This window comes from Astatotilapia calliptera, chromosome 19 (genome assembly GCF_964374335.1).
Source record: "Astatotilapia calliptera chromosome 19, fAstCal68.1, whole genome shotgun sequence".
NCBI classification, from domain to species: domain Eukaryota; kingdom Metazoa; phylum Chordata; class Actinopteri; order Cichliformes; family Cichlidae; genus Astatotilapia; species Astatotilapia calliptera.
Window position 1 is genome coordinate 21,499,249 of NC_137440.1, and position 143,388 is coordinate 21,642,636.

At 39.4% G+C, this 143,388-nt stretch overlaps 5 protein-coding genes across 15 annotated transcripts; 4 read left to right on the plus strand and 1 right to left on the minus strand.

The window, feature by feature from the left end:
- Positions 1–643: 643 nt before the first annotated feature.
- ghsra (growth hormone secretagogue receptor a) lies at positions 644–2,384 on the minus strand. Its single transcript, XM_026152276.2, has 2 exons — positions 1,355–2,384; positions 644–1,128 (listed from the first exon to the last, which is right to left on the minus strand). Exons 1-2 carry the CDS (start codon positions 2,268–2,270, stop codon positions 815–817), a joined length of 1,230 nt encoding a protein of 409 aa, XP_026008061.2. The 5' UTR covers positions 2,271–2,384; the 3' UTR covers positions 644–814.
- A 3,321-nt stretch (positions 2,385–5,705) lies between these two features.
- On the plus strand, positions 5,706–37,877 carry pld1a (phospholipase D1a). Of its 2 annotated transcripts, none has more exons than XM_026151726.2 (26): positions 5,706–5,770; positions 17,264–17,479; positions 19,494–19,663; positions 19,851–19,993; positions 20,612–20,723; positions 20,963–21,028; positions 21,504–21,562; positions 21,736–21,828; positions 22,582–22,734; positions 23,206–23,355; positions 24,137–24,220; positions 26,848–26,929; positions 27,345–27,455; positions 27,628–27,819; positions 28,444–28,657; positions 28,871–28,999; positions 29,298–29,416; positions 29,774–29,887; positions 31,933–32,043; positions 32,373–32,461; positions 32,801–32,914; positions 33,083–33,132; positions 33,258–33,392; positions 33,912–34,065; positions 35,260–35,377; positions 35,697–37,877. In XM_026151726.2, the coding sequence occupies exons 2-26, from the start codon at positions 17,296–17,298 to the stop codon at positions 35,919–35,921; spliced, it is 3,171 nt and encodes a 1,056-aa protein (XP_026007511.1). In that variant the 5' UTR covers positions 5,706–5,770; positions 17,264–17,295; the 3' UTR covers positions 35,922–37,877. The 2 variants fall into 2 exon arrangements, with proteins under 2 accessions (XP_026007511.1, XP_026007510.1); XM_026151725.2 differs by lacking the exon at positions 5,706–5,770 and adding an exon at positions 6,812–6,995.
- Positions 37,878–39,928: 2,051 nt separating this feature from the next.
- On the plus strand, positions 39,929–93,470 carry tnika (TRAF2 and NCK interacting kinase a). 10 transcript variants are annotated; one of them, XR_013903754.1, is made up of 36 exons: positions 39,929–40,393; positions 50,680–50,745; positions 66,444–66,500; positions 67,484–67,609; positions 68,932–69,042; positions 69,979–70,069; positions 70,421–70,551; positions 70,637–70,691; positions 71,165–71,243; positions 71,373–71,548; positions 73,160–73,226; positions 73,324–73,522; positions 75,129–75,245; positions 76,414–76,500; positions 77,500–77,709; positions 78,049–78,591; positions 81,456–81,620; positions 81,772–82,038; positions 82,377–82,483; positions 82,643–82,758; positions 83,323–83,420; positions 84,454–84,522; positions 85,490–85,587; positions 85,728–85,830; positions 85,973–86,122; positions 86,227–86,323; positions 86,476–86,646; positions 86,754–86,897; positions 87,162–87,296; positions 87,933–88,033; positions 88,262–88,411; positions 89,145–89,162; positions 89,668–89,698; positions 90,044–90,203; positions 91,314–91,453; positions 92,160–92,457. XR_013903754.1 is itself a non-coding variant. In XM_026151110.2 (35 exons), exons 1-35 carry the CDS (start codon positions 40,337–40,339, stop codon positions 92,241–92,243), a joined length of 4,545 nt encoding a protein of 1,514 aa, XP_026006895.2. In that variant the 5' UTR covers positions 39,929–40,336; the 3' UTR covers positions 92,244–92,457. The 10 variants fall into 10 exon arrangements, 8 of the variants coding, with proteins under 8 accessions (XP_026006895.2, XP_080150017.1, XP_080150020.1 ...); XR_013903755.1 differs by lacking the exon at positions 89,145–89,162; XM_026151110.2 differs by lacking the exon at positions 89,668–89,698.
- A 1,991-nt stretch (positions 93,471–95,461) lies between these two features.
- On the plus strand, positions 95,462–102,486 carry slc2a2 (solute carrier family 2 member 2). The gene is made up of 12 exons (XM_026152510.2): positions 95,462–95,587; positions 97,524–97,619; positions 98,489–98,685; positions 98,854–98,978; positions 99,192–99,307; positions 99,401–99,563; positions 100,061–100,167; positions 100,487–100,567; positions 100,686–100,790; positions 101,005–101,106; positions 101,527–101,730; positions 101,851–102,486. Exons 1-12 carry the CDS (start codon positions 95,573–95,575, stop codon positions 102,040–102,042), a joined length of 1,503 nt encoding a protein of 500 aa, XP_026008295.2. The 5' UTR covers positions 95,462–95,572; the 3' UTR covers positions 102,043–102,486.
- A 2,317-nt stretch (positions 102,487–104,803) lies between these two features.
- On the plus strand, positions 104,804–113,144 carry eif5a2 (eukaryotic translation initiation factor 5A2). Its single transcript, XM_026152638.2, has 5 exons — positions 104,804–104,950; positions 105,965–106,145; positions 106,276–106,380; positions 111,157–111,288; positions 111,678–113,144. Exons 2-5 carry the CDS (start codon positions 105,984–105,986, stop codon positions 111,738–111,740), a joined length of 462 nt encoding a protein of 153 aa, XP_026008423.1. The 5' UTR covers positions 104,804–104,950; positions 105,965–105,983; the 3' UTR covers positions 111,741–113,144.
- Positions 113,145–143,388: the final 30,244 nt, after the last annotated feature.

A 143,388-nucleotide genomic window follows, 5' to 3' on the forward strand; every position in this document is an offset into this window, starting at 1 on the left:
AACAGTGCTGATCATTTAACAGTGAAATACATTCAACAAGATCAGAGACTGATACATATTTTGGAAATATAAATTGTCTCACAATCACAAAAAAAAGCAAAGGCTGTGCACCACAAAGATTCACAAGAATACTCACAGGGACTGTTGACTCACCCCATTGATCCCAAACACAGCATTGATTTGAATATAAAAGTGCCCACTGGGAATTTTGACAACTTATAACAGTAACCCACGACATCTTCATGTAACGTGACTAAAAGCATACCCAAAAGCATGACATTTGGCCTGCATAGCACATGCAAAAATCTCTTCCACACACATGCACATACACACTGCACCTCTGCCTCTGTCTTAATGAGTACAGAGCTGTGCCGCAAATTCTACAGTGCTTTCTTTGTCATCCAGAATATAAATGCAGTATAAGGCATTTGTAGATGTGCGTGACATTTATACGTGAGCACACAGGCGTGCGTGTCTGTTTTTGATTGATATCCTGTAAGCATTTCAGGCCAGTGACTTTTGCACTTCACCAGTTTTGCTTTTCAATTGTTTTCTATGAATAGTGTGTGGCACTTGCTGAAATAACCGAACAAGACAAGTAACTGAGCAAATTGTATTTAAAAGAAAGCGTTTTATGCATATGGAGCGTTTATGGCTCGTGCTTTTTTAATCATCCTTTTTGATTCCAGTCAAATAAAGGCAAGTGCTCACCACAATTTTGCATCGCCCTGACAGAAATTATGGCCTTTACGTGAGTAATGTAGATCCACGACTAATAGCTTTATTCATTACGCCAGCCATTTAGGCCATGCATTCAAAAGCTGATTGTAGACTCTGTCCAGCCGTTTGAGCCATCTCCCTTCACAGTGCTCGCTGTGCGACCCCGTGGCGGCAGGCTGTCGGTCAGGCCGAAGAGGCGCGCCGCTGCACCCCGGTATTTCCACGACATGGTGTTATAGAGGATGGGATTGATGGCAGCACTCAAGTAAAAGAGAACCACTGACACCAAGCTACAGTACTCGGATAACAACGACAGCAACGGGGAAGGAGCATCCAGAGAGCGGAACTGCAAGTAGCGACCCACATGGAAAGGCAACCAACACAGGACAAAGGCCAGCACAACAACCACTTTTGGAAAAAAAAACATAAAAAGGAGCAGGGGTTAGTCAAAGGAGATGCTGATTAACATTTTCTACCTAAACATATATATCTTTATTTGGACATTTGAACTGATATCACTTTAATATGAACACAGTTTAAAGCCCTAAGGTGTCTTTCATGTGTCGACAACTCAAACTCGAATCATGTAAGAACTTTAGAATTTTTGCATAATTTGCGCGTTCTAGAAACTTACCCAGCATCTTTATGGTCTGCCTGTTGCTCTTATCCCTGTGAGACACGCGGTTGCTCATGTTCGTCTCCCGGTGCCTTTGCCACAGCCGACGGCCTATCAGGCCGTAGAGCACTGTCAGACAGAACACGGGCATGAAGAAGAAAACGGAGCTCAGCCACACCATGGCCCCCATCAGACCGGATTGCACAGCATAGTGCGTCATCTTACACTCTCGGGTGTCCTCAGCCTCCAGGAATAAGTTAGACTCATTCATCCACGAACTGAAGTTTAGTGGCCCCATGGTGTCCTGCTCTACTCCCACCATGACAAACACAGGGCCTGCGCTCAAAAGGGACACTGTCCATAACAGACAAATCAAGGCTCTTACGCGCCTTTTGGTTACCAGAGCCTTGGCGCGCAATGGGAAACAGATCGCCAGGTAGCGCTCTACTGACAGGGCGGTGATGCTGAGGATGGTGGAGTAAGTGCTTGATTCTGACACAAACTGAAAGAGTTTGCAGAGCGCGTCTCCAAAGCGCCAGGGCCTGTATCTCCACATGCGGTAGAGGTCAAGTGGCATGCAAAGGAAAATGAGTAGATCGGATACCGCCATGCTGCACAGGTACAGATTGGTGGTCGTGCGCATGTCCCGGTACTTGCTGACCACCAAAATGGTCATAACATTCCCGGCCACCCCTATCAGAAACAGCAGTGTGCAGGCGACGGTGATGGCCGTTAGGAGAGGAATTGAATAATAATTGAGAGGGGGCGGGGAAGGGTCAGCTTTGCTTATGGTATTGTTGGTCTCCTCCCAGGTGCAGTTATGGTGGAGGCACTCCAGTTGGCTGGGCCAGGAGGGCATTGTTGCCTCTGGGTTATTCTCCCGGCCGCACCTGACCCTGACTGCTGATGTCACCCTGGATCTGGAACTCCTCATGCCCCTCGATGCCGCACTCACCTGCGTTATTCATTGTTTGATTTCCGGAGTTAAGAAAAACGTGTAACGGAGGAGATCAGGCGTGAACACAAGTAATATCCTTAGTGGTGCAAGCAATCCTGTGTAGCCTAACACTTCTTTACTTTGAAGATCAAACACGACATAGACGGTGTTGAACAGACTATAACAGAAATATGAGGCCATCTCAGATCGATCCGAATGATCCACCCCATCTTCATAACGCACACTAAAGTGTTCCAAAAGTACCTGAAGAGTAGGAGTGATGGTTACAAAATGCATTACATCCGGATATTCGCAAGCTATAAATCGCCAGCCGAAATTTTTGGGGATGTATACTCCAATAAAAACGGATATGACAGAAAATAAAAACAGATCTAGTATTTAAAAATCTAACATTTAAGCGCATCTTATCTTCTCCATCTTTAAAAAAAATATTTGTGAAACCCACCAGAAGCCCGAGGTCCTTCATGCGCTAAGAAGCCCCAAAGAGTCCCCATCAGCGGCAGCAAGTCCCCGCGTTTTCACAAAATAAAAAGCAAAATATTGGATCGGTTGACGAGTTGCATCTGGCAGCATGTGATGGTGAGTCAGACTCAGGGTCATAATGATGCGGCAGCAGCAAAAAAACATCTGTCCTGCAAATGACAGTGGCGCTCAAACTCAGCCAAACACAAACGGGCAAATAACAACTAGCGTGAAAACAATCACTGTCTGACGGAAGGGAGACAGTTTAATAAAACTCACAAACACCACGAAAGAACGATGCATTGTCAATGGAATAAAAAATCTAAGAGTCCAAATGGTTAAAGAAGAAATATCAGTCAAGACCGATGAAAAAAATCCACCTTAACACCAGACTTCTGTTCTGCTCCTGTAGTTATGGTGCATATCCAGTGTGTGGATCATGATTCCCGGTGCGCAAAACATCTTACCCAAGTGAAGTGGTTGTGTTGTGGGGGTCTGCTCTGAGTGTGATGCTGCAACACCACCTACCGGTACTGTTGCAGTGATTGGTAGCGGTTTCAGCATTTTAAGCAATTATGCCTTTTGTGTTTACCACCAGCCAATGAGAAAGAGTATTCCTCATCAGCATTTGGAGAATAAGTCGACTCTCTCTCTGTTTTATGATGTGATGGACCAAGAAGACAAGGAAAGTCAGGCAAGGGTTAAAGTCCATAAAACAAACTTGGTTAAATTATACAAAAAATAAAATAAAATAAATAAAAATACAATAAATATTGAGCCCATAAAAGAGGTCAAAGTAACAGAACTCTACTCAAAAGCTGGCAACAAACACTAACCTACCTGAGACAAAAGGGAAACTTAAAAAGTGGCTGATCAGCCCACAAAGACACAAAAAGGGTTAGAACGCGCCAAAACCTAACTGAAACTAACATAATAAATTCCATTTCCCACCCATGATCCAGAGTTGTCGTATGATCCAATTTTCAAGTCTTCATAGGCTTTCTCCGCCCGTTTTCCACCTCTTAGCTCATCAACCAAGGGCCTGGAAGCAGCTGCTGCTGAGGTCTCAAAGGCTACGTTCACACTGCAGGCGAAAGCGCATCAAATCCGATTTTTTGGACCCTATGCGACCCATATCCGATCATGGTATGACAGTGTGAACGGCACAAATTCGATATTTTCAAATCCGATCTGGGTCACTTTCGTATGTGGTCCTGATTCCGATACATATCCGATGTTTTAGAAAGCGACTGCTGTTTGAACGGTCATGTCGCATTAAATCCGTCTTTTACGTCACTGACACAAGACAGACGCCAATTATCAGTTCTGGAGAAGACATCGCGAACGCTTCCTGGCCAATAAGTGTAGATGTTAGTGGAACTGTTGGGAAGACAACGTTGGGGAAACGTGAATATTTTACTTTCACGTATATTTTATGTACTGTATAATCTGATTCGTTTAATTCTAAAGTCCGAAGTCTTTATATTAAGGCCCATCAGTCAAACAATATGGTTTGCTCTGGGTGTACAGAGCGTGTTGTGTGTGACGTCTTCTTTTGCGCATGCGGGCCGCTTTGAGCGTTCACACTAGAGCGCGTTTGCTGTCGCATTTTATTTGTAGTGTGAACAAGCAGACACAAAAATCGGATTTGATCAAAAAATCGGAATTGAGCATTAACACCTGCAGTGTGAACGTAGCCAAATTGTCATGCGCCCTAGAAATATGGTTTATAATGAATGACCCCTTTGCACAAAGCAGAAAAAGACACTTTCTTTTCTGGTTGCCCATTACCTATTTAACTTTCACAATATATTATATGTTGCCCTAAGAACTGGCACGATAACTGGCCATTCTGCCTTATATTAAAATACAATAAACAAAACAAAAACGCAGGTAACACTAACAGAATAATTGATAACGATCTTGTGCATTTTCAGATTGCCATTAAAAATTTACCCCCTGATATGTTCAGTGCTGTATAAACATTCTCTAGTTTGGACAACAATGTACATTATACCATTTCCCACAACGAAATAACATCTATTTCTTCACTGAAATGTTCAGAATCTAAGAATACATGAATTTGAATAAACATGTGTTACTTTACAACAATCTCACCTACAAACCTACTTTGCAAAAACAATTTAAAGCTTATACTTAATTGCTACTTCTTAAATGGTTAAGAAAATAGATGGATAGATAAATAATATTTCTCAGTTTACTATATTCAGTTAAATATAGGAAACAAGTAATTTGCAAACCATTGCATTCTGTCTTTATTTACAGAAGTAACTTAGAATTTTGGGTTGTAGATCAATATACACTATGAATGGACTTCAAGTTGCCAAATCACATTTGTATAAGTTGCCTATTGGAACCAAAATGACCTCCAAACTTGTGGGGCTTGTCACAAAAAGCCCAACAACATAACTTAGCCTTCACCATAATTTCTGGGCACGTTCTGGCATCTCTGCTCTACTAACTAACAATGGAGAGTGTAAGTCAGCAGTATAAGAAATGCAGTGAGTGAATGTATGTGTGCAAACGCCCAAAAAGGTGGATGGAAGGCAGACCAATCACCACAATGCAGTTTTTCCGGCCCCGGCCCCACTGAACTGGTTGGTCTAAACTAATTACATAATTACTCTAGGGTAGGTTAGGATTGCCTCGATAAGAGTGAGAGGCTTATCACCATTTTTAATGACATATAATTAAGATATATCAGATTATTTTCCTTTTGTCTTAAGCAAAAACAAAAATAAAATAGCAAAAATCACACCTTTGACTGGTAGCATAGTTCTGTTTTTCCTGCACGGATGAGATTCTCATGTTTCAATTGGTGTTATCTCTCTGCCCTTTGCTCAGTGCTTACCAGCTGACACCGTTTATGACCACTGAATTATGATGTGTGTGTGTTTAAGCGAGGAGACGAAGCCGGTTAGTTAGAAATGACTTGAGAAAGACTGATCTTGCTGTCGTTAGCTTTCGGGACAGCCGTGCTTTGAAGGTTTCCGGTATGTATCTGTCATCATTTGATATAGATGTGTGTACAGACCATTGGATGCGTGTGTTTACACATGCAAGTGCATATTTGTACAATGGTCTAAAGCACAACTTTAGACATTTGTACTGCACAGTCAAACGTCGTGGTTTGGTGTGCCCATAACAACTGAAGTAATGCCAAATAACAGACTGACTCACTATTTACATGGACAAAATTGGATTGTTTCTAAGACAACACGAGTTAACAGCAAAACTGGTTGTATTACCTGTTATGTCATGTTTTTATTTTAGTGTCGGGATCGATTTAATTTCTCAGATGCGTTTCTTTTTAGTAGAGTTGAAAATGTGTGTTATTTATTTAGAAAAAGACAGTTCTCATCTATTTTTATTTGAAAATGAAGCACATTTAGCATCCTTCATGTGTCAAGTGCACGTGGTAAATGTGGTAAAGGTTTGTGGTTACATTTTTATCTGCAATGTTAACTGAGAAAGTGTTTCCAGGGTGTGGTCGATTTCAGGTTAAAGTCCCTATCAAACCCATAATATACACTCTCGAGAACTACTGGCTTTACTCGGCCTGCACAGAGGTGCAGTACATCAATTATTCCACTAGATGGAAGAAGAGATCGCTTTCCTTTTAGTTTGAAGGCAAAACATACGGAGTATAAGTTGTATTTATACACCAAGTTTAAGTGAAGACACAGCCAAATCAAATGCCTAACTATTTTTCTTTTTTTTCTTCTTATTTTTAAATATTTAGTATAACACCCAAGTGACATGTGCAATGATACACAGAGAGATGAGCTATAAATAATGGAAAGCAAGAAAAATAAACAAATAACAGAGAATGAGTAAAAGTGAGAAGTGATGAGATAATAGGCAGAGTCAGTGTCAAAGAATTTCCCAAGTGTACTCCTCCTACTTCAGCACAAGTCCAGCACTATTTTTTATCCAATGAGAAAAGGCTATGGGAAGAGTCTCTTTTTGTGATTGGCCTAGAGTTTGTGTGACCCCTCCCTTCCTGAGGAGTTGGAGAGAGTTCACTGTTAGTTTTTTTTCCCAGCCACACTTACAGAAGTGCAGACTAGAAGGAGCTGTCTGCTGTCGCCGCTGCTGCTGCTGTGCAATTCTTTGTCTGCTTAGGCGTCTTAGTTGCTTTAGTTTTGCCCAACATTGAGTAAAGCCAGGTGGATCAGACTAAGCAACATGTGGACTGCACGTCCACAGAAAGAGCAGGTTGGTAATGTGTCCCTCTGACTCTCTGTTTGTTTTTGTGTCTGCTCTGTTCTATTTGCGTCCAGGGGCTTTGGGAGATATGTGTCTGTGACACTCTTTGGCTTTGGGTTATCACTGGAATCATGGACAAGAAATGTACAGTGGATTATACTGGAGTACTGCTGAACAAGTTGGATTAGTTCTTTTTGAGCTGCAGCAGAGCAAATACGTGGTTAATGTGCATCACTGTTTCTGTTCCTTGTCACAAAATGATATATGCTGTACTAAGATTTAGTCACAAGTAAAGTGTAAAATGTAAAGAGTGGCTGCTATAGTGAGGTGTGAAGATGAATCTCCTGATCTTTTTGTTGGTTACTTTGTACCAGTGTAATGCTGTGACAAATAATGTTTTACCTGTTGCATAAGACTTCACAGGTGTGCGTGTGTGCATGTCTGTTTGTGTGTTGGCCTGATGTCCCCTTTCTCATGCCTTGTGGGAAAACTGGTTGCTGCAGCTGGAATGTCATGGGAAGACTGCAGATATTTTTTTTCCTGCTGTTCGCCCATAGAAAACCAGCCCCCTCCCCTCTGCAGTTCTTCTGTTGTCTTTGCAACAGATATACTGGATACTGACCTCTGGCATTCAATGACCTCAATACTTTTTGTTGTGGTGCCAGCATTATTAAACAGTAAACTTTATTACTGTTATTCCTGCCTGAGGCTTTAAATGCATGCGTTTAAGTTTATCGACCTAAGTCTATGTGTTTTCTTGCTGTGCTTGCTGTGTGATGTATTTGTTATTAAATATTTGTTGGACAGTAAGAAAAATACTGAGCTGACGATTTCTTGGGTACGATCTTTGCTATAACCACCCACCATTCTTTTAAAGTAAAAAAGTAGCATAATAAGTTTTGCATCATTGCAGTTTGCTGCTTAGAAGAGACAGGGGGGATCAGTGTTGTTAGCAAGGTTCTCAGATTTAGTACTACAAATTAAATCCAGATGTGAACTTCTGGCTTGTGTAATACCAGACAATGTGCCACCATCAAATATTATTTTGGGCTTTCCAACTACGATTTAAAATATATCTCTATAATTAAAGCATTATAGATATATATATTCTTATATATATATATATATATATATTATATAAATATATATTCTTTTCCAAATTCTCACAGTTTTCATTGACTTTTCAAGAGCAAGTCTGTAGACGAGCTATTTCAATGTATTTGAAATGAACCAGGAGACCAACCTGTTGCTGCTGTTCTCCACGATGTACATTTCCCCGCGTTCACTGGGCCATTTGACACTTATACTACATCATACAGTACAACACATCTGCACCTAAGATGTTTGCATTCATATTGTGTCTATTTTTGAACATAGTGCTTCCTTTCTAAAGCACTAAATTATATTTTGCATGCACCAACCCTTCAATTCAAGAACTTAGAGATCCTCTATACTTTTTTCCTACCACTGTAATCATGAGTCACTTCAGTGGTCTGGCGCAAGTTAAACTTTAGTAGTTTCCAGCCTCGGACTTGGCCACACTGGTCGAGCCGAATCAGGCTTGGCTGAAACAGAGAGAGGGAGCAGTTCTCTCACTCCCTCAGTACAATGATGCCTTGTGTTACCATCAGCCGAACGACACTCTGGCAATGATGACGATTGCTCGCTCTCTTTTTCTGGCATCTACTGTATGTCTTGCTTTCTCTGCCGCTCTGACCATCCCAATCCCCCTATCCATGGTGTTAAGGATTAGATAATAGGCAGCTTTAGTGTGGGCAGAGAAAAAGAGGTGTCACAGACCTCTCTCATTGCTTCCCTCCCTCCCTTCTTCTCTCTATCTTTGTACCATCTGTGCCACGAGGAGCTTGGCACTGTTCAGTCTATAAATGCCAAGCTACATTTATGTTACCTTTGTTGCGCTGCTATATACGTACCATGGCGTGTGACTTGTAGTCTCTAATGCAAAAATGCCGTTTACATGCATTGTATATTTAAAAAAGTTTCAGTCAATCACTGTGTTTGCCACAGCACTTCATAAATGTCAGACTGGCTATCGCACAGGAATCTAGGATAGATGGTACATTTCACAAACTACCTATTTTTCCTCACACTTAATGGATAATCCGTGACAGCACCTCTGCTGAGGTTGACATGTTCAGTCCGCCTCCAGTGTTCCTTTCAATGATTTGACACTTTAAAACATGTATTGCAAGCGGATTTATTATAGAGGGAGAAAAGTAGGAGTACTGGATGCCAATGTAAGGTGGACAAATATGCTGAGGTCAACTGGTAGAAATGCATTTTTAAGTAGTGCTTCTGGATTCAAGAAGCAGCTCTGAAAATGATTTTTTTTATCAACACATATATGCAGACATCAGAGTCCGTTTTAGAGGTGATTAAGAAAAGTTTTTACAGTAAAATTGTAAATAAGCAGTGATGATCGTAGTCATAGAGTTTGTTATTGTGTCAAAAACATATAATCAGCGTGTGTCATATGTCATATCTTAGTCTGCCTGAGAAGGTGATTTCCCACAATCTCCAATCTGTTTGAGGGATAGATAATATACTGATGTTTTTATACTGATTACTTTATTTCTTTATCGTAATCTACAAAACAATAATCTGTTTTCTACCACAATGCAATGGCACAGACCATAAACGGGAAATCTATCTAAACAAAAGGTTGAATAGCAACTTTTATTCATTTTTAATTCCATGTTGCTCAGAAATCTTCATAAATACAACAAAAATGTGCAAAAAATTATATCATGATGATATTAATCTTCTTTTATAATTTGGTAGACATTAGATGAACGTGTTTTTGCATGACATTTTTGTTTTTTGTGCAAAAAGACAGGATGCATCGATTGCACTGAGCGTAATTAGTGAATGTATCAGAGAGAAGTGGGGCGCTGTATTTTTGTCTTTTGATGTGTTTAGCAGTTTCTGGTATGAACTGTGTATGTGGCTGCCCTGAAAACATAGTGTAATGGCTTTATATTGTCTTTGCTTGACCTATAATGTAAACAAAAGTGCAGTTAAGAGTCACTAATGCAAGTACAGTTCGCTGTTGAAGATTTAAAGTTTAATGAGCTATTATTAAAGCATCTTTTTGCTTCTTCAAAGCTGTTAGACACCTTAAAAGGTGATGACTTAGAGATACAATGGAGAAGTGAAAACACAAGATTTTAGAACTGGTGCATGAAATCTCCTTTGATGGTTTTAAAAAATGTTTGTGTTGCATATCTAAGTCCCTTTTGCCAACAGGATGCCCTGAAGCAGCAGAATATTTTCTTTTTAGCATATTTGAACAGACGGCTCTGTTCAAAATATTTAGGTTTTGGTTTAAGCTTCATGCCGAGAACACAACCCATTTCCCAGAAGTAACCACTGCAGTGTGAGCTCCCACCCAAAACAGCACGTTGCTGTGTAAATTAGAATCATGTTTCCAGATGTGAGACACCTTAGAAAATAAGGTCTCGGTGCTTTCTGTTTCTTTTATAAGAACTTATGCACTGTATAGACCTCAAAACTGTAATCTGAAAAGGGCACTCAACACGATTTGCTCGAAAGTATCTTATTTGTAGTTATATGTAAAAGGCAAGTATCTATGTTGATTTGTCTTTCTGCAAAATATTAGGAGTGAGCCAAACTTTTAGCTGCAAAATATACAAAATATATACTTCTTGGCTGAACTTGATTTGGGACACCAGCAGCCACAGAACTGATATGGGATGCAGATATATATATATTTTTTCTGGTTGCAGATCACGTCCGCTGTGACCTTGTCTTCTTTCCCATGTGTCTCTCGTGGGTCGTTGCACTGTTACAGGAACAGGGCTGCTAGAGGCTCTGGTGCAAAGACGCTCATAAATATCTCATTTTTGCTTGTTATAAAACCACAGAGAGAAGTAAGTCATAGGTTTGTATATTTGAGCAAACTTTATGGGACCAAATTAGGGATTGTAAATGCAACGTGTGCACACAGTAGAGAAAAATGAACCATTGTTGCTCTGTGAATGAATCAATAGTTAACTATTAGTACCACTTTCTCATAACACTCTTTCAGTTTGTAGCTTATCGATTTATTAATTTTAATAAATTATTAATCTAACTATTACGGTACTTATTGAACAGGAATCTTTTGCCGCTGGCCATTTAGCTTGGATTATCAGAACCATGCGTTGTCTTGGCTGCCTTTTAGCTAGAGTAGTAACCTCTCCAAGTCTCAGCTTGAAATTGGTCATTAGACGTGGCGGCGTTGGTAGTGTTGGATAGAGGCACTTATAAAAAGGCAAACTGTCATGCATGTAACACCTCTGCGGATCATTACGACTGACTCGAGTGTGGCATCATATCTCTAATAACAAGTGTATTTTCCCCCAAAAATGTCCAATTATTTATTTCACACAACTGGGAAGAATTTTGCTATATGTTGGTTCAGATGCTCTGCAGCCCTTTTCCAGAAGGTGAGAAAAATTCTTCATTGGAGAACTTTATCTGACGAACAAAGTATTACAGACCAAGCAAGCTGTAGCTGACAATCCCACATAGCAGACGGGTCTGGCCTGGATCTGATGTCAAGCCGGCACTGCTGTTCTGACTGGTGTCATGGTAAGTGGTATGTCATCCAGATATGGCCAGGTCTCGCAATGATGGCACTGTTTATGTGATGGCATGCCACATCTGGCCCGATTGTGGTTTGGTTTTTGTGGCCCAGGCTAATTGAAAACAAGTCTGGCCCGGATCTGGCATGAAGTTGGCACTTCTGACAGATCCAGGCCATACCAATTTTGCTATGTGGGATATACACGTATATCACAAAATCTTTAGTTAAAAATTACTTTAAATTTCACATCCCCAGTAATGGATTTAGCCCTTTTTAGAATGCAAGACAGCTGATTCCTGCATGGCAAGTAAAGCGATATGTATTTAATGACTTTGTGTCACATGGTGAGAGATCAAATTTCCCATGTGTCTCATTGAAAAGATTGATGAGCGGCAACTTTACTTGTAATTCCTCTTTTTTTTCTGACTCTCTGACACACTCCTACTAATTGACATTTAAGAGGGATGCTAGCACACGATGGGAGAGGCGGGTGCACTTCTGTTGATATTTATATATAAGCAGCTCTAGCTGCTCAAGCTATCACCATGACAACAGGACAGGAAGCAGGAAGTTGGCATTTTTTTATTACAATGGAGTAGAGAGATAACTCTCAGGTTGCATATTGTAGACACAGATAACACAGACTGGGCTTTTTACATCTCAGTCTACACACACACTTTTTGACATTCTTGTTAACCTCTCTGTGGGTCAAGGTTTTTGGGAGGTCATGGACATTCTCAGAGCAGGAAATACAGCTATAGGCAGCATAAAATATTTAATCATAAAAAAGTACTACTTTCTAACAGATATACAGTGCCGTGAAAAAGGTATTTGCCCCTTCCTGATTCATTTGTTTTGTACATTTCCCACACTTAAAGTTTTGTGATGAAACAAATTTTAATGTTAAACAAAGATAACCCAGTAAATGTAGTTTGTCTCTCAAATTGAATAGCTGGTTGTGCTATTCCTGGTAGCAAGAAGTACGGTCATAAATTTTTGTGACTGGCAATGACTCCTCCACCTCACAGTTGAGGAATTTTGGCCTCTCTTCTTGACAGAAATGCTTTAATTTATCCCCGCTGGTTTATGAGTGTGAATGTGCTGTGTAATCAGATTTAAGTCTGGTTTTTGACTAGGCCATTCCAAAACCTTTATTTTCTTTCTCCTTCCTGGTGTATTTAGGACTATTATTCTGCAGTATAACCCAAGTATGCTATAGCTTCGGGGCATGAACCGACGGCCGGACATTCTCCTTCAGGATTTTCTGATAGAGAGCAGAATTCGTGGTTAGTCAATTATGGCAATTCGTGACATACAAGATGAGTCATTGATGCACTCTTGGAATAATTTTGGTTGGCCAGCCTTTCCTGGGAAGGTTCATTATTGTTCATAGCTTTGTCCATTTGTTGGTGTTGATCTTTTAGCATACTACATTTGGTCAGACAAGTTGTATATAAGTAATTTCTTAATTCAACAGGACTGACAGTAACTATAGCTGGATGTGGTTAGTGAAACTGAACCTAGCTTTCCAAAAAATGTGGTTAATTCATGATTTAACACAGGGAGCAATTACTTTTTAACAAGGAATTTTATTGTGTTTATAATAATCGTGAAACAGTGGGCACAGTTTACACTATACACTTATCTATAGTCGATGCTTTGTAGATGTAAAACCATTCATGTCGGTGGGCTATTTCTCATTCCACACTGTTGCTTTGTGCAGAATGAAGCCATGCAAAGTGAGCTTTTTATAGCCAGTGCTGACTCAGTTAACATGCTTTGCGTAGTAATGTGAGTTCAAATGAATATTGGGGCTATGTGTGTCAAGATACTGGGTCTGTGATTCAGTGCTGTGTTTTTTGATTAGTCTGTATTCTTTGAGTTAGTGTTATTCATGGGTTTGGTTCTTCTTATTGTTCTCTGTGTGTGTTATATCCTTAGTTTCTAGTCTTTAGGTTTCTGTTACGAAGCCTTCCCGTGTTCCACGTTTAATGTCATCTATGTTTGTGCATCTCCTGTGTCTCTCCAGTCATTCGTATCTCCAGGCCTCAGTGTCAAGTCTGTGTCTTTGTGAATGTCTCTTGTTTCCTGTTTGACTTTGACAATCTTGCGTCCTATGTGTTTTCAGTTTTGCCTTCTCCCGGCCTCATATGGGATTACTCCCAGCTGTGCTCTCCTCCTGTGTCTCATTCCTTCATTATCTCTCTGTGTATTTAAGCCCTTTATCTTCCTCTTTTTGTTGCTGGATCGTCTGTGTGTCATTCACCGCAGTTCTCCATGTTCCACTTCTCCAAGCCCCAGATTCTCAGGTCTTTAGTTTCTTTATACTTGTTTGTAGTTTTTTTTAGCTTAGTCATTCTCTCCTTTGCTTTTGTTTGTATTTTGCTTGGCTGTAATAAAGGCTCACTTTAAGTCCATCACTTTCTGCGTCAGCATTTGGGTCCACACTCTCTCTCCACTCCACACATCTGTCACAGCAGACGTGACAATGTGACAGTCAATGAAAATTTAAGTAGCTATAATAGTAACCAAACTGAACCAAATCAAGCCCAAATATCAAAGAAATTATTTTTAATAGGAATAGCTTTATTTTAAATAGGAAACTAATCAAAACTCATTCATTCACTTTTATGAATAAATGGAGCGAATAAAAGTTCACAAGGACAACAGAAGCCAAGCAGACAAACAGTCACTTGAGGCAGTTGGTGACTCTTTTGATGCTTCGAGCATGTTGGATCTTGTTCTCTAGAGTGGGAATGTTTACTGTCATCTCTTTATCTCTTAGCGTACGTGCTAGTGGCATTTTAAGTAGTTTTTGCTCTGGAAGAATTTGGTGCTAGTCAGAAGAAAGTCAGAAGATCATTTCCTCTTTCAAACTTGACCACATAGGTGTCAGCCTAATGCTAAACTGCAGTTAATTGTGGGAGATTAAAAAGACTCATACACAGTTTCTATCTTTTCTTTTTTTTAATGAAATGCAGGAAGTGGTTTCATTTTTTCTCACATGCTCTAAAGAACCAGTTGACGTTATTCTGTTTCTCTGGGCGTGTGTGTTTTGAGTGTTGTTACCAACACTGCTGAATCATGAAAAGCCATAGGCAAAACAGATTCTGTCCTATTTTCTTCTGTTTGAACTTTTATTTTTATTGTTTTTCAGTCATTGTTGTTTAACTGCTGTCTCTCGAAACTTTGTTTCTGTAAAACCAAATCAGGTTTTCTGTCTGGATGTTTTTCAGATTAATGATGACTTTTTACCTGCCCTTAATGAAAAAAATCAAAATGTCAACACATTTTCTTGTCTTTTTTATGGCAGGGGCATCTGTTGTCTGAAACTAACAGGCCTTCTTACAAAGCTCTTGAGCAAACTGTATCACATTCTAGTGAAGATCATTTTTTAAAAAGAACCAAATACTTTTGTTTCTATCTAGAAATATAAAGGAAGATATTTTATACCTTAAGAGCAAATATTGGATTTACAGTGAAGCAAAGTGTAGCAAAAGTGAGAAATAATGTTTGTGACGGGTTTAGCAGGTTTTGGTGTCTCAATAATTGTTTGGTACACAAAACTGTGTCAGAACTCTCTGTGTTGAGGTAAAGTTGAAAGTAAAAGAGAGACCTGAGCACAATATCTACATAATTATTAGTCTAAAACTAATTATTAGTCTTTAATACTATTCTATACTATATTTTTATAGTCTACCAAAACCTACCTGTTTTTGAACTGCACTGCCTTTGACTTCAGCAGATTCTGAGCTTTTGTATATTTATCACAAAAAACATCAATTTCCACAAATTTTTACATAAAAATCTGGTTTGCCTGCTTTTGATAATTCAGTGTATTTTGTTTTGCTTTATTTCAGAAACATTTTATTAGAAAATATTTGTTTGTAGCCCATTCAGTGAATTAAATATTTTTTTTCTGTGCAGAGTAGTGTGCAAGTGTATCATATATGACCAATATATGATAAGTGACCAATAATTTAGAAATATGAGCATATTTTCTGATTTTGATAGAATGAAAGGCATCAGCTGATTTTTTTTTTTCATTTGATGATTGTGTCTGATTCAAAGTTGATTTCTACTCACAAGGTCTCTGAAGTCACAAACCACAACATGACTACACATGTTTTATTTCGCATGAATCTTTTAAAGGAGTAGTTTAGGGAGTGGAAGGGTGTTTTTTTTGTTTTTTTCTACATTAACTTATTGGTCCCATTGAACTAATTCAGGCAGAACTTTACAAGTGATTTCCTTAATAGGACCTGGCGTCCACATATGTGGACATCACATTTTGGGTTATTTAGATCAAAATACAAAATTTTGCTCTACAAGGGCCTGATATCCACTTATATCACTATACTGCTACTGTTCTATCAAATTTTTAAACGAATATCCTCATATGTGGCTCTTATTTTTCTTAAAAACAAAAATAAGGTAAAAAAAAAAAGTCTGGTAATTCTTTGTTTTAACATTCATCGGGCCCCAATATGCCCAAATATCAAAGAGAAATTAAATGCATGCTGTGGAAGAGTTCTGGTCTTAGGAGGTTAAAGAAAAAAACAATAGTAGTTTAAGTGCTATACCCCGTCCTGAAAAAACAAACAAACATTCAAAATACACAATCTTATTACTGTATTGCTGAAAAATTAGGTCATTTGTTGTGCACATGTTTCATTAAAATATAAAAACTAAATTTTTTTATAGTCTCCAGGAGTAGTGACCAGCAGGTGACCAGCAGGTTGTATAATAAACAGATGGAGAAACATTGCAAATGTTGACTCTTCCAAAAAGGTCATTAGAGGTGACTAAATAGTGCTGTGAGTAGGACTGCACATACAGTAAAAGTATAGATATGGTATTGTGCAGAAGTCTGCCTCTCATTTCTTTGTGTTTCTTTATATTTATATATTTTTAATTGTATCGTTTGGCACTTTATATAGAATAGAAGAGTATTTCTGCAGCAAAAATGTGATTCCCAAAGAGATATAAGCCATGTCAGTCATATAACACTGCATGTGTGATGTGTTCTTAAAATATCTAGGAAACTGGACGGGTGGAGGACAAATGAAGTGACAGACAATAAAAAAATTCTCTAGCAGATTAAGAGTATGTGAAAATCATGTCTTTAAGAAAAAGGAACCTCTGACCCCTCAGTTGTTCACTGAAAGCTCATTGGAAAGGGTTAGGTATGAAGGGCTTAGAAGAGGCTGGTGTATGCCAAATAACACAAGAACTGCACTGAAAATTAGTGGACACAGGTCTTATAGAGTGAGTCTAAATAATGATTTATTATCATTATTTTATTTAGAGGAGTTCAGGAGAGAAGTGAACAGTAAATGTCTACCTGCGGTGCTCAAAAGCTGCTAAGACACTAAGATACATTGGTGTTCGCTTGGACATGATTTACGCTTCTTCTAAAGCTTAGCTGTTGGTAAATAAGAATACATTTATTTACCTTTCTGTTGATTTTCAGCACAAGCTGAAATACACATTTACATTATATGTGTCTGTTTTGGGGTTTGTATTCCTTGCAGTTCTTATCTGATTCACATGATAAAAAGGAAAGTCACAGTAAGGTCACTGGAAGATTAAATGTCACAAGACTGTCCTGCTCTGTGGGAGTACATATACTCTCAGGAAATGGTCATACATCTGATCTCTCTTCTAGGTGTGCCCTGCTCCAGGGTCTGACTGCTAAGCATGAGGAGTAAGGCTCAGACTGCTACCAGTAACCTCAACCTGGTGAACTCTGTAGATTCTGACAGCAGAGCGGCTCAAGACATACACGACGGTATTAAGATGGCAGATCTGGTGGAAAGCCTGGATACCCGAGAGCTGGACATAGGGGAGGGAGAAGATGTGGATTATGATGGAAACAACATAGGTAAGTTTATGGAAATGAGGAAATATATGTGCTTACCTACTGTAATTACTTATTATGTACCTGTTGCTCTCAAAATTTACAGTATTACAATAATTTCTTGTAAAGAAATCTCAAAAGCAAGAAGAAAATATTGACATAACCTACTAATTGTGGGCTCAGATAGTCTGATGGACACTCAGCAAATGTGGGGTAGGTGGTGTTAGATGAGAATGTAGCTAGGCAGCATAGAATGGTAGTCTGTAGGATGACTCTGGAAATCAAGTAGAGGAAGCGAATGAAGTGCTAGCTAAAGTGTTGAGGGAAACTCAAAAGAAGGTGTTTGTTGTATCCTCAGAAAACCAGGAGACTTGGTGGTGGAATGAGGAAGTACAGGAAAAAGTATGCTAAGAAAAAGTGGGTCAGGGAGATAAAGAACGTAGACACAGATACTGGCAGTACAACAGAGAGAGAGAGAGGTGGCAGAGGCTGGTTGATATTACTTGTATTTGAAGTACTAAGAAAAATAAGGAAGCACAAATGTTTGTATCGATTGGCTGTGTCAAAGAGATTGGAAAGGATGTGCAGCAGGTTAGGATGATTAAGGTCACTAATGAGTGAAGAGTGTGTTGAGAAGAGGTATGGAGGTATGGAAAGGTATAGGAGAGAGGGCACTGGACTTTTTAGCCAGATTGTTTACCACAGAGTGAGAGGATGCCTGAAGAACAGAGAAGAAGTGTACTGATACAGATTTTCAAAAACAAGGGTGCCGTGCTGAGCTGTGGCAACTACAGAGGGATAAAGTTGATGAAGCTAGGTTAAGAATAGAGGATTATGGGTTCATGCAAAGAGACCACTACATATGCAATATTTATTTTATATGGAGAGTTGATGGAGAGGTACAGAGAAGGGTCAAAGGAGTTGCTCTGTGTCTTTGTGGATCCACAGAAAATATATGATAGGGTGCCAAGAGAAGAACTGTGGCAAATAGCAGATACTGTAGGAGTCGGGAGAGGAAGAGAAGTATTTGAGGGTGATGCAGGATCTGTATGGGGACACCGAGGTCAGATGTGCGGTATGAGTGATAGATGGTGGAGGTGCGATTACACAAGGAGACAGTTCTGAGACATTTCTTCCTACATTATTCATAATTTCCTTAATAAATTATTCAGATTCTGATTCTTTGCAGGGGGGGTGAAAAGGTTGACGGCCAGGTCAGGCAGGTGATGTTTGCAGACAATAATGTGATCTGTAGCAAGCAGGTGGAAGAGAGCCTGGAGAGGTGGAAGTATGCTCTGGAGAGAAGAGAAATAAAGTCAGTCAAGCAAAACGTGTGTGAACGAGAAGGAGACAGGTGTAACAGTGACATGAAGGAAGAAAGTCAGAGCGGCAGGGTTGAGATGTGGAGTAGAAGGATAGTGGCTATAATGGATGATGGATGTTGAATATGGAGCTGCTGAAGTGAACAATCATGGTTGTAGTGAAGGAGGATATGGAGCTGACTGGTATGACAGAAGAAGCTGTGATAACCCTTAAGTGAGCTGAAGAGGAGGAAGACCTAGCAAAGTAGCAGAGTTCAAAAGCAAGTGGTCAAGTCAGTTACCTCACTATTAAATGTTATTAGTCTTAACTTGTCAGAATATGAGCTTAAATATACACATGCAAAAAAAAAGTCTGTAACGATCCTGTTCTCAAGACCTCTACTAATTTAATGACCGTCAAACTAATTCAAAGTGGGATCACAGTGTATTAACATAATTCAATTAGTCAAAAAAGCAACTTACTACATGGAGGCTCCAAACCACTATCTAACGGTGCCAGCACATGAGGGTGGATGGTTGCACTTTTGAAGTCTTGCAAACTTTACCAGAAAATATACGGTAACATTTGCCCTAACGCTGCAAACTCGCGAACTACAACGGTCTTGAACAAAGGCTGAGTTTTCACTGATGCATCCTACTCGCTCCTACAGCCTGAGCAACTCCTACATGTACAAGCAGAAAGATCACACTAAACACCCGCCTCGTCTCTGTCCCAGGGGACTGTCGTATCCCATTTTCAGCAGTGTATGCCACAGTGGGCTTTAAAGAAGCCAATGCAAAAGTGTACCTCCCCACTGTACCCATTACTGCCCGAATCCTGGAGGTGGAGAGGTTCACCACTGCACAGGACCGCTTCAATGCGTCACACCAAAGGAGTGTCAACAAGGTACTGCACACACCTCTCTTTAAACTATATGGTCCTGATTGTTGCGCTTGCTGTTTACTTATGCCACAGATTTTTCCATTTTCTATTGTATCGATTGTTTTTCTTTTTTATTAAATGTTGAACATTTTTAATGTTATTGATGACATTACCATGATTACAGGTGTTAAGCATGTGCATGTTTCTGTAGTCTCTGCCAGCAGTTTTTAAGATTGAGCTGAAACATGGGGAATTTACCTGGGTGGTTAAGAGGAAGGAGAAGCATTTCATGGAGCTGCACAGAGAGCTGAGGACGTACAAAACCTTCATGAGGATACCACTGCCATCACGCAGGTTGGCACGCAATCTATACAGTAAAAGATAAATTTGCAGTCTCACATGGACCTAAGTGCTTGTTTTACCTTAAGCTTTTTGTCCTTAAATGGGAGATATATGTCCATGATGTGACAAAAGTATACTTACCCAAATGCATAGACACAATTGTCATACTAGTATATTTAATAGATCAAGAGAGTATTGTATTTACTTTATGTAGATGATATAATCAGCACTTTTCTTCTCATAAGCACAGATGTAAAAACAACAAATTTATTGCCAGCAGGGAGATGTTTTTTTTTTTTTTAGCTTGAATGCTAAGTGTTGACATACTGTCCTTCAGTGCAACTGAAATTTATGAACTTTTCACATTCACGTTTTTGGTGCAGTCTATTATAATCATAGATTCTTTTTTGAAGTAAACAATAGGCTTAAAATTCAGTGAACACTTTTACTCCCTTTGGCATTCTCTGAAGTCTGACACACCTGTGAAATATACAGATTTTTTATTTCTGATCCGCCACTTAAACAGTGTTTTTAAAGCTCTGGACCTTTGTTCTTTCTTCTATCTTATACTTTAAGGACCAAGGATATTCTGTCTTTAAAGTATTACATTTCCCACATTCTGTTTTTCAGCCACACAGTGAGGAGAAAGACGGTGAGGAAGAGTGAAGTGAGAGAGATGCCCTCCCTGCCAAGGGGAGGAGGAGAGGAGCTAGTGCGAGATGAGCAGGTCTCCAGCAGGAAGGTATGTTGGAGCGCTGTCTTTGTCCTCTTTGGCCTTGTTTTCAGGGCCATGAAATTGATTCTTGTGATATTTCAACTTTATTGCAGGGAGCTCTCCTGGCACTCACTTGTTGCCATGGCACTTAACTCCTTGCCAGCAAATCTATCCTCTGAACTACTGTTTCACATTGTTTTGCACATCTCGGTGTTTATATGCATGGGCTTTGTCAGTGTCCAAATATAGTGTTTGTGTTCCCACAGAGACAGCTAGAAGACTATTTGAACAAGCTGCTGAGGATGGCCATGTACCGAAAATATCACCATACTGTGAGTAAATACAAAACACTCCAAAGGGTCACACTTAAACATAATGTTATACCACTTGTGTTTATGCCTCATTTCTATTAGCCACTATAGATAATGTACAATAAAAGCAAATAATTATTAGTCTTTTTCTACATGTTTTAATTCACTACCTTTATTGTGGAATTTGGCAAAGCCTCAAGTTGTTCTGTTTTGCTTTTTTCTTATAAAGTGAAGGGAAATTGTCTTTATGCTGTGCCTCTTCTTAAATAACTCCTTCACACTTAAAACATATTTTAGGCAGAAAACTTGCTGTTATGCATTTAAAGTTATTATGAGAGATGACAACACACAATTTAAGATGAGTCATATTAACTCTACGTATGTGGACTAACACTTTCTAGTTCCCATGATGATATATTACACAATGAGTGGTGTGTCTGTCTATACAAGAATCATTATGTGAAGTCTCTTGTTTGTGCTTGCCCTCTTTACACAGATGGAGTTCATTGACGTCAGCCAGATGAGTTTCATTCATGACTTAGGGCCCAAAGGACTGTGAGCATTTTCTTAGTGCCTATATCTCTGGGGATCAGGGTCAAATATCCCATGTCAAAGTTGTTCTTTCCTTAGGTGTATTTATTTTAAACTTGCAATCTTCTTTTACACTCTTCTTAAGCCCCATGATACAGTTTTTGGAAAATATTCACCAGTTATTCTCCCTCCTCCAGGGAAGGGATGATTTATAAACGCTCAGGCGGACATCGTATCCCTGGAATGAACTGCTGTGGTCAGAGCCAGGCCTGCTATCGCTGGTCCAAACGGTGTGTGAATGTTGCAGTTTTTCTCCAGCTATCTCTGTCTGTCCAATTTATTTCTCTCTGTGCATCTTCTAGTCAATCCCACTGCTTTAGCTGCCGTGTTAACTAGTTGTTTTTTTTCTTGTAATTAAGCTGTCTAAGCCAGCAGTTTAAATATACTGTGCAGTTTATTTTGGAAGGCGAGAAACATGGTGACATGTAGGAGTTGCTCAGGCTGTTGATCAACTCCTGAATGTCTTATGGTAAACACAAGAAGGAGGATTTCTTGAACATTCATTCTCAAATTTCTGGCAGGGAGCTGTCAGAGTGTGGGTGTCAAAGAATAGTGAACATCTATTACACAACTGTGCATTACACATTTACAAACATAATAATTGTGACATCTTAATAGGCGGTCATTTTTGCTGTCATGCAACATTTTTCATTTTTTCTATATTTATAAGAAAGTCTCAGTCTGACGGCAGTGGTATTCACTCACATCTGACTTTGTCTTTCTCTTCCACTTTACATCATCCAAATTATGATGTGATCAGTTTATGTTGTTATTATTTCTTTAAACACAACACAAAAAATAATCCCACACGTTTGAAACGCTCAGCCCGTCCACCTACATCCTCATGATGATTTTCTTCCTACACCCTTTCCTCCAAACGAGAAACATAAGAAATGGTCCACAGCAGTCAGCAGAAAGCTGCAAAACTTTACATCTACACAGAAGTCATTAATGTTGCGACGACCACTTTGTGTGTGTTGTAGCTGGCTTGTGGTGAAAGACTCATTCTTGCTGTACATGAAGCCAGACACGGGAGCCATCTCCTTCGTCTTGCTGGTGGATAAAGAGTTCACCATCAAGATGGACTCCAAAGACACGGAGACCAAACACGGAGTCCGGATTGATAGCCTCTCCAGGTGTGTGTGTGTGTGTATTTGTGTTTGTCATGGTTGAACAGTTGATCTTTGCAGCAGATTACCCAGAGAGTGATCATATACTAGTGCTTAACTATCTAGATACAAGTTAAACAGTGAATCCCCTCTGAGACGTTCTCAAGATAAAATCAGTGTGATGAATAATACCTGGACCAGAAGATGAACTCTTCATCAGATCTTAGCAAAAAGAAAAATATTAACCAAAACAATCATGGGTGGGCCCAAAAACCACAAATCCAAGACTCTTAATCAGTGCTGCTTTTATTTTAGGAATTACTGACTAGGTCTCATATATCTCAGAAAGACAACAGATACCTCTGCCTTGATCAGCTAATGTGCATATATATACATATGAAACGATACGACTACCTCGCTCTCACGTAGGCTTTAGACTATATGTATAATCTTGTTTTCCTCTGGTTATGTTTGCATCTATAAATATCCCACCGGCAGGACCCTCGTGTTTAAGTGCAGCAGTTACAGACACGCACGCTGGTGGGGTCAGAGTATTGAAAGCTTCGTGAGGAATCATGGGAAGGCTTTCCTCCGAGATCACCGCTTTGGATCTTTTGCACAAGAACAGGAAAACATCCCTGCCAAATGGTAACTACACTGGGAGAGAACACAGCTGGCTGCGCTTGTTTTGTCGGGAAGTTTGTGTGGGATTAGAAATGCTTAATTCCAACAATGTTTGCATCAGTTTCAGACTGAAACATTTGTTTCTGTGGAACGGACAAATGCAATGTTATACATTTAAGATGTGTTGTATCTATTATACTTATTGGATTTGGAAAAATACAACTGTAACCAAATGTGTTATTTAGAAAAATGATTTATGGCTTCTTATTACAAGAAACCTACACATTCTGGGGAAAGATGCAGTAAATCAAAAAGAAAAACTCAAATTGGGCAAATCTTCAGGACATATTCTATTTGTTAGTGTTTCACTGGTAACTATGGAAATGTATTGGACTCTCTCTCTTCTGGCTGTGCTGTTCTTTATCTGCATTCTCTCCCCCTCAGCTGGCACTTTCTGCGAGACTGAATCATCCGTGTAATAAAGTCGTTACATTGTCTATGTACTCAGCATGGAGTCGGAAGGATAAGACGTGTTGGGAGGTGAAAGCTGAGAATGTTTAAAGACGGTTACGTCATGGTGACATGTCTATGGGTGTAGACTTAAGTTTGTAAGGCTGTTAAAGTGCAATGACAGTCGGGCCAATGAACTGAAAGGCGCCATCATTCAGCTTGTGTGTGTGTTTGTTTGTTTTTTTTAAATACCACACAACGTGAACTATTTTATTTTTTCATATGTATGTTTGTATCATCCCAAGCTCAAGTGACAAAATGTTCTCCCAAGTGTGACTGCAATATATCTTTGCAGGTATGTGAATGGAAAGACCTACATGGAGGATGTGGCCGATGCTTTGGAGGAGGCTAAAGAGGAAATCTTCATCACTGACTGGTGGTGAGTTCTAGTGTCCTTTGTGTAAACATACAGGATGCCAAATGATGTGGTTAAGTAGTGTTTGCTGTCAGCACTGAAGTGTGAAAGCCCAGAGTAAACAAGTTAACAATAAAGGTCTTATACATGTGCCCCGTTTGCATACACTTTACAACCGTAACATCCAAACCTGATAGAATAATAATCCTGCAGACATAAAATAACAGAGAAAAATGTGCCAGTGCTATAAACGGCCTTTACTGACGCCGTTTATTGCAAACCATATTTATCTCAGTCTAGCCCTCCGTGAGTAATCTGAGCTTAACTCGGGTATTGTTAGGTAATGAAATACAAAGATGTAAACTGGCTTAAGGGGCTCTAGATTTCTGATTCAAGTAAGAGCCTGTTCATGCGAGAGAGACGAGGTTTATGGCTAGAAGGAGAAACAACAAAACCATGAATATGCAGAAAAGCAATCAATGATATTCAGTGAGGGAGAAAAAGGTATTCATTATGGGTGCACTTTATGAGAAGTACTGTGGAAACTGTTTAAATGAAGTTAGTAAACAGCTGAGTAAACAGTACTTCTAAAGAATGCACATGATGCACTGCATGCAGTGATTTTTTTATGCAAGCAGTTAAAATGTGTGATGTATGCAAACTATGGAGGAAAAGTAAGGACAGCGAAACTATTTTAAATTCTTGCAGAAAAGAAATAATTTCTTCTCTAGTATCTCGATAAGAAAAAAACAAAAACCCAACACAAATGCTAAAAACCATCAAATAGACGATAATATAAATATAATAATATATAATATTATATAGGGTGGAATGAGAGCCTTGAAAGTTGTTATCAGTACAAGTTTTTTAGTATGTGGTGAGGCTGGATGAGGTTGATGGAGGCCATAGCTGAAGGGAAAAAGCTGTTTCTTGGTGTTTCGTGTTCCTTTACTGAAAAATCCTAATTGACCTGATTTGATTGGTTTGTTTGTTGCTTAGTAATTAAGCCGTTGACACATTCTGATTTGACCCTCTGCAGTAAACCTTGGATTAGCATAGTTTGTGGCATCCACCTTGCTTAAAAGGCATTGTTATAACAAAAGCCACAAGAAACAGGTCAGTCCACAGCTTCATGTTTCATTCTCTGTATTAGCCTACTAACATGCTAGAGAATTGTTTTTTGAAGTTGTTATTTTGGTTAAGAACTGGTACATTTTTGGAGGAAAGAACATATTTTTTTTGCATCAGTACCAGAGTAATGTCATAGATTTTCCACTCCCACTATATGCTGAAGTCTTCTTGTTTTGCGAACTTTAAAGGTCAGGCCCAGTGGAAAATTTTGCACCATATTGACACCAACTACTCAACATCCTTTGTTTTGCCCTCACTGAGGCCCTCAGCAGCTGCCTAGCTGCTTGGAAACACAGTTAATACATCTCTAAAATAATAGTACCTATATATTTTAAAGTGCATATCCACGTCTCCTGAACATGAAGAAACTCCGTTCTCGGTGATGTTTCCATAGCAATTGATGGCTCTGAACTAGATAAAGATAATATACAGATTAATAGTAATGGCTTTTTTGAGCTGCTTCCAAGGAACGAAACAACAGATTGATATTTTGGTACCTGTGAGAGTAATAAATGCAGTTAAACATTACATTATAACCAACAACTCTGTACTATAGAGCCATGACATGTTGTTAACTTTAATTATTATCTCCTTGCTTCAGGCAAAGAAATACAGTGACACAAAGATACAATCTCCATATCAGTTTATCCTTCTGCCCCACCCCTTTTATCCCTGTCTTGTCTATCATCACCTGAGAAATTATTAAGTATTATGTTTTTATTATCGGCTATGAAATATATGTGTAGATAAACCATGTCATGGCGTGAGAGGCACCCTGGTACATGGAACATCCAGGACAGATTGCCAGTCTGTCCCAGCACTCTATAAAAAGATAGATAAATAATTAGATATATGGAAATTAATATATGAAAATAAAACTGAAATGTTTCTTTCTTTCTCTTGTGATACCTTAGTCAGTATGACATCCTACATTGCATTATATCCCGGGGGGGTTACAGTATCCTGGAAACGTATGCTACAAAGATGGAAATCTTATCTCAGATACAACTAGCTTGGTTAGTTTGCATGGTAAAGAAAATTGCCCATGACCTGTTACATTTTTCCAAATCAAATAAGTTTTCCAACTTATTTGTCTCTGCTAACAGAGGTGTAATATTCTTGACATTGTAATTTAAAATATAATAGTTTATGATCCCACAGAGCCAAATGCACCACTGTCTGGACGTGGCTGAAATCCCTGTGTTCTAAAGCAGTAATCACTAGGCTTATGGTCTTAACCAATGAGGTGTCACCCTGTGCAATATGAGCCAATGGTATTGTAGACATGTAAGCTCAGGATGCCAATGTGAATGACTCATGAGACTATATCATTATGTCATGTCTGTCACACTCTATGAGGAAATGTGCCGCGAGCTCTGACTGGTGAAGGCAAACATTACTTTTAATCTGTCTTAATGAGTGAGAATGCATCGTTTATTCATCTGTTCGCCCGTCTTATTGTCTTATTGTCCTTCTTTAGTGTTGAATTTTATTCCTCTCTGTCGCTCTTGTTTTGTCAGGCTGAGTCCAGAGATCTTCCTTAAAAGACCTGTTGTAGAAGGAAACAGGTGGAGGCTTGACTGCATCCTCAAGCGCAAAGCAGTATGTACACATTAGACTGCCAGCATTATTCATTAAGAAATACACATCAGACCAAGTACTGAGCACTCAGTGTGAATGTTTCCCTGTACTTTCCTTTTAATTATTTTTTTTTTAATGTAACCATTTGTAGTGAAAAGTTGCTGTTTTTAGTTGGATAAAGCTCTTCTCCCAGTATTCACAAGGTTTATGTTTACTAAACTTCTCATAATGAACTGAACATAAGAGTACATCCTGTCTATATCTGTAGATGGTATAAATCAAAGGCCTTTTTATCGTAGCCAAAGAAATTAGTGATACTGGAATTTGTGACTTTAAGTGCACATATTCCACATCCTTATCTGTTCCCATTGCTTTTATAGCTGAATTAGATACAGACTTTTGGAGAATAACCGAATTTATTTGCCCTTTGAAACAGCAACAGGGAGTCCGAATTTTTGTAATGTTGTATAAAGAGGTGGAGCTCGCTCTGGGCATCAACTCAGGCTACAGCAAAAGAACCCTTTTGCACCTGAACCCGAACATTAAGGTAAGTGACATGATATTAAGGTTTGATAAACAATGCAGTGCCACATTTCCCAAATTATTCAATGTCATATCCAGGACCAGATTAACCGTGAGAATAAATAAAATAATAGATTTTTGTTCATATTACAATGTATACAAGTGTACTGCATATGTGCTGTGTGTTTATGCTCCAGGTGATGCGCCATCCGGATCACGTCTCCTCCTCTGTCTATCTGTGGGCACATCATGAGAAGATCGTAGTTATTGACCAATCAGTGGCCTTTGTGGGCGGTATTGACCTGGCGTACGGGCGCTGGGACGACAGAGAGCATCGGCTGACGGATGTGGGAAGTGTGACACGTTCAGATGAGAGCAGACTGAGAAAAGTACTCCATTTACACACAGCTGCATGTGGGGAATGAAGTATAAAAATGCAAGCTGGCAACCTCTTAATTTTATTGAACTGAATTCCTATACACAAGTACTCAATCGCATTATGCTCTGCTGACCATAAAATATTTATTCTCTGTAACTCTCATACAGCATTACAGCTACAGAGCTGCTACCAGCAAGAAGTTTCATAATATCAAGTATCTATTTTTTTTAATCACCTTTCCAACTGCATTGACACTTTGGACTCCTCACATGATTTACATCATTGAGAACAAGTCTTTATGTGTTGTTAATACCCGTGATGACAGTTTCCAATTTGGAGAACGCCATTCAGACCAGAAAGCAAATGAAACCTTTTGAATTGTTCTACTTTTGGCTGGACAAAAAAAAAAAAAAAAAAAACAGATCGCAAATATCCACATAAAAGCAAATGTCTCTCTAGCTTGTGACTTCAACCTTTTCTTATAAACCTTATTTGGCTCTATTAAATATTAGCAACACCCCTAGGCAATGTAATGGAGCATGAATCAACAGCACCTATTAAAACTGCTGTGTCCATTATAACCTTATAGTTTAAGGTAAAAAACTGCAGTTATAGATCGTTTTCATGTTCCTAGACTGGCTCCACCAACACTCCATCCAGTAAGGGCTTGTCCTCTGTTGATGGCGTCTCTCAGAGCAATGGACGAGGGACACCGCCCAGTGATCCAGCGGATTTACCTAAGCTGAAGGGAATCGGTCGCAACAGGATGGCTCGCTTCAGTCTGCGCACACTGAGGCACAAACACACTCTGCAGCATGTGGACAGTGTCAGCAGTGTTGATAGCGCAGGTATGTTAAGGCAGAGGAAAAAAAATCGTGCTTTGCTATTTTGGCAGTGAGATGCTCTGTTACGCCACCTCTCACGACAGCGGGGGTGTTTGTGTGGGTGAGAATGTGAATGTGAGTGAATGAGAGGCGCGTTGTAAAAGGTTGTACTTTCAAATGCAGTCGATATTTTAAAGGCTGTAGATTCATTTGTTCTGTATATGTGCACATGTGTAGGGAGCGGTTCGGTACGAAGCCTGAAGACAGGTGTGGGAGAATTACAAGGAAACACTCGCTTTTGGCATGGAAAGGACTACTGCAACTTTGTGTACAAGGACTGGATCCAGCTGGAGAAACCTTTTGATGGTCGGTCACACACATGGACACACCCAGCAGTTTGATGGAAACATATAATCATCTGGAAAACTAAATAGAGTCGATCTGAGTCACATTGGCAACATTTGTTCCACTTTTTTCACTCAAACCCTCTCCACTAAAATATCTGACCTCACTGTACGTTATGTCTTCTTACTGTTTCAGCTGGTCTCACTATTTATTTTTTATCACTGTATATTTCTCCATATTTTTGCAGCCATTCTTTTCTTTTACATTTTTAAGTTCTTCATCTAAAAAATCCTTTTTGGATCTGTTCCTCTTTTTGCAGACTTCATCGACAGGTACACCACTTCCAGAATGCCCTGGCATGACATTGCCTCAGTGGTTCATGGTAGAGCTGCCCGGGATGTGGCAAGACACTTTATTCAGCGTTGGAACTTCACTAAGGCATGCAGTGTACTTTGGCCAAAAACACAAAGAGTTGTAGAGCAGGAGCAAAGCTTAAAATTTAACTTCTTTAACTGGGAATTTATAGCCACTTTTTAGTGGTTTGTTAGTTAATAATTAAATACTTTAATTATTATTATAAGTTGTGGAAAGATGGTGTTAACTTCAAATCATGACTCACTTTCATAAAAAGCAGGATAATAGGAGACATGGAAAATATAATGTAATCCTCATCGTGGTGCTCAGGCTTTCCATGCCACCAACTTTTTTCCCCTGTTTATTCAAAAAAGAATGCTTCCTCTATAGAGACTGTATTTACCGTCTCCTGCCTAAATTCTCCACATGTCTTTTCTGCAGATCATGAAGCCAAAGTATCGCTCCCTGTCTTATCCATTCCTGCTGCCTAAATCTCACTCCACTACCAATGAGCTCAGATACCAAGTTCCTGAATGTGTTAATGCTAAAGTTCAGGTAAGGCAACATTTTAGGCATAAAAGAAAGCATATTGTGAATGTCATATTTATATGAAGTACAAACTGAAACAAAAACAAGCCAAAACATGTACATAATGCAAACAAATGATAAAAAAAAATCAACTGTCTATGGGCCAGAAAGTTATATAACCACAAAGCTTGTCTTGCGTTGATACTCAAGGGTTTTTACCCAAAAGGAACCGACCTCTGAGAGAAATTGTTGCCTAACATAAGAAGTGGACAAACAAACCATCATGACTCCATTACTTGTGTTTGTTTATGTCGTTTATTTTGTTAGCCACTTTTCTGAAGGGACGTCTCTAAGAACATAATGTGCAAGCTTTCCATTTGTGTCTATTAATATACATTTAACTTACTCATATGCTTAATTAGTTAACTTTAACTATATATTTTAACCATTGACAAAATATGTAAACTGTACTTGATCAGGAATATTGTGAGAACCACAGTTGGAAATCCCATTATTTTTCTTGCATGTAGTTCTCATTTGCAGTCAGAAGTTTACAAATACATCATTGTCCATCATCATGGCTTTTAATGATTTCTTTGAACAGTTCCTTTTCCGGGTGGAATTACTGTACAACATACATCTTCAATAACTTTAAAAAATTTGGTTGCACACGTTTGAATTTATTTAGGATTTTTGTAATTCCCACAGGGTTAAAAGTATACAAATAGGGCTGTTCGATATAACGATATAAAAACGTCTATCGTTTCATTTTACGCTATCGTTTGTTTCGTGGTGTCGCAAAATAAACTGTTTACGGCAATATTTTTTCATTATTTCACTGTAGTGGCTATATTAATTTCTTAAAGTTCTCACTTTCTCTTATATTTAATATAACCACACTACAGACAGACAAGCGTTTGTTTTTATGCCTTGTCGTTAGCAACAACGACGTAAAACCACCGCGTGTCCGCTTGTTCCGCATAAACCTTTCACAATAAAGCTCAAGATCCTGTTGAGACTTTTCAAAATAAACTGAATCACGTGAAAGATGCAGAGTGTTTACGGATGAGAAGCAAAAAAGAGCCGCCAGGTGCTAAAAAATAAACCTTAGACTCAAACGTTAGAACAGACTTTTCCCCGCAGCATGCCGTGTAATGAATACGCACAAAGAAAACTGCGCCGTTACAACTGTCTAAAAATGTTTCACGCATCAGTTAAAACACTCGACTCCAGGTACGCGACGCCCAGCTGGAAACACTTCACGCAAGTCGAGCTGACCGAGATTAGCAGAATTTATAGAAAATGTTACATTTTTGTGATTTATATCGTTATCGGATGATAGATGTCTTAATATCGGGATATGAGATTTTGGTAATATCGCACAGCCCTATATACAAACAGACTCAAACATATGCATATATCCCCACTGACACTTCAGCAAGTTGTACCTCTACCAGACACTTGATAGCTGTCAATAAACTTCTAACATAATTCTGATTGGATATTTAAGTGGTCTTTTTGGCAGAATTGGTGCAGTCCCCCAAACAGATCTCTTGCCATTGTAGTCAAACAGCTCAGTCTTTGTCTGCCATGTCCATAAAACCAAAAAACTTTTCTCTAGAAGGCATTTGGCTTGTCCATGAGGGTAGCTGCAAATTTCAATTAAGCTTGAAGGTTTTGATTTTAAAGCAGGAGTTTCTTTCTTGGTTGGCAGCCTCTCAATATATAGCGATGCAAAACTTGCCACCATTCTCCAGTTCATGGCAGTCTTGGTGGTTCCTCAACATCCTAACAAATTTTCTCTCATCTAAGGGTGACAGATTGGGCGTTCTTCCAAATGACAAAGTGGAGACACATCAGAATAACATGTGCAATTGTTTGAAATGATGTTCTAAGAATCTTTGTTTAGAAATGGCTCTTAGAGAGCTTCCAAACTTCTGTAAATCTGCAATTTTTACAAGCCCATGACATCCACAGCTATGATTAGTGTGTGTAAACTTCTAAACACAACTGTATGTGTGAAACATTAAATGAATCAACACACACATTTGTACTCTGTCTGTGTGTAAAAGGTGTTACGGTCATCTGCAGACTGGTCGGCAGGCATAAAATACCACGAGGAGTCCATCCACAATGCCTACATCCAAGTCATCGCCAAGAGCAAGCACTACATCTACATAGAGGTAAAACAACAGAGAGAGTCAGATATAAAAATAAAAGAGAAATACTGCATTTTGAAGCTGATATTCAAACTTTATTATCAAAGCACTGATGTTTGACTTTGATGCAAAACAACACATGTCTCTTCTGAAATGTGTTAATATTCCCAGTACAGAGATGACTCCTTTTATTATATGTCAGCCAAAATGCTTTCTCACATCGTGAAATTAAAGTCAGAAACATAAAACTATAATTATTTTAGGGGGAATCAAAACCTGGGAGCCATAACTGTTGTTGCTTTTGCACTTTGGGTTTGTGTCATTCCTCCCTTTCTTTTCTCTGTCTCACTCAGAATCAGTTTTTCATTAGTTGTGCTGACAACAGGACGGTCTACAACAAGATTGGAGACGCCATCATTGAAAGGATCATCAGGGCAGACAAGTACTTCCCTTTATTGAAGCAGCTTGTTTGCTTAAGAAGTGGTTTTGATTGTACTAGGGTGGCTGTAGCTCAGGTGGTAGAGCAGGTCATCTACTGATCGGAAGGTTGGTGGTGATGCATCCATCGGAGTATGAATGTGTGTGAATGTTAGCTATAAAGGACTTAGAAAAATGTGCTTGTGTGAATGGGTGAATGCACAAGTTGTGTAAAGTGCTTTGAGTGCTCAGATGAGTAGAAAAGCGCTATATAAGAACCAGTCCATTTACTGTAATGAAGATGTAAAATGTAATGCATATGCTTCTGGGCCTAAGTCTAAAAATCATGTATGTTTGTGTACAGAGAGCGTAAGAAATACCGTGTGTATGTGGTCACCCCACTGCTGCCTGGGTTTGAGGGAGACATCACCACTGGTGGAGGGAATGCCATCCAGGCTGTCATGCACTTTAACTACAGGTAGATCACATGACTTTTTCAGAAGAATTGAATGTTGTATTGAACTTTGTATTGAACGTATTGAAAGAGGAAGGGGGAAGGGAAATGAGAAAGCACATCACAAAACTAGGATTTTCTCATGTGACGTTTACATGTGCTGTGGTGAGATTTAATCTCTTGTCCCCTCAGAACCATGATCAGAGGGGAGTACTCTATCATCTCCCAGTTGAAAAAGGAGAGTAAGTTGAGAGATAAGCTATAAAATTAAGTATTCTGAGACCCAAAAAACTTCTGATATTCTTTCAGATTCACCCGCCGCCATAATGTTATCTAAATTCTAGTTTTGATCTCTTCTATTTCCCAGTGGGCGATCAGTGGATGAACTACATCTCCTTTGCTGGACTTCGGACTCATGCTGAGCTAGCAGGACGCCTCGTCACAGAGCTCATCTACGTCCACAGCAAGATGCTCATCGCTGACGACAATACAGTCATCATTGGTTAGTCTTTCTCTCATCTCACCTTCTGCCACTTTCTCTTCTTATGCTGTTTTCACCAGCTACTATTGGAAGAAACTGGCTTCTCTGGCTCGACACCATCAAAATGTGATAATGCTAAAAATCTGGTTCTATTTCCTCGTTTTATCACCATGTGAATGGCTAAAACATTTGCATAATAATGCTGTTGTGTCAATGTGTGTGGAGTGGTACGTTGCTCTGTTGTGCCACCTGCTGGTGTATAAAGTGCAGCTCACCCTTTCGACAAAAGGAAAAGCACTCCATGTCTTCTTATTAATATTCCTCTTCTTTTCTCTCATTAAATCTGTTCTCTTGTAAATACAAATCAATGTAAATAAGGTGAAAAGTTATTGTTTATGACAGTATATGTAAATCAGTCCCTAGCAGGATACCGCCACTTTGAATCTGTCAAAATAATAAAAAAAACAGGGTTACATACCAACAGCAGAAGTTAGCTCAAGTCATAGACTACATTTAACCAGCTCTGTGTGTCTGTTGCAGGCTCTGCGAACATCAATGACAGAAGTATGCTGGGTAAACGTGACAGCGAGGTGGCAGTGATCGTTGAAGACTCCGAAAAGGTTCCCTCAGTAATGGATGGAGAGGAGTATGAAGCTGGGCATTACGCTCTTCAACTGCGCCTCGAATGCTTCAGGTGCTTGTCTGTTTCTATGTGTGTATGAGATGACAACGTTAAAAGCACATTGCTATTTTGTGATATGTTGTTATTTTTTAAGTGCTTGACATTTTATATATTGAAATTTTTGTTTATCATGCCGAAAATCCCACTACATGCCTACATGTAAATAACAGCTAATGTACATGTGGCTTTGAAACAATAAAGAAAGAAAGAATGCAAAAGAAATACACTCACCAGCTGCCTTGTTAGGAACACATTGCTAGTACTGGGATGGACTCAATTTCGCTTTAGAGCTGACATAGATTTAACAAGGTGCTGGGTGTATTAATCATGGATTTTGGTCTATTAATATGATCACATCACACAGTTTTTCCAGAATTGTTTTTTAATCCTATTCCAATCCCATAGGATTGAGATCTGGTAACCGTGGAAGCCATTTGAATATAATTAAGACAGTATTAGATGATTTCAGCTTTGTGACATGGGGAACGGTCTTCATGGAAGCCGTCAGGCTCAGTGAAACACTGCCCAGTTTATACTACGGGGCACAAAGAGGGGCAAGAAAATATCACACAGATAACTACACTACCAGTAGTTGTTTGAGTTGTTGATAGAAGGCAAGATGAATCAATTTTGGTGAGCCTGTGTGAACTGTAGCCTCAGTTTCTTGTTCCTAGCTGACAGGACAGGCACCTGGTGTGATCTTCTGCTGCTGTAGCCCATCTGTTTCAAGGTTTGATGTGTTGTGTGTGTTCAGAGATGCTCTTCTAGATACCTTGGTTATCACTAGTGGTTATTTGAGTTGCCTGAGAGATGGTTGCCTTGCTATCAGCTTGAAATAGTCTTGCCTTACTCCTCTGACCTCTGGCATGTACAGCCTCAGAGAACTGCCAGTCAGCTGTATATCTTCCCTTTTGTGGACCATTCTCTGTAAGCCCTAGATGCGGTTTTATGGAATAATCCCAGTAGATTAGCAACATCTGAAATACTCAGAACAGCCTGGCTGGTGCCAACAACCATCCCACTTTTAAAGTCACATAAATGACCTTTCTTCCCTTTCTGATGTTCATTTTGAGCTTCAGCAGGCTTACATGCCTAAATACAAAGTGTTGCTGCCCTGTGACTGCCTAGTTAGATAGTTGCAATAATAAGCAGTGATTTCTGTAATCACTAAAACATTTTCTCTATCTGTCTTTCCCTTCTGAACAGAACTATTCTTGGAGGACACTCTGACACCAGCATTGACCTTTCTGACCCCATCAGTGACCGTTTCTACAAGGAGGTGTGGATGACAACAGCTGGCCGCAACGCCACCATTTACGAGAAGGTAGAGTGAACATTAACATTTCACATGTGGAAAGAAAACATTCAGTTTAGTGAATGGCAGGTAATCATTTTGAGTTTGTGCCTTTAAGAAAGAGATAATTCAGAGATAAACCATGTTTTAAACTCAGCACAGACCATATTTTAGCTAAAGTTTTATCTGAACACAGCACTACCTTGGCCCATTTTGTAACTGCCCACGAGTTTGTCTTTCACTCTCAGAGAAACTCGTGGACAGAACAGTTAACTAAAATCTCACGGTCCACTCAGATAGACTGCCACAAACCTGGACTTAAGTTAATGAGGCATATGTTTGGTTGCAGGTGTTTCGCTGCCTTCCTTCATCCCTTGTTAGAAATATGTCGGAGTTGGAGCAGTACCAGTCCAAGCCAGGTTTGGCCCAGACTGATCTTGCCCGAGCTCAGGAGGAGCTGCGCAAAATCCGTGGCTTCCTAGTGCAATTTCCTCTGGACTTCCTGTCTGAGCAAAATCTCATGCCCTCTGTTGGGACAAAGGAAGCCATGGTTCCAACTGAGATCTGGACATGAAGGGTTTCAGCCCATTACTCACAAAATGAAATGGACTGTTCCTTGAGAAGGCCTCTTGTGGGAAGCCTCTGGGTGGTTTTTTACAGTTTAATGATGATAAATGTTCAGTACTGGAGTTGGAAGAGATCACTTCTGAATAATAGATTTCTGAGATGAAAGTCAGATTAAAACTTTCTCTTTTTGCTTGATACGATTGCTGAGCAATGACAAATCTCTGAGATCTATTGCTACTGGAAAACACTAGACAGTAGTTATAGCATGTTAGTGTTTGGATGTATTATGTGAAGAAGATGGGCACCTATGATAGCAGTGTGACTGCATTCAATATGTGGAAAGACAACATGAAGACTGGGTTTTGGGAATCACTTTATCTTGAATTCTAGATGCTTAGACCTTTGAACTGTGCAAAAGGCTCATAAGATGGCAGAAGCTTGTATGGGACCATGATGATGAAGTCTATAACCAATTTATGACACTAACAGATATTCAGCTCTGTTTAGAAATCACAAAATCTAAACATTAGATGGTAAAATGTGATTAACTGAGTTCGTTATGTATGCCCGTAACATGCATTAGTGCCATGTATGCTGTTTATGAGCTCACGGAAGAGTTGTCTGTTAAGTATGTGCTGCTTTTGATAAATTATTTAAATTTACAAGCATGTAATCTCAGAGGTGTTTTGAAGATTTTGTTTGTGTAAGAAATTGAAGTTATGCTTGGTCTTTACTTTGTTGCCAACTGCACAGAGACAATGTTACCGTTTCGAGAGCAGTGCACAGTTTACTAACTATGCTGAAATCTGATTGCCGTGATGCTTGTACCAATCGCACCTCTGAGAAAAAAACAAAACTTCATCACTGACATTTTATTTGTTGTTGAAGATGTTTTGTGACCTGTTAAAATGATTCAGTGGCTTTTTAAGACAATCGGCGTACCCATTGAGAAGAGAAATTTCTTCTTTGTTCAGCAGATGGTGCTAGCTTCCTAAAAATCAGTTGCAAAATTAGAAAATAAGATCTCCAGGATCTTTAAGGTCCTCTTGGTGAGTGAAAATGGATTTTGAACATTGTAACAAAAGAAACCCAGCAAAACTACAGCAATTATGTTTGTCATTAAGCATGCAGATGAAGCTGGATGTAAAGCTTTCGTATGAAGTCAGGCTTTGAAATTGCTTCGTTCCAGCTTCTGTGTAGTTCCAGATTGAAAACAGCATTTCAAAGTCTTTATTTTTTTGTTTTGTTTTTATTGTAATGTAACAGTTCAGAGTAAAATTACCTTTTATCGAGATACTTGCGATAGGTGATCCACGAGCAGTTTATATATTTTGTAAATGTGAAAGTATGGACTCGTGTTACCCAGTTTGTTTTAATTTTTAATATTTTCCACATTGTCTTGTTTGAGCATCACCATCCCCTAAATGTGAAGATAAAAAAACACTTCTTTAGAAACGAATCGCACAGCCGGTAATTATGACACATTGGAGTCGCAATGTATTTTACAAATCAAGCACATAATTACTTTGACCTGGCATAGAGCTCCAGTTTTGTCATGAAAAGGCAGAACCCTTTGTCTACCCAATGTGTGAATCATTGCCATTTATGTAAGAGAAAATGACTGGGACCACAAAATTGGCAGATGTAAAATAAAGTGCTTAAAACACTTTTACTTTTTTAACTGTTTTGAATTTGACATTATCGTCTGCCCTGTTTATTATTTATGGATTTTAAAGAATCGAGCATTCTTTAAGATTTATTTTTAAATGTATGTCACGTTCACACTGATGATTTTGGACTTTTTTCTTTTTCATACCCACCTTGAAGCTGTTGTTTCTGTAAACTCTCTGGACCTCTTGCCTTCATTCAGTTTATGCACAATAACCTTTTTGTACAGTTAAAGATTTCCGATATCTATTTGTTCATTTGAAACTATGTAATTAAAATGACTAACAAATACGCATATCTTTGGACTTTTTGTTTCCTTTTCACATGAAAGTAGACACAGCTGTGAAACTTGATCATTTCTAAGATATATGGCTTGACAGACCAGCTTTAATAACAGGCTCCTGCATAATACGTTTTTATAATTCCCGTGTGACTACATTCCCATCTCTAGTACACATCAATATGAGTAAAACAACGGCTTTTCGCTCCAACTATGAACAAACAGGTAGGTTCTTGCATAAGAAATAAGAACTGTTGAACCTGTTAACTCCCAGAAAGCAGCAAACTTGTATTTCTTTTCTCATGAAGCAGTGAAATCAGCAGCATTTGCAATAATCAATATGTTTAATTAACTTTGTGAATAAAAGTTGGGTGCAAAAGCTAGGCTGAAGGACATCTTATATTATTTGGGAATCTGGTAGGAAAGACTATACTGTTGTATAAAAGACCCACTGTGTTTATGAACCAAACATTAAAATTTATATGGAGAATTACAAATTGCAAACATATATAGTGGAAAGTGGAGAATAATATGCTAAACGAATGGGTTTTTTTTATTGTGAAAAATCACCGGGGCGTTGGCCACTTGTACATGTGTGCAATCAGCTCTGCTATAGCAAAAGAAGTACTAACAAACCCAAACGAGGGGATTTCATAGGAAGCACATAAGGAGCATAAAAGAAACAGCAAAACATAAAGAGCATAAATGCTAAAGGCTTAGTTTTTTTTTTTGTCCTTCCATTTGAAGGCAGTTGATTACATAACGCTCCTCCCTTCTCTGGAAAATGACACTCCATAAAACTCAGGAGGCCTTATTCAGTAGAATGTCGTTGGCTGCATGTTATGGCATGTGAGATGGCCTAGTTGCTTGCTGGTTTAGAAACATAAGGATATAAAGCTACCTGATCGGGAATTTAGTTTATGTGTCATTAAGAATTCTCTTAAGCACGTGACACAGGTTGTTGTGAAGTCATGCATGGTTTCAGTGGCAGTACTCCAAAATGTGACAAGAAAAGCCAAAACAAAAAACCTCTGATCTGCTTGAGTGTCTAAATTCTCTAAAATAAAATCTGTTTGAAATTAATTGTGTAAAGCCAAAAACACACAGCTGGGAAATAATTAATTTTCCATTTTTTCTTCCTGAAAACAGCCCTCCTTCCTTGTTCTTATTTTTGTTTGGCACTTTATGGAAAAAAAACAAAAAACATGTCAAACCCAAATAAACTTTCTTCCTTAGAAATCTCTTCAGTTAAGGGCATGATGAAAACCCCTGAAAAGGAAGTTCCTTTCACAGGTATGTCAGTGTGGAATTTTGTGTTTTGATGTCTTGATGTTTCCATCTGTTTTCTACTGGCATGGCTTTGCTTGCCTCGCCTAGTGCTAATAATATTAAACTCTACACTGACTGAACTTGGATGGAAGTCAATGCTATTTTTACGATGTTCTGTAACGTAAATACTTGGAAACTTTTTTACTTCCTCCACACTAAACTAACTCATAAAATATCTTGGCACATCTTATGTTGCTGGTTTGGTTAATAATGATAAACAAAATCCAAGGTTCTTGTTTGACAGAATCAGCAGAGTCCACTTTGGGACAGCCTCGCTTAGCCTCTATCAGGTGACCTATTCTGATATTTGTTTAAAACAACTGCTGAATACACATTTTTATAAGCTTTCCCTTAATTTCCCTCTTTGCTTTGGGCTATACTTTACAACTATTTGCGTGTATGGAAGTGTGTATGTTGGAATGAATGTCTGACCGTACTGTTGATTTAGTGTCCATTAATGTGTCTGTATGTTTGAACAGGCATACTTAACTTTAATCTGTGGCTTCTATTGACACTGTGAAGCACTTTGTAGAAAAGTACTATACAAATAAAATAATAATAATAATAATAATAATAATAATAATAATAATAAGAAAAAATCAGAAAGTATATCTTCACTCAGTTTCTTTTCTTTTCCTTTCTTTTCTTTTCTTTTGTACAAGGACATTGCTATTAAACATGAGGAAGAAAAAAGTTTGGAAGTCCTCGCTGCCTCAGTAAACCCCGCCCGGTAACAGGCGTGGTTTGCTGAGGGAAAGCGGCTCCCACCTCCCTCCTTCTCTATATTTACTGGCTGGCTGTCACAGCAGCTTCTGTACCAGAAACAAATCAGTCTCCGTATTGCTTCACCTTACTCTGTATGGTCTACATCCCGCAGACATGGACTTCCAAGTGTTGATGTACACGGTGCTATCGCTTTCTATCATCCACGCGTTTGCGCTCTAGCTGTGCGCTCCAGGCCCGAGGAGCGTCCAGCTGCTGACGAGAAAGGGACTGATATTATTTTCTCATCCATTGACACATCACTGTGCAAGAGAGAGGGGGAATAGTAGAGACCTAGCAGCAGAGGAGACCACACAGTCGTGACAGCTAAGACCGTTTCTGGATATCGGACAACAGACAGTCGCTTTTTTGTGTCCTCCATCATGGCGAGTGACTCTCCAGCACGGAGCCTGGACGAAATCGACCTATCTACTTTGAGAGTAAGATTAATTTACGTTTAATTTCTGTTAAAGAAAAAAAAGAAAAAGTGTGTGTGTGCGTGTCTGTGTGTAAGAAAATTGATGTGTGCACTCGCGCGTTCCTCCTTCTCTTGCACCTGACAGTGCTCCCTGAATAACAACCGGCACAGAGCAGAGGAGGCTGCAAAAGGCGGATGTGCGGGAGACGGGCCGCCACAGTGTGTCAAATTATAGATCAAATTATATATAGACATTAACTAACATTACAGCTGGCTCGCACATCTGAAGGCTTATCTTCATTCAAGTCAGTTACAGGAAGGTCGGTGTTGTGTGTGATGCTGAATTGAGGTTGAGGCTGTGATTTTGCTGACCTGGATAGGGGGTGTTGTGTATCTTCTTTCAGTGGGCCAGCCTATTATAGCCTCATCAGAATTGATTCAGAGTGGAATTTAACCTATTTCAACCACACGCTGCTGATTCTCTTGGCTTGTGTATTGTAAGAACACGACAGAAACTGCTTTTAAGTCAAACTCATATTCATCCAGATTTCCTCTCTTTTGCTGTTCATCATGGTATTTACTCAGTGTATGTGTGCGCGTGTGTGTGCAAGAGAGAGAGGGAAGTGTGCCAACCTACCTGTAGTCACTGTAACCTACTCAAAGTCACAACTGAAGCCTTGCATGCTGCAATAGCCAGTTCTTTTGTTCATCCAGTATGTGCTGTAAGCCATAATACACACAAACACGCACACACACATGTGCACACAAACAGACAGGCATACACAAACAGCCTGTGTTTATGTGTGCAGACCCGTATTTTCACTTCATTGGGCAGTACGTGTGTTTCTAATGTGTAGGTGTCTGCCAAGCTGATAGTCAACTGCATAAAGCAGTAAGGGATGCTTCAGCTAAAGACCCGTTTGCCGCTTTGAGAAACAAAACCACATCCCTCTTGCTTTGTCTCTCTCACACAGCGCAGTTGTCGTCTGTTTGTGCCCACATGCCATTTTTGTCTCCGGTTCTGTCTTTGCTGGTCTCTTGCTTGCTTCATGGTTTCTCGCCTACTTGTTTCTGCTCCACTAACACCAACTCATCCATCTACCTCCATTCCATTTCTTTTCTATCAATTTCATCACCTGTTTTTCTATCACCTTGACTATCTGACTGAGTGAATGTACCTCCCTGTCTCTCTGCCAGTCGCTCTGTCTCCTAGCATTATGTCTCTGCGCCCACCTCCTTGCACTGCTTGAAAGAAGAATAACATTTCCAAGGAATTGTGAATCAAGTGTTTAGGAAAATAAGTGCTACTTTTCAGGTTTACGCCTAGCAAAATTTCATCAGCGGGACAAGCTCTATTAAAGACAGAATGGAAAGAGAAATCTGAAAGAAGAAGAGGAGTAGAACAAAACAGACAGAGAAACACTGAAAGAGGAATGAGGAGGCGAGTGGGAGTTCAGCCATGGATGCCTTATTCTTTAGGAGGCAGGATTTCAAGTGTCTGTCACTGTGACTTAGAGGCAGCTTACATTGATGTGCAGATGCGCATGTTTGCCTTTACATAGAAGTGCATTTAGGAGTATCGGAATATTTAATTTTGTCAAATGATTACTACTATCTTAAAAGTAGTGATGATTTCAAAACACTAAGAGGCTTAAAGGTTTTTGGCAAGAGCAGAATCCTATGTTACATATTTCATTTGATGAAGTGGTGCAGCTCTAAAAAAAGTTTTCATATTTTTCATAAAAATAGTACTTGAGTCAAAAGATGGAAGTGGACAAAATAGAACAGAAAAAATAGAATAGAGATTTCCTACCACCATAATGCTACATTAAGGGAAGCCAAAACTTTTATTTTAATATTTTTCCCCAACACTATACTCCAGCTATTTCCTTGTAATATTATGTTGTGAATGTCTTCTGTGATTTCCTCCGTAACCAAGTTACACAACCTGAACAACATGTTTTACAAGCTGAAATAAACAATGATTTCCAGAGAAGTCTTAAACAAACCAAGGTTTGTCCATTCAACATGTATGAACAATACCTATCTTCCCGAGCAATACATACGTGCGCGCACACACACATAGACAGACACACACATGGTCTAAGATGAAGTTACAGTCATCCACTGCTGGACTGGCTAGACAGGAAGTAGGTCAGCTGGCTCTGACGAGGTGGGGAGGGTTGAGTGGGGGCTTATAAATACTGGGCTTGGTGAAGATGGTGGGGCATTGTGTTTTAGTCTATATGAGTGTATGGTTGGGGGGGTGGGGGGCTGTTCCAGGGCTAGAGCTTCCTTATAGGCACAATGAGCATCACACAGACACACACACTTACAAGAGACAGACAGAATTGAGTGGGAAGTAAAGTGGAAAAAGAAGTGGTTTTTCATGTTTGCTGCCTCTGCATTTTTTCCTCTCTTGCTTTGTTTTCATATGCCTTGTCAGGTCTCTGCAACATCTGCTGGTGTGACACATCAACCCTGCGGCACCTGCATAGATGCATCATGTTTTATTATAGTGGGGAAGGCCAGACTTACTAGAGGCATTCACAGAAATGTTGCTGCTCTGGTCCATCCTACCATGACCCGCAATAACCATAAAAAAATATCATACAAGGTTGAATACTTTAAAAATTCTTTAAATACAGACAGTGGTTTTTATGCAAAGTGATGCGAACACACACAGGTCAGAGGCGTCAGGAGCACAAGCTCATCTAGTCAGCTGACTAGAGCAACAGATGGCAAACCAGCAGGAAGTCCAGCCAGAGTAATACACACACAGACACACACACCACACACTAATACTGGCAGTAGACTAATGTGCTGTGCTGGGAGTCAGGTGTGAAAGCTGAGATGAAAGCGAGAAAAGGTGAAAGGATGAAGGGATAGTGACATGGTCAGAGAAAGACTAAGAGAAAACGCAGAGGGAGAAAGCTGGATTGAAGATGAAGGCAGCTTAGAGAGATTTACAGGAACATTGAGAGACAGTGAGAGAACCCAAGAAGGGAAGAAGAAAATGACAAGAGGGCTGAGCTCGGGGTAAAGGTGGAGATGTGACCAGTGACTAAAGTAGTTCAAGGCAAAGACCCATCTCTAGAGCCTCTCCCTCTCAATCCCTGTTGCCCAGTAAGGCCACATTCCTCTGCCCCTCACTATGGACTCCATAGTAACGGGGCCACAGCAGTGCCCAAGGCTTACACAGAGCTTATTCATGAATAGTCTATATACTGTATGGCAGACTGTCGCTGAGAAATGCCCCTCTCCCTCCCACCCTCCCTTCCACTGTGCCTGCCTGCTTCTAGTTGACCTATTTTTTCCCCCTCAAGTCACTAATGGAGTTAGATTAAAGCTTTAATTCCCTGCCATAAGTATTAAAATGTATAAGTAGTTGTGGTCTGCATGCATGTTTTACTTATTTAAGCCCTCCAGTGTAGCTTTTATTATTATTATAGTTAATTAATTATTTATAACATACCATAATATATTTGTAAGCATCTATAAGGATTGATGGGCACATTTTAATTATTGTACTTTATTAGATCTATAAAAACCATCACTTGATATGGTACCTGAAAGAGTTGTTGTAAACAGTTATGTGCCTTTAACTATTTTAGTGTTGTAAACTATGTATTACACATTTTGTGTGTGTTTATGAATGATTAAAATCCTTTAAAAATGTAATAATCAGTATATAAAACTATGATATCAAATTAATAAATGCTGGTATTTTGCTTCTTGCAACTTGCTAGCTCATTTCAGGAAAAAAGTAAGTGAGCCAAGAAAAGATGTAGGAAAGGATTCCTTGGCAAACCTCACATGAGTAGTTTGTTTTGTGTAAGCACTGACCGCACTGTCTGCTTTCTAAACGACTTCTTAGAAGTGCTTGACAAAAACCAAATGTAGACTGTATAAAAAAGATGCACGTAGCCACCTTGATGTCCTCCGTGAGTTTGTAAACTCCTGGTTTGCATTATGCATGGCAAACATCATGAAAAACATCAAGAGCTCCAGTTCCATGACTTAAAACAGTCAAAGTGCAACATATCGAATGCGTTCTATTCCAGCATGTTTGAAAGTATGCACTGCACCACATACTAGCTTCCTTTTTCACCCCTCTCATTCAGTGACGCACAAGTGCACACTTACACTTGATCTGAAGTGTTTGAAGGAATCATGTGCATGCAGACAAGTCCATAATAGGAGTGATCCCTCCATTGTGTCACACTCACATTGTGCAGGGCAGCAAGGAAAGAAAAATGTATTGAAATGACAGAGGGATGTAGAAAAGCAATTCATGCAGAAGGGGAGGAGTGATGGGCAAATGGGGATAGGGAAAGGTGTGAGATTGCAAGTTGGCAGAATCGGGTGGCGAGAGGTTCTGTTGCATTGCAGAACAAACCCTGCAGCGTGTACCCTCTTCAGTGGCCTGTTAATCTGTGATTAGAAGTGGACTCCTGCTAATGTACTGTACATGTCTGGGTGAGATGTACTGGGAATTGGGCTACAACGACATCTCCTTGTAAAAACAAGCAGTGTTGAGCTGTGTTGTTAAGTGTAAGTGGTTTTATAAGAGGCAAAGCTGGCCCCAGCATGACTCCTATCATCCTCTTAGAGTCCCTAATTCAATCCACCTCACATCTCTGAAAATCACTTTCTACAAAAATTAACTGCACTCACCTGGTCCATGGCTAATGCACAGAAAGATATACTACAGATATACAATAGGTAAATATGAGCTTGGCAAAAATCTTGATCTTGGTGAGTGTAAAAAGTAACATTTTGAGTTTAACTTTTACTGCATAAAGGCTGGTGATATAATGCTAAAGTACTGTTGTGCGATACAAAACTATACATAAGCCATGTTATAGTAACTCAGGGTGCATTGGGATTATTTGATAAGTTTTAAGCACAATATGGATGTACTGTCAGCTTATATGGTATACACATTTTGGCCATCTGGAGTCAACCTCTTGAGCTCTTTGTCGCAATCCTTAAGACTTTCTAGAGCAATTTTGCGGTATAGGGGTGTGGGCTGTATATTGGGCCAGTAGTATTGCCATGTGGGTTTTTTTTTTTAGTTTACAGTTGTATCATGAAAGATTCAAATAATTGCCAGAATCCAAAAGTTCAAAACACAGCATTGCAACAGGATGATCAATAGTATTCACATCAACTGCCAGTTGTCTTAGTCATGTGGTTTGTTAGTTTGACCCACATCACATTACGCGTAACGTTATACAAGTTTAGCAATTGTCTATGTGAAAATAGAGATTTGTGCAATTTTAATTTTATTTCCTCAGCTTTCGTTGCAAAGCTTGCACAACTCACTGCTGGGTCTGGTTGAAATAATCATGACTGTTATGACTATAAAGACACTTCAAAGTCTTACTTTTTAGCAGCAGGAATGTACAATAAAAATACGCTAAAAGACCTGAAAGAATTTGTTATTTTCTGATAAGCCAATTTTTTTTAAACAAATAATTTGAGAAGTGGTTTTGTAAATCGTCATCTTAATCAGAATACTCATAGCTTATCTTCTCAGATGTGATGATTTAACCTTAATAGACCTTCTGTCTTTCTCTGCTATATTATAAATATATGACTCTAAACTTTGCATTGAATAAGCTATCTGCTGTTGGTCTGTCATTCACAAAGATAAAGATAGCTGGTAAAATGTAGCGTGATTGGGATGTAGCTGCAAACTGATTCACTAAACCGGAAGAATAATTGTTTGTGTCACCATGTAAATGTACTGTCATAGATTAGATTTCCAGCATCTGCAGTGATTATTTTCAATTTCATCGGGACTCTAATGTTCACTTATTGTACTGCTGTTTTTGTGTGTTAAATGTGTTGCCTCTGTCTTAATTTTATTTTTCATTTTTCCTCTCCACTTTTAATTTGAAGTCACATGTCACTTGAGCATATTTTTAAAGTATGTAACTGTGTTGTGTGATTGATATGAATACTAATGTTTGGAGCTGAACTCATAAGAGAAATCAGAACTAAGTAAAATCTCATACAAAGACCTTAGTGACTACTCTCTAGTGCAATGTGATCTTTAGATTTAGTATTGGTTTAATTCATAACACAGCTGATATATGGCTGATACAATGAACAAACAGACACAGCATTAGAGAGTAAAAGTGGCTTTGGTTAGACTTTACACAATGGCATCGAGGTGTGGTTTTGTCAAAGGAATTCACATACCTCGAATGCATCAAAATGTGTCAGGCAACAAAGCATTGAGTGATACATTACTTCTCAAGAAGGGCGAGTCTACTTTGTAAGTAACAGTTGATTCGTTGTTAATAGCTCTACTGAAAATCTTTAATTACCTTGTTTACACATGGCCCTCTCAGCCTTGTAATCCGCTGGAGCAAGCAATATATATTTAAGAGTCAGCTGCATTTCTTATGGCCTTTGCATGCAACTTGTTCTGATCAGATTGATTATGTTTCCATGTGTATTCAGCCATGCTTAGATCACCTGATAGCGATTTTATGTGAGTAATTTGCTCTGGTTTTAACATTAGTTTTAAGGTTAAAGCTAGGATTAGCTTTTGGTTAGATAGGAGTTAAAGTTAGGAATGTAGTGGAGAGAATTAAGGTTAGGCTGTAGAATGAAAGAATGAATGCAGTCAGTAAAAGTCCTCACACATGTCGTAAAGTGGCTTTCGCAAGGGCTGCAGGCCTGCTCTTAAAAATCCATTATTAATGGACTCTGCTGCTCATGGGCCAATATTCTCTGTCTGGAGCAAAAGAGACAAGCCATTACTGTATTCATCTCATGTACCAAAAGTTAATACAATGTACTTGTGACTAGAGCCTGACTGATATAGGATTTTTAAGACTGATACTGCTACCGATATTTGGTGCTTTAAAAATCTGCTATTACATATAACGACCGATATGTTTTTTTTCTGTAACTTTTGTTATGTGTAGTTATTGAATTGCTCATTACTTTTTACATTTTAATTTGTCAGCTGTTATAAATACTGATAGTGATAGATTTGCAGATAGCTATTGGCCAATAAAATCATCGCTGACAATTGGTCAATTAGCTGTTACCTACATTAACTTATTAGAAAAGCTGTATGAAGTACAATAAAGGTTATCGGTGACCAGTCAGTGTCATGCTTCTATCATGTTGCAACGGCTTATAGAAAATAAAGGAAGTCGTGTTCTTTTGTGGCTTTGAAAAATTCTTAGAGAAGCGTCTGAACTGGAATAAAGCTAAGTAAGAAAAAAAACTGCACCATCATCAGACAGAAGCCTCTGCTCAAAAGTTGTCTGTGGGTGTCTTTACATCTGTTGGTGGATCCTCATTCTTCTTTCTCTGAGCACTTTTTTTAATGTATCACAAGCTATTTTTAATGTACTGTTATTCAGCAGCTTTATAGAGACGCACAGCATGATTAATTGGCCACCAATGGGGTCATATGGCTGTCATGTGACCCTGGCAAAGACTCAGCAGGAAAACAAAATGAAAAAAAAAACCCCCAAAACAAAACAAGGAAGTAGGCCGAATTGTTTCAGTTACAGGGAACTCCAACCCACAGACGCACAGACGCAGATGCAGTCTTAGAGGTGGCCACGTGCCGAGAGCTGATTCTGCAAGTGGCCTCTAAAATATGAATGATATTGTACTATATTTTTGTGGGTAAGCCTAAAGATATGTATGAACTGAAGCATTGCCTTTGTACCTATATGTATTTTCTTTTCTTTTTTTTGCACGTGAACGTTTCTGTTGTGTGTAAACAAAAAAGGAAACGAGAAGGCATCCTTCGATGAATCTCGAGACAGACTGTCAGAACTTTGTTTGCGGCTCTGAGAGTTGATTCACACAGCTGTCAAGCACACACATGGAGATGCACACACAGAAGTAGTGAGAGATAAAGAAAGTAAACGGTGAAATAATCTACCTCTATAAGCTGGCAACACCGGTCACATGCACACTCAGAATGCCCATGTTAGCACTGTTAAAAGCAACTAGCAGTCTCTCTCTAACTTTCTCTCTTTCACGTGCACAAGCATTTACTTAGACATACACTCATCATTTTGTGCCCACTCATACTTGTTAGAACATTTGAACACTATCCCTGTGTAGGAGTGTGTTATTGGCACAGTGTGTGTGTTTTTGTGTGCATGTAGTTTTGAGAGTGTGAGAGAGCTAGACAGCGGGAGGATGTACTTGAGACAGAAAGTGAGAGAATGAGTTTTGCGATGTGTGCGCGTGCGTTTGTGTACGAGGAAAAGCGCATGTGTGTGCTGGCGTCTGCAGAACACAACGGAGGGGTGAAAAACGACAGAAAACAGGAAGAAGGGAACAAGAAAAGCGCAAGGCCCTGTCTTCAGAAACAGCTGACAGGTTGACAGGTCTGCTGAGACCAACAGAAACAAACATATGGAGACAGAGTGAGAGAGACAAAGGGAGGGATGGGGAAAGGCAGAGACACTGAGAAGGAAGAGGGGGAAGTTGAGACAGAAGAACAGAAGAAGGAGAAAATGCATTTTAGAAGTCTTAACATTTATGCAAACCCCTTAAAATAGGCTATAGCGTTACCTGTTTAACATCAGAGGAAAATCTTTTTTCATCTGTGGTATGTGGTTCACTAGCACTGTGGTAGCGCACGTGTCATGCCAGCAAAGTTAGCTGCAAGTTCAATTGAAAATTCACAGACATGATATGAATGTGAAGTGCAAACAGTGAGAAAGAGAAAGTACGTGATAAAAAAAAAAAAAAATAGATGAACTGCGAATGCAAGACGGGAGGAAAGTGATAAGGTTAGAAAAGAGGGACAAGGATGCAAATAGAATACATGTGTGGCTGTTCAGAATAGAAATAAAAAAAAAGATGTATTATTGAGAGGGGAATTGTCTGTGAGAAAGGAGTATTGTGTAAAACTCTCTGTTCTTTAGGTTTGTATGAGTCCCAGTGTAGATCTACATAATAGTGCAGTTTATTTTTGGTGAATCAGCAATGAAATAAGCCTTTAGCTTTGCCCCCAGTTGAAGAATCACATTTTTAAACATCTTCTTTTGCTCTAAAAGAAGAATGGAATATAAAAAACGGATCAAAGATTTATTTGAATACCCAGTAGAGTTGGCTGTAACATACTGTAATCCACATTCCAGTGAGCTGGTAATGACATTTTCAAAAGTCTGAACTATCATTGTAAGATTACTTGCTTTATTGTGTTGTCATCATGAACATGTCGAGTGAATAAAACCTCAAGAATAGCTCCAGCGTTCTGGTTGAGGACAGTTGATGTATTGATGAATGATGGCCACATTTATCAAACTTGTGAATGACAGCGGCGGGGAGAAAAGCTGGTAAAGCTGGTAAAAGGACCTCAGTGTTTCTGGAACTCTGAACCTCATTCACTGTTGGAATGAGAGCAAAGTGCAGATAAAAGAGTGAGACAGACATAGATGGACTTCAGCTGGTTGGAAAACAGAAGCTGGAGGAGCAGAGAGAGTGTGAAAGAGACAGGGAGAAAGCAAGAGAGAGAGAAGGAAGGAGAGGGTAAATGCCAGCTATTGTTGGAATGCCGTAGCAACGTGCAGCAGAAAGGAAGGGGGAGGTGTGTGTGTGTGTGTGTGTGTGTGTGTGTGTGCACAGGGTCAGTGGGTTTTATGCTCAGTTCAAGCTGCTCCTTTTCAAAGATGCGTTGAGTTGTGTTGGCAACCTAGCGACCGTGGGCTTAAATTATTAGCTAGTCTGGATGCATGCCTAAAGCAATCCAGCACTGCATTTCAGAATAGTGTATCAACACTCTGAGAGCTTTACTGAGACATTACTGCTCATTTAAACTACCTGCACTGTTTAGAATACATGCCCACTGTTGTAATATGGATTAAAAGACTCAACGCTGCATGCAACATCAACATGCTAGCATGCTCAGAATTACAGTGTGTTGATGTTAAGTAGATATAATTTGTCTGTTAACATGCTAACATTTATCACTGAGCAATAAACATAAGATGAAGCTAAGGCTGGAGGGAATGTAATCCTTTTTTTGATGATGGCGCTGGATGTAAAGTTACTTAAACCCCCATATCACCGCTCATTTGCTTCTCTTTAGACTCATCTCTGATCACCATCTGATTAAAATTTCTAGACAATTCATCTGGCAGCTGTGAAGCTGTCTCTTCCTGTACCTAAGACTTAGACCAGCTGAAGGCTTTTCTGTGCAAACATATGCCATACCTTATTGCATTCAAACAATCTGAGTTTGTTTTAAGGTTATGTAGAGCTGAGTGTCTGTATTCTAACCATTCCACTGTCTTTTCTTTGAATTTACAGGATCCCGTCGGCATCTTTGAGCTGGTTGAGCTGGTGGGAAATGGCACATATGGGCAGGTGTACAAGGTGAGACTTATATACACTAAGAATGTCGTTCTGATAGCATGCTCCTCATTCTTATCAGTTTTTTATTTAGCCTCTGCAAGTAGCCCGCGTGAAACAAAGAAAGACAATGTAAATGAAGGAGCATAGGAAATAATACAGGAGATAAAAGAAACCCCACAGCTGTGGTGAAACTGTAGATGTGTAAAAGTACGATAACCTGCTAATTTTTCTTGTCCCTTTAAATAACACTTTACTCTCTTTACTGTTTTTAGACCTCTCTTATCTCAGCAATGCTTTAACCTTTTGAGGTTTTTCTGGGACACAGGAAGTACTCGTGCTAAGTCGGTCTGCATTTGTGACATCACTGTGGTTTGTGCTTTTTGTTGTCAGATGGGCTCAGCTGTTTCCCACAGTTATTTAAACAGAATCTCTCAGTCCATGTCACTGTCTGAGCTTCCTCTTCTCTTCATGACAGCCTGTCGTTCTCTGTTCCTTGCTTCCTTTTCCTGATTCTGCTGCTTTATTTTGCCTCTCTGCAGGATAGGGAAGCAGCCTGTGTCACTCTGTTTAATGACCCCTAGTTGGAATAAATATGTTTAAATATATGGACCGATAAAATATGTGGACAGCCTCTGACTCTGAAAGCCTTCAGTGCATGTATTTTGCATGCTTGAGGATGTGTCTAATGAACCAGAGACTTACGGTCAGGTGGTGATGGAGAGGAGCCTATTTAACCAAATGAAAGGTCAGACAAAGGTCAGACATACTTATCCACACTTCTAAAAATATGTGTGTGTGTGGTTGTTTGTAAGATCCAGAAAGGACGAAAAACAGAAATAATAATAACCAGTAGAATCTTTATTTTTTTAGTCTACAAATAAATAAATAATAATAATAAAAAATATTGTTTGAAACTTCAGGCCCAGGTTGGTCTTAAACTTTTTCAGTCACTTGACCAAGAAATTTTCCATTACACACACACACACACACACATGCCGCTTTCTCCCCTCTGATACACATTTACCTCACACAATGTGAGTGCTTTGTTAAGGCTATACTTTACAGTCCCACTCACCCGTATTTATTTAACAATTAAGCTGATTTGATAAATTAGCTTATTTTTGTGGCTAAAAAAAGAATCATAGGCTCAGTGCCAGACTGGAATATGATGATTAGGAAAAAGGGCTTGCTAGTCATTCCTCTTTGTTACTGTATGGAAGTGGGGGAATGCAAATTTAATGACAAATGGCTTGAGAATAATGGTTACTCTTGGTGGTACAAGTATGTGCCTGGAAATGCTTACAAAGCAAACTGTGCTGCGTGTTGAAAACTGTAACAATGGGATCAAATTTAGGATGATAATGAGGTTTGAAGTGTTGTTTCTCTTCTCAGAATGGTAATTGGCTGTTGGGTTTTCCGGTTTCTTTTTTCATATGTGATATGAATCCTCATATATTTAGATTTTGGACTGCCAGTTTAATTTTAATGAAAAAAATGAAGGCCTATCTGTCATAATAGCTGTATGAAAGGGACAAACATAGCAGAAAAAAAGATTAAACTTCAAATATCATCCTGTTCAGTGCTCTATAAATACAGCTTAAACTAGGAAAGATCAGTCTCAGACACAGAGATAAGCAGCAGAGTCACTTGAGCAAAAATGTCATCTATTTTAAATTTCTCACACAGCTGAGGTTCCTCTTTCAGGCAGGCTGCCTGAAGAGGATCAACGTTTTTTGAGCAGGTGAACCTCTGACTCACTGAGATGATAAACTGACCTTCAGCCTGGCGGGTATTAGTGAAGTGGAATTGCTCTGGCTCGTTCTGAATCATTTTAAACACTTGTTATATGAGAAAAATAACACAGGACAATATCATTCTTTAGAGCTGTGGTATCTCTGTTCTGCATCAGTGAATCCTTGTCAGCGTGCTGTGCAGTTTGCCTTTTTTCGCTCAGATGAAAAGAGCAGAAGGAGATAAGAGTCAGACAGACTGCAAAAATGATTTGACTCTTTGTTTTGATTCCCAAAATATATTCAAGTTGCTCAGGGGCCAGTTTTTCTGATGTTTATGTGATCACAGAGTACAAGTTATGCCTTGATTTGTGGTGTGCTACAGTTTCAAATAAACCATAAATAACAAGTAAAAAAAATCATATGGATGAAAAAAAAAATTAAAGCTAGCTTTGAGGTTATTAAAACTTTAATAAGTTTTAATTTTTAATAAGTTTTAAGGCATTTTTACATCTACACTTTAACTGAATAGAAAGATTATAAGAAAAAGTAAAAAAAAAAGTGTTTTCTCAATTCTATTCCTACAGCAGGAAAAACACAAAATGAGTTTGCCTTATTCTGCTGTAGTAAATTGCACTCGGTGAACTATGTGTATAGTGAAGCTATAGGTTTACTATGCATGCATGGTTTTGTGCATCCATTTGTGTGTGATAGCAGCATTGTTTTATATTATTGGTTAAAGAAGGGCACTAATGTGCCACATAGTTCCACGTGTGCCTGTGAGCAAGAGATAACAGGTTTATCAGCAATTCCATTACTCCATCTAGTTAAATGATACAGATCTGGCTCTCAGTTCTCTTTCCACCATCTCTCTTTCACTCCTTTCCTTCTTATATATGCCTAAAATCTTATCACAATAAAAAACTATCTATCCACATTATCATTTTTGTTGTAGTTTCTTTGACAGCAGAAATAGTTCAGAGACGTAGCCAATGATAGAAAATATTTTTACCCTGTCTTCACTCCTCTCACATGAGAGATCCATGGTGGTTATGTTGCTAGTTCTTCCTCCTCTGCCTGCACATCCTCTTACTTTTCATCCTTTTGCTTTTGTGGATTTCTCTTATCAATATATAATCACGTTCATTCTTTTGTTTCCTCTGTTTTCTGTATTGAAACATCCCCAGTGAACTCTACTTAAGGGGGGACAGTGTGCCTACAGTATGTGCATATATATATATAGCTTCTACTGCCAGGTTTAAAAGGGCCATAAATAGAGAACATGGGTAATGCTGAATAATTAAATACCTTCTCTCTCCACTTCCCTCTCTCTTCATCTTCCACTCTCTCGGCTTCCTCCTTTAGATTTCACTGTTGTCCCTGTGCCTCATCTGTATTCCCCACTTTTATTCCCTTTATTTAGCCATCACCTCCACTCACTCTCTTGTTATACTTATAATACTTCTGTTATGTCCGTCTTCCTTTCTTTCTTCCTGATGCCTGTGAATATTTTATGTCAGCTGTACTTCTCAAAATGAGGAAAGACTCCTCACCTCTTTTGGCACTATAGGATATAGGAAGAAACTGACAGGTTGCCTTATTGACTGACAGGGTTATTGATCTGCTAATTGATTAATCACAGTTTCTTGCCATTCCCGTGGGAGAAGTGATTTTTCAGCTTGATGGGCAAAAAGACAACTAGAGATGGCAACTAATCATATCATGGTCACAGGAGTGCAAACTGATACACGCATTCACACACATGGATGGATGTGTGACACCCATATACATCATCTCATCAACTGTCTCCTTGGCCTTCACAGCAATAAACCATTTTATACTTTTGCGTGTGTTTGTGTGTGTGTTGTTTGCACATATCGGCCCCTCCCCTCTCTGTGACTTTGCTGTCTTCACACAGTGAGGAAGCAGTAAAAATAAGTGGAAAGAAGGCGACCAGTCTTTTTCTCTCTGGTGGCAGAACACATCCACTCTGCTGCTGCTGCTGCTGCTTACTGCACCCTCTTTAAATATTCACTAGTCAGTCTGAAAGACACACACACACACACACACACAGTGAAGAAGACGTGACAGTTGAGGACCTGGGCCGTGTGGGCTTTTCTAGTGTATGCTCACCCACTGTGACAGTGATGCTGTAAAGAGAGCACCTGCATGGTTTCCGGTTATTGCACTGGTGTACGTGTGTCTAAATCAATGTGTATACAAGGATCGTGCAGTGTCTGACATTTCCTCTTGTCACTGTGTATGCTCCTTTCATGTGTTCAGCAGTCAAGGTCGTGTGTATTCTTCTGAAAATGTCATGGGTTTCACTTATCCTGAAAATGATGCACAGATTCAGGTCAGACATCAGTGAAGTCTTCACAGCTAATCTTGTTATCTTGGCATGTAAAGAGACAAAAAGAACGTAGATTAGGATTAATCACTTTCTCTCTCCCTCCTCCTCTGTCCATAGTTGTGTTTTTGTTTTTGTTGTGTTTTTTTGTTGTTGTTGTTTTTTTACCTGCAGTGCTCTGCCTGTCTTGCTCCCCTCCCCAGTTCTTCTCCTCCTCCTCCTCCTCCTCCCTCCCTGCCCTCTTAAGGAACTGAATAAAACTTCAAAGGTGTTTCTTTTTTATCTTCCTTATCTGCTGGAAGTCACGCAGCAAAGGACCATGGGAGATTTTTCCCTCTGCACGCTTGCCACAGACTCCTTTTTAACACACACACACGCAGACACGGAACACACGAACACACATATCTCAGAGAAGCAGCATGAAGTAAGAAAGTCTGGCATAAAAGACTTCAAAACAGTATGATAGATAGAGTGACTTCATTTACTCCTCTTGTTTGATGTTCTAAACTCCGCCAGCTAGTGTTTCACAGCAGGAAAGAAGATCAAGCAAAAGCAAGCATATACACATATACAGTTTGTATCTCTTTGAAACTAGTCATTCTTGGATCGTGCTAAAATTGGCAACACGACATATGAGTGGTTGGCATTACGTGTTGTGAGGAATGTGCCTTCCGCTCCATTTCAGTTGATTTTTAACAAAGGTTAACTATCAAGTATTGATTGTGAAGTTAACAGGTTTGTAATTTGAATGCCAAATATTTGGGTTAATTGAAGATTTATGGATTTCCTTCTAATACTAGTCACATCGAAAACACTTTCACTGGCGCGGTTGGAGATAGAATGAGGTCTAAAATATATGGCCTTTTTTTTTTATTTTTTTTTTATTTTGCACATTCTGCAAATGGTGATTTTTTTTTGGTTTTGGGGTATAATGGTAAGTAACGTCAGAGAGCTCAAGATAATGTCTAGAGCTTGTTTTGCCAAGCCCAAATCATAAAAACAAAGAAAAAGCACAAATCCCCTTTAAGAAGCTGGAACCAGCCTTGTTGCTGAATCAGGAAAACCTATTTCCATGTTTGTTTTCACCATTGTGACAGTGTATTCTTACAAGATTTAAATTCATTTTATTTTATCTAAAGGAATATGTAAAAACTGAATGATTGATCAATAATTACACTTTACCGTGACATGTTCTAGTTTGACTAGATGCCAGGCAGCTTAGTATAATACAATATTTTTGTAATGTGAGTGTTTTATTTGGGTATAAATGTAATTCTTTTGCAAATCACACTGTAGATGTTCATAGATTTAGCATCCACCATAAGCACAGTGGTAATGAGAAATTATAATCATTCTCTGACTCCCCTAAAAGATGTATAGGCTACAGTCATGTTTTATAAGCTGCTGGTAGTGTGATAACAGGCTGACATGTGCAACTACAGAGTGACATGTAAATGTAAAAGAATGTTGTGCTGAATGGCAGGATTAGTGTCCATACTGCTCGCAGAGGGTCGCAGCTGGAAGCACATGCAGCTCAGGTGTAATTTGTTTTTTTTTTTTTGTGTACACTACCTGAATATGTGTGTGTTTGTGTCTGCCTGTTGCCATATATAACACATGTCCCTGGTGGTGGTGTTGTTGTGGTTTCCATTGTCACTCTGTTTCAATATAACTGTTCTACTGTAATTTCTGCTGTTTTTACACACACACACACACACACACACACACACACACACACACACACACACACACACACACACACACACACACACACACACACACACACACGTGCTTCAGTCTCTGGAGTCATTATGAATGAACTGTGAACCGTGACTGAGGTGGATGTTACTGTGGGGCCAGCAGATGTGCTTGTTTTTACCATATACAGAGATACACTCACGCACACACAAACTCACACCTGGCAGTGTTTTCATTAGCCTACATCCTCTCTCTATCTTCCCCAAGGTCACACGTCCCACTTACCCACAATGCACTCCTGCCGCCCAGACCAGAGTCAATTAGCCATAGCTGATGTCAATAACAATCTCTCGTTCTGTCTTTGCTTTTCTTTCCCAGTCTGTCTCTTTCTACTGTATATTTCCCAGTTATAGAGCAGCCTCTTTTTCACTGATACTGTCATTGAGCTTAAAACAACTTTTTCGCCACTTGAAATGTTCATCAATAGGTAATTCAATAAGCTATACCAGCCCTCACTCTCTATTATCCTTCATTTGCTGTGTCTTCTCCTTTTTTATGGCCTTTAGCTGCATTTTCTTTGTTTTTCCACTCTAACTGCTTTTCATCTAAAATGCTTTTTCTCTTCATGTGTTCTGTCCTCCATACCCTCGCTCATCTGTTTCTTCCTATCTCTCTTTCACCTTCATCCCGCACAGTAAATCAGCTTGGCTGTTCGTTTGACCTCCAGAGCTGCTGGAGCGTGATGCCGAAGTGCTGAACCTGCCGCTTTTCCTCTTCACAGCAGCCCTTCTCCCTCGCTTGGGCACATTGCGAATCACTTACTCTCTCTTTTCTTGCCTGTTTGACAGCAGTTGCATTTAGAGGGAGAAGTGTTTCCTTCCAAATTTAAAAAAATTTCAGCAGTTTTATTTGAAATGAGAGATAAGGTCAAAGTAATGAGCAAATGGATCAATGAATTCATGTTTGATTAAGATCGGATCGTTTTAGATCCGTTTCAGAGACAAGGTCAAGCAGTTATTTGGTTGGATTTTAACAACAGAAAGCTAAATAAAGCATTTGTGTACATTACATTTGTGTATGTGGGAGATTGTGTTTCAGTCAATTTGAGTCTGTCTACCATAAACAAGCTCCAGTAACAGATTATTCTGTTAGTGTTTACCTAGTTCGTCACAAAGCAGGTATTATGATAAGGCTAAGCTTTGACTATTTTCTGACATGTATGCACAGATACCAAAATAAATATACACACTCACAGGTCATAGGCAGTGTCAGATATGTTTGCGATCATTTTAAACTATTTAGTGTGATTGTATTTGTCATTATGAGGCAGTATGAATCCTTTCCCTGAACCCAGATTAGGTTGTTTTTTGTGTGTTTGTTTCTACTAGCTTGTTAATTAGCTGGCTGTACTGTGAGCAGGCAGGTTAATAAGCGGCTATATTTCAGACTACTGATAAATTATTGCTTCAGTAGGCTTTAGATGTTAACAGTGGTTCATTCAGAATGAAATCAACACTTGCAGGATTTCTAACGCAAAATTCAAATTAGCTGTATTCCACCACCCATCAATAATAGCTTCTAAACTATTCTACAGATCGTTGCGCTCATCTTTCTTTTCCCTCATCACCTTCACCTTAGTTCCTTTAATAATTGTTCTCTACAAAATCTGTGCTGGTGTATGTTTTCCTCACATTTGCTGGCTCTTGTTATGGCTTCTCTTTAAATCTTCTTTCATCTCAGTCTGTCTTCCTCTTTTTCTTTCTCATGCCTGAGCGTGAGCACAGCCTCGGGGTGCTTCTGTATTTCCTGGCTAGTGCAGGAGTAGATTGGAATGGAGGCCTTTGTCACTTTTATTTACTGCCTCACTGATTTCACGACACCGTCTTCTGCGCGTTGTGTGTATGCGAGATGCTTCTGTGTGTGTGTTTCTGTGTGATCACGTGTGAATGCGGAATGATTGCAGGTGTTTGAACTGCAATGAGGTGTGTCTGGGAGTATTGCCCCTTTATTTCTTTGGGAGCCTTCCAGCAGAACTGTGTTTGTAGTGTTCGTTAGCCAAAAGTGGCTTTTAGTCTGCCTCATAGCTCCAGCACCTTCTGCTGAACAGGATGGGTTTGTAATAAAACCGGTGGGCGTTGATATAGAGGTACAGACTGAAACACTGGTTATCTGAAATCCTTCAACCCTGAGACTGCCTCACTTTGGTATGTGTGTGTGTGCGTGTGAAGTGGGGGGCACCTCTACGTCAGACAAAACAAGCACAAAAAAACATGCACACGGTGATAGTCCTGGTGCACACCATTCAGACCTTCTCCCCTAAGATGCTGTTACTATGCAAACAGGCCCTGCGCTATGACACAATGCATTGCTGAAGCTGAAGCAATTCCTAAAGTCTGTGTTTATTTGTGTGGATTACTATAATGGCACAGATTAGGATTATGGCCTGACCCATTTCCTTGTTACAAAGAGACGGCAACACAATCTGGCAGTCTGTTTCCTGTTTAGTGTGCATGCATTCGAATGCTTTAGCATATGCAGAATGTTTACTTATTTATATACCTTGGAAGAAAATGACAGATCCAGGTTGTAGAACCATGGCGGCCTCACCTTTCATTACTCAGTCTTTCAAAAAATGTGTTAAGTTGTGTGAAATATCAGTGAGCAAAGTAAAAAACAAACAAAACAGGCATAAAGATTGGTTAATATCCATCTGGTAACCACTGGTTGAAATATGTATATTCTGTGAGTGGTTGGCTGGGGGGTTTTGGAGGTTGATTGCATTCGCTGTTGTGGAATTGATCACAAAGAGGTACATGGTGCTGCACATAAAACTTCTTTGGGAAATCTTTGGTTCCTGGAAGGTTGCTGCGGTTATCTGTAATGTCAACGCTCACAAACTACCCACCAACCTGTAGTGAAACTGTGAAAAGTGTAATGCAGAACAAAAACAGAGACAGTTTGTCTTCCAAGTAAAGGTTTTTGAAATGTGGGCAATGCAGTGGTAAGGCATAACTTTTACTTTGAAGGTGAACATTCTCCATTTCTCATTTGCGTTGCATTTTTCAAGTTAAAGAGGAAGTGAAGACTCAGATGATGAATGTTTGCAGAGAAGTTAATGTCTTTCAAGCAAACTTTTTCATCTAGCACCTTTTTTCTTTTACCAATTTCACCCAGCGACAGACAGCAACCTCCAGCAACCACTCAGAAAATACACATTTTTCCCTCTGACCCGTGGTTGCTGGATGGTCACTAACTGTCTGTTCCTATGTGGTTTTAGTGTACACAGGACCAAAGTATACAAAATAAACAGTTTTGTATTCATTAAAAATTAGAACTAGCAGTTTGGTCCGTACTGTAAGCTCATTAGAAAACTGTTTTCTCGGGTCATAGATGGCGTGAACAGGACGGTTGTTTTTTCATGCTCTCATTCAGAAAACATCTGCACAAGTGGATTTCTTTTTGCAACCAGAAGGAATGGAGCTTTAAGGAATATTGGCTTCACTTTTCACATCCAAAGGCTACACTCTATAGTCACAATATTAAACGTGCCAACAGCCTCCTTAAGTAGCTGTCAAGTGTCCAAGTTGATTTTTATTTTTTCTGAAATAAATGAAAGTTTGCAACTGCATTGAAAGTATTAATATAAATGTTAAATAATAATCATTTGGAAAAATATAGCCTTATTTTTTAAAAATATCACATAGCTCATTTTGTCATCAAAAAGAAAATCTGGATGCCTTCTCCTGACCTTGCAGCTTGGCCACAGGGACAGAGGCAGCATGAAATGTCGCTCTCTCACCGAACGTGTCTTCAGCACGTCCTCTTCCACTCTCTCTCCCTCACGCTTTATCCCACCTGAACTCTTCTTCTAAAAAAACAATCTCCCGGAACAGGACTGTCTTTGTATTTGAGCATGCGAGTGTCTCCGTATATTTTAGTATCGTGTTCACTTTATTTGTGCCAACTTAGACCGTTGCTAGGCTACGACAGGAAGTGTCCTGCATAGTAAATGTGTCCTGAGTTGTAGAGGTGTTTGTGTATGTGTGTGTGTGTGTGTGTGTGTGTGTGTGAGTCTCGTCTGTGTGATTGACTTGGCAAGGGCAGAGATGCACACACAAAGAAATAAAATATACACGTGCACACACAGTCTCAAACACACATGTCTTGGGCATCACAAGATTCAGTATCGGGCTGTGTTTTGGCATTAGCTAGCAGGTTTGTGTCCCCTCGCTGAGGCTGCAAACTAAAACCGGTGAAGAAATACTTCCTTTTGCAGTATCTGCATTTGTGCTTGTCAACATTCAGCTACTTATAACAGCAAAAAAATATAAAGAGAATCCTAACACACAAACATACACATAAGATCTTTCTCCATACGCTGCAAGTCCTTCACTATGTTTTACCATTACTTGGCAGCAGTAAGTAATTATAATTATGTGTTGATGATAATTACTGGAATTGGTGTGCTCTGTCAGGCTGACACCTCCCCGGTGCTGCACATGAACATGGAAAATAAAGCCCAAGAGATGAGAAAGCGATGAGTTATCAGACGTATGATTGGTTGGGAGTTTTTTCCTTTTTTGTGACAGTATGAACTTAAAGACAGCATGGTGAATGGTTAGCCAAATCAGTCCATTATAATTCTCAGCAGCTACAAAAAATTCGGACACAGACAAAGAGTGTTCTCAGGTGGAAGTGGAATTTCATTCCCAGAAACATGGGAGGATCTTTTGGAGTGCTTAAACCTGCCTGGGCTAAGTCAGCATCACCGTTTACCACCAGTAATTGTCTTGTATGTATTGTATTTGACATATTGATGTGGTTCATAATGTCATGCTGATGGAATTTTAAGTACTGCACTGTTTTATGTTTTATGAGTTTTTTAGTTATGTGGTTGCATCTTGTCTATTTGGGACAACAGATTAAATTTGAAAAATTCACATTAAAGAAAATAACAGTGTTGTTAAGTAAAGATGCTAAAACATATAAGGATAAGATGCTTTTATGTACACCGGATTATACTAGTCCTGATATTGAAAACCAAGTTGCTGAAAAACAAGAAGCTTTTCCTTATGAGGTGCATTTTCCACTACGAATGGAAGAAGATGGTTGAAGGGAGGGATGGATGGAGGGATGGATGGGTTAACAAAGAATTTTCCTAGTCTGAGTAAGCATGCAGTTTAGTTTAGTCTTGGGCTGCAGTTGTTGTGGTTGGCATTTAAAAAAAAAAAGCCAAATCAATCATTTGAAAAATCATTATTGTTTGCAGCATAATTTACTTAAATTTACCTCGTCTCTCAGTTGTTCTAGAGGCATTTTCCAACTTTTTCGCCAAAATGAATCATGATCTGTGCTGCTGTCATAGGAGATGACAAACAGTTTTACAAATTGACACAAATTAAGAGTAAGAGGCTTTGATTTTTAAAATTATTCCCTCAGTTTGTTTGGTCGATCCGTCAAAAAGAACAGTCACCCCATTTTGAATTTCCAGCTTATACAATAGTTCATCAACTCCTGACCTGGAGGGATGATGCCAAGTCCTTCATCATGTGACCACCTAAAGGCTAATTGGAGATCAGTTTGGTATCAGTTTGCTGTCTCCATCACAGCGCGGTCATCCAAGCGGAATAAACGTAGTCGATTTAGGCTGTTATCGCTCAAACACACCTGGCCTAGCGGCATCACAGCTCCATGTGGATTTGTGTGTGAGTGACAGATGTTTTGCTTTCATATGTGGTCAAAATAGCTCCACAGGATTGAAAAAGGAAGAAAAATGTGTTATGGACATACTGAGTAAAGTAAAGATACTTTCCTGTCTAATTTAGATGAATAATGTATTCAGTTTAAGTTCATTATCCAGTATTCTCTGTATTATGACTGAATAGATCAACTAGATGAAAGTGTTTGTGTGCAGAAGCAGCGGTATATCCTCATTTTACATGCACACCCAGGCCCACCTCAGTGAACTACCTCCTGTGGTTTGAAGAAGGTTCTATATGCATTAGCAAGGTTCTGCTCTTGTCATATTTGCCTGTCAGATTCAAAACTGAATGGTATTTTGTTCCCATTACCGTTCAGCTCAGTCATGCTCATGTTCAACCTGCTTTTCATAGGTCACTAGGCTGAGCTGTGAGGCATGAAAGAGAACAAAATCCAAGAAACATACAAAGGAAAAATAAGCGACAAATTTACAGGAAGGAAGTGAAAAATAATGAAAGGCATAAAGAGGAGATTGTGAGAAGTTAAGCGGGTAAGATAATGAGAGAGAGAGAGCCACAGGGATAAAACAGAGTGAGGTAGATAGAGCGAGAAACTGTAGATCTAGGTCAGAAAAGAAAAGCAGTCAACACATGAGTGGAGGAAGGGATGAACAAGCCTCTCGGGCTCAGCGCTTGTCTTTCTGAATGGGACAGATCAGAGAGAGAGTGGGCCATCCCTCTGAGAAAGAAGGAGGAAGAAGGATAAAAACATCATTTTAATACTGTGTGAAATTCTTTTTCCAATATTTATCATCGTAAGGGCTGCAGCTGCTGATTATCAAAGCTCAAAAAAGCTTAATCTCCAATGTGACATCCATTGGATGCACCAGCACCCCAAACCAAGCATTGTAAACAGAATGTTGCTCCGACGACATCAGTGACAGTGAAGTCAGACACCACATAAAAAAGAGGAGCTGGGGTGGAGGTGGGTTGCATAATGGTTTGCAGATGTGCAGCAACCGTAGGCAGACTAAAGCATGTATGCGTGCCATTTAAGAGATTTGCTAGGTGGATATGTTGGTATCATCTGAAACATCAACTGAGGCGGGCTTGCATCAAGATCAACTGATGCCCTGGAATTACATTTGAGCTTGAAGTAGTGGCCTGCTTAAATGAATGCTATGCTTCACAGTACATAATGAAAGGATATCTTGCATAACCAACATTCACATGACAGCTTCGAGAACAACACATCAAATACTCGATAATTAAATTTTTGTGTCTTCTGTGTTTTATGCACGCAACCAGAAATGCGAAACCAATAATCTGTGGTTTTACATTGTACTGGCTAATATGTCGCTAATATTCTACTAAGTAATTAACGCACAGACATGTTGGACTGATTATTAATTTTTACACAGCTTATAAATATATTTTAGGTCTAATAGCCAAGCTAACTGTTCCCTCCATTTCAAGTTGTTAAATTAAGTTAGCCTGGCTCCTAGCTTTGATTCTAAATTTAATGTACAGGCATGAGAATGGCACACATCTTCTCATCAAATTCTTGGCAAGAAAGCAAATAAGTAATATATCATAATGTTCAAATACTGCTTTAACCCGTCTCTCTCGGAAGTTCCCAGAACTTAAGATACTTTAATTGCACGTGGTGCAACTAGCAGTTCAAAACCCAAATTATATAAAACAGAAAAGAGGAGAAAAAAAGGAATCGGCAACTATTTATATGCCTGGCATGTTGTTGATGAAACAGCCAATTAACTAATGGTTTTATTACTTTACCTTTGTCTTTCCTTATTCTTTAGATAATGTTATTCACACATCGTCATGTTACCTAATTTGGTAATATTATTATAGCCCAGCCCCAGCCTATTTCTGAATTGGCAAATAAATGAACGGGAGAGGACAAAGACAGAGCAGGAGATGAAGATGAACAGGCCGTGCTAATTCTTTTCTGTTGCTCCTTTCACACTAGGTCATTTAATAAGGCTGGATGGCATTACTGCTGCAGGAAAAAGGAGAAGTGGAGGGAGGGAGGCTGTCAAGGTGGCTCGGAGTAATGAATCTTTATCCAGCTCTGATGATATCCATGTCCACTATGTATTTGACACGTTCTCTCTCTTGCCCTCTCAGCCACTTCGTAACTCCCTCAATCATTCTCTCTCCCGCACTCACCATGTCTTTGTGTGCACATGTGTGGGTGTTTGCAAGAGTTTTTCTGTCAGTGTGAGTAGTAGAAAAAAGGGAGCTCTTATTATGCTTTCTGTGTGTGTCGAAGTGCGCGTGTGTGAGCGTGTGAGAGAGGGTTTCTGGTTTGTAAGTGGCTGTAATTCCTTTGTTGGTCTTCAACAAAGCCAGTCCTTGTGCTTGTGGAATTGGGGCAGTCTGATCCTAATGAGAAATCCCTGGTCAATCTTTCCAGCTCTTTTACTCTCACAGAATCTGAACTGCATATTTATGTATGTGTGTGTGTGTGTGTGTGTGTGTGTGTGTGTGTGTGTGTGTGTGTGTGTGTGTGTGTGTGTGTGTGTGTGTGTGTGTGTGTGTGTGAAAGCGAGAAAAAGAGGCCAATCACAGTGTTCAACCATCCAGTGGTGCTTAGTTTGCATTGTGTGGTGCTGAATTGTGACACAATGAATTATCATATTCAAATCCCAACTTTCTTTTCAGCAATAAATCAGCAAGTTTAAAAGAGTTTTTTCCAGTCCCAGAATAGTTGTGTAATAAAAAATTCAACTCCTGGAATTAATATTCCCTCGTTCAGGGACCTCAGCTGATAGCATATAATAATGTTAACAATATTGGCTGTCATCTTGTGGGATCCCATAAAATGTACCAGCGTTTTGTTGCCACATATAGCTCTTAATATCACTTTCTCAAATGGAAACATACTGCGGTGCCCTTTGAAGTGGTGACAGAAATGATCTGTGAATGATTATATATTATATTATATAACACTGATATCATACTTTCATCCTTAGATCAGTCTTTAGCAGAAGTTTATTTGGAATCCACCTAAACATCAGTTGACCTATTGAGTAACACAACTTTATTTATACGCCTTTTGTTGACCATCAACATTATTTCACTGTTGAATAACATCCAAATCTCATTCAAACAGTGAAAGCTCTCAAGATTTTAATCAGGTAAAGTGAGTTTTGGCGAGCCAGTGGATGCAACTGATCTGCTAAAACAACACGAAAATACAATGTGAGGCAGTGAGAGTGACTAATGACCAATAACAGGGTGCAGAGACTGTAAAATCACTCCTGCAAATGAACTGCAAAGCAATGCAAGCACCAACTTTAAGCTATAATTTGGCACTACTCTTACCAAAGCATTGCTAGCCTGTGTATTTGCTACAGCTTGTTATCAGAATGACCCTTCGATTAAAGCCCTCAGGAGGTGCTTTAGAGCCAGGCCCTGAATGCCATCTGGTTTATAACAATTCTACCAGCAGAACAGTCCTGCCCTTGTTTTGTGTGTGTGTGTGTATGTGTGTGTGTGTGTGTGTGTTTGGGCTAGCGCTGCTAGGCATTTGGGCAGACAATAACATTCTAATCAGCTGAGTTAAGATAGGTGAAAGTAATAGCCATCAGTGGTTTTAGCATCTTTAGCCCTGTTAGCTTCATTAGTTAATCACAGCCACAGATGCTCTGTTGCAAACAAACCACTTGGGCCTTTCATTTGCCCCTCAGCTTCCAATCTCCTGTTTTCATGCCTCGTAGCTCCCCCAGGCCTCTGCCTAGCCTTGATATTCGGCAACATTCAAGGTCTGCTGATTGGCAGTCTTTATTTCTCTCAGAAACAGATTTGTGTTGTTGACCATTATTTGCAATTCCCTTGGCTAGAGTGACAGCAAGGATGATTTCTGATATGTCTTTCCATTTCTGTCGCTTCAACTTCCCAGACTCCACTGTTAAAAGATAATAAATATGCTAGACCTGCAAATTATAACGAGCAAATTTCTTCCTATTATATGGAATTGTTTGTCACAGATTTCATCAAGATAACGCGCGGATTGTATCTTTACAGAAATTACAGATTTTCCTTTTAAACAATGCTATTTCTTGTTTAATCTAAATGTTTTAAGTTCAGTGTGATGACTGAAAGCAAAGGAGGAAGCAAATGTGCTAATGTGCTGCGTTCTTGGAAAAAGTTGCATTAAATGAACATTCACATTTCTGCCTTTTTTCTTGTACTTACTTCCTTTGCTTCTTCCACCAGGGCTGCCATGTTAAGACGGGGCAGTTGGCAGCAATCAAGGTCATGGATGTCACAGGGGTAAGACACACATACATGCACTTTGGCATTTGCTCACACACCCACACGTACCCACACACAGAATATCATCTCAAGTGATTATACCAGTGTTGGGCATGTCATCTAATTATGAGCGATGAGTCAGTGCTAGTGTGTGTGTGTGTACGTGCACGTGTGTTTGTCTGATGTGGCAGAGAGGAAATGAGGACAGGCCTATTGCCATGGTAATATTAGCTGGAAGTATTAGGACAGCAGTGTGGTCTCAGGCGTGTCTGTAAAGCAGGAGGGAATCTCAGCTATATTTAGAGAGCCTCCCTGTCAGCACTTAGCTGCCAGCAAAACAATAAAGCACTGCAGGAATTAAGCAACAATGGAAGTGATAAATGAATGAATCAGTCAATAAAATCCTGAATGAATGATTAAGGGAAAAGGGTGCAAGGTATATGAAGGATGAACAAAAGAGTAAAAAGGGGAAAAGAACAGATGTTAAAAATAAAGCATGAAGACATGACTAAAACTATATGAATGGCTGCATATGTGTAAATCTGTGGCAATAAATGAATGACCGTGTTAATTACTAATGACAATTAAATGGAAGCAAAAACCAAATTGATAACTTAATGATCTGCTGTTGTAGAAAAAAATCCGCTTAGTGAAACAAATGTCTTTGTTTTTTCACCAGTGAGCACTAAAAGGAATTAATCAAGGCACAATTTTCTGACGTTGTAAATAATAAGCAAGTCAATAAGTGACACATTCTTATAAACAACTGGCTTTGTGGCAGTAGCTCCCTGAAATGAAAGTAATTAAAAGTTAATGCTGTTATTGTGGATAATTTAGGGCCCAGCTGTGTGCTTTGCAACAACACTTTTCAGACTTTTAATGGATTCAAAATGAAAATCCATCAGCAGCTTCACTCTCTGTCCATATCACATTGAGCTATTTGATGGGTCGCAAATGGAGACTGTGGTCTAATTGCTTTTAATTTTTCTGTGTGGTAAAAGGATGAGGAAGAGGAGATTAAGGCAGAAATTAACATGCTGAAGAAGTACAGTCACCATCGGAACATCGCTACCTACTACGGAGCTTTCATCAAGAAAAATCCCCCTGGCATAGATGACCAGCTATGGGTACGGCATTATTTGAGTGTGTTTTGTTTTTTCTGTGTGTTTGGATGGTCATTCATGTGTGCATCACAGGAGGAGAGGATGACAGGTCTGGAAAAAGTCGCGGTCCATTTCTTGCTTTTCTGCTATATGAATGCATGCACTCATGCGTGCAGTGAACGTGGGTTTGTGTGAATTGGAAATGCATATATGGTATATATACTTAATGTATCAGTGAACGCTATAAGCTATAAGTAGCTAAATCAATGTGAGGCTGGCTGGCTGCTGCTGCGATAAATCATCTGTTAACGCCATCTAAGGGAGCTCTCTCATCTCTAATCCCTCAGCATTCATCACACAACAGTTGGAGCAGACACACACAAACATATGTAGATACACAAAGCAGCCAAATGTATTGCCTCCATAATTCTCCCTGACTCAACATCGGCCCGTTTTTCCTCGAGTATGTTAGTGATCATAACAGTATCTTAGTGGGCTTTCACATGTGTCATCCTCATGCATTCCTGAGTGTGTTCCTTTGTGTGTCTGAATACATGGGGACAGCCATGAAGAGAGGAGTTCTGTTGTCTGTTCAGTCCAGCATGATGATGATGACGATGAGGCTTGAAGCGCAGCCAGAACTGACCAACTGAACTTTTGCCTGCTACTCTCCACAGATGTAGAGAGGAGAGGAGAGAATAGACACATTGTGTTTGGGTCAAGAGATGGACTTGATTCATTCCTGTGATCTCATGACCCCATCGAGTCAGTTTATGCCTGTAGTTTCTGCAGTCTGTGTGGGGTGTGTGTTTGTAAGGAGTGACAGAGACAGAAAGTCTGCAACACTGTTGGCTGTTTGTGTCAGTGTGTGTGAGCTACACGTGTACTGCTCTATTACTAGAGCTGGTAAAGTGGGACATGGCTCTTTGATTGTATGCACATGTGTTAGTACTGGACTATAAATGTTATATGAACACATCAAAGAGAGTGTCGCCAAGGTTTTCTTACTTTCCAGCCAAAAATGTGATTCCTTAATCTCCACATGCACAGAATTACTTGGCTTTGCTACAGTTTCCTCCCAACAGGCTTGGAACTATTGATGCACATTTATTAATGACCTGACTGTATAATATTGGCTCTCTCGTACTTTGATAATAAGGAAAAAAGAAAAGTGTTATTGGTCAGTTAAGCAGAATACAGAAGAAAAGATTACATTCATAAGTAAACAATTGGTATTGGAGGTTGCTTTATGAGAGTTACTGGGTTAGAAAAGATAAAGACAAGGTCGCTTGCTTCCAGTCAGTAATTGACCTTGTATCTGCATATGTGTGCATGTGTGCATGTAGCTGGTCATGGAGTTCTGTGGAGCTGGCTCAGTGACAGACTTGATCAAGAACACCAAGGGCAACTCTCTGAAAGAGGAATGGACTGCTTACATCTGCAGAGAGATTCTCAGGGTAAGTAACCTTGTTGGCAGCTTTCTCTTTCAGAGAAATGAAATATTTTTTTTCTGGATTCTCTGATTCTGTTTGTTTTCTTTGTTCTCAAAGACTGATGCAAGAGCAAGTGAGCCTGCCGACAGTCATTGAAAACCGCATCAATCTGTCACTATAGTGGAAAATCAGAGAGTAATTTCAAAAGGGCTGATTCTTGAAAGGGCATAATCCAAACTGAAAAACCCCCACATTGTCTTAAACTCATAAAGTACGCACGGGGATAGTTATATGCGACAATTCTTGGTTCAAAACCTTTATACTTCTTTTAAATGACTGTGTGTTAAATTATCGATGCCCAGCCTGTTACTTGAGAGCAATCAGACGCTGATTGGTTTCTATGATGTCTCTGTTATGAACTGTTCTTCTTGGGAAATTGTACCCATTCTACCACATCTTGTCTCTGCTATCTGTTATGGTACGTTTTAGCTGCCGAGGGCTGATGTCTCCAACAGAAAACAGCAGTATCACTGCATCTTGTCAGTTAAGCACAGTGCTGCTCTGAACAATGATTTCTTTTTATTCACTTTTTTTCTTTCTTTTTTTTCCCAACCCTCATTTTTCGCCTCATGTTGTGTTTTCTGTTTTCGCTCTTTCTGCTGCCTCTGCCCCGTCACATTTTTTTCTATTTCTTCTTCTTTCATCCCTCAGTGCTTTTAACATTTTTTCCCCGCAGTTTCTACCAATTTCTCCATCTTACAGCTTGATTTCAAATCAATGCAACAATGCAACTTTTTAAAAGTACAGATCACGTTTAGTTCCATAGCTCTAACCCAAGAGCTGATAGTCTTGCTCAAGGACACTTCCTTTTGGAAATGAGTGTTTTATGTAATAATTGTCACGATTTGGCTCATTGTTACAGAGCTTTCCTTCACTTTGTGTCTCTGTCATTGTCTGCAGGGTCTGACTCATCTCCATCAGCACAAGGTCATCCACAGAGACATCAAGGGACAGAACGTCCTGCTGACTGAGAATGCAGAGGTCAAGCTAGGTCAGTCTGTCATCTAATTCCACTTCACAAAACTGCTTCAGGATTGGGAGGGCAGTATGGAGTATAAAGTTTCAGATGGTTCAGATGTGTGTGTGTGTGTGTGTGTGTCTTTGTCTTTCCTGCTTCTTTTATGCTGGATGCCAAATTACAAAACCGTTTGTAGCTCTGCCACTGTCCATGATGCAAACTGCTGAAGACATGACTTGCTCTCTCTCTTATTAAAACCAAGATGGGATCTCTATGTGTGCATTTGTAAACTGGGCTATCTATTGTAGGGTATGTTCTCTCTCATGGAATTCAGTAAAGCTCACTGGTTTTGTCTGTGTGTGTATTTGTGTCATGACTTTCTAGTGGACTTTGGGGTTTCAGCCCAGTTGGACAGAACAGTAGGAAGGAGAAACACATTTATTGGGACACCATATTGGATGGCGCCAGAGGTTATTGCCTGTGACGAGAACCCTGAGGCCACATATGACTTCAAGGTGATTTTTCAATCACCTTTCCTCTAAAGATTCGTAAACCCACTAAGGATTTCGATGACTTGTGCTATTTGTGTTTCTTTTGCAGAGTGATTTATGGTCACTGGGAATCACCGCAATAGAGATGGCTGAGGGAGCACCACGTACGTACCCAAAGAATAACCTATGTCTCTGTTACACATCATTTCTTAGTGCTTCCACAGTAGATCACTGTAATCAGGAGTCAGATCATTATTCAGTCCAGGATACTCCAACCCATTTTAAGTCATAATTTTAACGAAGGCAAAGGAGTGGATATAAAATCATGTGTCACATTGTTGGGCCGCTGCCCAGAGTTTGGTCTGTTATGCGTTATTTTCCTCTTTGAGGTATTTGAACACAGTTGTCATCATTAAGGTGACAGGCCTTGTATCCACCCTTCAGTTAATTTTGGTTCAGTAAAAAATAACTTATTTTCAAGCTACAGTTTATAACTGATCACAATCTGCAGAAAGGACCTAATTTTGTTTTGATATAGTTGAGCGATTATTAGCATGCTGGCTCTGACTATATGCCATGATAATGTTTAATACAAATACCTAAAAGCATTCGCATCTCTCTTATTTTGAACCTTTAGCACTCTGTGACATGCATCCAATGAGAGCCCTCTTCCTCATTCCACGCAACCCTGCCCCCAGACTCAAGTCAAAGAAGTGGTGAGTGTGTATCACATAATTGCAGTTCGTGTTTGCAGATACTTCAGAGCAGCAGTGCCAGTAGCAGAGAAACAGCGAAAGGTTTTTTTTTTTTCATTTTTGCTGAGACGTGTGTGTACGTGTGTTCAGGTCAAAGAAGTTCCAGTCATTCATAGAGAGCTGTCTAGTAAAGAGCCACAGCCAGAGACCCAGCACAGAGCAGCTCCTCAAACACCCATTCATCAAGGACCTGCCCAATGAGAGGCAAATTCGCATCCAGCTGAAGGATCACATCGACCGCACCAAGAAGAAGAGAGGAGAGAGGGGTGAGCGACAAACTGTGTTGTAGATGTGTGCATGTTTGGATTCTGCATGCAGACAACAAAGTGAAAGTTATGCTTACACTAATTGGAGTGACATACTAGGATATTAAAATGTTTTCTCTGAATTATGCCCCACTGTGACTCATCCCTCCAAGCTGTAGTTTCTATTCATTTGGACACACCTGTGCTTTCTAGTATTTTCAAAGTGTAATTCTTGGCACATGCTCCAAATATATTTTGGCACAAGTAGTTAAGATCAATAAAGATTTGGTTATCTTGCTTTATTTTTAATTGAGCGTAGCATAACTAAACGTCAGACTTAACCTGCCATCTTGGTTCCTTAGCTGATGACAACATGTCAGTGCCAGCACACATACGCTGATAGGTTAGCTGATACATCCTATCATCCTATTGGCAAATCTTTTAAATAACACACTATTTAACTTGTTTTAGCCTGGATACAGTCATGTTTGCCACTACAAGCTGCTTTTCAGCCTGGCCTCCCTCTGATTCTACATTTTAATAAATGCAGTGAACCACATGTTGGTTGAAACTGACAGCCCTGCTTAAGCGAGTCTCACTACTGGTTTCCATATATGTGGGAAGGGTGGGGTGGCTTCAAGTTATTAGTATCAAAAATAAACTACTAGAGATGGAAATAGCAATCTTTCTTTGACCAAAGTTGTTGTAAGTGAAATGTGAAGCAGCAGTATAGTGCGTTCACATGGACTTATTACATGTCTATTATGCCTAGTAAGTAAAAAGAAATCAGGCTCATTTGACTGCAGCACAATGAACACCGCCACTAATATAGACCAGTAACAGCAAGATTTAAGCATATTAAATCTTTCCAGCTGAAAAACAGCAAGCACACAGATTTAGTGTATGACTGAGATACTTTCTCAGAGATACGCAGTCACATTATGAATAATGTTTCACTTTAAGGATGAGCTGTTAAACACTTTCAGACAAATGCACAAATTCTCACTTATGCCGTTGATTTCATGCTTTTCAACAAGGCAGAAAATAAAAGTGACAGACTTCCATTAAACTCCATTATGACACAAACACACACTGGCGAGTGTCGGAGTGATAGACTGGCACTCGCATAAAGTACTGCACCAGAAAGAACGACATTAACCGCTTCAGGAAACAACACACTGCAGAGCGGACGTCGGGATGATGTATCGAAATATCTTGCCATTGTAGAGGCTGTGACTTCTCCAGCTGTCACTTTGTCACATTCAGAGGACCAGTCCATGTGCATGCGTCTGAGGAAGAGCTGGGCCTTTTATATGACTGCTGTTTTTTAAGGCCCTTTTTGACTGAAGGAGCTCTGAGCTAATGTTCTCCACCCCACCGCACACAGTAAAATGACAATTTATACTCTTATTCAGTGGCTAAGAGAATGTGCCTTGAAGTGACGATGATCTGGGAATGGCAAAAACGTGAGCAATTTGTTACGAACAGAGGTAGTTAAAGTGAAAAATTCAGAACGTGAAGTGCCTTTGCTCTGTGCTGCTTATTACCTTACTAAGATTTTATTGTTTTTACTCTTTGCTGCTTCTTTTTTATTCATTCTTACTTGCCTCACTCTATCTCCCTGCCTACCAGATGAAACAGAATATGAGTATAGTGGCAGTGAAGAGGAGGATGAAGACAGAGACAGTTGTGACCCGAGGTCAGTGTTTTTACAAATGCGCAGATATGAACATTAACATGTTCTGCCCAACTTCATCCAACATAGACTTGGTCTTTTTCACTGTCCACCTTTCCAGCTCCATCATCAACATCCCCGGGGAGTCAACCCTGAGGCGAGACTTCCTGCGCCTACAGCTCGCCAATAAGGAGCGTTCAGAGGCCCAACGGCGGCAACAGCTGGAGCAACAGCAGAATGAGGAGCACAAGCGCTTACTGTTGGCTGAGAGACAGAAACGCATCGAAGAGCAAAAGGAGCAGAGGAGGCGACTGGAAGAAGTAAGAGAGAATGAAGTGAAGGCAAGGCTTTGAAAGTATACTGTAGCTTTTCAAACAACAAAAGCTACAAAGATACACATGCATAAAAATTTTAAACTACAAAATATAGTAGGTCATAAACCAACAAAAAAAGAAGGAGAAGAAGAAAAAAAACGATCCAAAATTCATTGGAAAGTCTAAGGAATGTCAGCTTTTAATTGTTCTTGTTTTGCAGCATCTGTTAATCAGACACTGTTAGTCAGTGTCCAGTTTAATTACAAACAGAATGCAAAAACTTGTTTGGATATTTGCATATAAATGGTAATAATCAATGCTTATCAATACCCATCACCATCACTGAAGTTTTCCAAAACAGGATTTCAAAGGGACTGAAAATGATTGAAGGCCAGTCTCTTCGTAATATTTAATGGCTTCTGTTTCAATGGATGCTTCTCTTGTTTCATGGCTCCTCCACTAGCTGGATGAAAGAACAATGATGTGTTAAGTCCAAGCCTAGCTGTCTGACAGCTATACTTACAAATTGTGAACAATTATCAACTTTTGTGGGAGTTACCCATCTGGGAACGACCTCTATCAACAGTGCTTTTGCTATGACATCTTTGTTTCATGTTGCGAAGGCCTCCACCCAGATATAACGTCTCAGCCATAATAAGACAATATTTCTTACCAACACTGGGAGCGAGCTTTATGAAATCAGTCGTGACAGGTTTAAATAGTGTGGCTCTGGGTGTGCCACTTGGAGCGGTTTTATGAATGTATTGCTGGGGCATGCGTGCAAATATTGAAATTTTGAAGATATGCTACAAACTGAATGAGTACACAAAAATGGCAAAAATGCTATTCATTAAATCAAACGTGAATATAGAACTACTTGGAAGTGGTGCAAATAGAGTAGTTGGTTTAATTACAACCTTTGGGCCCCACCTCAGCTGAATTACATTTATCTACAGAAAATATGTAAGCATGTTACCATCAATAACCTAGTTTACTTATTAGCAATACATCTGACAAATTCAGGTATTTTTTTCTAAATTAACAGTCACCACAAATTAACATCACTACTATGTAAATAATGTTTCTAATTGAACCATTTTCAATAATGTTTGTGTCCTCTGTCAAATAGTTTATTATCTATAGGAAAGAATATTTGGTTCCACATATTTAAATTTGCAAAACACAATTTTGGTAGAGAAAGAATGACATTTATACACACACTTACACAGACACAGTCAGAGCTTGTTCCCCAATGTCCCTTTCTTAGTTCCAGAGAGCAGGCTTACAGAAGGAAATCCTTAGCCCATAATCTGTGTGCTCTCTGTGGGTTTCCCCAAGGATTTGCCTTCCAATGCACCTCTAAGCACCATGACTAGACTTAACTTACATGAACCCACCACTTCAATGGTGTCTGTGTCTTTGTACGCGTGACCAAATACACACATTAGTTAGAATTTGAGCCCGCATATGTTTGTATACTCATTTCCTGTGTTATTATCCTAGAAGTTGTAACACGTACCCAAAAAAAGTGTGCCAAACAAACATGATTTCCTGATTTGTGTTCACTGTGATGATCCTTAATCTTTGTGCGTTCCTGCTTTCCTGACAACAGCAACAGCAGCGTGAGCGTGAGCTGAGGAAACAGCAAGAGAGGGAACAGAGAAGACGTTATGAGGAAATGGAGCAGCTCCGTAGAGAAGAGGAGAGGAGGCATGCAGAAAGAGAACAGGTCCATACTTGTACTGCAAAACATGTATTTGTCGTGTGAAAATGTAATGCAACAGATATGTGAACCACGATGTTGGGAGTTAGCCTAGAATTCCTCAAACTAATTACACATTGGTATAATACAGTTACATAATAGGAAAGGACATTTCTTTCTTTATTTGTACATTTGTAATGCTGTTTTAAATTAATCTTTATTTTTAATCTGGCTTCATCACTTGCTAATATAAAATTATATAATTATATATAGAAGCTCAATGTTTGAGTCATGAATCAAAATTAAAAGTGCAGAACTAAAAGCACTGTTACATTACACAGAGGTTGCTTAAAGCCTTGGTGGAAACTCATCCCCGGAGTTTCTTTCTCTAAATCCACAGCTTGTCCCTCAGTGTTTTGTTTTTCTTCAGTATTTGTTATGTCAAAATTAATATTTATTTTTTTCTAGCTTCATCAGCCGCATGCCATTGTTTTGATAAAAAACCTCAAAAAGTAAAAGTATAGAACATAAAAGCACTAAAAGTTGTTACATTGGATAGAGGTGCCAAAAACCTTGGTGGAAACTCTAAATCCACGGCTTGTTCGTGTGGCAAAAATATAAATATTACATAACAAAATTGTAGAGCCCCTCCCATGAGATATTACTTTGCACCTTTTTTTTAGAATGCAAAGAAAGCTGTTGCGGCATTTTCAGCATAGAAATTTTTGCAGCGTTATAGGGATGGACAATTTTAGAGTTTTTTATAGATGCATGCAGTTTGATTGTTCTGTATCTTTCCTCTTACTTGTCTCTTTCTCTCTTTTAACATCTTTTTCTCTTGTCCTCTCTGTGAACCTGAACTGCAGTTCAGCCTTGTATTTTTTGTCTATCCTACTCAATGTTTATCGCTCTGCTGCTCTCCCGCCACGCTTCTCAAGTCTTTTGAAAAGATAACTTCAATCTCTTTTTTTTCTCATTTTCCCTTTGTAACACATTAAAATTGTTTGAGGATATAATATCTTTTATTATTATCTTTTCTCCTCATTGAAAAGAACCACAGGAGATTATATTCTCTATTCTATTCTGTTCCCCCCTTTCTGTCTTTAGCTTTCTTCTCTGCCTGTATATAAATGTTCAGATCTCCAGATTTTTCTCTCAATCTATTTCTATCTCCTTGTGCCGTCGTGCTGCTCAGGAGTATATCCGTAGACAGCTGGAAGAGGAACAGAGGCAGTTAGAGATTCTCCAGCAGCAGCTACTGCAGGAACAGGCATTACTGCTGGTAACCACAGCCCTCCCATGTGCTACAACTGCTCCCCAACTGTGCTGTGTGATCCCTGTCCCCACTGCATGCACCTGAATGGAATATATATTCTTTGGCCTATTAGCTACGGATTTGAGCAAAAACATTTTCCTCTGAAATTGATTCGGATCACTGAACGCATGTGCAGTATCATTTAGTTGGCTGGATCTCAAAGGATTTTACAGAAAAAAAGACTTCTGTTTTGACTGCCCTGTTATGTCATGCAAAGAAAATGTAGGACACTGTTGTTTTCCTCAGTGCCCTGCTCTTTTTTCAAGAGTATTTCCTTTTAGTATTTGTATACTGCATCACTCATGCACTTTAGAGCTAAAAATTGAAGACTGACAAGTTTGAAAGGAAACCTTTTGAGATCCAAAGGCCACAAAAATGACCCTAGTGCCAAAATCCAGTGCTGTGCTATGTCATTATTCTTGTGCCCATCGCTCCAATACTTACATTCCTCTTCCCTGTTTTTCCTGCAGATTTTGTTTGGTTTTTTGCCAGAGCTATATGTAGAAAGTCTGTTTGTGTTCCATATTGGGTTAATCCAATGGTCAGTTTGTATGTTTGTCAGGTCTGTTATGTGAATGCATGACTCAAATCTGACACTATGTGGAAGACTGTGTCACACAATAAGTATTTTCAAATACAATCAAAAGGGAAATATTGTGTATGGACTTTCCTCCCATTTATTCAAGCCATTCTGAACCCTTAAATTCTGCACATGTAGGGAGGGATAATGATCATTAGAATACGCATCCACTGTTTTTCTACCTGACTTTATAAATGCACTGAAAGTTCCGTAATACCGATTGACCTAAATTTTGTGTCGATATCTACTGGTACCTCATCTGCCTCAGCCGTTTTCCCTTGTGCTAATTTGTCTTTGTGTCTTTGCTCCCATATAAAATAGTTTCCTCTTTTTTGTTTCTCATCTCTTTCCTTCTTGCCATTCACCCTCTACCTTTCTTTCTTCAGGAGTACAAGCGCAAGCAGATTGAGGAGCAGCGGCAGGCAGAGCGGCTACAGAGGCAGCTCCAGCAGGAGAGAGCCTACCTGGTGTCTTTACAGCAGCAGCAGCAACAACAGCAGCAGCAGCAGCAGGAGGGAAGACAAGCAGAGAAGAAACCGCTTTACCACTATAAGGATGTCGTTAATCCTAACGACAAGCCTGCCTGGGCTAAAGAGGTAATATACATGGCATGCAAAGCTATGCATGGTCTTTTGAACTTGCTTGTCTTCCATGAAGAAAGGTTCTGAGCACCAGGTCTGTGTACTAAATGTTTTTATGCTGATGTCAATAATGTATTTAAAGTGAACCTCAACCAGTTGCGTTCTTGCATTGTGGTTATCTTATTTAGCAGGTTGTACTAGAAGCAGGAACTTTGTGAGGAGAGTACTGGAGAAACTTTGCTTTTTGAATCGAAACACCCTTTTAAAATGAATTCTGTTTCTTTAATAATTACGCTGTGAAGTGTGCTTTGTGTGTGTCTGTGTTGCTTAATGTCCTCTGACTGTGACCCCTAGGTCCCGAAGCAGCAGCAGCATGCTCATGGTAACCCACCTCGTTCCCGCCTTCGACATCATCAGTCATTCAACCAGCCTCAAACTTCTAGCTCTCACGGCCAATCTAGACCTCAGGCGCCTAAGCGTACTCTGTCTCATTCTCCCCAGCTTCTCTCCAGCCAGCTTCCCCATATATGTATTTCAGTAGACCCTGGTGAACCCCTAGATCCAGAGTTGAAGCTGGAGATAAGCCAGCAGGTCAAAGAACTTAGAGCTCAGAAACACAATCGAAGGGGGCGTAGCCCAGGGTATGTCCTAGAGCACAGTAAGTCTGTTGACCAAGGGCTCAATAAAGGTCCTGTCAAGAGCCCCAAACAAGGCTCGTGTTATCTACCAGAGCCTAGCAGTCAAAATGGGAAGCATAGAGATAGATGTCTATCTGTCACAAGTCAGCCAACCATTAAGGAGCTAATGTCTCAAGAGTCACAGCTTAAGGCTCGACCTCATCCGATATCTCCAGGACAGACCCAGAATCCCACGCCTTCCAAACCCGTGTCCTTAATGGTTAGTGCCCATCGACGTGGCAGGTCACACTCACCCTGCAATAGAATAGATGTAGACATAGAGCTTTATAATCCGGGAGGATGGCACAAATTGTTGAGGCAAAGCGTGAGCCATGACAGCCTTACAATGCACTTGGACTCAAAGGCAGTTGACCAAACTGACCTACTCTCTCAGTCCTTCCCTGCAAATGCTCTCTGTTCTGCCCTATCTAAACACAGGAACTCCTACTCACCTGCTCCCAGCAGTAGCAATCTTCTCCAAGTCCCTGATAACAATCACTTACTTTCCCCTCTTTCCGATAGGGGCATGACCTCTGAGACATGGAGGGAACATGCAATTAGAGGTAGTTCCTCTATGTGTGATCTTAGTGCTTCTGCCCCTGCAGGGTTACTAAAAAGAAGCATGAATAATATTATTTCAATGAGTTCAAACTCTCCATCCCCTTGGTTGTGCCTTTCTCCTCGCAGCTCTTCTCAAATTTTCCGCACACAGTCCTCCACATCCTCAGTGTCGCCGTCCACATCCCCAGTATCGCCATCCAGCAGTTTCTTCTCTCCTCCATTCTCCCCTGAGAGCCCTGGGTTCAACACAGAATCTCCTTATTACCCCACCTTAGTCTTGCCTAACCAAACGTCATTTCCTAACAGTTCACCTCACTGCTCCCCACAAGGCTCTCCCTTTGGATCCCAATCCCAGATCGCCAGGTCTGTTGGAGCAACAGAGTGCTAGACTCTGCTCCAGCACATGTATATAAGACCACACACACACACACGCACACACACGCACGCACACTTGTACTTCTATATTTGTGATTACATAAATGCTCCACTCTACTCATTTTAACTACTGGAGCATATCAAGTTTTTGTATTACTTCTATGGCTCAGATATGACCTTGATAAATTTCTAAAACACTGCTTGACATAACAGTCAAAAGTACCAAATTTCCCACAAAGACAGAGGTACAATTGGATACATGCAGAATGTTCATACTCAAGCATACAGACAGTAAAAGGTACATTTCCACTTTTGTCCCTATAAAGCTTATATATTCTTCTTACTGTTAGTAACACATTTAATTATTCATTTTATATAGCTCGTATTATTTATGGGCTTAAGATCAAGGGGAGAGGTGCCTGTGTTCAGTTATAGTTTAATACCACTTTGTAGATACAGTAGCCTAGTTAGCTAGACCACTCATTCCCCCCTGCCTGCCCCCTCAATGCCCCTGCCACCCAGTTTCCCAGAGGGCACCGTGATGAGCCTACTTCTAGATATCTTGGATTTGATGGCATCAGGGAAAACCCACCCATCTCATCTTCCAGTTAGGTCAGTCAACCAGTAAATCATATCCTAGCCTGGTGATGGGTGCTGGCCAAGTGGTGGTGGGATCCTTTTAATAAACCCGAGATGCCTTTCTGGCGACCTATTCTTCTTCCTCATCTCATACAGTATTTTTTTCTGTATGTAGATGCAACATTGCCAACAGCTAACCTCCAATATTCTCTTCTCTCTGTAATAGAAAGAGTTTTTGGGTGGTAAACTTATGACAAACACAAAAAAATGAAATATGCACTACCCAAAAGGTTTTTCTTCATCTTTTTCTAATCTCTCTTTTCTTGTTGTTTAGTCAATATACTAACCTTGATTACACTCCACAGATCAAACTTCGATCTCAGCAGTACTTCGCCTAAACCACTGAATGTTTTTCTTTCAGTTATTTGCAGACTGTTTGTCTAAATCTGATTCCATCATCCGTAGTTGCATTTCATTCAAGGAACTAACAAAAGCTGTTTGATGCTGTAGATGTCAAAGTTGCAACGTTGTAGTTGACCTTGTAGCAGGCACCTAACAGATTTGAGGAATGGCTCGGTATCGCATAGTTGTTTTGAACCAGGTCATAATCTGAAATAATCCTGCTAGATTATGTGAGCCCCTGTGGATTTAGAGAAAGCTTTTAAAGAGAAAGGCACTCTTGTTTACCTTGGGGCTGTTGAAACTAGAACCCGCTGAGCCATCACTCAACCCTGAAACTACAGATGGGTAGAGTGTTTAGAGTGGAAAAGTGTGATTTTGGCAGCTGGGCGTATCCCTTGGAACATTCTCCTATTGCACAGCAGATAATCTGATAATCAGATTACACTGGCAAGAGGAGCTTCCTGCCCCTTTCACACACAGATGTATTTACTTTGACACACGTGAGCACAGTTCAGTGGAAACGGACTGGAATTACACAAACACTTCAACATTGCGTTGTGCTTACGTGGTTCTTTTATTCTGTTTTGAATGTGGCATCTGATAAAGCAGATTAGAAGCTATACTTAAACTTTCACTACAGCCATCAGACACTCTTACTCCTCAACATGGAGAAACGACACCACAAACAACTTAATTGAGACATAAATTAGTCAGACGCCCAATCTGTTTGTGAATAAAAAACCTATTCTTTGTGCAAAACAAAATCTTTGTGTTATTGTTGGCCTGCTGGTTTACCCTGATAAGGGCTTCTGTGGAAGTCTGGCATGGCTCACCTGTGTTATTATTGCATAGAAGAGACGGTTAAGACTGGTTTTAACTCGAAAAACAAGACTTCACTTAGTCACGCAGAGTCCTATCATGTCATTAAAACAATGTGCAATATAAAGAGAGGCTCTCGTAAATTTCTTATGTAATATCCATTAATCCATCAGTCGCACACTTCTACATTGCGGTTGTTGTCACCGCAGAGAAGAGTGATGTTTAAGATTGTCTAGTGGCTTGTAGAGGTGCATGGGTGTGTGGGTGGTGCCCATTGTGGATCATACATGGTGACTGGCTGTGTTGTGTGCTTCACTGTGAGTAACAGTCGTATGTGACCTGCCTCAGGTGGAGGAGCGATCTAAGCTGAACAGGCAGAGCTCTCCAGCACTGCAGCACAAAGTGTCCAACCGCATCTCCGACCCCTCCCTCCCACCCCGCTCCGAGTCCTTCAGCAGTGGGGGCATGCAGCCTGCCCGCACCCCACCCATCCACCGTTCCAACGAACCACAGGTGTGTGTGTGTGTGCGCGCGCGCAAAAAGAGGCACTTTCACCTTTCGTGCCTTCTCTCACATATTGTTGTCCACCTCACCCTTAACCATCCTTTGTCCATTTCACTCACACTGTTAAACTCTGACTTCATCAATGTGTTTATCCCCACAGATGGCTCACCTGGTTCCTGTGAAAACCCACACTAGCTCCATGTCTGGCTCTCAGTCTCTGCAGGACCAGAAAGACTCAGCTCTCAGTGAGAGTGTGAGTGTGGGCTCCCCCAGGCCTGAGATGCCTCGTCAGAACTCAGACCCCACTTCTGACACCCCGGGACCTCCACAGCGCAATGCTGGCAGGGAGGAACGGGACCGTGACAGGGATCGAGATCGGGATCGGGACAGAACCGCTTGGCTGAGAGAGGAGGACATCCCACCCAAGGTTGAGATTCATAATCAGAAATGAAGGCTAAGAATATTTGGTATCTTTTATTAACCTGTGTTTATGCTTTTTATTTATTGTTTCAGCATTTTTTGAACTCTGTGTTTAAATATTGCATAGTGTAGTATACTTGCAATTTTATTAATAATCCTGTTTTAAATGAATTTTGGCCTCTCCAGCTGCTTGACAAAATTCATGCTATACTGTACATCATGGTGTTTTACCATTTCCCTCTTTGCCATGGATCGGTAGTGTACTTTACAAAGACGAGGATACATGTTTTGAACATTTTTCCAGGAGAAAAAGCAAAGTTTTATCTTGTTTCTGTGTTTGTCCAGGTACCCCAACGGACCACTTCCATCTCCCCAGCCTTGGTCAGGAAAAACTCTCCTAATGGAGGAGTAGGTCTGGGTCCTCGGACAGGTTCTCAGCTTATAAGGGCAAGGTAAAGGACAAAGTAGCAAACTGATTTTGAATTACTTTCTGTAACATTTCCCATGTGTTATTCCTTAGTGTGTTTAAACAGAAATAAAAACTTGTATTTATTTGTACTTTTGTATGAGGATACTGCGTATTTAAAAGGTCTGCTTTCATCCTTTTTCAGCAACCCTGACCTGCGGCGCTCTGAACTCTCTTTGGATGCTATGCTGCAAAGAACCTCTTCCAACTCATCATCTTCCTCGTCCCCTTCATCTCAGGGGGGTTCAGCTGAGAGGAGAGGTATAAAACCTCAAGCTCTTAAACACATAATACAGGCTCATAAGACACATACAAAACCTAATCTGGCAAACATCAACATCAAGTGAATGCTTGTAAGTAAACCAGAAAAAAACCAATGTGTAGGCAGAGGATCACACATACTGTGTATGCGTACCTCCACATACATTGACATGGATTTCGAGTCTATCAGCAGGACATTGCAGTTCTGCACCGATCAACCTGTCTGATGTGCCCTGTTACTCTGGGCCTCTGGAGAGGTTGAAGAGAGGAAATGAGAGAGGGAGATAGAGAGAAGCGCAGAGCGAGGTGTCAAACAACAGGCCAGAGGGATATCTAAGATATGCATGGATTTCCCTCTGACAAACACATAGAAAGGTTGAAGTACCTTGATATTAGTTGGATTTATTTTTCAACTCTGTTGACAGAAAACAGTCTTAAAGATGGAATAAATACAGATGGAGAAAAATAAAAAAAATTCTAATGAACGAGTTTCGCAGTGAATTAATATCTAGATTTGCGTTAAACTGCTAATTTTCTTTTAATCGCCATTTTTTGTTTTGGTAGGTCAAAGCAAGCAGGAGGGATCCCCTCTAGGAGCCAATCAAGAAGCAAAGCTCAAGCAGGAGGAGGGACGTGAGTCAACAAGACCCAGCAGACCTGCCGTGAGTCAAACAACACAGACACACAAAGAACCTCTTTCTGTCACAGGCATCTCCTCTCTGGGAATCTTTTACAGGCCTCCTCCTCTCTTTTTCTACTATTCACTTGATCTTTCTTTCTCTTCCCATCTCTTTCTTCTTCTATTCTTCAGAGCTATAAGAAAGCCATAGATGAGGTTAGTGAATATTGCGCCCCCCCTCCCGTTTCCTTTATTCTGATTTTCCTTTGATCTTCAGAGGCCCTTTTCTTCCCCTGGCATGATGGAGTTAGTGGGTTTCACAAGAAGATGATGTTTCCTTTTTACGCTGACATATCAGGGTGTAATGGCAATAGCAGTGCATGTGTGCTTCTACACACATACCTGAGAGAGTGTATATTTGGATGCGTGCCTGTGTGGGTTTGCATGTGTTGGGTGGGGGCGTGTGTGAATATGTGTGTACTGCAAAGCACCTGAACAGTCTTTGAATTTCTTTTCCTGTTTCTCCATTATCACGGTTACTGGTCAGGAGGAGCTGGTAAGCGCACCGTGTGTAATAATCCTCCCCCTGTCTGCATGATTTGGTCTGATCCATCTGCTTGGGTGATGGGGAGGCGAGGGAGGGGAGGAACCATGGGCCAGTTGGCATGGGGGCGATTGGTAGAGTGGAGTAATTCTGCACTCCAGTAGTTTATAAAGCTTGATTATATGTCTTTCTCTGTTCTTATGACTTGTGTTCTCAAGGGTCGTACTTGCTTGTGAGTGAATGAAAGTGCTGATTTTGATCAATCCTCATGTTGAAAGTTAGAATTTAACTGTTAAGATTTTTTTAAAGTGTACTGCCAGATCAGCACTCTTGTTCCACGGCTCTTGTGTACAGGCTCGGATTGCTATGTGACAACAATTAAGTTGGCCTTTAGTCTTGATGGTCATTATTTGTCTGAATCTTTGACCCTCTCCGTTTCCTTTGCCCGTTGTGTGTGATTTGGTCTCTCAGTCTTGAGGTTCTGAGACTGAATGAAATCACCTTTTCTCTCCTCTTTTGCCTTTGTTCACAGGACTTAAGTGCATTAGCTAAGGAACTCAGAGAACTAAGGGTAGAGGAGGGAAGCAGACCTCCAGTGAAGGTAAAATGACAACTGTAAATTCTCTAAATTCAAACATAAATAAAAAGTTGAGGATGGAAAATAGACAAAGCTAAAAGCCTGTTTATGTTGTGACGTTAATCAGGTAGAATGGTAGTGACAAATCTTCATGTAGAGATAACGGGCAAAACAAAGTTCTCGTTCGTTATTAAACAGTGCAAATTTAAATTAGACTCTGTCATGTTAGATATCTCTGACCACTGCTACAATACAATTTTAAATTGTAATTAGCCGATGGGATTCAGTCTAAAAGAAACATTGCTTTAAATATATTTTTGCTTATTTATAGTAATCTCAGGTTAATCGTAAAGCTACAAGTTGTTTGAATTGCTTAACATTTTTTTTAGGTTCCACCTAACTTAAAAGTGACTGTTATTTTGTGTTAAAAATGTTTTTATATATATTAAAAAGAACAGAATATGTGTATCTATGAGATCTAACAATTGTGTTTGCAGTGCAATTTCTTCTTCACAAAAATCCTTAATTTGTTTCTATTAAAAAAGGGGAAAAAAGATCTTGCTAGGCAAAACAACTTATAATAATAACTGACCTATAATGACTTTCTTCAGCCTTCACTGACACTGCTGACTGCACCACTCTGCCCCACTTCTCTTTACACGGCTGAGCAGAAACCATACCCCACTACCACACTTGCATCCATATCTGCTATTTTGCAGTCTATTTCATTTTTGCTGTTGTTGCCAAAATTGATGATGCATTTGTGCAATAGTGCCACCAACTGCACATTAGCAGAACAGCATGAAAGATCTGTGTTCTCTTTCCCACATTCTTCACTGATCGCACAATATAAACCAAACCGTATATATCTGGTGCAGTCTAAATGACTTCTAGAGGGAATCAGATACAACCGTAAATCTTCTCTCATCAGTGTTTCTTCTCAGTGGTTCGAAAGTAAATTTTTCTCTCTACGTCTTGTTCATTGACACAGGTGACAGACTACTCGTCTTCCAGTGAAGAATCAGAGAGCAGCGATGAAGATGGGGAGACAGATGGAACTGTTGCTGTGAGCGATATTCCCCGCATAATGTACGTTTTCGCCTTCATGTTTCCTCTCTTTTGCTTTGACATGCTAGTGTTCGTAGGTTTGGGATTAGCACAATGCCAGTAGCATAGTAGTTGGTTTAATTTTAAATGTAAATATTTAAGTCTCTGTATTTTTCTTGCAGGCCAGCAGTGCAGAGTAGTGGAGAGTCATATGGAGGGTTGACAGAAGACTCTCTGGGAGATGCCTATAACAGCTCGAAGGACAGTACTCTAGTAATGAGAGAGGTGACGAATATGCATGCACACACTCAAACATGCTTACACACTTACAAAACTGTTATTGCTGTAGAGCAATATATTCTTTTGTGCTCATCTTTCTGTTCTCCTAACTTCTCTTGATATTTATATGTCTTTATTTGTCACACAGGCAGAGGAGAGGAGGAGAGGAGGTCATAGTGAGAGCAATGGGTTTGGAAATCATGGTAACCATGGTAACCTCCCTGACCTGGTGCAACAGAGCAACTCCCCGTCAGCGACACCCACCACAGCCCTGCAGGAGCTCAGCGACATGGCTGAGGTGAGACACGGGCACAAATTGCACACTTTAACAATGATTCCTGTGTGTTTATGTCACACTAGGTAGACTGTTGTTGGACTTACTGATTGTTTTGTGTCTTACAGTTTGGTGTTGGTGGGTCCAAAGCATCATTTACTCCATTCGTTGATCCACGGGTCTATCAGACCTCCCCAAGTGATGACAATGAGAACTCAGCAGCAGGTAGTTGGATAGTGTAGAGTTTTAGTTAAATGTCAGTCAGTGAACTCCATCTTTGAAATCAGCTGTTAGTGGAAAAAGGCATTTCTTATCTGTCATCATTGTTGCCAAAATCACATATTCCCTTCTGTCTTTGTTCGTCTTTGTCTTGGCAGCCATGTTTGCCAATGAGCTGCTGAGGCAGGAGCAGGCACGACTAAATGAAGCCAGGAAGATCTCTGTGGTAAATGTCAACCCCACCAACATCAGACCCCACAGTGACACGCCAGAGATCCGCAAATACAAGAAACGCTTTAACTCCGAGATCCTTTGTGCTGCACTCTGGGGTAGGACGGTGTAGCCTTTATCTTACCCACTACAGAAAGCAAAATATTCTATTTGTGTGCTTTTGTTTGCTTTTCTCTGACTCCAACTCTTATCCGTACACGTTTAGGTGTGAATCTACTAGTGGGGACAGAAAATGGTCTCATGCTGCTCGACCGAAGTGGACAGGGAAAAGTTTATAACCTGATCACCAGAAGGCGTTTCCTACAGATGGATGTACTAGAGGGCCTCAATGTGTTGGTCACCATATCTGGTAGGTTTAATATGCATACAGTATGCACAACTCGCTCATACCTGTACCTTAAGTTACACTTTCTGTAACAGACATTAAGGTAGTAAAAGACGTGTTGACAAAATCTGTTTCGTAAGTAGCTTTTTATCTCATTTTTTACAGAAAGAGGTCATTTGTTTTTGATTCTTTCATTAATTTATTTTTTGTTTTACAAAAAATTTGATTATTATCATTTTAATACTAATTTGATCGATTTCATTTTCCTGTTTGCCCCTACCTTCACAGGGAAAAAGAATAAGTTGCGTGTCTACTATTTATCCTGGCTGAGGAACAGAATATTACATAATGACCCAGAAGTAGAGAAAAAGCAGGGTTGGATTACCGTAGGAGAACTGGAAGGCTGTGTGCATTATAAAGTTGGTAAGTGTCTGTTTGTATGAATAAAAATAAAGTTTAATTTGAAGGGCCATTGTAGTTAAAGTGGTATTATCTAACCTGTTGTGAAATTTATAAACCAAAATTAAAATGGGTAATATAATTTGCTGCTGATTTTGACGAATACCTTGGAATTTTCTCAAACCCCAACTTGGTGAAGGAGCTGATGTGCAAGAGCTTTCTTGAGAATTTTAGAAATTAGTCAGTGCTTGGAAATGAATCCATTGTATCTATGGTGAGAGTTTTAAGAAGTTATGAACTACATGAAAGAGTCAATTTGATAACAGACCAAAGCAAAGGGTGCGATCTTAGCCAGAATCTTCTCAAGAAACCTGGCAGGAATCATATCAGATGGCCAAGAAAAGGTGTGCATAGGAGATATTTGGGAGATCTACCATGCAAATAGCTGGGACAAGGATTAAGCAATACTTAGAAGGTAAAATCTAACAACATAAGTCTCTTAAGAAATCCCAACCAGCAAATGCTGTGGGAGCACGAACCTAAATAAAGAGTTCCTTGATACTAAATAAATAAAACTGAGTGTTCATTATATACACTGGGCCAATGTAAGGCCACTTCTAATTTCTTGTTGTCTTAAATGTGTCTTTGTCATGTTTGCAGTCAAATATGAGAGGATCAAGTTCCTGGTGATTGCTCTGAAAAATTCCGTGGAAATCTATGCCTGGGCTCCAAAACCCTACCACAAGTTCATGGCCTTTAAGGTAAAGAAGTAAAAACTGAAATGACATCAGTGCTCAAAAACATACTGGACACACGCATAAGTAGAATGCATGTCTACTGCGTGCACAGCATGTGTATAAATTTATATGAAGTTTATATACTATATATGACTGCTGGCCTTGTAAATTACAGTTTCATGGATTGACTTTATGATTTTATTTCTGTTTCTTTGATCGCGCCTCCCTTGACTATGTGTCATTCTCTTTCAGTCATTTACAGACCTACAGCATCGTCCCCAGCTGGTTGACCTGACGGTAGAAGAAGGTCAGAGGTTAAAGGTCATCTATGGCTCCAGCGTGGGCTTCCATGTCATTGATGTGGACTCAGGCAACCCTTACGACATATACATTCCCTCACATGTAAGTACAAGACTACTTTCTAAATATGTCTAAACATGTTTTATCAATGGGACTCTTTCTGTAACCATCCACATCTCACTCCTAAGTTTTTTCAACCGTTACCTGCTTATTGCCGCTTGAGACAACGCTGACTCATCTGTTGTTTCATGAGGATTGACTCATGTTGGTTCTGGCAATACAATTTACTTGGATGATTGAATGTCATTTTTTGTAGTTTGCTTCACTTGGTGTATAGTACTTGGATTATCTTTGTTAAGAAATCAGGTTGTTCATGTAAACTGCTTGCTTTTATCACAGAGCATAAAGAAGGAACACCTACTTCCAAATGTGACTTTAGAATTGCTATCAAAAATCACCTTGTTCATTTTAACCACTCCACTCTTTGAAGGTTGGGAGACAGTCACTAATTTTCCTCTTGTATGCTTGAGTGAAAAATTAAATCTGGTTCTTGCATGCAGATTAGTTTGTTCCATAGTGGATGCAAATCTCAGGCTTTAATGCAAATCCAGGTCAAAGACAGTTCAGCCCAAATCTTAACTTCTTGGCAATATTTTAGTAGACATGATGAACCACAGATGAGACATGTTATTCTTGAGCTGTTGTACCGTGCAGTAATGCATACTGTACATGGGGATAAATACCCGAATATTCTTAATCACTGGCATGTTTTGCTGTTTCAACCTTTCACCCATGCTTCTTTTTTCTCTCCTTCCCTGACAACTTCCTCCTCCAGTGTGCCAAACAGATGAAGGTGACATCCTGCTATCCACCTTTTAGATTAGATCAATAGTTCTTTAGTAAAACCCCTGTAGTGGATACACAGCAGCTACATGTGCCTATATGCAGTTCACTAGTGTAGATATTAGATAACCAGAAACTGGTGAACAAATTTGTCTTACCCACAGCAGACAGCACAAGGCTCTCGAAACATGTACTTACTTCCAACAAGAACAAGAACACACAATTTAAACTTAAAAAATAAAAAAGCTGACATGCAAGAAAATAATTTGTATTACAGTCAAACAGCGTTTCCATTGACTGTATTGCAGTCAGGTTTTGGGCATACCTGATGGTATGCACTTGACTTTCACAGATCAGTACCACCACAATTTGATAGCTTGTGTACAGTAATTGAATTCATTAATACATGAAAGCTAGTTTGTGTTTTGAGTGCCTTTGTAAATGTATGTGCATATTCCTGTGGGGGTAAGATGAGTTTTTTCACTGCTTGCCTTTCTCCTGAATTGTTGTCTTAGAGTTCATCTGGCTGCCACAAACTGCTTTCAGGTAACTACCATGAAATAGCATGCTGACACAAGTAACAACACTTACTGTATTCTGAGGCACCACAAATGGAAAGTATACAGGTTCAAGCAAGCCAAAGACTTTCATGGTCTGAGGCTCCAGATACTTGAGCAGGTTGTTTGAGGATTATAGAATATAGTCCAACCCCCCCCCCCCCCCCCCCAAATAAAAAAATAAAATAAAATAAAAAAATGAACCCACGCCAGTCCACAGCTTAAATTCTAGTGATGAAAGCTCTATAATATTTTAATCTAATGTAGATTATGATTAAAGTTGACAGATTTGATTAAACCCTCTGAAATGCTTGCGTGTGTTTATCTGTATTAGATCCAGAGCCAGGTGACACCCCATGCCATCGTGGTGCTGCCAAAGACTGATGGAATGGAGATGCTGCTGTGTTACGAGGACGAGGGTGTCTATGTCAATACCTATGGTCGAATCACCAAGGACGTGGTGCTACAGTGGGGAGAGATGCCTACCTCTGTTGGTAAGCCCCACCTACATATGGATTTATTAATGCTTTTGATTAAAATAGATTTCTGTTAAAATTGATGTAATTATAGAGTAATTCAGTCCAGACCTTAAAGCAGCACAGAGAAATAGCCAGATCAAAGATCTAAATTAAATTAGCAAAATATGAAATAAAGAAATATTAATATGCATTTCAGCTCCTACATGTGTGTGCATGCGTGTGTGTTGTGATATGAGGTCTCTCAGAACTGTGCTAAAAACATAAAAACTCATTAGTACAACCATGAAAGAGGCTGTCAAAAATGAGGAATCATAAATAGGAACCACTAGCTCTTATAGTGAAGCAGTTCACTGATATGGTTTGCGTTAAATTGTAATAGTAGGCAGGTCCACTGTAAACCAATGCAAACTTGTTCTGAGTTTTGAGTAGACCTATGCGGTTTAACATAGCTCTTAACCACCATCATCTGAACACAAAAGGTTGATATATATTTTTGCAAGCTAGTTGTTCCATCCCTATATTCCACATGATGCTCCTTCCCACTTGGAGAATTGATGTCAAGGCCCATTGAAACTGTTGTGACAGTATGTGGTGTCCCAGAACCCTAATAAGACACTTAATGTTGCTTGCTGTGTTTGCCATGCATCTGTATGTTTGAGAACTCCAGAAAAGACTCTAAAAATACTGTTTCTTTCTTGTGTTGTAGAAAGTATTATCATGGGGTGGCTAGTAGTGTTACATTAGTACAATAATGCTAGTTCTACCTGGATTATTAAAATCTGTCCCGTGAGCTCAACTGGCAAGGTTTAAGAACTGCCATGTTGGCGAGGAATTGTTCATGAAATATATTTTATTTCAGTTGAACTGCTCAATAGTCGCCTCTGACCTCTTACTTCTGTGCAGTGTGGAAAAAGTACAAAGAATAGGTCAGCACATGTAAAACATTGCATCACTGCATAACTTGCTAGTTAAGTTTTCAAGAAAAGAAAATATGCGAGTAATAAAGTTATAAAGTCTTTCTACACTGTGGTCTGTTGAGTTTTTATATATACAAGGAAATGAACTGTATGTAAATCTGATTATACACTGTTTTACATATTTTTTTAATGTTTTTCTATTTTTCAGCCTATATTCATTCTAATCAGATTATGGGCTGGGGTGAGAAAGCCATAGAGATCCGTTCTGTAGAAACGGGTCACCTGGATGGAGTTTTTATGCACAAGAGAGCCCAGAGACTAAAATTCCTGTGTGAGCGGAATGACAAGGTAATATGCTGACTTACTGCTTTGGACTAGTGTGGCACTAGTCACATACTGTAAAATTACCTAACATTACTTGCTCTAGTTTTGACCTATCTCGAGTGTTTTGCGGTTGCAGTGCTTTTCTGTATGGATAGAGCAGAGCCCACATTTGCATATGGAAGCTTTTAAAACATGAATTCTAAGAACTAAGTTTATTATACGGTGCACCCGAAACATAACCAAACAACAAAGTTTGAATGAACTGCCACGCATAATTTTAGCGTTTTGGGAATAATACTGCTGTATTTCAAGAGTGGGACCATATCTCATACACTCCCCTTTCAGTCCCATGGTTTATATATGCCTCCCTGCACTCCAGGCAGTTTATTATCTCCTTCTCCTTTCTAATTTCCCACACTTCTCATTAGTACTGTGGATCTGCTCAGCCCAGGAGCTGCTGCCAGTCCTCATTAATGCCTTCTTCAGGCTATATGGATATATGCTTATCTTTCAATAAATGTCGCCTAGCCTAACTCCGGATGTGGTCCCTTCTAGTGAAAAAGAGTTTTAGATGCAGGTTGGACATACCTATACATATGTCACAGTTTGTAGGTGGTGATGTCTCGAGTACACTTAACATATTATTTGATAAAAGTAAATTCAATTGCATCATTGCTAATAATAATTGTGCTTTTTGAGAACACATGCTTTTCATGTTTTTTTTATCCAGGTATTCTTTGCATCCGTGCGCTCAGGAGGTAGCAGCCAAGTTTTCTTCATGACGCTCAACAGAAACTCTATGATGAACTGGTGATGTCTCCCCTTACTCACTCTGCCTCACTCTCCCACTGGTGGCAGCCGACCTTGACCCACCACACATCTCACAAGTGAACCCGACTCACCGAGATGCCACAAATGAACTGTTGCAACACTGGAGAGGCTAACAAAGTGTAGAGAGAGAGAAAAAGAAGTTATTTTAGTGGAAAAAAAAAAATTCTAAATAAAGACAGAAGTTATTCTAGATTAAACCGGGTCATTCAGAAGCCATCCAGCTGACTGGCAAACTGGTGCCACCGACTTTCCAAACAATCTCTTCTTCCCTGTTTCTCTGCAACTCTTCTTTTTATGTAGCTCAATTTTTCTCTTTATTCCCTCAAAACTGACCAGTGCATCCAAGTGTTTGACAAATGTAGAAATACACTTTTGACCTTTCTTAACCCCCCTCCCTTCACTCCTGTCCATCTTGGTAGCTCAAACTCATTTTCAGTCCTTTGAGACCCATATTCATCAATTTCTTTACTTCCTACCCACTGTGTGTGGAATACTACTACACCTCAGAGATTGGAGAAGCAATATATGAATACAATTTAATCTAAATTTAAATATACTTCTAATAGAACGGTGCAGGGAGAGCAGCTGAGAGATGACAAATCCTCTTTGAATGTCAGCGATGAAAGCAGACAGCCTGATTGATTTTCTTTCTCCTTTGACACTCCCTTCCTCCTCCACTTCCTCCCCTCACTATCTTTTGGTTTCTGAGAAAACCGAGTTGTGATTTAACGTTCGATCGCATGCCACCGATAGAGATGCGGTGAGACATTCTGCCGTCAGGTGGGTCTTAACAGTATGCAAAGATGATATCTGTGTCCCTTTAAAATGAAAATCACTGGTCCATCCTGTCCTCTTCCCTTCTTTGTTTTCCTTTCATTCCTCACCTCACCCCTTTCCGCCAACATCGTGATGATGATCTCTTCACTTTTACGTCTTTAAACTCTGAAGGTGCTGCATCAGATATACTGTAATATTAAACGAGCAATGGGAGTGGGTTTTTTTTTTTTTGTTTATTTCTGTTCTTTTATTTTTCTGTGGGACAGTTTTGAGTCAGACAGTCTTTGAAGTTTGATGAAATGTACAGCACATCTGTGTCTCTGAAATCAGGAGTGTATTTTAGTGTGTACGTATGCGTGCGTGTGAATTTGTGTATCTCAATCAAAGTTGGACATTGAAATCAATGTCCGGCGAGAATAAAGTAATTCATGTCTTTGTGTGTAAACTTACCTTAATCTGATCAAAGCAACACTGAGTGTGTTTACATGCAGATTTATAATTTTATCTTCGTAGTATGAAGTTTATGAGTTGGTGTCTGAACACCATACGTTTAAAATAGGCAATATTAATGGCTGATTTTGGGGTGGGAGGGGGGTGTTTTGTGTGTTTCCATGAACACAGTAGTGTCTTGGCTGTTCACTCTTACAGCCGCTTAGCTGCAGAAATATGACAATGCATATAAAGAGCTCATAGCCTCAACAGGATATGAGCTACTATCCCAAATACTGTGTGTATGTGAAAGCACTTGTTGTTAACAACTGTGGGGTCGTCTTGAATCATGCTCCTCCTTGGTTGGTTCTTCTGATTTTTGGCTCCTAACTGTTTGTACAGTGCCTAGCATGATGTAAGCAAAACTTAATCAGAGGCCAAAAGATTACTGCTTTTTTTTGGCCGATATGGTTACATTACAGGTTTGTTTTTGGTTGTTCTCTTTTTAATCTCTGTGAAGGTTATTATCTAACGTAACTGACTGGCGATGTTATTTTTCTCCACTTATGGAGATGTACATTAACAAATTTAAGAGTTTGATTATTCTTTGAAAGGAGCAACTAATTATGACGAAACTTTGCCATATATGTCCAAATACTTTGCACAGCTCAATCATCAAAATTATGAAATCGATTTTACTTGTCAAAATTGAGGCGATTTTGGCTTTACATTAAAACCGTCATCATCCCACCACCTGGAGACAAGCTTCGGGAAGCTCATGTAGAACTCAGTTACTGTAACTATGAAAATATGAAGACTTTGCATGAGCAGTAAATTAAAACCACTAAAGACCTAAAACTCACACCTTTAACAGAAATGCAACCAGCTGGCACACCTGCCACATATAATAGTCCTGGTGATGGTTTGAATTTAAAGTCAGAGCTTAAAAAGATGGACTCCTGTTTTGTAATAACTTTGCTCTTAGATTTCTCAGTAAATTGGTTCTCTGGTTCACAAAAAATGGACATGTTTCTCAAAGTAATGATCCTCTGATTGAAGTTCTTATTTTCTGTTAAATTGTTGAATGTTTTCTGTTGTATTTTCAAGGATTTTTTACACATCCATATACAGTAGTAGCTGTTACTGTGCACCTGTAACTTAGGGTTACCGATCTCTGTTAGGGGGAGCAGGCTCTAACATTATAGCAATAAAGAGCTTAGCTGCAGAAACCACTGTCTTCCGTGTGTGTGTGTGTATGTGTGCACACATGCATTTCTGTGTCTGATTAATGATCATGTGGGAATGGGGCATTATTGAGGTGTTTGTTAATCATTTAATTCGCTCCCCTCATTGGAAAATGCTGACTGTCATTACACTGAGGTTTCTCCTTTCAAAGACGAAACCACTTTATTCTTTATTCAATTTAATTCTTGTTTTCTTTATTTTAAAAGAGCATTACTAATGTCCTGTTTTGGGATTTATTTGTTTTGTAAAAGAGATGCTGTAAGAGAGAAATAAATGAAACTAGCATTACTCTTCTCGAGTTGTGTGCTTTCTAAACATGTTTATGAGAGAGTCAGTTGTTTTTTGCAAGTTTGCACATTCGTATCACGTCTGATCCTCAGACTTTGTCCAGTCCAGCACTCAAGTATATCATTAACAGCAAATGTGTGTGTGTGTGTGTGTGTGTGTGTGTGTGTAAGAGTGAGAGGAAGAGAAAGATAATGTCATTGCTCCTATCAAGAAAAGCATTTTTTAGCAACAATATGCTAACTTTGGATTCCATATTTAATTGCAATATAAACGTCATGTTTCATAATAATCAAGTGGAAGCACCACACAGAAGATATTTAGATCAGAACTTTTCAACGTAAATTCTTCGTTGTCTCATTATACTTGCCATAAATATGATATACTATAGTAGTATGTAGGTTTGTGCATTGAAATCAGGAATATTATTGTTTCATTTATTTGTAAAAGGTCTTCCTGGGATGTGTGTGCATCTATGTGCATGTGCCATGTGTGTGTTTGTCTTTAGTCAGTGGACACAGTGTAATCAGGCATGCTGCTTGATCATTGCTAAACTCCTGACACTTTGGACCCAGCATGAAGACGGGAAAGGTAAGCGTATTTGGACATGTACATTCTTTACATTCTTTGCGCTTTATAAATGGCTACATATCTATCTCCTTTTACTGGTTCATGGAAAGCAGTGTTTGAAAGCAGGTGTCGTTGGCGTAAAGATGCTTAAAGCTTAGAGACTGTTAAATGAGAGGACACTGGCTTTTAATCATCAGGGCGTCCTGCTTGCATTATTACCTTGCTTAAGACACTCTCGTGATTAAAATTATGTGTCTGCTTCAAAGAGACCTTAAACTTGTTTAATTACTTTTGTGTGAAAGCATTTATTAGTTATGCTGCAAAAAGCCTGAGCTGCTGGGGCCTGAATGTTTCTCATTCGCTCCCCTTTTTTAATCACTGGGTGTTCAAACACCACTCTGTCTGAGATTAGTAATTATTATTCTCTGGGTCTCTTTCACAATGTGTCTTTTGTGCTGTCTTCCTCCCCTCACCCTTGGCCAGTCATGGCAGATGACTGCCCCTTCCTAAGCCTGGTTCTGCCAGAGTTTTCTTCCTTTTAAATTTGAATTTTCCATTCCCACTGTTGCCATCTTTTTCACAGGAGGTCATTTGTTTTTGAGATTTTCTCTGCTACTGTACACTCTTTACCTTACAATGCAAAGGGCCTTGAAGTGCCTGCTGTTGTGTTGTGGTGCTATATACATCAATCTGAATTGAACTTGAACTTGAACATTCAGGAAGTTACATCCAGCTTGTGTTAGAGCAGTTTGGAGCTGAATGTGAAGTGACTGGCAGGAAATGGGAATTAGCACCTCCAAGTGCAAAGCCATGGCTCTCGGTTAATGGTAGACTGCCCACTTTGGGTCAGAGATGAGTTCCTGCCCCAAATTGAGTAGTTTAAAGATCTCTGAGTCTTGTTCACAAGTGAGGGGAGAATGGAGCAGGAGTTCGACAGAGAGCTGAGTTAAAGGAGCTGAGCTTAAAAGCAAATCTCAAGCTTTATAGGTTGATCTAGGGTCCTACTCCCACCTGTGGCCATGAGCTGTGGCCAGTGACCAACAAAATAAAATTGTGGATACAAGCAGCAGGAATGAGTTTTCTCTTCTCTGAAGGGTGTCTTTGCTTAGCCTTAGCCATAGGGTGTCGAGCTTGGTCATGTGGGAGAGGCTCAGAGTAGAGTTGCTATTCCTCTTCACTGAAAGGCGGCTGCTGAGGTGGCATTGGCATCAGACCAGGATGCCTCCCAAATGCCTCTTTTTTGGGTATGACCTACAAGCTCAGGACATGCTGGAGAGATTATATATTTTGGCTGACTGAGATTGCAGTGAATCTCTGTAAAGACTGCTATGTAACCAATGTAAGTGGCCAGTGCTCTCACTGGCATTCATGCTTATCTGTATATTAATTGACCTGTGGTTGTGTCTTGGTGCCAGCCACAATAAAAAAATATATAAAAGGGTGGGGCATTTTCCCTCCTGGGTCCCCACTTGTCCCCCACCCCCTTCTTCTTGAATCCATTCCAGTAGTTTCTACAATCTCCTTCAGCAATTTCCTGACATCAGGGAATTTATATCTTGATAGTTACTCCTGTTGAGATGCTACGTAATAGGCTAATCACAGTAGTTGTCAGTGTGACATGTAATTACATTTCCGGGGAGGTCCACCACAGCTTATGACATGGGTTATATAAGGGTGGTCATACCAAATATTCACTTTCAAGTTTATTGGAGTTGTATAAACTTTATTTTTGCTTTATAGATTGTATTTCCATGTATATTTGCATGTTTCAATAACTGGCTGTTATTGGGTTAGCCATAGTGTTGTATAAAGAACTGAGAGGTGGCTCCAGACCTTCGCACAGCACTGTATTTTTATTTCTACTGTGAAATAACACTGAGTTTATTATAAATAAAGCAGCTTGTGTTTGTTCGTCTATTAATTTCTGTGGACTCATCATTACTGTTCACTTCTGCAGCAGCTAACAGGCACTCTAGCTCTGGCTGTGTTCACAGCCACTCTGGGATCCCTACAGTTTGGATACAGTCTTGGAGTCATCAACGCACCCCAAAAGGTAGACTACTTCACCCTTACTAAGCTACCCAATTGTCCCTGCCAGCCAGGGTGAACAAGAGGGATGCAAAATTCTGTAGCAATCTGGTGCTTTTTGATTACATTGTTAGGTAAGGTAAGCTTTATATTTAGCACTAGACTGGATGACTGGGAAGTAGAGATTGACTGATATAGGATTTTTAAATAATGAAATGACAGTGAAGTTTGAAAATAATCTTATTGTCCATTGTTGCAAGTTTACATTCTGTCCAATTTAGTCATGGACTGTAAGAGATGATAAAAATGACCTTCTGATTACTATAGCACACATATACACACTTGGGAAGATCCTCTACACGCTCAGTACATTTAACTTTCAGTGTAGTGTTAGTGCTTGAGTGGGCGTATTTGAAACCGAACAATAATCTTTTCCTAAATCTAACTGAATAGTTTTAGCAGGTAAAACATCACCGAATAGTGAACCAGAATCTGCCAGGTTCCACTACCACCTCACTACAGAAGATTTGAAATTTAAAAACTTTTATATTTATCAGTATATCATCAATATTGCAACTTTGTAATGAACATCAAAAAGTTAAGAAAATGATTAAATGAATGAAGAAAAAATTAACTAATGTACTGTCTGTGCTTTGATGAAACTTCTTTGTACACTGTTATGAAATGTGGTGAAAAAACAAAATCTGTCTATACATTTGTATAAACTGTGTATACTGAGGGATGTTCATGGTGGATTTTCTCCCTATAGGACTTCACGTTTGGATGCAACATATTTGTATTTATTTGTGCAAGCAAATTTTGAGTCAAGTCTATCTCTATGTTTTCAGCCTTCCTCGTACTGTTTCATATAACATGTCTGTGTCTGTATTGTAGATCATTGAAAAGAGTTATGGCCAGTCCCTGGGTGTGTGGACAGAAAGGGCTGCTGGTTCATCAGAAAACATCACAGAAGAAGACCCAGGTCACCACCCTTCTGTGATCATGTATTGGTCATTGTCAGTGGCAATCTTCTCCATCGGTGGCATGGTATCCTCCTTCTTGGTTGGATTTGTGGGTGATCTGAAAGGGAGGTAAGAAAAGAAAAATGAATTAAAATGGCACAAGTGAAACAAATTTGGTTAAAAAACTAAAAGCTAGAGTATGGAAAATGATTAGACTAACGACAGGAGTGATGTAGCAAGTTTAGGGAGGAACATTTTTTGTATTAAACTGTCAGTTTACTTTCTCTTGTTTTGCAGGGTAAAAGGGATGTTAATGGTCAATGTTCTGGCTGTAGCAGCTGGACTGCTGATGGGTCTTTGTAAGATGTGGAAGCCACACATCATGGTCATCTCAGGCCGCGCTGTTATGGGTTTCTATTGTGGTACATTAACGAACATCTTACAGTCTTCAATCAACACTCACATAATGAAATCACAGTGTTTAAGGGTTTTATGGAAACACTGCGCTGGGATTTCTAAATGAACAAGAGTTCCTAAATTGCACATGGACATTAAACAACAGTCTTGTTATACTGTCGTATCTGTAACTGCAAATGTATTAATTTAAATGGTTTCACTTATAATGCATATTTAAGGTCTGGCATCTGGGCTAGTCCCTATGTACATTGGGGAGATTGCACCAAAAGCTTACAGAGGGGCTCTGGGAGCATTACACCAGCTCGCTGTTGTCATTGGCATTCTAATCAGCCAGGTGAGCTACAGTCATCCACGCACATGTACATGCACATCATCTTTGCTCAAGAGCACATGGAGGATATAATCTGAAATGTATATGTTGATGCAGGTAATAGGTTTGGATTTTGCGCTTGGTAATGATAAAATGTGGCCCCTGTTGCTTGGTCTGTCTGGAGCTCCAGCAATATTACAATCCCTTCTGCTGCCTCTTTGTCCTGAGAGTCCACGATACCTTTACATCCAATTGGGCAAGGAGCAAGAGGCTCGACAAAGTAAGTACAGAAACTTACTCCTCATCGTGGAACTTTCAAATGTATATTTTGGCAGTACGCTTGGGTAAATTATTGCACATGAGAGGTATTAGACACACTGTTGGCAGCTGGTTTGTTTAGCTTAGAACAAAGAGTAAAAATAGAGGATAACAAAAACAAAAAGACCAAAAAACAGGACACCGGGGAAGTGTTTTTATTATTTTTGGAGACCTTGATAGGCACTCCTGGCAACTCCTGGCAATATGGCGAATAACTGAATTTCCAAGATTCCTAAATAGCTTTTACTTTTCTCTGGCAATACTTTTTGGCACATTTACTGATTCTTTTATAGTGCTTTTCTGCTCTCCAGGAACACTCAAACAATTAACGCCAGCATTTTGCCTCCCATATTAAAGCCATTTTTAAAAGCATGTTTTTAACTGTACAGGACATTTTAAATTATAGTCCTACAACAGTTATTTAAGTAAGGAATTGGAAAATTTTATGATTTGTTTCAGGTCTGTGTCGTCTAAAGGGGCCGTATGATCCAACTATGGATCTGGAAGAGATGAGAAGGGAAAAAGAAGAGGCAAACAAAGAGGCCAGAGTCTCTATCTTTTCTTTGGTAGGTGTCTGTGCAGTTTTATTGTTTATACACCGTTTACCATTCATTTTCACAAAATGTCAATATTTCAGCAGCACCTCAAAAGAAAAGTTCAGGTTTTATAGCTTTAAAACAGTTATTTTTGTATTTCAAATAGCCTGAGCCACTAGAAATAATATTGCAACCAGAATATTTCTGAGTGTATAATACAGCATTCTGGTATTTCCACTGAATTCCCCAAAGATAGGGAGAAAAAAAACACCATTCACACAAATTTATCAAAAAAATAAAGTTGTTTTTTTTTTAAAACAATATTTCACTTTTGTCTGTTCTCTCCCAGATCTGCTCTTCTGTATACAGAAAACAGCTGGTTGTTGCCCTCATGATGCACCTCTCCCAGCAGTTGTCTGGCATCAATGCTGTGAGTGGAAAAAGCAGTTTTAACTCTGTCTGAGTTAATTGACTACAGACCTGTGACTTTTCCTAAGTATGCAACCACTCAGAGTGTCAAGAAAACCTTTGCTTGTTTTCTCTTTAAGATCTTTTACTACTCTACGGCTATCTTCTCTCGAGCTGGTGTCAGTCATCCAGTTTATGCCACTATAGGAGTCGGGGTCATCAACATGATCTTCACTATGGTGTCTGTGAGTAGCAATATGAATACAAAACACACATAAACTTGCAAAAAATGTAAAACAGGAACCATGTACTGGCATAGTATTGTTTCTTCAATCTACACACTGTTACATACATGTAAACACACACACACACACACACACACACACACACACACACACACACACACACACACACACACACACACACACACACACATTTATATGTATATATGTGTTCCAGGTGGCACTGGTGGACAGGGCTGGCAGACGCACCCTAACTCTGGTTGGTCTTGGGGGAATGTGTTGCTGTGCTGTTGCCATGACAGTGGGCCTCAAATTGCAGGTTTGTCACTTCAGATTCACACCCTCAGTCTTTTTGCAATGCTTTGATCATATTATGTAGTGCAGAAAAGTTACATCACTGTTGATATCTTGATCAACTTGTTTATCAGTCTGTATTTTAAAAGTAAAGCAAACAAAAAGACTGTATAAAACAGGCAATTGCATAATTACATTTAAAGATAATTATAGAATATTATTATGTGTTAAGTTCAGATGTCATTTTGAGTCGGGAATAAAGCCAGAAAAAATAGCTGGAAGGTTGGGTTCTGCAGAGAGAGCTCCTACATTTCTTGTGCATACTCAGTGAGACACGCCTATGAACAGAAAGTAACAAAAAGTGCTCAAAGCGCATTTTTTCCTTTTTAATGTCCATAAATTTGAATAAAAATGTTTTTCTTGATTGATGTGCTCTTTCCTCCAGAATGAATATTCGTGGATGAGCTACGTCAGCATGTCAGCTATCTTCCTCTTTGTAAGTTTCTTTGAGATTGGGCCTGGTCCCATTCCGTGGTTCATAGTGGCTGAACTGTTCAGCCAGGGACCTCGACCTGCTGCTATTGCTCTAGCTGGCTGCTGTAACTGGACCTGCAACTTCATCATAGGCATGACCTTTCAGTATATACAGGTGAGGGGGAAAAGACACACATAGGCAATGTAAACTTGTGCTTCTCGTGAACCCAAATAGGTTGACATATCTCAGCTTCACTAATAATTCCTGATTTGTGTTTTTAATATTTCTCATCAGGATTGGTTGGGTTCTTACGTGTTCATCCTGTTTGCCGTGCTGCTTCTTGGCTTCGTACTATTTATTTATTTTCGGGTGCCGGAAACCAAGGGCAAATCCTTTGAAGAGATTGCTGCTATCTTCCACAAGGGACGTTGGATCCCTACAGATAATAGTGAACTGCAAGAGCTTAAATCATCCACAAATGCCTAAAACAAAAGCTGTTTGCTTTTGAAGTCTTATTCTATGATATACAAGTGTATATTCGATATTATTTCCTAGATGCTCGTTTATCACACACTTATCAATTTAGCGTTATAACGACCACCTGATTTGTTAAAGAGAAATTTTTTAAGGCTTGTGAACTACACAAAAACCAACGCTGAAATGTTGGAAAGTGTCATGTTTCCGTTATGCATGGAGAAAGGTTGACATTTTATCAAAATATGAGGGAAACTTTCAAAGAAGCTACAATCATTTTACACTGACAACAAATAACATGACATGACTGACTACAGAAAATTACAACCCAACTCTGCAGTTCACCTCAGCTCTACGAAACTTAGTTTATATGTGTAGCATCGTTAGTTTCCAGGATACTTACTACTGTTTTGGTTCTCTTTTATCATCCTCATAGTGATATTTACAGCCACTGCACATTATTATTTTTAAGTATATAAACTAAATGTAAACTACCTACTCAAGACCAAAACTGAATAGAGACTGGCTTATGAATACTGACATATTTAGGAGCTAAAGAGCTAGATGTCGGCATATGAACAAGGGGAGAGCAAAAAATAGAGCAAAAAGGAGAATGAATATTGGATTTGAATTCATCCTGGGTTTCAAATTAATACTAATTTTGCTCTTTGTGCTAGTGTGTAAAATACTCAGCTTATCAGCTTTAATCTTCTGCCCCCAAGTGGTTATAAAAAATAGTGCTGGCTATTGGCATTAAAGCATGAAAAAACTTAAAACTTAATGAATGAGCTAATGAAACAGCACTGAAGTTAAAACTTGAAACACAAGAGACAACAAACTATTAAAGTGTATGACTATGCTGTATGAATGTTTAGCTGCCACCACCGGATATTATTGACTTACAGGAGCATGTCACCTTTAATCTGCAGAATAATGTATGTATATCCATGTATGTGTCTTACACAAATGAAGTTACCCAGTGATTATATTAATAGTGAGTGCAAGCCTTTGTTTACTTTGTAAAACTGATCAGTGCTTTGAAAGCTAATCATGGTGTAGTCCCTGTTGTGATGTTAAATTACGTGAATTTGAAAGAACATTTATTTATACTCAGTTTAGATTGAAGTGACGTATTAGATGTGATTTTAAAGACTGATAAAGATTTATATTATAATTATTATTATTAATTTCTGCATCATCTTACAAAGTGCACCTGTAAAAAAAAAAAAAAAAGAAAAACGGAAAAATGGAGGAACTTTGTGTGTTTACAGTATGTAGCAACACACAAAAAAGACCATTCACTTTGGAAATTCCATGCAAAGCGTCAAGGAGTTCAGAGAACAGATGGTTGGAGATGGGTGTTTAACTGATAATAGAAGAAATTTACTTTGCTTTCAGACACATCTGCTTACCCTGAAACACAATCTGTTTTACGCAGCCCCCAGCAACACCCAGGGAATAATTCAAGACCAATTTGCAGTTGTCAGTGTCATCACTTCACTGTATAAGCACCACTGTTGTGTTGTAAATTAAAATCATCATGGGTTAATGCACACATGGAAACACAGGATGGTGCTTTCTCTATCTATGTTTATCTTTAACCACAACAATAACAACCTTTGCCCTAGAGAAATATATATAAATTTTAATGTTCACATTACAAGTTAACAGGCCATATATGTTATGCTTTTAAGAAAATATATTGTCTGATTTTCTTTGTACAAGAAAAAATAAAAGAAGTATTTTAAATCACAATTTTCATTTCGCTGTTTTATTACATTTCACTGATGGACAAACGGCAAATGAAGACATCATGGAAACTCTGGACTGAATTTATCTGCCTGCACTGATTAGCTCAGCAACACCAAAAGACCCGAAAAGGGGTCAAATAACATGGATCATCATAAATTCTATCTTTGGAATAAAAAAAAACAACTTCACAACATCTAACCATGTCAAGAACACTCTCAAGGAGGTATATAATTGTCAAGGTCTACATTCAAGAGATGTCTTCATGAACAGAAATACAGAGGGTGTACAAAACACAAAACAAGAAGGCCAGATTAGACAGAAAACATCTCAAAAAGCCTGAACAGCTCTGAAAAAGCAATCTCTTATCAATCTCTTTTCCTAATCTCTCCAGTAGAGTATGCTTTTCAATTAGGGAAAAGAAAATTAAAGACAGAGATACCCATAAACAAGCAGTAAGGTGGCTGCAATAAAGGCCTATCAGAGCATTTCAAAGGAGGAAATGCAACATTTAGTGATGTCCATGCCCTCTAGACTTCATACACTGCATGCAAAGTATATTTAAAAATATTTATTTTAAAAAAGTTTATCAAATTAATTTTGAGCCTCTAGTGGACCATGCATAAAAATAGCTGTAATTTCTAAACAGTAATGCACTATTTTCATTAAACCTAGTGAATTAAACCTGAAGGTCTGAACTTCAAGCACAGCATGTCTTGACTGTTTGATTTAAAAACCATTCTGATGGTGTACAGAATCAAAACTACAAAACTGTGCTTTGCCCAAAAATGTGGACCTGGGTGTACTTATTATGTAGGGGTCCCTGTTTTACATGATTTGATTTGAAGATTCGAATTAAATGAGCTCATAAATGCTTTAAAACACTTCACTAGTTTTCATATAGCCTACTGTTGATGCAGGGGGACTTTAAAAAAAAAAAGGCTTTTTTGGATAGGTCTGTACAGGTGTGCAAGGCAGGGCGGAAGTTACCTCCAGGAAGCCACTGCGCTCCAGCGCATAACGTTGCAACGTTTATATGCGCGCACCCACCCTCCTCCTACTAACACGTCACACATGCCACCGGAGCCCGTACCTGCCCTCTCCGCTTCTCATGCGGTACAAAAGCTCCACGCATGCGAAGTGACTCTCCCTTTTCTCTTTAAGATATAAGGTAAGCTAAATGTTCAGGCTCAAGTTTAATATTTTTGACAGTAGCGCTGACGTTATGTGCAGCGCTTGTTTGCGGTGTAATGAAAACTCACCTCATCTCTAACACTGTGATGCATTCGTTATCTCGACAGTTTGTCGGTAACTTGGAATTAGTGGGCGCTCGTTGAGGTTTTTATTTAGCACTGTTGTCAAGCTAACATTAGCAGCAGTATCGTTATCCAGTGTCAGTGGATGTAGGTTGGGTTAGCGAGCTAACGTGGCTAACTATGACAGAAAAGGGACAGGATGAAGGTGCGGTTAGCGTACTGTTTTAAAGCTGTAGTGGCGGATGATCATCTGGCCCAGCTGCCACGTAACCTGCTAGGTCGTTAATGGGGCTTGTCTAACCTTAGCAGCCTAGCCAGTGTGAGAAAAACGCGACCTTTTGTTTTGACCCAGTGAACGAAAAGGGTGGCTGACAAGTTACCGTGTTGGAGTATTATTTTTTTCCACTTAGTAGTGTTTATGGGAACATTTGGGAACCCAACAGCTTGGTGTCCAAATAGATTTAGCACATTCACATATGACGTTAGCCGTTAGCTTTTCGGGTGGATAGCAGGCAGCTTGGATACCGTGTATGGGTGCAACGCCTAGAAATGTTTACACTAGTTTGGGGAATGCATGTTAAAATTATAGCTTTATTGAACTTTTAGAATAATGCAATAATTATTTTAAAACAAATGCAAAGTAAACAAACTCAAAGTAATTCGAAAGGGATGGCTGACATTAGATCAAGTATTGAATTGTGATAGATTGAGCCAAGTTGTCATGTTTATAATCTGGAAATCTGTGCTGATTACTCACTTTTTAATGTCACTTATATAATTCCTCTTGTAAACTTGCAATGGGCCATTGGTTTTTGACACTATACAAATCATATTAACCAAATTCTTTGTTAAATCATCATCTTATTATCATTGTTATTTTTTATTGTATATATTTTTTTAATTTAAAAAAATGTATCCTGGTGATACAGTACAACCTGTGGATCCACTATGGCAGATGATGATTTCTCCACTGCTGATGCTGGGGCCTCTACAACATACCCAATGCAGTGCTCTGCACTGAGGAAGAATGGCTATGTCATGCTGAAAGGACGTCCCTGTAAGATAGTTGACATGTCTACCTCCAAGACTGGCAAGCATGGACATGCAAAGGTAAAACCACTTTGTCTATACTTTAGAATTCAGCGCTTAAGGAACTTTAGCCTGATGGGTCTCAGTTGTACAAGTAATACAGAATGCTTCTTTGGCACAAGGTAAGCTCTAATCAGTTCATTGTTCCCAGGTTCACCTTACTGGACTTGACATCTTTACACAGAAAAAGTATGAAGATATCTGCCCATCTACCCACAACATGGATGTTCCAAATATAACAAGGAAAGACTATCAGGTGAATGTTTCTTTTGGACATATCTTGCAATATTGCTTGCTGTGCAGGTTAAACAATTTAGTACTAAAGGGTAGTAACTGTTTGGAAATTTGTTTAAAGCGTGAAAGGAATGAATGGTTTGACTGCTGAAGGGGTGTGTCTCATTTATCAGAGCTGAAGTGTTGCTTCAGTATGTTTAAAAAAATATATACAGGCATCAGACTGGTCGGTCAGGGTTTGGATTGACCAATAAGCAGTCTTCTCTAACTGTTGGGCTATTTAGAGGCCGTAGTTTTCAGAAAATGCATCTTTTTCTTCGTATAATGAAATCTTCTATGTAGCAAATGAGTCTTATAATTTGCATTTTCCTGGTGGTGGTTTATTATGTTACGTTCTACCTATGGATGTATAGAGGCCCACGTGACAGATTTCAGGCTTTGTATAGATGTGCCACCCAGACCATACACTTCACAACTTCTTTGGTGTCTGCGGTTGTCTAGGTGCTTTTCCACGTAGTGTGCACTTTTTTTTTTTGGTAATGGTTTAGAATTAAAGACTGTACATGACACTGTCCCTGATAGGCACATGCACAACAAAGAATGACAGAGCACATTGCTAGACTGCTAAGTTTAAATTTGAATGAGAAATGATAATTGCTGTAACTGCAAATGCAGCCGATACTGGGGATGTTAAACAATAGTTATGTGAGACCCAAAACCTAAGACGGGGGCTTGATCTATACTGAGTTCAAAGTGAGTAATCAGCCATCTTGCACTGTTTGGGAATTGCATCATCTGGATCTTGTAGCAACATCAAATGATACACAGATGTAAAAATTATACTACTGTTACCTTAAATTAGAGCTGGGCGATATAAGATTTTTTCATATCATGATATGTTTTTTCATTTCAGGCGATAACGATATCTATCACGATATAAGCCAAATAACTATATTTGTAAGATTTAAATGTGCCGTTGCTCACAAGTAAAATGTGAAATAATCAGCAGCTTGTTTTTATTTAAATATTTATTTCCCATAATAAGTTCAACAGGGTAGATGTACTTAAGGAACATGAGACTTTTTCAGATAAATAAAGGCAAATCTTGCAAACTACACAAAAGGCAGCTGCTAAAGCGTTTAAGTTTCAAAATAGAACAAACAAAACAGACTACTAAATTGTCAATTCCACTTAGAAACAAAATATTAATTCTAAAAATAAATCTTAGTTTGTTTTACAGAAGAACAGACAAAATTGACTAACTTTTGTCAATATCAAATAAACTGAGAACTAAAAGGAAATTCTCAATCTCTCCTTGTTGTATAGCTTAGCTTTTCAAACAGTTTTAACAGTTACTTTAGTCTGACAAAAGCCGAATGACGAATTAGCGCTTCCAGTCAGAGATTGAGCATGCACCGGTTTATTGTATTTCCAGACTTGCTTTCGGCACAATTTACAGTGCGCGCTACTGTTTTTTTTTCTTAGACTTGAAATGGCCGAAATACCTTCACACTACGGAACTTCTATGGCTCTTCCGTTCGACAATCTCTCCGGCATTGGAACCATCATCTGTGTTCTCTTCAGTAACCTTCGGTCACGCTCTCGGTTGATTTTTCTCTAGTCGGCACACTCATTTCCTCCATTACCCGGGCGGCAAAGCGGCTGGCTGCTTCCCAAACAAATACACGTGCGGCTTGGCACTTGTGCTATACGTAACAAGTCACGCGACGTGATGCTGAGGCTGTGATTGGTTCGGTTCTGCGCTACTTAATTTGGATTGGCTGTTTTTTTTTTTGTTTTTTTTTTTTTTAAAGAGGACAAGAGCGGCGAGGCCTATCGCAATAGTTTAATTTTTCTATCGAGAAAAAGTTATTTCGCAATACATATCGTTATCGTTCTATCGCCCAGCTCTACCTTAATTTGGTGTCACTAACTTAATAATCTCGTAAATTCCATGTAATTGGCATCAGGTACTAGTTCCTTCTGGTTGTAGTATGTATAAAATAATAGGGTTTTTCCTCTAGCCCAGAATACCACTGTGCAATATATAACCCACACGGTAAATGCATAAAAATTAGAAATGAAGTGTTATTTTTTCCCAATATTTGTATTAGGGCTGTGCGATATGACGAAATATATCAGATGTTGAAATTAAAATGTCTATCGTTTCATATTATACGCTGTCGTTAGTTTCGTGATGTTGCAAAGTACAATGTTTACGGCAAGATCTTTTCCTTGTTTGGATGGTCACCACAGAGAATACCAACATAGCCAGTGGAGATGAGGGAGAACCAGGTAGGTCCAAACAGAAAAACCAGTCAAAACAAATCACGGATCTTATTCCTAAACGAGGGGCTACCTCTGTAGCATGGATATAGTTTGGTTATGAAAAGTCTGACACGAACCAGAAAACTGTACTATGCAAATTATGCCGCAAACCAGTCCCCACCACAGACTCAAACACGACAAACCACTTCTACTAGCTACGCAAGACTCATGTGTAAGAGTGTGGAGAGTTTACAGATGAGAAGCAAAAAAAAAAAAAGTCATTAGGTGCTCAAAATAAACCTTAGACTCAAACTTGAGAAAAGGCTTTTCCCCGCAGCAGTTTCATGGATCAGTCAAAACACTCGACTCCAGGTACACGACGGCCAACTGAAAACACTTCACACAAATAGAATTCCCCGAGATTCGCAGAATTTACAGAAAATGCACTATTTTGTGGTATGTCGCTATCGGGATGAGAAATGTCTTATATCGGGATATGAGATTTTGGGACATATTGCACAGCCCTAATTTGTATATTTGTATAATGGATATTTTTTTGAATTAGGACTGTTCATATGTATATAGTGCCCCCCCCCCCCCCCCCCCCCTCCCTTCTTCTTTTCCCACATGTCTGCACTGGGTAGGAGAATCTCATGTGTATAGTGACAAAAGACATTCTTTTAATATTTTAGGTGAAACCACTGCAATATACAGCTACAACACTTAGAGGCACAGTTATAATAGTGTAAAAAAATCTCCCAGCTTTAGTAGTTCAACATATTTACATATAAAATAATCATTCATGAATTAGAATGAGGGTAAAATGTTCAATTAATTTGTGATTTTTGATTTGAGGTCATATTGCCAGTCTTAACCTAAAGTCAAGTTACAATATATACTGCCTCCTTTTAATTTTATTTTTATAAACGTTTTCTTGTTTTTAGGGCTTTGTTATTGATCTAAACCACAATGTTCTGTGTATTGCTGCTTCACAGTAAATGCTTTCTGTTGGTGTGAATCACCACAGTGTTATGAAGAAAGCATTAAAATTAATGTTTACAGTAGAGCTGGGCGATATGAGATTTTTTCATATCACGATATGTTTTTTTCATTTCAGGCGATAACGATATCTATCACGATATAAGCCAAATAACTATATTTGTAAGATTTAAATGTGCCGTTGCTCACAAGTAAAATGTGAAATAATCAGCAGCTTGTTTTTATTTAAATATTTATTTCCCATAATAAGTTCAACAGGGTAGATGTACTTAAGGAACATGAGACTTTTTCAGATAAATGAAGGCAAATATTGCAAACTACACAAAAGGCAGCCGCTAAAGCGTTTAAGTTTCAAAATAGAACAAACGAAACAGACTAAATTGTCAATTCCACTTAGAAACAAAATATTAATTCTAAAAATAAATCTTAGTTTGTTTTACAGAAGAACAGACAAAACTGACTAACTTTTGTCAGTATCAAATAAACTGAGAACTAAAAGGAAATTCTCAATCTCTCCTTGTTGTATAGCTGAGCTTTTCAAACAGTTTTAACAGTTACTTTAGTCTGACAAAAGCCGAATGACGAATCAGCGCTTCCAGTCAGAGACTGAGGCTACGTCCACACGTACACGGGTATTTTTGAAAACTGAGACTTTCCGTTTTCGTTTTAAAAAATAATCCCGTCCACACACAAAGGGAGAAATGAAGGAAAACGCTGCTATGAACATGCCAAAGCAGCAGGTGGCGCTAGATTCCTAACCGTGCAGAAATGTTGGCCAATCAGAAGTCTAGAAGCCTCGGTGGGAAAAAGTAAACAAAGCTGCGGCATAGAAGCAGAACCGAGTCGTATGTGTGGACGGACAGTAACTGTGTGTATATGTAAGCATTTAAACACTGCAGAGAGTAGAATTAACAGTATTGTAGAAATTCATTTCACCGAAACAATAACGTGGCGCACAGTGTGACGCATGCACCAGTTTATTGTATTTCCAGACTTGCTTTCGGCACAATTTACAGTGCACGCTACTCTGTTTTTTGTCAGACTTGAAATAGCCGAAATACCTTCACACTACGGAACTTCTTTGGCTCTTCCGTTCGACAATCTCTCCGGCATTGGAACCATCATCTGTTTTCTCTTCGGTCACGCTCGGTTGATTTTTCTAGTCGGCACACTCATTTCCTCCATTACCCGCTGGCTGCTTCCCAAACAAACACACGTGCGGCTTGGCACTTGTGCTGTACGTAACAAGTCACGCGACGTGACGCTGCGGCTGTGATTGGTTCGGCTCTGCGCTACTTAATTTGGATTGGCTGACCTTTTTTTTTTTTTTTTTTTGAGGACAAGAGCGGCGAAGTCTATCGCGATAGCTTAATTTCTCTATCGAGTAAAAGTTATATCGCGATACATATCGTTATCGTTCTATCGCCCAGCTCTAGTTTACAGCAATTGCAATAGGAAAAAGTACTTGAATCACTCTTATGATTTCCTAAACTATTAACCTCTTCCATTCTGTTTACAATGGCAAATTTAGGTAATTGATGTGGCTGATGGTTTCTTGGCTCTGATGGATGACAACGGAGAAACCAGAGAGGACCTTAAATTGCCAGACAATGACCTGGGAAAAGAGATTGAGAGGAGGTTCACTAACGGGGACCAGTTTATGGTGAGTTCCTGTGTCCTGGAAAAAAAAAAAGTTCTAAAATCCAAATAAATTTTAGAAGCAAATTTATTTGGATATTTTCTGATATATTGCATTTCATTTAGTCATAAATGAACTCTGCTGTCTTCACTATATTTACTTAGTGTCCATTTTAATAATGTAATAATTAAGAAAAATTCCTTACGTTAGTCTAGAACACTTGTATTCTTATGTGCTATTTTAAAGTGTACTAGTGTACTTTAACATGTTTTAGTGGTAGAAATGTCCTGGCCTATCAATTTGAGAAGTCATCATGCCATACTGGATCAAACATATTTGCATAAAATATATACATAAAAATCAAGGTGATGTGAGAATACTGGACCCAGATCTTAATTCCTTTCCATTTTCAGGTCTCTGTGTTAAAAGCTATAGATGAAGAGCATGTAGTGGGCACGAAGACCATGACTTCCTAATAAGTCAAGGACAACGCTGGAGACCTCACAATCCTATCCTCCATTATGGTTTTGGAGCCTCACCAAAGCTACTGGCCTTTGCCCCACACCGCCACCAGATTTGCTGCTGTCAGCTAAAATCCAGAAACTGGACGTGGTCAGCTTCTTCTCTATCTAAAGCTCAGACGTGACTGGCATTCTCTCTAAACAGTCATCTTCCCCTTGCCATCACAGCATAACTTTGCAGTGGGTGCTGATATTATTCCAGTATTTCCTACAAATATTTCAGCACTCCATAACATTCCTGTTTGAGTACTCGTTACGTGTATTTGCTTTTAAATTACGTTTTATTTTTTAAAAAAGTTAAACATTTTCAGATGCCTGTAAACATGGCTTATGTTTACAGGGTTAGATGCTGTACCTGATTTATTCTCTTTAATGTTTCCCGTAAAATAATTCAAATTCAGCTGGCTGATATTTGCTCCAGCTATAATCATTGCACAGTTAAGAGACCCTAAAGCATTAACGTTATTAGTAGCTTGACTATATCTGCCTGCCTTTACAAGTGACGCACAGTCATCTGCATGCACATTCATGACTAGTATACTCATGCCTTAGCAGCTATGAATTTATGTAAATGAGAATTTTACTTACTCATGGCAGGATTTCTATAGCTCATAGCCAGGACTCAAGATGGGCCTTTTTTTTTTTTTTTTTTTTCTTTTTTTTTTTTTCTTTTTTGCAGTCTCAGCTGTTATGAAGCTGAACAGGCCATAATGGGGTGATTGGGTGGGGCCATATTCTCCTCTATGCTATAAAACTTTCCTTTCACTTGAGGCCTTTACAAGCTGTCAGATGTATAGAAACTGATTTTAAAAGAACAAAACACTTAAAAACATGTGCTATTTAGTCTTAAACTCTTTATTTTAATTCCAACAGTTTTGTCTCTATTGACAAGTACATTTCGCATTCTCAGAATGCTACTGATATCATTTTTCTTTTTTTTTTTTTTCTTTTTTTGGCAGAAATTGTCAAAATATTGTATGATGTAGCAAAATCTGTGGAAGTTATACTTTGAGTTATCCAATTCTTGTTGTGACATTCATGACGAGCAGAAATTAGAAAAGTGGGAAAATGGTAGTTACAGAGTAGTTGAGTAAGCAGGTCTATTTTCTAGTCTAAAATGCCTCACAAGGAGTTTTATTACATATTGCTTAGGTTAATTACTTCTCCATTCACAAACTGTTCCTCGGAGACATCAGGTAATGGCAGGAAATCAGAATGTGTTTACATGCACTGCATCAATGTTGCTGGAGAACCTGCATTTATATGCTGGTATTGTTGGTTTTCTCCCCTACCTCCTAATGGAAAATAAAAACTGAATGTAGTGTTTTGAGAGTATTAGCATTGCTAACTAAATTTAAAGCATTGCAGTCAGTTTTTTCTTTTTTCTTGTTTTGTTTTTTGAGCTGAGCATTTGGATACTGTTTCAAGAGTGTACAAAAACCCTCCTGTTTAGCTTGTGTAGATGAATTAATCAGACTGGTTAGAGGTTTTAGTCTGCCTTTTGGTTTTTGGTTACAAGTGTCCATGTGTGTATACATTCTAACACTAGCTATTCATTTTTAGTCATGAATCTTTGTTGTTGTACAAACCCTGTTCAAACCTCAGTTAAGCAAATGCATTTAAAACTGTAGCTTTCTGTAGCCGAAGTCCCCCAGTCCCTTACACCATGTAGAGAAAATGTTTACATGATGGTTATGACGTTAGGTCATTGCTAAAAATCTACAACAACCAGACTTCTTACATTTATGTGAACACAGGTTGTAATAAACATTGGAAGATATTCTTTTTCCTTTGCACAACAACAGCTGCTCTGTAATGTTATTATTTTATTATTGTTTTGTGTTTTTGTTGCTTGGACTTGAATCTAAGCTTAATATTCCATTACATCTGTCAGCAAATTGTGTGTTTTGTAATAATTGTATTCATACTGTACCTATTCAGTGTGCAACCTGGTCTTCTAAAAACCTTTGTTCCCTTACAGCTAAACTGGAATGGACAACTTAAAATTTCTCCAACAAGACACTGTGCAGTTTTGCAAGACGTTCAAAGTTGGCATAAGGAGGCAGGCTGGCAAGTGGGAAAATTATATCCAGGAGTTAGTCAGTGAAAGCAGGGTCTTTCCACTTAGTTACCTATTAAGATTTGTTGTTATTCAGTGGTTGGTTGTAGGTGCAAATACTACTTGGTTTTGTTTACAAAAAAGAGATGTTTTGCTTTACAACTGATTTTGATTGATGGTCTGAAAATGAAAAGATGTTTTCAAAGGCTTTACAAAATGCAATTGCAAATTAATTTTACTTGTATGGGAACATAATTTCAGGAGCCAAAACCATATTGTGTGATGCTTTGGCAGAGTTTTATGCCAGATTTCCTTCCTGACACAACCCCAAAGGGATTTGTCTCTCCTCGTGGAGCTTTGGCATTATAACATTATAACAGTGGCTTCCAACTACCCCCCCCCCCCCCCTTTTTTTTTTTTTTTTTTTTTTTTTTTTTTTTGGGTGTGTGTGTGATCTGAAACACCGTAACAGCAGTACCCTGGAATGCAAAAAGCAAAGGCTACTGCCTTAAGACCTTACTAAATAGACTAATGCTACATTTCAAAGTGAGAAGTAACTTCTTCATGGAGGTGGAAGAACTAGCAGATGAAAGCTCAAAAAGCAGGAGGAGCCTGTGTAATGAAGTTATTAGGCAGACTTTGACAAACAAGGGCCCATGCTCGACAGCTTGAAGCCCCTGCTTGCCTTCTCAAGCACACAAATCTGCTCACAGCTAAAGCCTGCAGAACCTTAACCTGATTTTTACTCTACTTTAAAAGCAATAAACTGAAAAAATGTGGTGAAAATGTAACCTGTCCATTACAAACCACAGTAAACATTCTTTTGCAGAAATAAAACTATAAATGTTAAACTAGAATACACCGTAGTATTGTGCTGCTTCTTTTTTCTTTTCATTTTTTTGGTGGGTTAAATTGTCATTGCACCTATGAAGAGATGGCTACACTACCATCATGGCCCAAACAGAAGATGTGCATTCCTTAAGCCCCTCTGTTACATTTGTTTCTAAAGTTGAACCCAGGATAATGGACTCCAAACATCCTACAGCTGATGAGCTACACAAATTGGTATTTCACATCATGCCATTTATCCTCTGTTTAGCAGTCTTGGATGTGTCTCTCACAGAGACTTAGGTAGCAGTATTAATCCGATTCTGTTCAAGGAAATGTTTACGCTGTATATGAGATGGCCCTGTGCTGTGCTTGTAAATGAGCACTGATAAGACTGTGTCATCAGTGAGGATAATAAATGACTTTAATTAGCATGTCTTCTATTGCGAATAATCTTTCTTCATCATGTATTATTCTGGGGGAATCTATCTTTTTCTCCATCAAAAGTATGCACTTTACTATATAATTTTGACTCTTCTGGTGTATCTTCATTTGTATATGGACCAAAGGTACATTGTAGCATCTTAAAACTGGAAATGAGATGCATGTACTTGCTAATGTCTGGCTACTGTTTTGTTTCTGAAATAACAGCTCATTAAGATGTTACTGGCTATAAAACCTCATTACTATAACCATAAGTTATATCCTTAATGTACAGTATTATTTTGGCTATTTAAATATTCATGATTGACATCTCAGAGGTGTGGCTAAGTTTGAACATGTATTGCAATCTCTAATATCTTATATGTTTTTGAATTGGAGGTGGGAGCAGTGTTCATTTGGGCAATGTCACAATTTCACTATTCCAGATGTGACTGAAATTCAGAATAAAATGTCATTGACATGTTTCATAGCCAGATGAAACCTGTTCGCTTGATGAATTAAACAGATGAAGGATATGGAGTTGATTCTAAATGCTGAACATTTATTTGGTAGGAGTTCACTGGAACTCTCAGTATAGGGTCCAAAGATATGTTGGCGCACATGAAGGAAAAACTAAAATAAACTTGTCACAAAGACAGAAAAAAACCCTAAACTTCAGGAACAGTCATATCTAAGATACGTGCATTCTTACAAAGAAGAAATGCACTGGCCAGTAAACACCAAAGAGCCTAAAAGATTACTGAATGCAGCTGAAGTGGTTTCATGTCTGCACTTTAATCCTATCTTGATTGTTTCCTTTAAAATCCAGTGTGGTGGTGTACAGAGGCTAATTTTCAAGACAGCAGTGTGTTGATGGGGATGTATGAGATGGCGCTGTAATCCTTTCATCATGTAACGTTACATGTAAATTTGAAAGCTCAGAGTTATGAATCTAAAGTGTTTAGTTGTAAGTAAATTTAAATTCACGGCAGTTAAAATCTTCATATTCAACGGCTAGTTCCAGTAATGTTTGTTTTTCATTGTAAAAGATCAACGAACATTTAAAAAGTCAGACAGAAACAATGGGGTTAAAGGTTTTTACCTAAACTGCTCAGCAGATGGCAGTCCAACATCAGAGATTTTCGTATTGCTTTTGAACTGTGTGCATGATAGCACAGGGACAACAAGGGAAAGTACTTTTTTTTTCAAGTTTATTCAAGTTATCCAGAAATTATACCTTTTCCCCCACAGATGAAGAATTCACTCTGTGTTTTACGTATTCTCTGATGTCTAAGTTCTTTAATTCAGGATGAACAGTGTGAATAGCCAAACTGAACCTATTCAATCGAAGTCACCCCAACGTGTCTCAGCCCTATTCTTGAAAAATGCAGTAGCCTTGGTAAATAGATTTTGTAGAAACTACATCCGTATCACTGTACAGATTTTATACTGTTTTATACAAAAACAAAAATCGACACAGAGAAGTCTTCTGTGATCTTCAAGAATTCTTTACAGGGAAATGCCAAACTCTTTCAAAACTCATGTGGGGAGCAAAGCAGGGATTGTAGAGGGGATTGGCAAAGGTTTTATGAGCCATTCCACAGTGCTCCGAACCTGTTTATCCAGACAGTGAAGCAGCTGGATTCCTGGTTGACTTTGAGTGGAGATGAACCAGTTTCAAATTATTAGAGATTTGATAGAGTTCTGGGATAGAGGGCTTGCCTTGTAAGTCAGGGTAAACAGTACTCACACACACATAGGGTACATACATCAGCAGTGGGGTATGGTCAAACACAGAAAGTACGTTTATGTAACTTTGGGACCCATTTCTCAAAACAGCATGAGATGGGGAGAGAAGAGATCAAAGCATTAGTGCGAACCATGTGCTTTTATTGAAACTGCATGGGATTAACTGTGCCTGTGTGCGAAAAAGCTGAGTAAAAATATAGAGCTATCTTCAGCTTTTAGTGCCACACATAGGGTAAGAGCGATATCACACTGTAAAAACACAAAAATGTTTATAAAAGTGAATCAGAGCTGCATCACCCTGGTACAAAACAAAGTCTAAAGGAGCACTAGTGGGTGTAAATGTTCATGTTAGATTAAAAACTACCCAGTTACCACTAATCTTATCATACAAGGCCATCACTATGCTGAAACAGGCTTTCAAGTTCAAAAAACTACCTAGTCTATGCAACAGACCATTTCAGTTGAGCCGACACAGATTTGCATCTAACCAATGAATAAATGAATAAATCAAAATCACCGAGACACATGGTAGTGTCAGGTGAGATGCTTACCTTAGATTTTAAAGTGTGTTTCATCCATTAAAGCTGAAAAGTCAAGTTGAAGTTACGTTGCACTGGTTCTTTTATTCATAGAAGATCACATAAACACTGCTGGAAGTCCTTACAGGAATATTAAACATGGCACGGAGGCAGGCAGGCATGAAAAGATCAAAGAGCAAAAATCTCTTTATTAAAATGTATCAATAAATAATCTAGGAGGTGAAAAAGTGCTACGCAACATTAATAAGTTGAAAATCACTTCCCAAACACCATCTCATCTTCGTATCTGGAAAAGAAATAACACCTGAAGTTTTTTAAACTACTGCAGATAAATATGACTTCTCCAACTTAAACATGTAAAAACAGTAAAGGTTTAGCATAATTAATTAGTATTAATAACTTTATATTTTGTATTTATTCATTTACAGATAATGTGACTTGTTTTAAAGTGTGTTATATATTACTTTTTATGTTTTTAGCATGTGGTAGTGGTGAAGTGTTTTTGAAAATAAGGAAAGTTTTACTGCAGGCTCCAGATTATGAAGTAAGGAAAGAACTGAGTGAAGGAACGCTTTATCTAAGGATCTGAAGTCCATAAGAAGGTATTTGTTCTCCTTTTAGTTCCTCAGTCCTAAAACGTGAGAAACACCAGGTAAGGTTTCTGTACAGCTGTGGTGTCTGAGTTTGTGTGTGCAGCCATCTTTGCAAAAATACAGTTAAAAGTACTGCAATATAATGAAGTGACCATCTCTTCTTAAATTAATAGAGTATTTTCTTTTGTTAGGAAAAGCAGTGACTGCGGAGATGGTAATGTACATCCGTTGGCCTCCCATATTTCTCAGCAAGTCTTGGATGGATTGCAATATCATTTTGGACACATGTTCCTGAACCACAAAGGATAAGTCCTAATGACTTTGTTAATTCCCTGACTTTTTCTAGTCTGGCTCTGAGGCTGAACATTTGTGGTATTTAAAGATGGATTTATTTTTCTTTGTATTTATTGAAGCAGATAATGAGACTAGAACAGAGACTGGACAGCTAGAGGCGTCAGCTTTCAATTCGAGACTTCATCTCTTATGTGCTATTTGGTGTCAGATGTTTGTGGGGGAAAATCTGTGATTTTGAGCTCTGCAGTGAGCCTTTCCACATTTGTAAGGAGCTGCGATTAATACCAGAAGGGCAAGGGAGTGTTTTTTCTTCAGGAATAGTTATGCTAACAGATGTGTTCATCTGAGAATCAAGCTCACAGCATGTACCTTCTATTTTAGCTGACACCCTTCTGTACACTCATACTGCTGAGAAGACCCATCTGTTTTTGAAAAAGAACAACTTCCATGGAAGAATTAGTCAATGACTTCACAGGCAAAATATTCACAGTAGTCTTGTTTTTATGGAATGAAAGATTGAATCTTTGTGTTTCTTCTCATCAATGGACTACAAGCACATGCTGTTCACAAACCACCAAAACAAATAAATGACTAAACACAAACTATTTTATTGTTCTTCTTATGCTCAAACTGTGATTGAACTTCCAGGACTTAGTAGGCAGCTCACAAGCTGTTTCTCAACTATAACACAACTCTCACCTGACAAAACTCGCACATATTCACAAGTGTAAAAACAAACATGCATCCAACAATTTCAAGATAGAAAATGAAATTACACTAAATAGCATTACTTTCATTACATTGGCACATCTTAACATTAGGAAAGGCATAAGTATAGTAAATGCTAACAAAAAAGAGCCTCTGGCCTTCAACTTTTGGCAAAGTATATTCAGGTCTGGTGTCTCTCAGTGTGTTTACAATGTTTCTACATTTATTAGGAGAGACACAGTATCCATATGGAAACAGATATACACATACTATGTTAAATTGCTAAATAAATGCTTTTAATGCTTTTAACTTTTTAAGTTTTGAGAATTTATACAAGCAGTGCGAAGATGTCTGTGAGCACTGAAATAAATATTTATTATGTACAAAATAACTAACCTAATGTACAGTACATATAGTCAGTAGTTTTAGTATATATACATGCTTGCCTGCATGAACAGATATTTGGCATTGACATGCATTTGAAAGTGACAGGAAAGTTTGCTGTTAGGGTAGCTGTGAGAGGAAAAACAGATTTCCTTTGGTGTTTTGGTGTGTGTGTGTGTATGTGTGTGTGTGTGTGTGTGTGGTGGTCTGCAATGATTTTCTCTTCTTGTTTCCTGATTGTCTTTGCGCTAGTCATGAATGATGGACAAGTTCGTACCAATAATTGCTTCTGCAAACCTGACCCTGTATCCATCAATAACAACAATAACAAAATAAAAGCATATATGGATATATGTGCAACAATTTTACAATTACATGGGGTTACTTCAAAATAACAATAGAATTTCTGTTTTCTGCAATTCCTTTCTATGGACGATTAGACTTTGAATATTCAGACTGCAGGCTTTAGAACTGTTTAGATGCAGTGTGTTGTTTCTGGCCACCTGCTCCCCTCTGGCACAGCTTTGAACTTCCTTGTGTGTGTGCAACCTACAAAGTATGTGTGTATATTTGTAAGGGCAGTTAGCAGACTAGTAGTAGGAATGTTGAAAGGTTTCGTCCAACATCTGGAGGTTGACTCCTGCAGCAAAGAAGAGTATGTGGGTTGGGTGCGTCATTATTCAAACCAGATGAGAGTAGCTTTTCATAGCCGAAGAATAAAAACACTGCCTTTCTGTACATTAGGTTGAATTTATTTTAAGTATATTTATTTTCATTTTGACACCATTTACTTTATTACCAGATAATTCATTTTCAAGATTGTTTTTACATAAGTTTGCATCTTTACCTTGCAGTACTTTGTATCCAGGGATCATTTTACTCAATTATATACTTTGAAGAGTCTAACACACAGAAATGTAAATCAGTAAGAGCATTAAACCACCTTTTCAATATCAAAACTTACGTCTTGTTTTTTCATAACCTAGTATGAAAAGTTTTAGGGTAGGGGACATCTGTGTCTGTGTCCAGGGACGGAAGTCTCATAATCTGTCTGTGACTGTTTTTTTAGATAAAAAACAGCAGCAATGTATTGATATTACATTATTCAAAGTTGCTGATTTGTTACTGTATGTATAATGTATTTTTGTTAAAGAACAAGATGTTTGTCTTCTAGTTTTATTTGTCCTACCACTAACAGGGTTACATAACATAGCACCAAAGACACACCGGCTGTTCTTTCCTGCAAAATCTCTGATTTATTTTCCCCTTTAAAGGTTCTGGTTTCAGATTACTGGAATCAGCTGAATTTATGGAAAATAAAAGCTGGTACACAACACGTGTCAAGGTGAAAATAATACTGACTGTCAGCAACTTCTGTCTTAAATGTTTCTGTTTGTGCTATTACTCATTCTCAATTACTAAGGGAGATGGAGTAAAGGGATATTATGGGAGGCGGAAAAGAAATTAGGCAATGCTATCATACTAATAAACAGATGTCCATTCACTCTCCTCAAACTCTTATCAATCCCCAGGCCATAGCTAGAGCCACCACACAGCTGCTCATTGAGTATGTTATATAAGATGAAACTAACACAGCACCATGGTGACATCAATTGGAGTGGATGTCTGGCTCTAAAGTGGTTTCAGAGATTGTCAAGTGACCAACGAGGCTTATGTTTGGCATAAAAATGCCAAGGTTGAGATTTTGAGAGGGGTACCATTATACTGGTATCTAGAAAAAAAGAAAAAATAATGATCCAAAGAAAGCAAAGATTGATATTTAAAGTGCATTGTCAGCTATGTGCTTCAAAGCTCTCATGTGGAGAGATAAGGGGCTTAAGATGTGTGTAATATTTGTTTGAACCAAAAATAAAGTGAACTTTGTGTCCTTAAATTGCTCCAACTTCTGTCTGAATGTATGAACGTTATCTGTTCACAGTGCCCTGGAAACAATCTCAAGGACATGCAGACAGAGCCACTTTGCCAGTATGTTGTGTTCCCTGTTCCCGCAGGCTGTTTGTGAAACAGCTCAGTCATATTTTGTCTCGCCTCTGAGGAGAAAGGCATGAGAAAAAGGCATGCTGCCGGTGCAGATGTCCTATCTCTTTTCATTGAAGTGACTAGCACTATATAGTGATCCACATATGCACACATCCACAGCAGCTGTGCATTGCACTGTTGCTGAACCGACTTGATACTGATGAAGAAACTTGATAATGCTATACAGACACACACATGCACATGGGTCTGTTATACAGTGCACTATTAAATGTCTGGCTTATTAGCTTAAATTTCCTGGAATTAATAGCGGTTGACCCCAAAACACTAACGTAGCAGGAAAGTCTGTGAAGCTTTCCACATTTGTATGTTTGTAGACCCTGTCAATGTGAGTGTGTGTGCATGAGTATGTAATGTGCTACATATGTTCTGTGGTTCTGTGTGTTTGTGGACTGACTGGGAGTGGTTATGAAAACAGTGTTACCCAGAGTACAGTTCTCCTGGATCACAGGTTACAGCCCCAGGGGGTTGTGGGATAGGCTGGGACACTGTAGGGAGCGGATAAACCTCTCAGAGAGTCAGTGTGTGTGAGTCCGTGCGTTTTTCAAACCCCCAAAAAGCGGGACGAGGAGACTGATGTAAGTGACATCATGCTAAAACAGAACAAGCTGTTTTCAGCTTAACGTTATATTCACCACTGACAGTCGTATGTGTACGTGCAGGTACGTGAGTGAGCATGGTGTGTCCAAACCAAACCATATGTAACTGAAATGCATACCTAGGCAAAGCTGTAGTTGGAAATATGTCATTTAGAATTAGTAGTAGTTTTAAGAATCTTAAGTATCCCATAAATGTCCCATTTTATTTAACAGCTTTTCAACATGAGGTCACAATAAAATATAATAAAAATGTTCTGTTGACACTATAAGCCTAGAAGGTGCATGTGAAAGTCACCTATTGTAAATTTTAGAATAGTAGTCCTATCCAAGTAGATACAACTACAATGTTATAAAATGGTAGATATGCAGTCTTGTTTTCATACACCAGGTGGTGCCAAAGTGTCTAAGAAACCGGCGAAGACGTAGCACAACACCACCCATCTGTTATTGTTTTAAAGTTAAAAGGGGAAATTCTGAAATACTAACGGCATGAAGAAACACAAAAAGCACCACAACAACTATGAATGTCAATCTGTATATGCCGATTCATGCAACAAGCTGCATAATTGGAAAATAATAGGAAAACACCAGGAAAAATAGGTCATTTTTTGTCATAAGTACACTTTGCAATACAATACAGAAATGTATTTTCCCTGCACTTTTGTGGAATTTACTTAGTTCGTGATTCACTCAGAAAATCCACAATATGCCCCCAAACTGACCTTTATGACTGAGCTTCCACCTGCAGTTTCCCTTTTCTTTTTCTTCACCATACAAAACGTTTTGTCCTTATTTTCATAAATCCACTGTACTCTGCCTCATTGTTTCCCCTGTCTTCTGTTTTTTTTTCCTTTTTTCTCCAAGACCTCTAGTAGTATCACAGTTCCTCACATCTGGGATGCACCTGTCACGGTGAGAAGTCCGTTTTCCCATGAGAATCCAGTTCTTGTGAAGTTAAAAATTCTACCAAGCCTACTTGGATGACTTATAATGTTTAGGGTCTAGAGCTGTGGTTTCATTTCAGTCTTAGGTTTTTATTATCCCAGAAGAGGAAAAATTGGTGTAGAACAGTGTGGACACATTTTATTTTGCTAAAAGGATATAAAAAGAAAAATAAACCCTTTCGCACAAAAGAATAAAACTATAACCCCTACTATCCCATCCCTCAGCAGAATTTGTGGCATTGATACATGAATGTAAATATTCAGTATGTAAGTCTCAGAAATATATAAAGCTTCACAATTCCAATTGGTGGTGTTTTTTTATTTTTTTGCGTCTGTTGTCAGAAGTCCAACTGCTGCTATATAAAACATTTGTAAGATGAGATCGGTTAAGGCAGGGATGTCAAGCTCATTTTATACTGCAGGCCACATACAGGCTACTTTGATCTTAAGGAAGCCAGACCAGTAAAACTTTCCCTTTTGTGTTTATAAAGAACTTTAACTACAAGTTTAATAAAAAAGAAGTAAAAAAAAGAAGTAAAATTTAAACAATATGCCTCCGTTTTTTCTCCATGATAAAGAAATGCTGCTGTAGTAAACAAAAGATGCCAGTCAGCACAACTGTAAGAAATAACTTTTCACTTGCTGGGCCCACATCCTCTTTTTAGGTTAGACAGCATTTTAGTAGGTGAAGGTGAATGCTTGGACATGAACTGAGCTGCGGTTTGGGGAAGGCCTCGAATGGGACTGGCGACGGCTCCCGGGCCTGGCAGATCCCTATGTACTAAATAGAAGTGAAGAAGTTAAAGAATTGAAAAGGGGAGGGAGGGAGGGTGGGGCGCGTAAACGAGAATGAACAGCTTGCAGAACTGGGGGGAACCTATATAGATGACAACCGGAAGGAGCGTGTTTGGAGGCGTGGTCCCGTTCCTGAAATTCTGATGCATAATCTCCAATATAAAACAGTCATTTCTATAGGAATCATTAAATTGTTTATCTACTACTTATTTACTTTGACGTAGTATGAATGGGCATGGGGAGGTCTTTATGTGTAAGAGAAGCTGCAAAATACAGTTAAAAGTCCAAGGTTTTCATCCTCCTTCGCATTTCTCTTGTTGCGCCAAATCTGGCCTTATGATTGACACCCATGAATTAAGGGCTTCTTATTTAAGAGAGCCCAATGGCTTGCAAAGCCATGCTCCCTACTACATGACCTTTTCTGCATTTGTGACTGTAAACAGCTGGCTACTTTATGGTTGGCACCAGCTTGTGGTCTTCTTCTTCTTTTTTTTTTTTTGTGTCCCGTTTGGATCTTTAGCCATCAGAATTGTTGTCTTAAGGCCAAGAAAGATGCCAAGCAGATTTATTTTACCAAGTGGATCATCATGGCCTTGCCATATTGGTCCATTTGATTGACCTTTATTATAATTATGAATTTATTTTATTTTCAGTTGCTACAAACGGGACAGACATGACTGGGAGATAGGACAGGGAGAAAGAATGAAAGAAAGAGAGGGAGAGAAAGAAAATCAAAGGGGAGAAGAGACTGTGAGAAGGGGGGGGAAGAAAGAAAAACAAACAAACAAAAAAAACAAAACACCTGGGTCACCTGTATGGAGAAAAAAAACAGAAGAGAAAGCAAACAACAAAGAGCAACATAATAAAAAAAACAGCACCATCACAATAAACTAGCTAGCAGTAAATATCAGTAGATACTAAGTAATAAACGATATTGTGCAGCACGCAAGATAGACAGCGCACAATGTGCTTTGAGGCAGCAGCCAAGAAAGCTGTAGTCCGCGTCTGTGAATACCCGTGTGTACACCTGTGTGCATACCTGTGTGGATCAGCATGCTTGCATTCCAAAGGTTTCTCCATGTAACGATCTGCTAGGGAGTGTGGGGAGCCACAGCCCCGTCCTCCAGGGTATGAAGCAGGTATGGAGGAGATCAAAACTCCAGACATCCAGAGGCCCCCAAAACACAAGAGACCAAGGAAGACCAACAGAGGGGCAGCCGCGCCACTGTCCCAGTAAGAGCTGAGGAGAGTCCCAGATGAGGGCTCACTCAGCAGCCGCAGAGCAGAAGCCAGGGGGAGTTGCAGTGACGCGCCCGTGAGCTCCGCCGGCAGCCAGCTGTGCCTGAGTGACCGAGCCCCAGGCCGAGAGGCCGGGGGCACCCCACCTCCGAAGTGGCCCGAGCGAGCCCCAGGCTCCAGGCCCTGATAAGCGGCCGCCAAGGAGTGAGCCGGTGTGTACCCGGACGCCCACCCCCAGACACAAAGAACCACCAACGCACCGACACCTGAGGGAGTCCGCCACTGGCAGGGGAAGTGGTGGTGGGTGGAGATAGGCCTCCAAACCTTGGAGGGCCTGAGATGTCCCCAGAGAGGTGGCGTCTGATACCCAACCTGACATATAGACACAGACATACAGGCACACACAGATACAAACATCCATTCCCACCCTCATGCTCTCATATGCACTTACTCCTCACTCAACCAACGTGGAGACAGACATAAAGAGACACTGTACACACGATCACACTCCCCAAGCGTACTCTACGAACCGGGTCTAGGTACCCTTGCCCCTGGAGGGGGGAACTGCACCCAGACCCAGGTGGTGTTACCCTTTTCCCTGCGGTGGGGAGAGGCAGACCGCCCCGACTCCGCAGCAGCCGGGAGGCCCCACACTCCAGACCCCAGTCAGACGGCCAACTCCTCCTAGCCTCCCCTGCTCCAGCAGGCCGCAGAGAACGGGGGTGAGAGAAGACTCCAAACCTCCCTCCACCCGCTCATTGTAGTGTTGATGCATGTGTGTTCTAAGGTGCAATTAAAACGCAAGAGGGCATGGAGCTACCTGCCAGAGAGCAGCAGGTAAGCGCATAGTCCCTCCTGCTAGCCCTCAATGTCTACGTGTATTCAAAATTGAGAGGTGGGCAACAACGCCAGGGGTGAGGTGTACACCCTGATGGTAATTTGGACTCCGTGTATCGTGCCCACCCCCAAGATCCTATATGTAAGTGTAATGAGAGTGTGAGTAATGTGAATGTCTAAGTTGTGGGATAAAATTGAGGCAGAGGCAGCCAGAAGGGGACGGGGGGGGGGGGGGGGGGGGTAGCCTCCTCTGCACCCTGGTGACATACCCCTACTCCAAGGCCCTGCATGTGTGGGTGGTTGTGGTGGAGCGGGAGGAGGGAGGCAGCTGGAGATGGGGAGGGAAGGAAGGGAGGGGCAGGTAACCCCTCCCTGGGGCCAGCTCCCCCGCTGACCCCAGTAGGCACCCCCATACTCCACAACCCGCCAAGGAAAGGGGGCCCAGGCCCATCCAGACCGGGGCCCAGCGCAGCAGCGCCCCCCGGCCCCACAGAGCCCGGGACAGTCCACCCAACCCCACCACAGAGAAAACTGCACCCACCCCACCATCCACTCATCTTCCAGACTACATGAGACAATAGACGCCCAGGCTGAGATCTTCCTCCACCTCTCCTGTATCTCCCCCTCCTGCAGAGAGTTCCTGGGGAGAGGAAAGCTCCTGCTAGGTGTGACAATCTCCCCCACCAGTTGAAGAACCCCCCAGGTGGCTCGACGCACCGGCGGCACCCTGCGCCAGGGATGGGCCCCGATGCACCCACCCACCCACAACCCCAGCAACACACAAACCAGGACCCAAGGCCCCGAGGCCCGGCCAGGGCCCCAGCCCAGAGACGGAGCGCCCTAGAACCTCACACCCACCCAGGGGCAGACAGGCTACCAGGTCAGTAACCCACATCCGTCAGCACAGACTTGTGGTCTTCAAGTTGAAGTGAGAAGAGATGTGAACAACACTGGGAACTAGGAAATTGTTAGCAAGCATAAACTAGGAATGCAAAACTGAATTTCAGGTTTATAACTATACAGCCTTAGTATGGTTATTTTTTTTTCATGTGTATAATTGATAATTGTTGCTGTACATTTCTGCAGAATCGTGTGCGTTATGCTTCCCTCCGTATGGCATTATCATTACTATCGGCTTTGTATTTTTTTCTGTGTATCAGGTAAAATGATACACGGTGTGCAGTGAGTGTTTATAATGTATTCCAGCGCATGTGCATGGGAGACTTGGCTGCTTTCTGTGTGTTAGGCTGGATCATCCTTAGAGTGGCTCAGAATCATTGTTTCCAAAACCTGTTGCCGTGGCAGCAAGAAGACTTAGGGATCTGACCAACACAAGATCACATAAATCTGCACTTAAAAGGAAGCTGCCCCATGGCTCCTCTTTCTATGTAATTGTGTGTGTGTGTGCGCGCGTATATGTGTTCAGAAACCAGCCTTAAATACGATGTCTACACTGTGTGAGTGGTGCCAGTGAACTGATAAAGAACCGTTTGTGTTCTTTATCAGTTCAAACTTCTTTTCATCTCAAATAATTTCATGGCATATAGCTTCAGAACATGCTGTAAATCTGAGAACAATGAAAACAGAGTGGGTCAAATGGGGAGGGGCAGGTGCAACAACTTGTTTCTATTAAGTCAGGATTGGACCGTTGTTCTCTGAAAGGAAAGATCCAACACAAGATGCCATATTGATGAGCAAACTCTCCCATGTCCATTTTTTCTTTGTGTGTGTGTGTGTGTGTTTGTTTGTAAGGGCATGTGTTTTTGTGCATGTGCTTGCATTCACCTGTGTCCTAATTTAAAAAAAAAAAAGCAATACTCTGTGATCACAATGGAAAAGGTGGAAGTTACACATTGATTGAAAATTTGCTCTCTGCCCTCTCTATTGTCTAACTGCCAATCAGTCTGCATTTAATAATAAACACCAGAGTGTGTGTCTCTGGGTGAACTGGAGGTCATTAAGCAGCTTCTCCTCCTCAGTGTTCAATAATAAACATTAAAGAATGTGCTCTAACAATTCAAGACACAAAGACATGACACATGTTCAAAGTTCAGCGTTCTGTGCCATTTTGCCATTTTCCCACCACTCGCAGTGCTGGAAAACTGGAACTGCAGGGTTGAACTCACTGAACAAACTGGATAAACATGCTTACATCATCATGACTAATGTCAACAGTTTCATACTGTATCTTGTCCTTCAGGATAAATGATGTCGTTTATGAACAACTTTGGCCCGACAGCATACATAAAGTATAGAGCTGGATTTCTGCTCTCTTGTTGACCATGTGTCAAGCTTAAAATGGGACATGCTGAATGAATCTTCACAATCCTCAAGATGTTATTAGACGATGATGTGGAAAGGCTCAAAGGGGGAAACAGGAACTGTGTTACAATGATGCCAAACTAATTTAATATTGTAGTTCCATAAAACTGGGATGCTCACAAGGGACAGATTTAAAAAACCTTGTAAAAATACAGATGAGAACAAAGGCCGTGGTTTTTTTTTTCTCTGACTGAAAAACAGTTATTTAGTCCATAGTTTTTCAAACAATGTATAAAAGACCAAATCAGTCTTTTCATAGTAAGGTATATGGGTTGAAATGCTGTCTGCAAAGAGGGACAGCTGCACATAAGGCCTTAAATATCAGTTCATGATCCTTGGCAACTTAAACAAGTTTATTCTGGATTTTTTTCTAATCCACACAGGGATAAAAGTGTATATACAGCCGTAAATATATACATACTTGGGTTAAACGTCCCTTAGCAAGTTGCGCCTCAACCAGACAGTTTTGGCAGCAATCAACAAGCTTCTGACATAATCCTGTCTGGATATTTGACCATTCGTCTTGCCACACTTGGTAGATTTCATTTAAATGGGTTGGTTTCCTGGCATGGAGCCAGTTGCAAGTGTAAGCAACAGATTTTCAATTTTAGTCGAGGGTTTGGGAAGGCAATTCTAGAAGCACAATGTTGGCCTGATTCATTCATTTCATACCACACGATTTGAGAATCGGAGGTAGACATCCTCCAGTCAATATTTCAACTATTTTGTGCAATTCCACTGTCAACTGGCTGCAACTTTACTCCTCAAAACATACGTCTTATAAATGTGACCAACAAATTCTAGTTTTGTCTTTTTTCACCACAAGGCTTTCGATTTGTCCACATGGGCCACAAATAACAGCATCAAATAGCACCAATCATTGGTGTTGATATTGCTTTTAATATAATTTGCATCATAAAACATTTTGCCCAGAGATTCACTCTTACATTTCCTTCTTATATAGAAAGTGGGAAAGATATGCAATGCAGCTAGAAGAAACTGGATGAATTATAACAGCTCTTTCATGAGCTTGATCCTCTCATGGCTGCAGTTAATTTTTTTTATCTTCTGCTTTGGAGGCATTTTCTCCTACTGTTCTAATGTTGGATCATCAAAGTGCTCACTGAATTTTACTTGGAGATGAGGCGTGAGAGAAGACCATATCCCAAACAATGTGAGGGATTTAGTATGACCAAGATAAAATGGGTAGGGCGGTGAAAGAGAGCGCTGAGACGTGAGAGTGGGAGTCTGAAGGATGAAAGAATGTCAAAGGGCTTGACTCGTGGTGTGTGAGAAACCTAATTGAGTTAATAGACATCAGACATATAAGAAGTAGAAATGCAAGAGACAATACACCACTCACTTTCTGTTACGAGACTGCTCTACTTTTGAAAGATGGTACTTACAAAGTATACTCTTCAAAATGTAAATAAAGAAAGAATCTGATGACTTACAAATCTCACAAGTCCATAATAGTAAAATGTAAAATTCAAAACCTCATTTTGAATTTGATAGCAGTAACATGTCTAAGAAGAAAGTTGGGCAAGGGCAACGAAAGGCTGAAAAAGTAAATGGTACTAAAAAGAAACAGCTCGAAGAACATTTTGCAGCTAATTGGGTTAACTGGCAAAAGGTCAGTAACATGATCGTTCACAGAAAGAACATCTTAGACAAGCAGGAATTTCCGTGTAATGAGCATTAATATCTCTTCATCTGCAGTACATAATATGATCAAAATAATCTGAGAATCTGGAGAAACGCAAATGTGCAAATGACAAGGTCAAAAATCAAGACTGTATACCAGTGAGCTTCAGGCCCTCAAGACACATTAAAAAACGAATTCTTCCATAAAATCCCTGCATGGACTCAGGAACTCAGAATTGTGAGCACAGTGTATGATGCCATCCACAAATGCAGTTTAAAGCTCTATCATTCAAAGAATAAACCTTATTTGATCACATGATTCAGAAACACTGCATTCTTCTCTGAGCCAAAGCGCATTTAAAATGGCAAAGTGGAAAAATCTTCTCTGATGAGAAAAATTGATATTTTACAATTTTTTTGGGAAAAGCTACATCGTTGAGACTAAAGAGGAGAGGGCTTAGATAAAAAGGTTTCATCTTCGATCGTAGGGGAAACATTAGTGGTTATGGAATTGGTAGCTTGTGCATCTTCAATGGCACCATCAATGGTCAAAGGTACTACACACAGGTTTAAGAGCAGCATATGTCTCATCCAGATGATATTTTTCAGGGAAGGGTTTGCATATTTCAGCATGATTTGATGCTAAACCAAACATACAACAACATAACTTCCTTTCCTTTTCCAAAAGTCCAACAACTGGCCTCCTCAGTTCATAGATGATTACAGACTGCTACAAAGTTTAAAGATGGCCCTTTTTTGTGGTGTGTTTCTCCCATCAAAGCTTTTTCTTTTTTTTTAAACTTCAGAATGGTATTATTATCTACATTTAAACATCTGATATGTTTTCTATGTTATATTATGAATAAATGATGGGTTAATGAGATTTGAAAATGACTGCATTCTGTTGCTTTTTTCATTTTACGGTGCATCCCAGCTTTTTTGGAATTGGGGTTGTATTTTTCACTAGGTGTAGCAATTAAATGCTAAATGATAGAATTTTGAGCAGGGATACATACTTTTTCTTTTCAAAGTATTTGCATTGGCACAGAGTCAAATATATCAACACTTTAACAGAAAAGCAGAAGATATGTTAGACTGATTAGATTTTTAAGTTTAAATGGACACGTAGAAGAACTATAAAAACTGTGGACAAAACAAAGCAATTTGGCTGTAGACCATCACTAATATAAAAAATGTTTTTGTTTGAAGAACAGTGCACTGCACCAGGATTTGGAGCCCTGCTCACAGCATCCATTTCAAGGATTTTATTTGTGGATCAGAGCTATCGCTGTGTGTGTATGTTAGTGGAACAGCATGTACGTGCATGCGCATGTGTGCTTATCTTAACATTCTCACTATGAACATACTGTAACAATCCAAAACATGTTTCCCACTACTGTGCACAGGACACACAATAGGGACAGGGACAGAAAGCACACACTTTTGCACACTCCCACACACACCCACACACTATGGATGTCGGTTAGATAATAAACCAATAGTCCTGCTTACTTTGGCCCCCATGTCTTTTTCTCTCTCCATTCCTTCACTTGGTCCATCTTCTCTCTTTACCCAATGTCTTGCTGCATGATCAAAGACAGACCTCCTTCCTAAGAACACTCATTTTCTCACACCATTTTGTCACCAAACATTTGCAGTCAATTAGTCATAGAACACTCAATCCTTTATTTTGAGTATGTTTTGTAATGTACCGTCTAGCTCTACAGCTTCAATCAGCAGACAGAGTAATGATTCCCTGGAGAGTAAAAAGTTGTCTTCAAATGATAATTTTTGTACTTTGTCCGTCTTTTTTTCCAAGTAGCCAGCCTTGAGCTTAGACCTATGTCCGACTCACTCTATGAAACCAAAACCTTTTGGCTAGTCAAATCTTCACCATCTGTTCTGCAATCCCTTCAAAATTTCCAACCTTGCCATGTTTCACTATCCCTGGTAATTTGATGAAAGTAGTGTACCACACTTGCACAATAACTAAGGATGTCCTTTCTGCAGTGCAGGCCTGTGACGAAATATAAAGATGATTTAGTTCCTCACATTGCTGGTGCAGCTATAATTTTTAATCCAAGCGGCTGACACACAACACACAAAATTCAGACTTCAAAGTTAAAGCATAAAATGTATCATTGGATTTTGTTCACACTGACACTTAGTCTGTGTTCCAGTGTGTCCACAAGGCCTTGCATATACACTAAATGCATATATGCATTAAAATGTTCTAATCAATATAAGCTATTTAAGCTGATACTTTGGAGTCGTTTTGTCCATTTAATTAGTTTCAGCTTAAATGCTCTTAGCAACCTTGATTCAATGAAAGGATTAAAAACCTGCTGCCCTGAGCAGGCAGTATGCAGGAAAGTGAATCCACTGCAGATCTATATAGCTTAGTTTTAACACAGAACAAAATCCCACCTACTCAGTGGTCATTCATCAAGTACATGCTATCCACTGCTCTGAATGTGTGAGCAGCAACATGAAACAGGGGCTGAATTTCTTGGAAAAACACCATAAAAACTGATCAAATGTTATGTTTTATTGAGTAGATAGATAGATAGATAGATAGATAGATAGATAGATAGATAGATAGATAGATAGATAGATAGATAGATAGATAGATAGATAGATAGATAGATAGATGTGAAAGGAGGAACATTAAAATACTAAAATTAGTTGAGCCCTATTAATCTAATTTAGTGTAATATTTTAAGTTGCTACAGGTCATAAGCCAGGGTACTTCTGGTGCAGTCAGGGTGAATAGCAGAGCAGGAGATTGATATCTAGCCCTGCTTTTCTTAAATTATTATTTTCTTATTATTTGTGCTGTCTTATTATTAGCATGTCATCCATGTGTGAACCACTTTAAATTCCACTGAACTGCACAAAAGGTGCTGTACAGGAAATGTTTTGTCCAGTTTTCCCATTGTGAGGCTTAGCACAGAAATCTGAAAAGTCAAAATTCTAGTCTCATAACTACTGAAATAAATATTTTAAAAGCTATATTTGTATAATGTAAAAACCATGAAAAGAGGATATATACTTTATATAAACCAAAAGATTGCAAATAAAATCAAGTTATGAGAATGGGTACATAGTTTTAAAGCAGTGTTTTTCAACAAAAAGCAGCTCAGATTCTTACTTACGTGCTACCAGATTGTCTTGCTTGGATGTGCACTTTGTCTATGAGACACAGTATATGAGTTTCCATAACCAGCACCTCTCCACAGTTCAGCATGTGCAGCTGCAGAAATGTCTTTTCTTCTTAATCAGATAAATACTACACTTCGTACCCGAGTTTAAATAAACCAACCACATTCTAATCAGACTGAGCAATCATAGCGCTGAGGCAGACAGGTATGTGCTAACACAGCAGTGAATCTGAGAAGACATGTAAAAGCGTATTCTCCCATAACTACTGCGTATCATTTTCATATGGTTAACGCACTCACTGCAGATGAAAAAATTAAGAAAAAAGCAAGACACCCATGTTCACATGTACCTGCTTTAACTTGTGCTTGTGTTCTCTGCATGTTCCCTAAACACAACTGTGCTTTACTAGCTCTAAACCCAACGACAAAACTAAAATAAAGGACTACAGCTCCTTGTTCCACTATCACGTAGTAAATGTTTTTGGGTGGTTTCATAAGCTTTCTTTAGGGAAACTTCTGGTGAAACGTGCTGAAAGTTGAGACAGCTTGATTCGCGGCCAAGGTCTTAGGACTCAGGAATAGCGAAGCGAGCAATTTGAACTTAACACAGTAAATGATGCCATGATCCTGATAAGCAATCATGAGATCAAGTCCTTTGCTGCAGTTTAATAAAGCTCCTTTTGTCTGAAGCATGTGTGTGAAGAATCTAGCACTCAGTAGCTGTGATAGCATCTAAACTTGGCAGTGTCTTTCTTGGTGTCATTGCCATGCAAGTGTAGTTTAATGATTTTTATCCATTTATATATTAGTCTAAGTGTGCATTTTGCTTCAGGAGACAGCATATAAATAATTCATGCCCCCCCCCTTGGCATGTGAGTGTATGTGCATATCAAGTGTGTGTGGTTATGTTGGCAGGATGTGTGCTGTGCTAGTCTGGGCTCAGTGGTTTTACGATGTATATCAGGCAACTGCTTGGTCTAGCATCTAAAAGATCAAAAATAAAAGCTGTTAGTCTATAAAAATGGCAACTGTGAGATACTATTTCACAATCGGACACCCACATAAATGTGTGTGTGTACATACAAGTACACACCAGCGGTCGCTTCTGTTTTCAACCCCTTTTCCTGGCATTCCTAAGCCTGTGTTGACCTTTAAACTGGGAGGTCAGATAACATCTCAGGAGATGTACTCTACCGGCTGAATTGTTGACTTAGCAACAGTAATTGGTTTGAATTGAACTTCATGGAGGCATTTCAGGGAAAGGTATTCACCACAGATATTTCTGGCTTTGAGGCTTGGGGGGGATTTTACTTCCCCATATTTTGGATTTATTCACTGCCTCAGGCTTTCTAAAGGAGGAATAAACATACCTTATATTCATGAAAATTTAGAATTAGTTATATGAAGTCCTGTGACCTAGGTCCGCCTGTTTGCTTTTAGAGATAAATTCAAATCAGTGGAGAACCCTTTTTTCTCCTTTATTTCTTTAGGGAAATAAACACATACTGTGAATTTTATCCAGAAAAAGCAATATTTTGCAAACAGGGCAAAGAGAGAGACACTCATACGTGGACACATTCACACTGGGCTGCAAGTCATGTCTCAATCAATGTAAGCTGATCCTTGTCATCTGGTTCTGGTTTAGATAGACCCCATTTCGAGACTGATTTGATCTAAGTTCACCCTCTGGTGTTTCTGTTCTTCCAAGTGACTCATTCAGTCATTGCTTTTCTAGCTGTACATCACACACATGCACACGCACAAGCACCCATACACACATTGCTTGCACCGGTAGTGAGAGAAAACGATATTTCCTGCACAGTCTTCTCACTTGACCCTGTGTTCCAATATGTTAATCATTTCCTGCTGTATAATCCAATGAAACGGTTGAATCCACTGACTTATTAGATTAGTCAAACTGGTTTCTACATTGGAGAAGCAGCAGCATAACTGGATCTGGACTCACCTGAGTGTGATTTTATTACAAAGACTTTTTGTATGATTCATAAAACATAAAGCATTCTTTCTGCTGGCTTTAAGCATTCTGATGTACTGTTTTCAAATCTTTCCAAAGTGGTGTTATTGGTGTGGTGGTGTTTCTATTACAACATGATTAATATAAGATAACGGTAATGGTCCCAGTGAAGTGTATAGTCATAGTGAAAGAAAAACCCTAGTCATAGGAAATGAATGCATAAAAGGATTTTTTATAGCAACATTGAGACTAAAACTAGACAAAAATGTTGGGGATTTATAAGGAATGTAACCCACAAGACAATCAAAATACTGAAAAACAAGAAAATACTGATAGTACATAATTCAATGCAAAATGCTATGGGGGGAGTAAAGAGTCCAACGTCAGCAGAGTAATGAAAACCTTCATATCAAAGTTCAGATGCTTCTAATTTAACTTTTGACCCCCAAAGCGCCTTCCTTTATCCACAGGAGCAGCCCTAAATGTCTTCCTCCTGTTCGCTTTGTCCAAACAGTAGAGGCCTGTAGTTCTGGTGACCCCTCTCTCAAGGCTACTTCATGGACATGTGGCCATAGTTTAACATTGCATGGCACAGCTGTTGTTAAATGCAGTTATCCTTCATGTTTCTTTAAATTGTTATACTGGAGAAGAAAATACAGACACCTCCCGTTTTCTAGGCAGTAAATGCCTGTTTTCATTTCCCTTTCCTTTTTTCTCTGACTTATGGTGTGTGACTTACTTTAACTTCATTCCAGCTCCAGTTAAAATACTTCATGGCATCATTTATTCATGACCCGCTTGAAGCACCGGGAGGTGATTGGCTTGCTGTCATTTTGGGGGTCTGGTGGTTAAAGCTCTTTCCTAGGGCTGCATTTCTTTTCTATCTTTACTGTACTTTGACTGCACGTCTTTTTGGAGTGATGTATCTGTGTATTTTGGTTATGAACAAACAGAGTTAAAGCAAATAAAAGAAAAAAAAAATCAATCAGAAATGGCCAAAGCTAGGACTTAAATAAAACAGAACTAGAGAAATGGGGATTGCTATATAGCTCTTTCTCTTTGTAATCAGATCCTAACAGCTCTCTTTGTTCTAATGCTGGGGGCTATAAGTAGGCCGGAGAGACATGTGTTGAATGAGTCCATCCCTTTGTGTTATTACATGTCTGTGTGTGTTTAATCATTGAGCAGTGCTTTGAAAATGATGCTTCAAGCTTGTGATGTATTTTAAAACCTATGATAATGACACTGATACTGATATTGTAGGTCAGGGGTTAATAAAGCAAGTGAGTATGTGTTAGGGCAGATGTGCATGTTTGCTCAACTCTTAGACCTCTCATTAGCTCCCCATTGTGTGCTTTGAAAAACAAATATAAGCAACATGAACAGATGAAAATCACACAGCAGCGAGTAGGTCAACATTTACTACTGTTATTCTTAGGAAAACAGAGGTCTTTTAAAATCAGGCGTTTTAAAATTAAAATGCTCATTTAAAATAGGAAGGTAACGAAAGGCCACTGACCCAACCTAAACCCCATGACACCTGCACATTTCTTCAAACTGAATACATAGTCCCTCATAGAAGCTCTTTTATATACAGAGTTGGGAAAACTAACAATTATACACTCGCCAGCCACTTTATTATGGACACTTTTTTAGTACCAGGTTGGAGGGATGGCTGTGGCAAGCAACAATAATCAGGTACACTGTGACATTTAAAAGACACTCAATTGGTACTAAGGGGTCCAATCTGTGCCAAGAAAACAATATTCATAATATTACACCACCAGCAGCCTAAACCTAATATGATGTAGGATGAAGCCTTGCCTTAATATCATTTAGACAAAATTCTAACCCTACTATCTAAATGTCACAGCAGAGATTCTAACTCATTATGCCAGACAATATTTTTCCAGTCTTCCATTATTCAACCTTGATGAGCCCTTGCAAATTGGAGCCTCAGTTTCTGTTCTTAGCTGACAGGAATGACACCCAGTGTGGTTTTCTGTTGCTACAGGCCATCTGCTTCAAGCTTTGATATGCTGTCTTATGCTCTTCTGCATATACTGGTTTTAATAAGTGGTTATTTAAATCACTGATGCCTTTCTATACTCCTCTGACCTCTGGCATCAAAAGGCATTTTTGTCCAAAAAATTGTTAGTCCAAAAACTGGATATTTTCTCTTTTTTGGACCATTCTCAGAAGAACCTGTGTGGCACCAACAGCAATCACTTAAATGACCGTTTGTCTTATAAACCTATACTTTAGTCACAAAAGAACAAAGAAGATATAAAAAGATTAGAGTGAAAAAAATATACAATTTTAAGAAAAATAAGGACATGTTTGAATTTGATGACTGGAGTACATCTCAAAAAAGTTGAGAAGAGGACCATGTTTACCACAGCGTACTGTCCCCTTTTCTTTTAACAAAAGTCCAAAAATATCTGGGAACTGAAGAGGAATCTTGTCCTCTTCTTGTATGACATAGGAGTTTAGTTGCTTAACAGTCCTTTGCTGTATTTTTCATGTCACCATGCATCAGATATTTTCAAATGGTGAATGTAGTGCTGCCTGAGGAACCAAAGACCATAGACATGCAGAACTGACCTCACTAGTCAAAAGAGGTTTCTCCAGAATCCAAGAATCCTTTGATGATTTTTGGATTGAAGATAATAAGATATTCAAAGTCTTCACAGTTTGTAGATGCCGATTTTGCAGAATGACGAACCTCTGACAGTCCTAATTTCTGAGAAATTCTTCCTCCCACAGATGTTCTTTTTTTTATAGTCAGTCATGGTACTGGCCTGTTGCCAATTAACCTAATTAGCTGCAAAATGTCCCTCCAGCTGTTTCATTTCTTTTGTTGCCCCCATAGCAACTGTCTTTTTTTATACATGTGCAGCTCAAATTCAAAATGAGCTAATAATTTTCATAAAATAGTAAAATGTATCTTTTCTATTCTATTGTGAAGCAAATCTGGATTTATGTGACCTGCAAAACATTGCACTCCGCTTTTATTTGCATTTTACATTTTACTGTAGCTTAAAACAGGTTATGCACAGTTTCTGATATATTTAAAGTAGCTAGAGGTGCTTTGTGAAGCAAACATATTTGTAGAGATCTGCATATCCTCATCTTATGGTCACCAGGGTCATTGCATAATGCACAAACAAACTCATATTTACATTTTTTTCTGTTATTGCTGTGGAACTGAATAAAAGTCTTTCACATATGTCACAATTTGCTACACTGAAAAGAATGAATTCCTCTCTGATGGCTGAAACAACTTTTTATACAAAGAAATAAATATGAAAAGAATGAACCTTATCAAGGGCAGAAGCCCTTTACTGTGCACTAATCGAACAGAAGGACGGAATGAAAAAAGACAAAAAATCTTAGACATTTATTTTGCTGTGCCAGTTTGTCATCAAGGTCCCATACCACCATTGTGTTGAGATTACTGAAGAGAGACGTACTCTTACTACAATAAAACTACAAAGAAGTGCACATTTATGGATTATAAGCACTTAAATCCATTGGTTATGAGTCATATAGGATTTCAGACACAGACACACAACCTGCACACATTGTAGAGCTTCCACACAGGATATGAAACCAACTGATATAAGCAGACTTAACAGATAAGGTGGTACTGTCCCTCTGGCTAATGACAAAAGTAAGCATATGGTTCATCAACAAATATTAAATCACAAATATAATTTCTATATTAGTTGTTACACAGGGAAATTTTAATGGCATCATCAGTCCTAGCTACCTGCATCTAGCTACCAAAAGTTATTGGTATAGACCAATAAAAAACATTTACTTATGAGGTTGTTGTCAGATTTTACTATTTGGCTTTAAAGTGTTTAATGGTTAAATAATTTAGAGCTTTATTATTTACAGAAAACATCTGCTCTTAGCTGGGAGCTTATTTTAGCAAGATTTGCACACTGCGGCACCAAAACTATGAGCTAACAGAGACTAAAAAGCTCTATAGTGCCTGTTGTTGACTGATAATTCTCTGTGGATTTGTCACAATGAGCAGTGCCTCTCAGAACGCAGGATTTAGTTTTATAATAAATATTACCAAACAGCTGTGCTTTAGGTTAATTGCGACAGCAGCTGTGTAGTCTAACAATATCTATTGCTTCTATTAACACTGTGGACCTTATGAATAAACATAGAATATGTGTGCAGTGTTTTAGTCTACTGCTCTCAGATGAGCTCAAGTATGTGTCTGGGATGTTTTGATCGAGGGATATATGCATTTGTGACTTTCACTTCAGGGTAAACGTAGATATAAGATTAATCCAGTGTTTGATCAGGGTGTCAACCTATAGGCACCTAAAATAGCCCCAATTTTCTTATTACCACACACATCTAATTACTATACAATGGTGTATGTGTATACGCACATGATAGATGTAGAGGACATTGTGTCGTCACCCAGAGTAAACACTGAATGAGTCATGCCTTGCCTCAGGTGGATTTCATTAACGGGTGAATAGCATCTATCTTTATCTTAACAATTTCTAAAACAAGATGCAGAGACAAGGAAGAAGAAGGATGAATGAAGCAAGGCTTACTGATGATATCAAATACGGCAACGTGGCAACTGAAAATTGTGCAGACGCCATAATGAAGACATTATGAAAAAAGTGATAAAGGGAAAGATCCAAGAGATAATGAAAAGCTGGCATCAGGGGTGTTTTGTCCAGATTTTCATAAAACAGAACACCCCCTCCTTCCATCTTTCATCCCCATGGTGACGTGTTTATGTGTGTGGGCAGACACTGAGGAGAGAGAGGGCAAAGCTGAGGAAAACCATTAACGGAAGGAAATAAAGAGAGTGCAGAAGAGCAGACTGGTCAATTCCCCAAGGTAGGGGTGGTAAATTATTTTTTCCCCTCTCTGACAGAGCACTTATAACAATAGCAGTAGTAGATACACTGAATATTGTCTACCCCATACACAAAGACATACACACCCTGGAGATAGCTTATCATCTGCATTTTTATTTAATTACAACAAGTTCTAGAGAAATGTTGGAATGCTTCACCCACCCTGATATTAAAAATGATATTCCTCTGAGCCATCTCTGTTTTTTCGCACTTGGCTGCGTTTACAAGGCTCAGTTTACAACTTAATTACATCTTGGTCTCCGTGAGATTACATGTGACAGGACATGCTCCACATGCGAGTCATACTTACCCATATGCTTGCAACAATTGCTCTCACAGTCAATCTCCCATGGACACTCATAAGCTGGAATGTAATTGAATCATTTATTGAATCCTGAAATGTTATATTTCCTGAGCCTGCATGGAGAGCTGCTATCTGTATGCTCATTCATTGATTGCAACCTAAGGAAACAATGATGAAAGGAAGTAGGAGGACCAGCCTTTCTGTGTGGAAAGCAGAAAAGTAAACACCGCTGTAGAAACAGCCCATTATACATAACCGAAACATCTTTGTATCGATTTTTGAGATGACGGTGATTCAAATGCATTAAAGTAATTACAAGTAATAATTGTCATCTTCATTTTCATGATTAAAGTTGATTAATGAGTAATGTTTGCTTCTAACATATGTTTAGAAGCTTCTCGTGCTAAACACACACACACACGGTTGCCGTGGTTACCAAACACCACACAAGCATACATTAGTATAATTGCCTCGATAATAACACCCAAACCGAAATGTCAAGAACTCATCAGCATTAGAAAATGAGGCCATGGGCTTCATGGAGATACAAGGTTTTTTTAATCCAGCAGCTCTGAGCTCATTTTAGAAACATGCAACTCACGAGCTACCTCTGTGACAAGAGATGTGAGATATCTTCACCTGGGAGATGTACAAAGCACATTGATAATGTGAATGTGTGTGTGAGTGACACTGTGATATGTGGAAGATGAGGAGACAGGGGAAGGGAATTGAGAAGAATTTCATACAGTGAAACAATGGGATAAAATTATCATCCATTTCAAATATTCGATAGCATTTTAGGTATGTCCTGTGCGTGCTTCTTTTAAAAGAGGACACTAGCTGGGATCCTTATATTTTCTTGCTATCCATGCATCAGGACAAAAAAGATTGTCCCTTACACTTTAATGCTTGCTAGTGTTCTTGAAAATTGTGAACAGGTCAGCAGTTTCCTGTTTGTATTGGGAGACATTTGTCACAATAAATTGCACTGTTGAAGCCAACTGAATGAAACCACAATATGCTGTTAATCATCGCTGAAATAAGTAATACGTGCACAGCCAAATAGGCATACAGCGCACAGACACCAATCGATACACATCCACAGTTATAAATCTAAACTTGGTGCACTGCACAATTAGGCTGGTTCGAGTCCAGCTACACAGAGTTGTTTGTCTATTCCTGCTGAGCTGCCGAAGCTGTTTATTAAGTGTGTGTTCTTTTTTGTGGGTGCATGTGCATTGTGAGTGCATGGCTGCTGGGTCGAAGCAGCCGGGGGAGGCCATCGATAATGACCCCATGTGTGGAGCTCACACCTGTGGGAACAGCCAACCTCAAAAGCGCTGTAAAGGATCATGGCACAGGAGCCGCCATGCCTCAAAGAGACTCCAGAAACCATGGCATTAACTGACAGCGCTGCCAATTAGTGGTGTGAACCCTCTGGGTTTTGCCTTTTGCAGACCAAGTCTGTGTAAAATTGCATTTGCACAGAGATAACAAGGTTTGTTTAAATGTTGGTTTAGAGGAGGTGACCATGCGGCACAACACAATGAAAAGCACACTCTTTAAGAAGTCATGGAAAAGGTATGTTGAGATTTTTGGTAATGACTTCTGCAGCAAAACTTTTTTACTATCATATTCTGATCAAAAACCAAGCTGACTAATATGGGGAGTTCATCAGTTTGTCTATAATACCATCTGCATATGGTACTACTTAAAAATACATTTGTTTTAAAGTGCCACTGAAAGTGCCCTTAATGGAGTGTTAAACTTTTGGCCACTGTGCTTTGGAAACTTTTGCCTTCTTCAAAGAGCTAGTTTAAAAAAATGCCTGCATGTTAAATATAGAGCTGGAGGAAGAGGACCATTTAGCGTTTACTCCTCCTAGTTCTAAACTTAATTAATGTAAGTTTAGAATATCATAAAGCTCAATTTTATCATATAGCTTACACCAACAACCTATTGTTGGTTTGGCCTGCTGTTTTCTGTCAAAGATCTCAAGTAATGTTTATTCAGCATCAGATTAGGAAGGTCGATTTTTTATCATATTATCAGCTTTGTTGTGTTTCATTGTAGAACGAAAGACTAAATTTATCTCCATGTATTGAAATTTAATGAGGCAAACTTGGCTGGCTGCAGACTGAAGAGGATAAGAAACACTCCAAAAAAGACAGGACTGCAGTGTCCTCAAAGCTTCTTCAAAGCCAAAGTGTTCAAAAATATATAAAAACATATCTGTTTAGTCTTTTCCTCCTTTTCAGCTCCCCCGCTCTGTCTGTGTTGCTCTCTTCATGGTGTATCCTCTCCTTTATATCTCGTATTCCTTCTGTTTTAGCTTTCTCAACTCATCACATTCCGTTCCTCTAATTTTCACTTCACTTTTTCACTCTTTAAGTTTTTTTTCTTGAATCCTCCCTCTTCTTAGCTCTCCTCCATCCAAAGGGAGTAAGAGGACTACTTCTTAAGAATTTGTTGAATAATACATGCCTGTTCGAGCACAGTAGAGCTGAGGAGGCTGACATGGATGGAAGAGAGACTATTGAGCTGGATATAGAGTTTTTATAACGTGTGACTATGGAGCATTTATTATGTTGAGAAATGAGCAGACAGGTTCATTACAGGGCGAAATTATAAGATTTGATAAATCTTTTAGGTTCTTCCTGGCAAAAGTGAAAATGTGTAAAAGCACATGTTTATTTTTTAGATGTTTTTAATGAGCATACAGACTTTTTCATAAACATGTTAACAGCCAGTTCAATGTGTTGATGGTTAAACCTCACTTCAAATATGTATAAGCAAAGATATTGACTCTTATCTGAGATTTGAGGAAGCAGGACGTGTTTGTGGTCTGTCCATTCCTGCAGAGTCAGATCTGTCAGACATAAAGGGTCACTCCTGCCCTGTAGCCCAGTGACCCCATCAGACAGTGTTGAATTATGGGTAGTGGCACTTAGGTCTCACAGCTGTCTCACCGCTTTGGGCACAGTGATAGTGAGTCATCTCTCTCTACCTCTCTCTCTTTCTCCCAAACACACACACACACACACACACACACACACACACACACACACACACACACACACACACACACACACACACACACACAGCAGCAGCAGCTGGACTGCAGAGTCGCTGACATTTAAAAGTGAGGGAAAAAGCAATGAGTGGGAGCTGGAAAAAAACAGAGCTGCAGCCATGATGGTAACAAACACATCAGAGCACCAAAGACTAGAATAGTCATAGATTTGGC

Bases quoted from the DNA above. Each gene is read 5' to 3' on its own strand.
- slc2a2 (XM_026152510.2), top strand. The intron at 98,686-98,853 runs GTAAGAAAAGAA...CTTGTTTTGCAG, and splicing joins GTGGGTGATCTGAAAGGGAG to GGTAAAAGGGATGTTAATGG. The intron at 99,308-99,400 runs GTGAGCTACAGT...ATGTTGATGCAG, and splicing joins TTGGCATTCTAATCAGCCAG to GTAATAGGTTTGGATTTTGC.
- ghsra (XM_026152276.2), bottom strand. From the start codon at position 2,270: ATGAGGAGTTCCAGATCCAGGGTGACATCAGCAGTCAGGGTCAGGTGC. The intron at 1,129-1,354 runs GTAAGTTTCTAG...TTTTTCCAAAAG, and splicing joins GCAGACCATAAAGATGCTGG to TGGTTGTTGTGCTGGCCTTT.
- eif5a2 (XM_026152638.2), top strand. From the start codon at position 105,984: ATGGCAGATGATGATTTCTCCACTGCTGATGCTGGGGCCTCTACAACA. The intron at 106,146-106,275 runs GTAAAACCACTT...CATTGTTCCCAG, and splicing joins GCAAGCATGGACATGCAAAG to GTTCACCTTACTGGACTTGA. The intron at 111,289-111,677 runs GTGAGTTCCTGT...TTCCATTTTCAG, and splicing joins CTAACGGGGACCAGTTTATG to GTCTCTGTGTTAAAAGCTAT.
- tnika (XM_026151110.2), top strand. From the start codon at position 40,337: ATGGCGAGTGACTCTCCAGCACGGAGCCTGGACGAAATCGACCTATCT. The intron at 50,746-66,443 runs GTGAGACTTATA...TTCTTCCACCAG, and splicing joins CATATGGGCAGGTGTACAAG to GGCTGCCATGTTAAGACGGG. The intron at 86,123-86,226 runs GTGAGACACGGG...TGTGTCTTACAG, and splicing joins AGCTCAGCGACATGGCTGAG to TTTGGTGTTGGTGGGTCCAA.
- pld1a (XM_026151726.2), top strand. From the start codon at position 17,296: ATGAGGAGTAAGGCTCAGACTGCTACCAGTAACCTCAACCTGGTGAAC. The intron at 27,456-27,627 runs GTAAGTGACATG...TTTATGCTCCAG, and splicing joins ACCTGAACCCGAACATTAAG to GTGATGCGCCATCCGGATCA. The intron at 33,393-33,911 runs GTTAGTCTTTCT...TGTCTGTTGCAG, and splicing joins CGACAATACAGTCATCATTG to GCTCTGCGAACATCAATGAC.